This window comes from Pyrus communis, chromosome 13 (assembly GCF_963583255.1).
Source record: "Pyrus communis chromosome 13, drPyrComm1.1, whole genome shotgun sequence".
Lineage (NCBI taxonomy): Eukaryota > Viridiplantae > Streptophyta > Magnoliopsida > Rosales > Rosaceae > Pyrus > Pyrus communis.
The window spans coordinates 21,839,506-21,982,476 of NC_084815.1; the positions used below are offsets into that span (position 1 = coordinate 21,839,506).

The window sequence follows — 142,971 nt, forward strand, 5'->3', positions numbered from 1 at the left end:
ACTGACTGAATCCGAATCCTCGTGATATCCTCTTTGTGAGGATTTTAAGAATTCGTGAATTGTGTCTATTTATCGTACATCGTACAGTCATAAATTATTTTTAATATTTTTATTTAAAATTAGGGAATTATTATTAGCATACTAAAAATCTCATTCTACACTCCAAACTTTCTATATTTAGAAAGAAAAATACATTTGTGATGAGGGTTTAATGAGATTTTTGGAGTGCCAATAACACTTCGCTAAAATTAAACACAAAGAGTACCTGATAAAAACTGACCGCACGATGTACGATGAACAGATACGATTCACGTATCTCCAGAATCCTCACCAAAAGGGATTCAAAGAGTATCCTCTTGGACACTAACTAATGCGAAAAATAAAAAGAAAAGTAATGAAAAAGATTTGAAAACTTTGAGTTTTAATCAAAATGACAAAAAGTTGTTGTAAATGAATAGTACCATGAATGACTTTTTAGAATAAAAATGTTATTTTCGTTAAAAATGAACAGTACTATAAGTGTTTTGTTAAAACTCTTAAAAATAAATGACGGGAAATATGATTTAGGTAGTTAAAAATATTTACTATTCCGTTAAAAATAAAAAAATAAAAATAACTATTTACTATTCCGTTTGAGCTTCTAAGTCCACTCAATATTACTTATATAAAAAAGTATTAAGAATGATACCATTATATTCCTATTTTACCCTTCCTCTACTGAATAAAAATTTTAATTACCAAGGATCTTTACGTAAAAAGCAAAACTGAATTTATAGTCGTCTAAACCCCACTTTCTCCTCACGTGTACAATAACTTCTACCAACTATTCAACCGATTATAAGATGTGAGTAATTGCCAATATTAATAATAAAATTGTTTTCATAAGTGATTTTTTAAGAAAAATTATTACTTAAATCATATAATTGTATCATTATTTACATCGTCATTCTAATACGATTACTTTTCTTTAAGAGGTTTTTCTTTTAAAAATACATGATATTAGGTTTGGCTATCCTCTTTGCCACGCCACTGGCCACTCACTTGAGGGAAGCTTAAATAAATAAATTGGATCAAATATGTGGGTGAGAAGTGGGAAGGGAAGACAAAAACAATCATGCAATTCAAAGCTTTCAGCCACCCGTTCCAAAAAGAGCCACTCAAAAAGAGAGAGAATTTTTAGTGTAACTGAAACACGAAGTAATATATTATGCAACCCAAGACTTTCTGCCACCTGGTCCAAAAAGAACCATTTAAAAAGAGAGAAAATTTTTAGTGTAACTGAAACACGGAGTAATAAACCAATGTGATTTTACACATTGAAATATGTGTGTTAAAAAAGTTTATAACTTAAAAAATAAAATTTCTCACTATTTAAATAAGAACACATGATGTACTACCCGTATTCTAGTCACATTGAAAAATTTCTCTCCACAGAAGAAGAGAAAATTCAGGAATTGTTATAAAATAGATCAAAGTTAGAGAGATAACCTTTACTAGTGACAGAAGCGAAGCAGGTGTAAAATATTACACTGTAACTATAGAACAAGATGATGACAAATAAAGGAGGTAGGAATAGATAATGATGTTATTGATTTTTCTCTTCTTTTTCTATGTAATTTGATTGCAGTCGACTGCTCTATTTATAGAGCAACTCGCATTATTACATGTTGAAATTTACATCACATGACTTTGAAAATACAATCATTTTGTTTCCAAAGTTTACATCTCATTTGTGGGCATTGAAAAACATGTGTGTGGGCATTCATAACAATGCCAATGTTTTCAACGATTTCAACACTCCCCCTTGGATACCCACAAATCAACATCAGTTGCCTCGTTAAAATCTTGCTTCGAAAAATCCAGTGGGAAAAAAACCATAACGAAGAAAAAATAGTACAACTTTACTTGGATTGTTGATAGAGTGCTAAATATGCTTATGTTGCCTCATTAAAATCTTGATAGGAAAAACCCAGTGAGAAAAATCCTAATCGAAGGAAAAAGAGTACAACATGCATATATCATGGATGCTCCCCTTGATTTTGCATTCTCCAAATTTAGTTGTTTGGTAAGTCGACATAATCCGATATTTTGCAGTATCTTCTAAAACGTGCACTTTGGTAGAGAGATTTGGTGAACAAATCTGCCAAATTTTCATTCAAACGGATTTGTCTGATTTCAATAACTTTAACCTTCTGAATCTCATGTGCATTGAAAGACTTTGGAGATATGTGTTTAGTCTTATAGCCCTTGATGAATCTTTCCTTCATTTGGGCACACAGTCTGCATTATCTTCATGAATGATAGTTGGAATGTCTGTCTTTGAAGGTAAACCACATGAATTTCGAATATAATGAATCATTGATCTTAACCAAGAACATTCACAACTTGCTTCATGTAAAGCAAGTATTTCTGAATGATTTGAAGATGTAGCAACTAATGTTTGCTTTGTTGAGCGTCATGAGATTGTTGTATCTCCATTCTTGAACACATATCCAGTTTGTGAGCAGGCTTTATACGGATCAGAGAGAAAACCAGGATCTGCATATCCAACAAGGATCTGGTCATTTGTGGATTTCTTTGAGTAGAAGAGACTCATGTCTGTTGTCCCACGAAGATATCGCAATACATCTTTAACTTCCTTCCAATGACTAATTGTTGGAGCAGAGCTATACCTTGCTAATAAGTTGACTGAAAAAGTTATATCTGATCTAGTACATTGTGCTAAATACAATAAAACACTTATTGCACTCAAATATGGTACTTCTGGACCAAGGACGAGTTTATCATCTTCTTTTGGACGGAATGGATCTTTCTTAATGTCTAAAGAACGAACGACCATTGGCGTACTGAATGGATAAGCCTTGTCCATACCAAATCGCTTCAAGATTTTTTCAATGTAAGCTGATTGGTGAACCAAAATTCCACTAATATAATGCTCGATTTGCAAGCCGAGACAAAAATTTGTTTTTCCAAGATCTTTCATTTCAAATTCGCTTTTCAGGTATTCAGCAGTTTTATTAAGCTCTTTAGGGGTTCCAACTAGGTTCATATCATCGACATATACTGTCACTATAGTAAACCAGAGTTGGATTTCTTAATGAACACACAAGGGCAAATGACATTGTTGATATACTCTTCTTTGATCAAATACTCACTGAGACGATTATTCCACATCGTCCAGATTGTTTCAGCCCATACAATGATCGCCTTAATTTGATTGAGAGCATACCTCGTGGTTTGTTAGTTGTTTCAGGCAACTTAAGTTATTCTGGGACTTTCATATATATTTCAGTATCTAATAGATACGCGGTGATGACATCTATAAGTCGCATGTCAGGTTTTTCTGAAACCACTAAACTTATTAAGTAACGGAAAGTAATTGCGTCCATTACAAGGGAATATGTCTTCTCATAATCAATTATAGGTCTTTGCTAAAAGTCTTGTGTAATGAGTCGTGCTTTATATCTTGCAATCTCGGTTTTGTCATTGCGTTTTCTTGTGAATACCCATTTGTAACCCACGGGGTTTACACCAAGTAAGGTTTGGACTACTAGTCCAAAAACATTTCGCGTTTCCAAAGAATTTAATTATGCATGGATTGCATCTTTCCACTTATCAACAGAGCGAGGCTCAAGATTATCACTTAATATGATTTCAGTGGCTACGCAAATGTGAACATGTCATCGATGATTATTTCATTCTGATTCCACAATTCATTAGTACAATCATAATTTATGGATATTTCTTTGCTTTCATGTACCTTTGTTTCTTCAGGTACATGTGTCTCATCAAGGACATTTTTTTTCTTCTTAAAGTACAGAATCATGAATTATGGATGTGTCATTCATTTTTTCTTCTTGAATGATTTCATTTAGATTCAGTTGTGCCCTTGAATTTCTTTTTCAAGAGGCTGAATCTTTTGAACCTAAAGGTCTACTACACTTTAGGCGTGCACCAGATGAATCATTCGCTGCCACTTTATTTTCTGCAACAACGACATCAATTCTTACAGGTGCATTTGTAGCTGGTATATGTGATTTTATCACTTTCATAGCATCATTAAATGCATCTGGCATTTGATTAGTAATACTTTGAAGACGAACGATCATTTTGACTTCATTTTCACATTAAGTGCTACGTGGATCAAAATGAGATAAGGTGAGAACAACCCATGTCAGCTATTTCTGTTCTTCTGGAACAATATTTTCTCCCCCTAACGATGGGAAAACTATCTCATTAAAGTGATAATCAGCAAAACGAGCTGTAAACATATCATCCGTTAAGGGTTCTAAATATCTAATGATAAATGGTGAATCAAAACCCACGTAAATTCCCAGTCGGTGCTGGGATCCCATTTTGGTGCGTTGTGGTGGTGCAATAGGTACGTAAACATCACAACGAAACACGAGTTGTATTGATGAGTATTGGTGGTTGGCTATATGTCTCAATCGAACCAATGATGCAACATGTAAGATGGTATGTCCCCATGCAAAAACTGGCAATTTTGTTTTCATAAACAGAGTGCGGGCTATTAACTGAAGCCGCTTGATCAATACTTCTGCTAAACCATTCTGAGTATGGACATGAGGAACCGGGCGTTCAACATCGATGCCCAATGTCATGCAGTAATCATCAAAGGTTTGAGACGTAAATTCACCAGCATTGTCAAGTCGGATTGACTTAATGGGGTAATCTGGGAACTGTGCTCGCAACTTAATTATTTGAGCAAGAAATCTCGCAAAAGCTATCCAAGTAGACAATAAACAAACATGTGACCATTAGGTAGATGCATCAACCAAAACCATAAAATATCGAAATGGTCCACAAGATGGTTGAATAGGCCCACAAATATCCCCTTGAATTCTTTACAGAAATGATAGGAATTCAGCATCAACCTTTAATTGTGATGGTCTAATTACCAACTTCCCTTAAAAACAAGCTTTGCAAAGGTTATCATTTGAGATAGCAATGTGTCTGCTCAATAATGGATGTGCATTAGAGTTGGTAATGATTCTATGCATCACGGTAGATCCTGGGTGACCCAAACAGTCATGCCAAAGCATGTAAACTTTTGAATCAATGAACTTCTGGTTCATGACAGCATGTGATTCAATTGTCCTTATGTATGTATAATACAATCCACTCGACAAATCACGCAACTTCTCCAATATACGCTTCTAGGTATCATTGGAGGAAATGCATAGATACTCCACATTTTCTGCACTTTTTATTTTAATGTGGTATCCATTTAAACGTATGTCTTTAAAACTCAAAAAAATTCAAGTAGATCGAGTAGCGTACAACGCATTTTGTATGGACAATATTGTTCCATTTGGTAACATAATCTGGCATTTCCCTGAGCCTTCAATCACATCTGTTTACCCTGATATTGTTATTACCCTTACTTTTGTAAGCATCAATCTTGAGAAATACTTTCGATTTCGAAGGATAGTATGCGTGGTTGCGCTGTCTGCAAGACAAATGTCTTCGCTATTTCTCATGTTTTGAGAATGACCATAATTTTTATCCATGCTCTCTGAGTAAGGGAATCACAGTTCAAAGCAATTTATAACAGGAAATTTAAATGCCACTTTTATTGAATCTGAAACCCTAGTCTTTAAACTACAAGTTCAACATAATAAAAGTACATCAAACATCAATCATTCAATCGGACCAGTATACTTCATTTCCCTTTTTCACCATGAAGTCCGAGACCTCTAGGTGGGTTGTGTTCAACTTTCTTGATAAGTTGCACACTGAATCAGGTATCCATTGGTTTAGCCTGGACGAGAAAATTGGTCTCAAAATCCTTCTCTTTAAGGAAGGCTTGATACAGATCCACCAGATGTTTTGGGGTACGACAAGTACGCACCCATTACCCATTGCCACCACACTTATGGCAGGCTCTTTCAGAGTTTCTGGGAGCAGTGTTCATATGAGCTTTGCCTTTGTGGCGATTTACATTTTTGAAGTTTAAGCCGGAATTATGCCTTGGAACCTGATTGTGAAACTGGATACCATGATTATTTCCTTTCTCATTCCACCGTCTTCGCATGTGGCCACGCCTTTGTTTATGATTATTGCCACTAGAGGATGTGGCATTCACTTCGAGGGAAGCAATATTCATTTCTGGGAATGGTGCAGATCCAGTAGGTCGGGAATGATGTTTTTTAACAGGAGCTCATTGTTTTGTTCAGCAACCAGGAGCACAGAGATCAGCTGGTTGTATTCAGTGAAGCCTCGCACTCTATACTACTACTGGAAGAGCACGTTAGAGGCATGAAATATGCTGAAAGTCTTTTCCAGCATATCTTCCTCAGTAATGGTATCCTCACAGAGCTTCATCTGAGAGGTAATTCTGAACAACGCAAAATTGTACTCAGCCACTAACTTGAAATCCTGGTCTTTAGGTGAGTCCATTTATAGCGAGCCCTTGGAAGAATCATCGTTGTCTAGTGATTGTATCTGTTTCTCAATGTCTTCTAAAAAGCTAACGAATTTTCAACCGTTAAGTACTCACTCTTTAGTTCCTCATCAAGATGGTGACGAATAAAGATCACGGCCTTCACCTGATCTTGAGAGGATGAGTTGCTTTCTTTCCTAATGGTATCTCCAAGATTCCCTACTTCCATATGGATTTTGGTATCTAGTACCTAAGTAAGGTAATTATTCCCAGTAATGTTCAGAGCAGCAAAATCAAGTTTTACCAAGTTCGTCATTTTCTTTTTTGAAAGAAAATTGAGATGTGTAAGAACTTGCAATAATATGTAATCTGGGGGATGTAGTGTTATAACTTCTGATTCTTACAAATTTTTCATTTTGATATTCAGGCCAAAATGATAAGCACTCGAAACTTCTGGCTTGAGATTTATATGATGAACGAGGAGGACGATTGTACCGCACCATTCTCATAATATAGGATGGACGATTATTCCGCACCACTCAAGTAGCAAGAAAATTTAAATATGCAAAGCAAGGTGAGCAATTATACCGCACCACCTAAAATTGCAATGAAATTAAACAGCAGACAAATTTAAACAAACAGGATATGATGGGCGATAATACTGCTCCACCTAAAATTTGCAGTAAAATTAGATCTGCAGTCCAAGATAGGCAATGATACTGCACCATCATGGATTGTAGTAAGATTAAATTTGCAGTTCAAAATGGGCGATTGTACCTCAACATCTTGGATTGTAGTAAAATTAATATAAATAAACACTGGGTTAGTAATCAAGATCTACACCAAACAAGAAATCAAAGATATATGTAACTGTTAGGTTGAGAACTAAAAACAGGCATCGTGCAAACAGTTCTTTGCGATGGTATATCCAGCAATTGAGGTAGAGGAAGAAGATGAACAGTAAAATTCTTGGAGGAAACTTTTTTTTTTTTCTTTCGGCGAAGAGAAATGAGGAATAGTTATATTTACAAAGTCGTGCTGATAACATGTTATAAAATAGGTCAAAATTAGAGAGATAACCTTTACTAGTGACAGGAACGAAGCAGGTGTAAAATATTACAATGTAACTATAACACAAGAGGATGACAAATAAAGGAGGTAGGAATAGATAATGATGTTATTGATCTTTCCTTTCTTTTTCTTTGTATTTTGATTGCAGTCGAGTGCTCTATTTATAGAGCAACTCGCATTATTACATGTTGAAATTTACATCACATGACTTTAAAAATACAATCCTTTTGTTTTCAAAATCCACATCTCATTTGTGGGCATCGAAAAACCTGTGTGTGGGCATTCATAACACTGCCAATGTTTTCAACATTTTCAATTGGAATAATGTTGTAGGCTTCCTCTCGAGAGAATGACAAAATACCATAACACATTGATTTGGACATAACATTGCCAATGTTTTCAACGTTTTCAACAGGAATAATGTTTTAGGCTTCATCTTGAGAGAATGACAAAATACCATAACACATTGATTTGGACATTTTTTGTCGGTTACACGAACACACTGATATTGACACCCTTTCACTATTAGCTTCCTACCGTTTTTTTTTGCTCTGAAATGTTTCGAGATTTCTCTTCTAAATTATTAATTAGGTGTTGTTTTAGAGTGTGGGTATCAAACTTCTAGTACGTAAACCTCTTCTAAATTATTAATTTGGTGTCGGTTTAGACTTAGAGTCTGGGTATCAATCTTCTAGTGCGTATCTATTTTCTTGTACGTGTTTTTATTATAAATTAGTAGTTATTTTTTTCTTCCAAATTTCGGCAATGGCTTTTTTTTTTTTTTATTTATTTTTTTCTCTCTCAAGGTCTCTTTTCTTAATAGGATCTATCATCTTGTACGTATTCTTGTTCTATTAATGAATATCATAATTTTTTGTCAAAAGTTTAAGTTCTCTCTTCTCTCGTAACAATGATAAGTATAAGCGATAGCTTATTATTATAGTTTTTGTGGTGTTGAGTTCATTTGGAGTTTTTATTTGTGGACTTTCACTCAAGCATTGTGTGTTTGATCAATTTTTTTTATAAAAATATTTAAATTTGAGATATTGAAAAGAAAAATATTATTAAAACATAAGCTAATAACTAGATGCATATTGGAGATATGATCCTCACTGGATCCTTTTTGTCAGGATTCCGGGGATCCTTAATTTAATCCTGTCTTTTCATTGTATATTGTGCGGTCAAAAATCATTTTAAATTATATTATTCAAAATTGAACACAAACAGTACCTGACGAACACTAACCGCTGATGTACGATAAACGAACATAATGAAAGAATTTTTGAGATCCTCACAAAAAGGATCTGGCAAGGATCCTATCTCGCATGATTGGATGCACTATTTTGGAGCCGGTCTGCATTCTGCACAATGCATGTACAAACTTCAACAACCCCCAACCCCAACTCTTGTTCCATACGATCTAAAAGTTAATGTTTATATTTTAATCTTCTTTTTATGGGTAAGAAGAAGTGAGATAAAAGTTTGGATAAATTACATAAAACTACTTCAACTATTGGGCCAGTCACAATTTCATACCCCATCTCTAAAACATTTCAATGTCATATTTCATCTTACGAATTTGTTATAATTTCATACCTTCTGTCAGTTTGTCTCTTAATTCTTCTGTTAAATAGTGACGTGGCTTGAGACGGGACCCACTCTTTATTAAAACATTAATTAAATATGAAAAACTAATAAAAAATCATTTAATATATATTTTTTTTTGCATGGGGGACCCACCCCTTATCTCCCTAACCCTTTCTTTCCCATCCACCTGTGTCCCCCCAACCTTCCTTCAATGCCAAAACCAGAACAGCCCCCACCGCCCTCTCTTCCTCCATCTCCACCTCCTTCCCATGGCGCTCTTCCCCCTCCCCCTCCTCCTACACACCCATCACCCTCACCAAATTAATCCATGTAACCAATTTCAAACAAAATACCCCAATTCCTCCCAAACCCTAACCCTAAATTTTGAATTCACCTGTTTTAGAGAAAACTTCGGGCTTTGCTCAAGGGTTTGTGAGTTTTGGCTCAGGGGACGGGAGGTAGCTATGATTGGGTTCTGGGGTCGAAGGAGAGTGAGTTCGATCGGGTTTTTCTAGGTCTTGGTTTGGAGTTTGGAAGAGGAGGCGGGGAGCAACGTTGACGTGCCACGAGGGCCGCAGGGGGAGAGGTGGGGAGCGACGGTGGAATCCATCACTTGCAAAAAAAATTCTGGATTTTTTTGTTTCAAAATTTGTTTGTTTCTGGGGAGAGAAGAGAATAGTGTGGGAGTGGGATAAGTGGTCAGGGAGGGTGGGATATGGGTTTGGGGTGGTTTTGGTTTTGGGTTAGGGGAAGACGAGAGCGGGGAAGAAGGGTGAGGGGGATAAGGGGTGGGTCCCCCATGTAAAATAAAATTATTAAATGATTTTATTTTTTTAGTTTTTAATACTTAATTAATTTTTTAATAGAAAGTGGGCCCCGTCTCAAGCCACGTGACTATTTAACAAAAGACTAGACAGACAAACTAACGGAAGGTATGAAATTGTAACAAATTCGTAAGATGAGGTATGACATTAAAATGTTATAAAGATGGGGTATGAAACTATGACTAGCTCAATAGTTGAGGTAGTTTTATGTAATTTACCCTAAAAGTTTAGCCAATAATATTCAATGTTAATGATCTACATAAAAGATAGTTGTCACTATATAATAAAAAGTAATGTCAGGGAGACTAAATTTGTCGACTAAATTTGCAAATTAAATAATGTGTCACCAATAGAAAATGAGCACGTTTATCAACGTTTAAGTAATAATCCAATCATTAAATTTTATGTCATTTAGTTTACAAAAATTAGTCTCCCTAGCATTACTCATAATTTAATACTTCTCTTTACTTTCAAATTACAGGTTTTTATAAGTTTCGAAGGTGATTCAGAAGCAAACTCTACAATATTGGCAACGATGATAAAAAAAAATCTACATCAAAATAAACAATTTAATTAAAAGCTTTCACAATTTTTATTTTCTTGCTAGAAAGCTGATGAAGAACCTTAATTTTTATATAACTATTCTAGAATGGATGATGTAAAAGAAAAAGAAAAAATATATTGAATGATGACGTAGATCAAGATTGAATTGGTATATATTAAAAAGTTAATGAAGCATTAATCAATCTAGGTTTTTTGTCGGAATTAATTCCTATAGGTTGAGGAAAAAAGTAGCTACAAATTTTCATGTGAAGATCGGTGGCCATGCATGCATATATATCCTACGTTTATAATAAGTAATTGGTTGAATTTGGATATATACTTCCACTATTTGATTAATTTTAGTTTTTGTAATCAATGATCCTAAAGAATAAAGGAAGCTTTTAAGATCGAATGAAAGGAACACCGAAAATAATATGTTTGAACTATATGGACATGGTAAGTTTCTTAACCCATTTGCCGGGATTTTGATATGAATATATATTGGAATAATATATATGAGCTCGTTTGTAAGTGTTTTAAAAATTGATTTTGGGTTTCAGAAGCATTTTAAGTGCTTTTTGGAAGAAGCATCATATATGTGTTTCTTGCAAGAAGTACTTTAAATTCTTTTCTAGGATTCACTTAAATTTTTACTTATAATTGGTTAAAAAAAGCATTTGAACTAAAAGTGTTTTCAGTCATTATAAAAACACTTCCTAACGAGCACTATATTATTTAAATGGCTTTGGGGATGAATGATCATGAATGGAGTTGGATTTGGTAAATATTTACGTAAAATTATTCACATTCGATGGGATACGATACCTTATGTTTCTAGAAGTAGGAAGACATGAAGCTAAGATGTTGAATTTAAAACTTGGAGGAGCAGACTATATGATAAAATTGGCTACCCAAATCATCAAGATATCTCGATTTAGATTCTGAGTTTTAGGAAGTTCACCCTTTTTGCAAAGTAGTCCACTCTCCATCCCTGTGAAAAAAGAAACATGAGAAACATGTACAAATAAACATTTTTACAATTCTTTGCTAACAAACCAGAATTTCTTCACCAAAGAGCACCGACATACAACAAAGAGACTATGATAAAATGGTGTTTTCTTACCTCTTTGACAAAAGTTTGTTTTTTGCCGAATAAAATTGACCTACTCCACCTCAATAGTTTTCCTCTTAAAAAAAAAGTGATGCTAGAAAGACTATCTTTTCAGATTATATTTTGTAAATCATAAATGTGACGGTTAATAGTTGATTTCTTTAGTTAGATTATTAAAAAATAAATTCAACCATCAACAGTTACAATCATGTAGTTTAAAACATATGATTTATCATAAACTCTCTCTAGCATATTCATTTAGAAAATACTTTATGCAGTGGCAGAGCCAGAATTTTCATCTAATGTTGTCACGATTTCAACCAAAAAAAAAAAACTTATTAGACCATTTTGTCGAGCACTTGATAGAAACATGTCAATTCATGCCAACATATGTTGAATGCTTATGCCAACATACATCAACAAATACTGTGATATGTAGAAGCTTGTCAAGAGTGGTTACAGGAAACTGTAGAGTAATGTTGAAACTGTCAAGGCATGTCAACTGCAGCATTTCATCGAGCATTTGATGCGTACAATAGAATTGCACACAAAAGAGAGAACATGAGAACATGGATGATAACAAAAAATAGAAGAATAAGTAGGAAGAGGAGGTTGTAATTTAGTTTTTCCTAGCTGTCTATAGAGTCAAATACAATATACATACAATTATACATATATATATATATATATATATATATATAGGTTGTTAGGGTCATTGACAACCAATGACCATTTTGTGCCACTTAACGAAATTATTAGAGATCATGCTTGAATGCTTTACTTTCCACCTGTAAAGAGATCACACACAAGCACGCACCCACTACTATACCAAGACAAGAAGGATGACACCCACAGACTACACTACAAGAAAACATAGATTCTGTGACGAACAAGTTTCGTCACATATACATTGGAATTCATCACATATAGTCACGAATTTCCTACGTCACAAAAGGCATCACCTATAGTCTTTGACGAATTTTAACATTCATCACCTATTATATCTATATGTAGCACTTCTTTCCCTCACATATTCGCAGCTCAAACTCCATAATTGAACAAATATGTGACGCTTTGGGCGTCACTTATTATTAGAATATGTGATGACCTATGCTTTCATCACATATGTATTGAATTTCAATTTTTCCTTCTATATTGCTTTTTCTCATTTAGTTTTTTTTTTTATCTATAATTAAAACTTTATTTAATGAACTAGGAAGATGAATAATATGAATTACATTGTAATAATAAATGTAAATTTAACATTACTAACATGTTTAATAAATTGAACATATACATGCAAGAGAACATATGTGGTTTTAAAAAATAAAACTGATGAAAAAAAGCCCCAAAACAACCTAAGTCTCCCACTATCATATACAATAAGACTACATGAAGCCCAATTGGGTCATGAAAGGCTCTCATGTTGTTGCTACTGTTGGTTGGAGGGTGCAAGTAACTTATTCGACAAAAATTTCTCAGAAACCTGTGGAGATATAAGAGAAGAAAATTAAAAATTAAGCACTATCCCATGTGTAACAAATAACAAACTCACTCAATTAATCTATACTCAAAAGTGCACAAATCTAGTTCGGTATAGTTCAATTTTCTACCAAGGAAAGTAAGGTAAATAACAAAGACATGTCAAAATTTAATTAAAACCCAATCCGAAACAAACCATTCCTAAAAAACAATAAGACCAAAATCCTCAATTCCCACATGATAACTAGCACTACAAGAGAAAAGGGCTATAAACCATAATGGATTAGATAGTCATTCCAAAAACTAGCTAGATATGGCCAACTTCCATCATAACTCAGCCTTATGGTAAATAGGAACTAATTGACCTTTAAGATCTTCATAATTGTTGTTTAGCTAAAACCATTGGCCACCCGATCAACCCTCCTTATATTCTCTAAACACAACTTCAGACTACATCATCCAAGAAACGGACATGATACATTAAATTATAAACAGGATGAGTTGGAGCATTTGTAGTGGGAAAATGCTAAAGAGACTTTTTCAAAGTGAGATTCTTTATGGATTTTCTATCACCTCACAGTTTAACGTTAATTTATGTGTCAATATTATAAAACATTGTACTAAAAACATATAGTAGCAAATAATCTATAAAAAATCTCACTGTGAGAGAATTTCCTTAGCATTTCATACATACATGCATGCGCGCCGATTGGATACCTTGCATTTTCGTGGTGAAATTTAGGTTACATACTCACAATCGTACAAAATACTTTTCAAAATTGGGTTCTTCGAGACGTAATTTTCTGTCGTTAAATATGAGATGATGCATAAAAGGTTGACCGAGTGTTTCAATTTGTTACACGAATCTTTAAACTACCACAAATCCTAAGTTTATTATAGATTTAAGCATTGAAAAGATAGCCTTTGCTTTCAACGATAAAGATGTCTGTGTTTTCCTGCTTGCCAATGAGTTTTAAGTTTTAATGGGCGTTTGTCAGCTTATGTATGTCTTTTGTGTGATCAAATATTCATATTTCGAGACATATAATTTAGTCGAGGAACAGTTTTGTAAGTAGAACTCACTTTGTATTGTATTTTAACAGTTTAAACACTTATCTTTTAATTATTTTTATATAATATCACCTAAATCGAAAATTATATTACAGTTTGATTAAATGAGGGTCACTTTAGTGTTCTTAGAATTGTTCAACTTGTAGAAAACAATGTCCTGAAAAGGAAAAAAAAAGTTTAGAATGAGAGAACGAATTATAACTCATATCATCACTCAATTGATCATTTCATGAAACAATCTCTCTAAAAAAAATTGGAACCTACAGTCTTAGTACTGGCTGGTGAGTTAAGATAATACAAATCGATCTTGCTCTTTAGGATGACTAATTCAACAAGGTTTAAGGATTCAACTTGAAGGAGGTTCTAGATGATATAGTACTCAAGAATTACAAACTTGGAAGTGAAATCTATCAAATTTGTTGGAGTTTTCTCATTTTTTTTTTAATGGCCATTTGCTTTGATGTATATTATACACGAAGAAAAATAAATGGTCTCACTGTGAAAGTGACATTTTCTTGGGCAAAACACTTTTCATGATGTACGTACAAATTATGAACGTTGAATTGTTTATGCTTTAACCAATATAATTGGAAGCTCTCCACCAAAGTTTTAAAAAAATAGAAAAAATGTAAAAGAAAAAAGAACATAGATGCTTCATTTTCAAAATATTAGGTCATGCCCTAATATTGGCCCCCCATGACATAAGTAGGGATTCTAAATGTATGATATATAATATTACGGTGAGGGTGATAGAGAAAGAACAGTACGGGTTGGGTTGGTCATAAAGTGCAGTATTTTCTGTTCGACTTTAACATGGATGAACTATGATATATATGATATCGTGTCGAGTTGGGAACAGTTTATTTAAACATAAGACGTGCATATGACCACTCCACTATTTCGAAGTTTTTTTTCTAGATTAGGAACACACAATTTAGACATTTTCCCTACGAATTAAAACTGATTTTGTTGACAGAAATGTAAACAATATGTTTTTTTATGAACATTCTATTTATTTACGTGATGCAAAGTATTACCAATATGGGGCTCGTTGGAAATTACTTTTAAAATGGTTGAAAATAGTGAAAGTGCTTTTACAACCAATTCTTATAAAAAATGCAATTGAATCCTTGTAGAAAGAACTAGTGTTTCTTGCAGGAACCACTTCAAATACTTTTAAAACTTAAAAATATTTTCTTTAAAAGTGTTTTCAGTTATTTTAAAAATATTTCTAAACGAGCTCTAAGTTGTTATTCAACGATATTGTAAAGTAAAGCTAAAATAATCAAAATTCCAAAATTAACTAGAACCTTAGCTTAACCAGTTTACGGGCTTAACCTTCTAGATGTTCATGCATTATTTTGTCTTTTTAATGGACTAAATTAAAGGAAAATTAAAAGACACAAAATAAATGCACAAAGGAGAAAAAGTTGGATTTACGCAAATCACTTCTCAAATAATATATTATTTACAAAACTCACTTTAAATATAAGTCAATAGCTTACAGATACGAATGAATAATTCATTAACTAGAACGAACCAAGCCAAGTCTAATACGATGGGTAAGAAGAAGTGAGATAAAAGTTGAGCCAATAATATTCAATGTTAATGATCAACATAAAGATGGACGTCACTATATAATAATGTAGTAATACTTCTCTTTACTTTCAAATGACAAGTTTTTATAAGTTTCGAAGGTGGTAAATGACGAGTTTACACTTATTTATTCTTCCCATCTTTGAATTATAAATATAATTGAATGAAATAAGGTATTTGAAGACATTTAATTGAATGAAATAATGTAAACTAAATGTAGATAATAAGTGAGAGACCCAAAGTAAGTGGTATTAGGGGTAATTAGACATCCAAAAATACAAATTTTGCCAAGTCAAACTTAATTATGGATATTGCTTTAGTTGGAGCCTAGTCATTGGGTTTTTGTTAGAGAAATTCACAATGATGGATTTTAGTTAAAGAAAATTGAATTTCAAGGGATGTACTCATATTTTCTGTGATTTTTGTATAACTATTCTTCAATGGATGATGTAAAAGAAAAAAAAATAACTATTGAATGATGATGTAGATCAAGATTGAATTGGTATATATTAAAGAGTTAATGAAACATTAATCAATCTAGGTTTTTTATCGGAATTAATTCCTATAGGTTGAATCGGTCTATTTCTCCGGAAAAAAGTAGCTACAAATTTTCATGTGAAGATCGGTGGCCATGCATGCATATATATCCTACTTTATAATAAGTAATTGGCTGAATTTGGATATATACTTCCACTATTTGATTAATTTTAGTTTTTGTAATCAATGATCCTAAAGAATAAAGGAAGCTTTTAAGATCGAATGGAAGGAACACCGAGAATAATATGTTTGAATTATATGGACATGATAAGTTTCTTAACCCATTTGCCAGGATTTTGGTATGAATATATATTGGAATAATATATATGTATATAGATATATATGAGCTCGTTTGTAAGTGTTTTAAAAATTAATTTTGGGTTTCAGAAGCATTTTAAGTGCATTTTGGAAAAAGCATCATATATTTGCTTCTTGCAAGAAGTACTTCAAGTTATTTTCTAGAATTCACTTAAATTTTACTAAGAATTGAATAAAAAAAACATTTTAACTAAAAGTGTTTTCAGTCATTTTAAAAGCACTTCCTAACGAGTCATATATTGTTTAAATGGCTTTGGTGATCAATGATCATGAATGGAGTTGGATTTGCTAAATATTTACCTAAAAGGCTTTTTAGCCAAAATGGTCCCTGAGATTTGCATAACTCCTCACTTTGGTCCTGAGATTTCAAATCAATAGAAGTGGTCCCTGAGATTGTCCACCATCCATTATTTTGGTCATTCCATTAAAAACTCCGTTAAGTGTCCCGGAGCTCTTGGCTGGAAGTTTGGGCAATTTTCAAAGCTTCGTAACTCAATCGTTTCTTAACCAAATTCGACCCATAATATATCAAAATGAAGATAGGAAAGTGTAGAATAAGATTATACCTATTTGGAAGCCCAATAGTTGCAGAAGATGGTCGGAAAATAGCCTCAAAGTTGACTGGTCCGAGGGAAAACTGGACAACTCGCTGGAAACTGGACAAACTTTAAACGTTCATAACTTCTTCAATACTCAACGTAATCAAGTGATTCAAAAACAAAAATCATACTTCTCGACGAGACGAAGGGAATAGTATCTTTTTAAGCGGCTAACTCTTCTTGTTTTGGCAGGAAAACGGCTCGAAAGTGGCTTTCTTGGTCTCGAGTTAGTCACTTTCAAGCCGTTTTCCGGCCAAATTACAGAGAATTAGCCGCTGAAAAATGTACCATTCTCTTCGTCTCGTCAAGAAGTATGATTTTCATTTTTGAATCACTTAATTTCGTTGAGTATTGAAGAAGTTATGAACATTTAAAGTTTACTCAGTTTTCGGCGAGTTTTCCAGTTTTTCCTCGGACCAATCAACTTTGAGACTATTTTCCAACCATCTCCACCACCACCCCATAGCATGTTGCCGCCAGAAGCCCGTATTTCTTCTAGAGAATCTCCTAATTGTTCCCGAGCAACTAGAACAACCATTGGGCTTCCAAATGGTATAATCTTATTCTACACTTTCCTATCTTCATTTTGATATATTATGGGTCGAATTTGGTTAAGAAACGATTGAGTTACGAAGTTTTGAAAATTGCCCAAACTTCTAGCCAAAATCTCCGGGACACTTAACGGAGTTTTTAACGGAATGACCAAAATGATGGATGGTGAACAATCTCAGGGACCACTTCTATTGATTTGAAATCTCAGGGACCAAAGTGAGGAGTTATGCAAATATCAAAGACCATTTTGGCTAAAAAGCCTACCTAAAATTATTCACATTCGATGGGATACGATACCTTATGCGTCTAGGAAGACATGAAACTAAGATGTTGAATTTAAAACTTGGAGGAGCAGAATATATGATAAAATTGACTACCCAAATCATCAAGATATCTCGATTTAGATTCTGAGTTATAGGAAGTTCACCCTTTTTGCAAAGTAGTCCACTCTCCATCCCTGTAAAAAGAGAAACATGTACCGATAAACATTTTTACAATTCTTTGCTAACAAACCAGAATTTCTTCACCAAAGAACACCGATATACAACAAAGAGACTGATAAAATGGTATTTTCTTACCTCTTTGACAAAAGTTTGTTTTTTGCCGAATAAAATTGACCTACTCCACCTCAATAGTTTTCCTCTTAAAAAAAAAGTGATGCTAGAAAGACTATCTTTTCGAACTATGTTTTGTAAATCATAAATGTGACGGTTGATAGTTGATTTCTTTCGTTAAATTATTAAAAAATAAATTCAACCGTCAACAGTTACAATCATGTAGTTTAAAACATATTATTTATAGAAAATCTCTCTAGTATATTCATTTAGAAAATACTTTATGCAGTGGCGGAGCCAGAATTTTCATGTAATGTGGTCATGATTTCGATCAAAAAAGAAAGGTTGAGCGAGTGTTTCAATTTGTTACATATGAGATGATCCATAGAAGGTTGAGCGAGTGTCTCAATTTGTTACATGAATCTTTAAATTAACTACCATAAATCCTAAGTTTATTATAGATTTAAGCATTGAAAAGATAGCCTTTGCTTTCAACGATAAAGATGTCTGTGTTTTCCTGCTTGCCAATGCGTTTTAAGTTTATGGGTATTTGTCAGCTTATGTATGTCTTTTGTGTGATCAAATATTCATATTTCAAGACATATAATTTAGTGGAGGGACAGTTTTGTAAGTAGAGCTTACTTTGTATTGTATTTTAAACATCTATGTTTTAATTATTTTTACATAATATCATCTAAATCGAAAATTATATTATAGTTTGATTAAATGATAGTCATTTTAGTGCTCTTAGAATTGTTCAAGTTGTAGAAAACAATGTCCTGAAAAGGAAAAAAAAAAGTTTAGAATGGGAGCACGAATTATAAGTCGTATCATCTCAATTGATCATTTCGTGAACAATCTCTCTAAAAGAAGTGAAACCTTCCGTCTTAGTACTGGCTGGTGAGTTAAGATAATACAAATCGACCTTGCTCTTTAGGATGACTAATTCAACAAGGTTTAAGGATTCAACTTGAAGGAGGTTCTAGATGATATAGTTCTCAAGAATTACAAACTTGGAAGTGAAATCTATCAAATTTGTTGTTGGAGTTTTCTCATTTTTTTTAATGGCCATTTGCTTTTGATGTATATTATACACGAAGAAAAATAAATGGTCTCACTGTGAAAGTGACATTTTCTTGGGCAAAACACTTTTCATGGCGTAAGTACAAATTATGAACGTTGATTGTTTATGCTTAACCAGTATAATTGGAAGCTCTCCACCAAAGTTTTAAAAAAAATAGAAAAAATGTAAAAGAAAAAAGAACATCGATGCTTCATTTTCAACATATTAGGTAATGCCCTAATATTGGCCCCCCATGACATAAGTAGGGATTCTAAATGTATGATACTATTACGGTGAGAGTGATAGAGAAAGAACAGTGTGGGTTGGGTTGGTTTTCTCAACCCAGAAAGTATTAGTAGCAAATGGATATCGATCTTAAGGGGAAACGATAATTTAAAATATAACTTTTGGATTAACTATCTGTTATAAAGTACAGTATTTTCTATTCGACCTTAACATGGATGAACTATGATATATATGATATCGTGTCGAGTTGGGAACAGCTTATCCAAACATAAGACATGTATATGACCACTCCACTATTCCGAAGTTTTTTTTTTTCTGGATTAGGAACACAGAATTTATACATTTTCCCTACGAATTAAAACTGATTTTGTTGACAGAAATGTAAACAATATGTTTTATTTATGAACATTTTGTTTATTTACGTGATGCAAAGTATTACCAATACGGGGCTCGTTGGAAATTACTTTTAAAATGATTGAAAATAGTGAAAGTGTTTTTACGACCAATCCTTAGTAAAAATGAAATTGAATCCTTGTAGAAAGAACTAATGCTTCTTGCATGAAGCACTTTAAATGCTTTTAGAACCTAAAAACATTTTCTCTAAAAATACTTTTAGTGATTTTAAAAAGATTTCTAAACGAGCTCTAAGTTGTTATTCAATGATACTGTAAGGTAAAGCTAAAATAACTAAAATTCCAAAATTAACTAGAACCCTAGCTTAACTAGTTTACGAGCTTAACCTTCTAGATGTTCATGCATTATTCTGTCTTTTTAATGGGCTAAATTAAAGGAAAATTAAAAGACACAAAATAAGTGCGCAAAGAAGAAGAAGTTGGGTTTACGCAAATCATTTCTCAAATAATATATTATTTATAAAACTCACTTTAAATATAAGTCAATAGTTTACAGATACGAATGAATAATTCATTAACTAGAACCAACCAAGCCAAGTCTAATACGATGTGCAAATTTCTTGGGTGCGCAAAAGCAGGATTTATTGATCAACTCAGTTTGCTCATAAAAAACATCATGGGTTAGATAATAAACAAGCCAATGGACTTGCACATATATAGACATACACACACACACACACACACACCAACTAGGCATGCATGTGGTTGGTGGGTCTTTTGTTTAAGTGTTTTGGAGTGAGTTGGTGGAATGGAGGTCCCCGAGCTTACAACACACACACACACACACACATGTATGTAGCTGCAATCGTTTTTTTTTTTTTTTTGGAGTGAGTTCAGTGTGTGAAACCAGTACTATGAACATTAAGAACAAGATGGAGGGGAAGTTAGGTTCGTTGAGGAACCCATCTGTCCAGCTAGCTGGATCCTTCTCAGTTCTCACTCGTATATGATAATACCAATAACATAGGTTCATAAAAATAAAATTTCGGTTTTAAAAAATTAAAAAAAAAATACAATTATTGGTTATTGGAAGCTAAGCTTGAGGTTGATAACGTGAGATGGCCGACTCGTCTTATTTATTAAACGAACTGGTCTAAGCTACGGTGGACCGACTTTAATGCATGGGTTAGAGGTGTCAAAATTTCTTTTGGATATAGATAACCCCATATATTCACACTTTTTAATTCGATAGGATGCATGTGATAATATAACTCTCAACCTTAATTATCTTGTATACTTGTTTAACACTTTAAAATATTAAAAATATATAGTTTTATACAATTTTTTAATAATCTAGAATTTCTCTTTCTTCGTCTTTCAAATTTAGGAGTATTCTTTTGGTTTAGTATTTTTTTTTAATTCTGAAACGTTTAATTGGGTTCTCGGGTCATTGTACTAAGGGGTGTATCTGTCATTCTCTCTTCAAAACTTTGGGTACCCAAGGATCACTTTTGGGTAATCCACTTATTTTCCAATGGTAATATAAAAAGCCCAGGCTCGTTTATAATTGGATCAAGGTCCAAACAGGCCCAAATGGGCTTATGACAACCCGAGCGAAACCTCCACCGTCCACTTGCCAGGAGGATCTCCTCTTTGTAAGGATGAGAAATACTCTAATCATATTTATTCATCGTATATTATGTAATTTTTTTATTTAAAGTTGAACATAAACAATATTTAACAAAAACTGACCGCACAATGTACGAAAAACAAATATAATTAAAAAATTTCGAAATCTTTACAGAGAGAATCCGGTAAAAATCCTATATCACTTATCCACCAGCTCATCCAGAAATCTGGGAAACTTGCTTTCTTAAACATCTGTCATATCACATTTTAAAACAATCTCCGCCGTCCACGTGCCCACAACCAAACCGCCTTCCAAAATCGGAATCTACAAATATCGTAGTCTTTTGTGGTTAACCAATTTCTCTCCGTCTTCGTTCACAAAAACCGGATATTTCACCCTGAAAATTTTGCAACCGCGAAGCAAAAATGTTGAGACTTGCGGCGAAGAGGGTTCTCCAAGGCGGCCGTCTGGGGTCGCCGGAGGCTCAGTCACCGGCGGTCCTGAGCCTGCCACGTATGTACCACGAGAGGGTGGTGGACCACTACGACAACCCCCGCAACGTCGGAACGTTCGACAAGAATGATCCGACGATCGGCACGGGGCTCGTTGGCGCTCCAGCCTGTGGCGACGTGATGAAGCTCCAGATTAAGGTCGATGACGGCACGGGAAAGATTGTTGATGCTTGCTTCAAGACCTTTGGGTGTGGATCGGCCATTGCTTCTTCTTCTGTCGGTTAGTCACGTATATATGTGTATATATTCAGATATTTGTTTATGTTATTGACTGTTTGGTTGCCTAGAAAATTTTGGGGCGGACAAAGAATGAATCCTTTTAATAGCAATCGGAATTTGAAGCATCCTAAGGACTGTAGTGTCTATTGACTGAATTATTTGGTGCTTTGTTGGTTTAGTTTGAGGTACGCATAAGCATGTGTAAATTTTGAGCTTATAACTTGTTCTGTTGGGTTGCCAATTAAAATTTCCAGGTGTTTAGATTGAATTCATACATTTTCCCGAGTTTTCGTATTTCATTGCAATTCGTATAAGACATTTTGTTGATGTATGATTAATTTGATTATCTCCTGCATGGTTGCATTTCATCCTAGTACCTGTATCAGTAATCAATCAATTGCATGCACACTTTGGGGTAATGGGAGATTTTCGCCCGTTGAAACAAATCCGTTGTGTTGCCGCTTTCTTTGAAGCCAATAAATTTGGAATTGTAACATTTTTATAGGTTTAAGATGAATAATTGTTACTGTATCATGGCATATGATGCTTAACTTGCATAGTTTTTTGTCGCAATTTGGTTAATATGACTCTTTCTGGACAGATAGCTTCGATTTAATTTGTCTAATGCTGGGTTTGTATCTTCTTTCAGCTACGGAATGGGTGAAGGGGAAACAAATGGAGGAAGTCTTGACGATTAAGAACACGTGAGTTCTGCTTTTCCTCCTATATTCTTATCGAATTTCTTTTGTTCATATTTCGCTGATATTGTCGTCAACATTATGGTCTTGGATATCTAGTTGAGTGCGTATTTTTGGTTTGCATCATGCTGGTTTTACTCTTTCAGTACTTATATTTACATGTATAATACTTGCCAATGGCAATTGTATGCTAATTTGGTTCGTCAGTGTTTATTGTGAACTTTGATTCGATACTATGCACAAAAGGTGGGATTTTTACCGTGTTTCCTTTGTCCTGCTTAGTCGAATAGCCTTGTTTGGTGCCCCTTTTGCCAACTAATCGTCCTCTTACCGGCCTTTGCCATAGTGATTTATGTTATCTGTTTGAGGTCTGGTTTGCTGTTGCTCAGAACTTGTTCTGCTGGAAGCTTTGATAGTATCTGTCATTCTCTTCACACATTTTTGCTCATTGTTTCAATTGGTTCTTCTGAATGTCGTTGCAGAGAGATTGCAAAACATCTTTCGCTTCCTCCAGTGAAGCTTCACTGCAGCATGCTCGCCGAGGATGCCATTAAGGCAGCTGTTAAAGACTATCAAGCCAAGCAAACCAAAAAAACTGGCAGTACAGAGGCATCTCCTGCGGAGAAGGCTGTCAATGCTTGATTCTTCTCTCATGTGAAATGATGATGACATTTATAGGGTATAGTTTTCCACCTCTTGGTTGTTTACTAGATGTTATAATAATGGTGGTACAGATTAGCGTTCCTCGAACCCTTTGTTTTCTTTTCGTGTGGAATTGCGGCTGTATGAACAAACAAGTTTATTTTTTATGTATAATGTAAATTAAATATATGAAGGCGGCATTTAACGTGTTCATATGAATCGTTAACATGTTCATACTCCTCCAGCTTATTCGAACTCCAAAACGCGGACGAGTCTCTATTTTCTGGGTCCTGCGACGACGGTGGATTGGTGAAGCGTTTGGTGGTGAAAATGTTAGGAGGTTGTCCTCTCTTCTTTGTTGGAGTGAATGTGCCAAACCAATTCGCCAAGCGCCAGAATAGATGGAAGTGATCCAAACATTTACATGTTTTATAAATGGAAGGATAAAAATTGGGATTACCATAAAAAGAAGGATAAAATAGGGTTTCTGTACCTTAAGATTTTGAAAACTTTAACGAAAAGCTTATGATACTGTTCATTTTAACGAAAAATCATATTTTTACATTAAAAAATCAGTTTTGATACTATTCACTTTACTCTTTATTTTGTCCGTATCATTAAAACTCAAAGTTTTAAAGTCATTTTCATTAGTTTTTCTTAAGTTTTTTTGGGTGTTTTTAAAGTAGGTCACGAGAATTTAGTTCTTAAACTTTTCAGTGCCATACTCCGAAGTTTTAAAAACTCAGTAGCTTGAGTCATTTAACTGAAATGAATCACTAAAATTATTGCTTTCCCTAAAGCACACATAACAGCAATGATCGCAAACAATTGCTGCTGGTGATAACTTTTTTGAAAGAGAGCTGAATATGGTAAGTATTTAAAAGCTTACAAAATCATAAATGAATATAATCATATCTGAATATGAACACCCTAATATTTTTTTGGAACAAAGCCGCCCCTGGTTTGAAGTTAGAACTTTTCAGTTTCCTCCAATATTGTATCGCCAATGATCCTGTTGGAACCAGACAATTTCTGAGTCTTGCCTCTACAATATCACAATTTACAAATTTATTGATTTTTGTTTTGGTTGAAAAATGGGCTATATGCTAATAACTCAAACAAAAATATACTATATAGATTTTTACGAACAAAGCTAACTGAACAAGATAATAAGAACTCATATATGAGAAAATTAATCGATGTTGTCTATTATCTAACTGTTAGAATCTTTGACTTTTGAAAAAAAAAAAAAAAAAAAGCAGGATGTCATGGTTATCTTTACTAATTAATAAAATACCCATTGTCAACTAAAATTCTATGAAATTACTAGTTTAACCCTCTAATTAAAACAGAATATGAATAAGAAATATGGAAGAGAAATGTAATTTCACACAACCGAATTTTGTTTTTTTTTTTTTTCCAAAGCCTCACATATATGTAATTATATTTATAACATATATCTAATTTAACAAAAAAAAAAAAAAATCGTACTCCCACGTTCTCTATTACTCTCTTCCTCTCTCTCCTTTTATTTGAAAAATAAAAATAAAAAAAATTTCTCACACGCTTTGTGTGTGCCCATATGCTAGTGTTATTTAAATTAAGAAGTAGAAGACTTGGTAAATGGCATCCAAAAAAAACAAGGTCAACTTATATAACCAGAACCATAGTAAGTGGCTCAATGGTAATAGTGGATTGAGACTCTCCAACAGACAAAAAAAAAAAAATGTGGGAGGTTACGAACAGAATGAAATTCTCCACAACCTTTCCAAACCCCAAAAAGATGAATAACCCTGAAGTACCATCACTTTTTTTTTTTTTTCCAGACTATGAACTTATAGAGCTGATAGTCATAATGGTAGTTTATGGCATATGAACCAAAAATTCAACTCTTGCATAAATCGATGCTGCGGGGCGCGAAATCAGCGCAACTCTCGCAACTCTCACGCGCTTCTTATGCGAGTAAGTTTACACCACCCAGCCCGCAAATCACAGGAGGAACCAAACAAAACCGATCACAAACCGGAGACAGACACAAAAGCTGCTGACTGCCCCACATCTCCTACAAGGAAAAGAACCAATCCTTCATAATCTCCCCTCCTAAACCCTCGTATTACTGTGTTGCTGTCTTCCCTCCTCTCGGATTCAAAGTTTCACACTTTTAAGGTCCGCATTTGATTTGTTTTTTTGTTTACATTTCCAGTTCAATCAGTTCCCTCCCACTTTCTCACCTAATCAAATTTTTTAACCTTTTTATTGTTTATTTATTTATTTATAATCTTCTGGGTCCATTTATTTCTCCCTTTTTTTTTAATTACATAATTTACATGTTTCTTCTTACCATTTGATGTAAAATTTGTCTGAGGTGGTCCAGATACATTTAAAAGCTTTATAATTTCATCCTATTTTTCACTTGGGTCCCCAAGTTCAGAAATTTTAATTGAAATATTGAATCTTGTCACAAGGGTTTTCTTCTGAATAAGTAAATAGCTTCAAAGTTTGTTAATTTAAAGCAATGTTCTTAATTGTTTCAGTCAAATTTTAATTAATTAATTGTTTATTTAGTACAGAGAAGGACAAAGTGGACACACATAGGCCAAGGGGAAGCAGTTGAGAGGTTGGGAGGGGGTGATTTTTGGATTAATGGCTGGTTTTGGAACTAGCGATATAAAAGAGAGAGAGAAGGAAGAAGGTGGTGACAAAAACATTAATACTTTAGAGTCCCATGCGGTGATTAGAACAGAAGGAGGAGAGGTTGGTCAAAGTAGTAGTGAGAGGGATATGGCTCCGGCCACCGGAAATTCGATTCACCGGTCGGGTTCCCGGCCTCAGTTGGACCTCAGCAAAGCTGCCATTCAAGGGAATTTTGAAGAGAGGGACCCCACAATTCTTCTGCCTAATCAGTCTGATGACTTGTCTCACTTGGCTTTGGACATTGGAGGTATAATTGTATTCTTCCCTTGAATCACTTGCTTTTGAAAAGTCTTTGCGGTTTTTGGTTTCTAAATTTTCTGTTTTATTGGTTAGCTTTTGGTAATTCTGGTGTTAGTTTTCAGTGCATGGGTTGTGTTTTCTTTTGTTCTCTGCTTAGCTTTTTAGATTAAAGTGATCATCTTTTTTAAGGAAAGTAGAAGTTTGATCTGTTGGAGGAAGGGGCTTGTAGCTCAGTTGGTTAAGTGCGTTCACCAATGCATGGAGATCTCGTGTTTGATCTCCCCCTCCCCCAATATGGCATGTATAAAGATATGTTTGATTTGGTGAAGAGAAAGCGAGATTATGCATGCCATGCTATATCCAGTGTGAACTGCTTATTGTGATCGTTGGTGCTATAATTTCTGGTGTTTTAAATTTAACTGTGAATTTGTGATCAGTACCTGGCTGTGTGGGATCGCATGTAAATTTTGAGTTCGAAAAAACTGTTTTAGTGTGTTTATAAAGATCGACGTTTTAAGCTGTTTAATGGTTAATGGCAGGATCTCTCATCAAGTTGGTGTATTTCTCAAGACATGAAGGCCAATCAATTGATGATAAAAGGAAGAAAACTTTGAAGGAGAGGTTGGGAATATCAAAAGGTAGTAGGAGAAGCTACCCTGTTCTAGGTGGGCGGCTTCATTTTGTGAAGTTTGAGACAAACAAGATTAACGAGTGCTTAGACTTCATCTACTCTAAGCAGCTTCACCGTGGTGGTATATTTTTCTGGATGTTCTTTTCTCTTGTTTCAGTTGTTTTATTCAATAGCCAAGCATGGTAGATTTCTCGAACTTGTATGATATTTATGCTTGAATCCTTATGTAACTGTGTCAATTTTTAGCAAAATAATATACCTGTGTTCTAAGAAAGACAAATTGTGGATAGGAATGGATGCTCGGATCTGGAATCCTGATGCCCCAACCAATGAAAGTTCCGTAATCAAGGTAATATAAGTGTTTATCGATCTTGTTATGTATTTTAGAAATCCATTATTCTGTGTATTTTTGGGGATCATACTGATATCAATGAATGAATTCTTGCCTGAAGGCTACAGGTGGTGGGGCATACAAGTTTGCGGACCTCTTCAAAGAACGGCTTGGGGTTAGTCTTGACAAAGAAGATGAAATGAATTGTCTAGTATCTGGAGCAAATTTTCTACTCAAGGTGGGTGTTGATACAAGATAACATTTTCTTATGGATTAGGTTTTTTTTCCTCCTCTTGATGTGTATTTTTGTTTGAAAATGATATGAACTTCTTGTATGTCCATTAGTTTTCCAGTAAGAACATTAAAAACTTCTAATTCTCTGCTCCTGGGTGTTGACTTTGCCTCTATCAGTAAAATTGAGTTGAGTTCATACGTTACCAAGAAAAACAAACTTTAATTTTTGGTTTTTTGTTTCACTTTATTTGTGATATTAGAGATTTTTCCTTATTCGAGAAATCTGGCATTTTGTGTTTATTTGATTTCTCAATTGCTCATATCTCTTCTTGAATATGGGAGTTCTGTCGTTTAAGTGTTGAATATATTATCGTCTGAAAAGAAAGACGGTGATTTGGAATTATCATGAGATTGTTCATTCACGGCTTGCTGATAAATTGTCTGGGTACCATATAGGGATGCCATCAAGTACTCTAATCATATTAACTTTTAGTACATTTTTGCCTTCTTTCCTCCATCATAACCATACTTCTCTAAGAGGTAATTAGATGTTCTACCATGATTCTAGTAGGCAATTCGTCATGAAGCTTTCACACACATGGAGGGTCAGAAAGAGTTTGTGCAGATTGACCAGAATGAATTATTCCCATATCTTCTAGTTAACATTGGGTCCGGTGTTAGTATAATTAAGGTAACTCTTTCTTTTGTTTTCTTTTTGTTAATTGAATTCTGGAGGCTTGTTGAGTTTATTAATTATCAATTAATCTACGTTGCTATAGGTTGATGGAGATGGCAAATTTCAGCGGGTAAGTGGAACAAATGTTGGTGGCGGTACTTATTGGGGCTTGGGAAAACTGTTAACAAAGTGCAAAAGGTTTTTTTTTTCCTTCTGATTAACTTTTTGTTGCTTTCTATTTTTCATCTCATCTCTTTCTAGAAAGTTTGTCCAGGTCTTTGACTAATTCATTCCCTTATCAGTTTCGATGAGTTGTTAGAGCTGAGTCAACGGGGAGACAATGGTGCTATAGACATGCTTGTTGGGGACATTTATGGTGGTATGGACTACTCAAAGGTATGCAGATTGTCTATTCTGTTGAGAACACTACTTTGAAGTTTGGAGCTGTAAATTAGTCAGAAATCTTGATATTGATTATCATGAATTATGCAAATTTTCTTAATCTAGTGGTGAGACTAAGAATCCCTAATCATAAAACATGTTATAGATCGGTCTATCTGCATCAACCATTGCCTCTAGTTTTGGGAAGGCTATTTCAGAAAACAAGGAGTATGAAGACTACCGCCCTGAAGATATATCACTGTCTCTCTTACGAATGATTTCTTATAATATTGGCCAGGTGTGCTCTGCAGTTACAAGATTATGCCATGAAAATGCAATTTATGTTGTACCTCTGTCGAGTACATGAAATCTAAAAATGATAACAATAATTTTTGTTCTAAAGAACTAATAGATGTGCTAATTTTGGTAGATCTGATTGGACTGTTCTGCTGTGCAGATAGCTTATCTAAATGCACTACGGTTTGGTCTGAAGCGAATATATTTTGGTGGTTTTTTCATAAGGGGTCATGCTTATACCATGGACACTATCTCCTTTGCGGTTCAGTTCTGGTACACATACAATTTTCTTATCAAGATTTAGACTTTTATTCCTCTTCTTCCTTGTCTTTGATATTGAGTATAATTTGTTTACTGTTTTATCGTAAAGTTTGAAAATATCATGTGTTTTTTAGGTCAAATGGAGATGCACAAGCAATGTTTTTGAGACATGAAGGTTTTCTGGGAGCTTTAGGTGCATTTATGAGCTATGAAAAGCATGGTCTTGATGACTTGATGGTCCATCATTTAGTTGAAAGATTTCCTGTGGGCGGTGCATATACCGGAGGAAAGATTCATGGTCCACCACTTGGGGATTTGAACGAGAAGGTAAAATGTTATCAGAGTTGAAAAGACCTGACCCCGAGCTGCTGATTCTCTGATAATAATGGATCTGGATCGTATGTTTTTCTCTTGTTTAGTTTCCGGAAGGCATGAATTCAGCTTTAATTTATCGGTCTGAAAAAAATTTAACAAGTTTAATGTCAAAATGTCCCGCAATGCATCACAGCTTTTTTCAGGGAGAGAAGCAAATTAGAGTTGGAAAATTGACTCCACTACAATGATTCTCTAGAATCACATCTTTTTATACTTTTCCAAATAAATAAATAACTGAGGCATCTTTGAAGATTAGATTATTGGAGCAACTATACAGGTGCATATATACTTTCTAAAGGCCAACTTGGCTAAAAGGCAGAAGGGTAGGAATCTATGGATGAAATACCATAAGAGCTGCTAGAGTTTGGACCATAGGAATAGGAAAGGTTGAGCAATCAGCTTCGGTTTCCATTGTTATCAAGGACCGAGCTAGGAAAGTCTGTAGGGGTGAGCTACTTTTCTTTTTCTGTTCGAGGTAGGCTAATTTTATAAAAGAAGGTTGTGCTAGTGTCAAACTAGACAACTTTGGCTTATAGAGCTGCATGCTATTTTTTGAAATTCCAAAATTTACCCTAGGCTATAGCCCACCCCAGCTTATTCTACCTCCGCCCTTGATTGTTATCGACTCTTCAGTATGTACAAGGCTACAAGCCATTGTTTTTTACTGGTCTCACCATGAATGCTCCTATATATCATTCCCTAATGAGAGGAGCTTTAATCTTATGGTACTTTAGGTCTTTGTTGTCCGGGATTTGATGTTCTTGTTCTTTTTCATGTTACTTATATCAATTTCTTTACTAGTAAAATTTGGGTTTCTTGTAAAAAAAGGGAAATGATTATACTATGCTCTGTAATGGAATTCTAGTCTTCGGACAATTTTGTCTTTTCAAGTATGTCCAAGAAATCTTAGAACTTAAGTGAGTCGGAAACCTTGATTGCAGATTTCATGGATGGAGAAGTTTGTTCAGAAAGGGACTGAGATTACTGCTCCAGCACCAATGGCTCCTCCTGGAACTACTGGACTTGGAGGCTTTGAAGTTCCTTCGTCCAAAGGAGGTACTCTCCGTTCTGATGCAAGTGCTTTAAACATTGGGGTCCTACATCTGGTACCCACGTTGGAAGTCTTTCCATTATTGGCGGACCCAAAAACGTAAGTCAACTTATAGATTTTTATTGATCACTACCCTGCGAATATAGTTGCTGGGGCCTAGATTAGATGGTAACTATACCTCTCTGATAGAGTGGAGTTCCATGATCACCCTTCCCGTATGTCCTATCCTCACAAAGTTTGTGCTTTTTGGAACTTCGACAGTTTCACTCAGTGTGTTGGTATCCTTTACAATGATACAAGTGAGACACTAATATGTTTGGTACAACCGTGGGGCACGTCTTTTACCAGGATCTGATGATTGGTGCTGAGTCTTACACTATTTTGGTTTTTTTAATCTTACACGTCCTTTTACACTAAATACTTGTTTTGTTTGTTTTTCTGATGTTACAGGTATGAGCCTAACACTATCGATCTCTCAGATCACGGCGAGTTAGAGTGAGTACATGCTGTTAGTTTTCTTTTTGCTTGGAAATCCTCAAGAGTCCATCTGCACAATGCTAGTAACTATAATGTGTTATTTGAAATTGTCTATGTCCAAGTTTATGAATGATTAGTTTGTTATGGGTAATTTGAGTGTCTTTCGTGTTATAGGTACTGGTTCACTGTGCTGTCAGAGCATCTACCAGACCTCGTTGATAAGGTAAACATAGCATCAGCTAGAGCATCTGTTTCATAGAACTCTATTTTTTTCACTGTCTAAAGTTTTATAGGCAACCAAGTGTCCGTCAGTTATAGTTAAATGTGGAAAATATTGAAAAATTCACTTTCTCTTTGGTTTTTGTTTATGCGGTTTTGCATTTCCATTTTGTTAGTGCTCATTGTGTATTTAGAATCTTCCTTGATAATATTAATGCAAACAGAAATTCAGATTGGATACATTTTCATTATTGATTTATGACTGATTATGTTAGGCAGTGGCAAGTGAAGGTGGAACGGATGATGCTAAAAGAAGGGGCGATGCTTTTGCTCGTGCTTTTTCTGCTCATTTGGCACGGTATCTATGCTATGAGAAATTATATCTAATATTTGTTGTATTATATAACATTCTGGTCTGTTATAAAGCTTGAAACTCCTGGTTCTGTGCGTCATACATGTGCGTACAAGTTTGCAATGCTATCATGTATCCTGTCTGAAACCTTTTTTTTTTTTCTAAAATAATATGTTCTTGGAGATCAATGAGATTTTTATTTGCACTTATTCCATTTAACATCTTCCAACTGGCTGTATAGGTTGATGGAGGAGCCTGCTGCATATGGAAAGTTGGGGTTGGCGAATCTATTGGAACTAAGAGAAGAATGCTTGAGGGAGTTCCAATTTGTTGATGCGTATAGAAGTATAAAACAAAGGTAAAAGAAAGTCTTTAAATAGTGTAAAAGAAGGTCTTGCCTGATGAAAGTCGTTGTTTCATATACTTAACTCGTAGTGATTCTAACCCTCTCCTGGTTTACGAATGCAACAGGGAAAATGAGGCATCACTTGCTGTTTTAGCCGATCTGCTGATGGAGCTTGACAGTATGAGTGAGGTACAATTCCTGTTCTTCATTCAATATGGTGGTTACCAAATGCCATTAAGGTATCAGTTGATATTTATCCGATTCATCTTTCATTCGGTCTTTGCAAAAGTTTAAAGAGTATGGAAGCCTAGTCTATTATGGTTGAACTGTGGTAAATATAAATTGTTGTGGGCACCTCGCTACATTTTCAGACGGTTTAGTTTGTTCCTTCCAGCACAGTTGAGCCATTCCAACTGGCACGTTTTGAACTGTTGTTCTGATCATTAGAAATCTTCTTAATTTACAGGAAGCAAGACTACTTACCCTTATTGAAGGTGTCCTTGCTGCAAACATTTTCGACTGGGGATCCCGTGCCTGCGTGGATCTCTATCACAAAGGAACGATTATTGAAATTTATAGAATGAGCCGCAATAAGATGCAAAGACCTTGGCGCGTAAGTGGATTCAAAACAAAGTTCCCTTGTCCCTTCAGTTGTTTCAAATTAATTGCCGATTGGGTATTCGAATGTAGAAGAGCTGTTAATCTTTATGCAGGTGGATGACTTTGATGTTTTCAAAGAGAGAATGTTAGGATCTGGAGATAAAAAACCTCGTCCACATAAAAGAGCTTTGCTATTTGTGGATAACGCGGGTGCTGACGTTATTCTAGGAATGCTGCCCCTAGCACGGGAACTTCTCCGACATGGAACGGAAGTAAGTTTTGCTGCCAAGGCTCATTCCGTATCTAATTAAGTTGTGCATTGAAAACATCGTAATAAGATTGATTTTGCAGGTTGTCTTGGTTGCCAACTCCCTCCCAGCTCTAAATGATGTAACTGCAATGGAGCTTCCTGAAATTGTTGCCGAATCTGCCAAGGTCAGTCCACAAGCATAATTAAGTCTTTTAACCTTTCTTTCGTATATATAAAATGATGAGGGAAAAAGAAACTGATTCTTCTAGTCAACAGCATTGTGACATTCTTCGCAGAGCTGCTGAAGCAGGAGGTTTACTTGTCGATGCAATGGTTAGCACTCTAGATGGTTCCAAGGGAAATTCATCTTCAGTTCCATTGATGGTTGTTGAGAATGGTTGCGGCGGTCCTTGTATAGACTTACGGCAGGTTAGCTCTGAGCTAGCTGCTGCTGCAAAAGAGGCCGATTTGGTATGATCCTTGTTCAAACTACTAAAACCATTGTCAAGCATTACTCATAACATGATAAACACCCGAAGAAAAAAACAGAATGAGTTAGAAAAACTCTTCGAATCATTCTATTGACTGAATACTATTCATGCAGGTTATCTTGGAAGGGATGGGCAGGTCTCTTCATACCAACTTTAATGCAAAGTTTAAATGTGATGCGTTAAAGGTGAGGATTTCAATGGTTGTCGGTATTAACCTTGGTGTGATGTTTCCGTTAGAGATAGCGAACCAAGTGAACTTTGATCCAACCTGCAATAGGATTCTAACGTTTTCTTTTACACTGCAATAACAAGAACAACTTCTAATGCAGCTTGCAATGGTGAAGAATCGAAGGCTGGCCCAAAAACTGATCCAAGGCAACATATACGACTGTGTTTGCAGATACGAACCAGTAAGTTAAAAGCTCCGGTTCGCATCATCTTGTAGCGCCCGGTTGTAAGCCATGGGAGGTCTCGATCTTAGGATACAACCGCTCGATACAAAAACGATTAAAGACTATGATTGTATGCAGATTTACAAGGACCCCGATTCAGTGGCGGGGTTAATGGTTCTCTTCTCTGTATGTTATGTATTTGTTCATTGGCATCCGAAAGGATGCGGCTTTTCGATTGTGCAAACAAAATTGACACAAAATAATGTCGTCGACAAAACTAAACTACGAAGAAAAAGAACTGAAATCGTCACCAAAGGTTATATACTGCGACCAACTAGTTTATATCTTGGAACTTTTTTCTGATTACGTAAAATCATGCTTTTAAATGTGCGGTCCTGATTTACATCCTACAGATTTTATGGATCCGCATCTTTTTCAATTATAATTCTTATAAAATATTATGGTTAGCTCTTTGTGAAGGTTATACTCCGACTAGTTTACCAAAAAAAGGTTATACTCCGACTATACTCTTATCATATTTTGATCAAATTTACGAGTTGCTCAACTATAGTTTGTTTCTACGAATTGTGATTGGAAATTCTCCCTTGATTTCTCTTAGAACATTTTCTTTTATCAATGTGAATTTGCATTAAGTTACAGGATCGACTAACCATAATAATTAGTTATTGAATTCTTATCCTTGTGAATTTACATGGTTCTAGTTGAGTAATCTCTTTGATGTTTGAAGATATTCGAGAAGAAAATTACATTGGAGGCTAATTAGTTGATGTTAAGCTACTTTATGAAATAAATGGGTCAAGCAGTAATGTTGTCGTCTTTATTTAAGCGTGTGCTATATGAGTTAACCATGATAATGTGTTATTTCTACCACACATTAGTGATAATTAATCTCCCTTTCAAGCAACCGTACGCGGCGATAATGTACTTTTAATCTTCGAATCAAACGATACGTTAAAACAGAGTCAATAACTCTAAAAATTATGGAATAAATATACATCATGCTAAAAAAGACTCAAATCTAACAAAAGTCTAGTCAGTCAGTACTATAGTCTGGTGGTATTCCTCTTCGCTTAGAAGTGAGAAGTCTTATGTTCGAATCTCGTAGATGACGAATTCAATACTAAATTAGGTTGATCATTATGTAACTTAATCAAACTTCTCTCCTACCGTAAAAATATCGATATCTAACTAAAGTCTAGAGTGCTTACGTTCTCACGTGTACTAGGAGGACGTGCAGGCCACAAAAACCACCTTTAAATACCGACATTTTGCTACAACATAGCCGAGAGCGACTCTCTCCCTCGCTCGCTCACACTCACTCACTCACTCTCTCTCTCTCTCTCTCTCTCTCTCTCTCTCTCTCTATCTCTCTCTCTCTCATTCAGTTCGATACGCATCTTTCGCCTCTTCGGCCTTTTCCCCATAGATTCCTCAAAACTTGTAACTCTCAAGGATCTCACGCGCCGACCCACCATTCCAGCTTAGGGTTCGTCTCGGATCACACAGGCTCAGCACTCATGGAACAATCATACATTTTTCTTGAGGTAATTTCATTGTTTCCTCTTCTGTAATTTCTTTCTGGTAGTTATGGGTCTTAAATTTTAAATTTTTAGAGAAGAAATTTATTTAATAGTTAGGTCTTTGCTATCATTCTGCCCTAAAAATTTTGTTTGTTATTTTTTTTTTTTTTTTTTTTTTTTTTTTTGGGTGCTGAATTTTTTTAGTGATGATAACAAAGCTTTGTTCTTTTTTGTTTATATTCGGTTTTTTCTTCATTAGGTTTGATGTTGGGAAAAATCGGTGGACTTGTTAGGAATTTGTAGACAATGGAGAGGCCAAAGACCCCAGAAACCCTAGAAGATCAAAACCCTAGTGGTAAAACCCTAGAAGGGGCATCTGAGTTGTTAGGGTGGAGTGAGAACTGTACTGGGTTGGAGTCATTTCCTGGAATTTTGGGAGGTAGTGGAGAAGGAGTTGGTGTTACCGGTAATGATGCGGCACTTGGTTATGTGGAAGGGGTGACTCAAGCGGTGGAAGCCAAGAAAGGAATCCTGGATGGTGATAAAGGAGAGGATTTGGGATTGTTGGGTATGGATGCAGTTTCTGGTATGTTTAATAGTTGCATGAATGGTGTTGGGGTTGAGGAGGCTTGTTGGCTTAATGGTGGGGTTGGTGGGGAAAATGGGGCTCAAATGGGCTCCCAAAGGTTGCCATCCGAAATAGGAAATGACATTCAGATTGATTTTGCGGAGCCACAGTCAGATGGGAACGGGAACTTAGAGGATTTGGGTGGTAATGAGAATGAAGAGGGTGGAGTTGATGTGGAAAGCGATGCTCAAATGGGTTCCCAACATTCCCTATCAGATAATGGAAATGACGTGCAGACGGATTTTGTGGAGCCACAGTCAGATGGGAACGGGAACTTTGAGGATTTGGGTGGTAATGATAATGAAGAGGGTGGAGTTGATGTGGAAAGCGATGCTCAAATGGGTTCCCAACGATTGCCATCAGATAAGGGAAATGACGTTCAGATGGATTTTGTGGAGCCACAGTCAGATGGGAACAGGAATCTCGGGAACTTAGAGGACTTGGGTGGTACTGATAATGAAGAGGATGGAGTTGAGAAGATAGCTGATGATGATGATGGTATGAATGAAGGAAAAGCATTGGGATTGAATGGGATTGACTCAGTTGGGGTTGACTCATCTAGCAAGAAGATAGAAGTTTCGGATGATGGTATATCACTGTTCGTGGATTTTAGTGGCCATCCACCAGATGATCTGCAGGTGGCAAGTTGTCCTGGATTTGCAGGTACAGAAACTGTAGAAGAATTTGGACATGATGAACAGGAGAAGGATTTTGATTATCAAGGCTATGGTTTTTTTGTGGGTGACATTGTATGGATTAAAACCAAAACCCAGACATGGTGGCCTGGTAAAATATATGATCCAGTAAATGCGTCAAAGTTTGGTGCCAGTGGGGATCCAGGGGGCTGTCTACTAGTTGGATATTTTGGGATGAGTCATGTAGCATGGTGCCATCCATACCAACTAAAACCTTTTCGTGAGTACTTTGAGCAGATGTCGGGGCAAAGCAAGGCTAGAATATTCCTTGGAGCTGTTGAGAAAGCACTCGAAGAGTTTGGTCGGCTTGTAAAATTGAATATGACTTGTATGTGTGTTTTGAAAGAAAACCACCTGTCAGCCAGTGATGCAGAATTTAACAAAGGAATTCCCATGCCTGACCTCAAATCTGGCAAACTTGGTGAATTTTCAGTTGATCATTTTAATTCTGCAGAGTTTCTTGCGCATCTCAAAAATCTTGCACTGGTTGTTTCCATGGGTGGCACACTTGATTTTGTTGTCAAACGAAATCAATTATCAGCCTTCTACCGTTCCATAGGGCACAGCCAACTGCCTATGCATCTACTCCGGGAAACAAATGATGCTGAAGATGGTGCTGATTGCAAGTCAATGGCTAAACGTAATGTCGACATTCGGGTTGGATATGGAGATACTGAGCTAGATGAAGTGTTCTTGAAAAGCACGCCATTGAATAACTCTCAGAAGAATGGAAGAAATGAATTGTTAGACAAGGTTTTTGATGGAGACCATATTGCTGATGAAGGTTTCATCTCAGGTTCAAAATTGAGGAGGAGAAAGGTGAAGAGGGATTCTGACTTTGAATATGGTGATGTTGGAAATGAGGGAATGACTGAAAAAGGCATTGAATCAAAAGAACGGAAGAAGAGCAGGTACTTGTCTTACCCGTACATAAACTTGGGACAGAAGGGATTGCCTGCTGAAATGGATGATGAGGGAGTGGCTGCAAATGTTGATGCCAGCCAGTCTAGTGGGTCGCCTTCTAATTTTAAATTTACTGGTGAGAAGTTCTGGAGAAAGTGGTATAAAAGGCTTACAGGTGAAAGTAACATATCCGGTGACCCAAACTTAATAAATGCATCTTCTGCTGAGTTGCTTTCTGAAATCTACTCTACAGCTGTCAACTGCCTATATCCGAACGACAATAAGACATTTGATTCAGTTGCCTGGTTTGTTTCTAGATTCAGGATTTCAGTATTTCATGATGAATCTATTTGTGAAGCCTATCGTAACAATATGGCTGGTCAGGAAGATGCTAACCCCAACCTGTTGGGATATAGCAGTCAGAACGAGGCAAAATCTGAACCAAAGAAAAGGAGGAGAAAGTCTAAGTTGAAGCATCCAGAGGGCGAAGACACTGCCAGCATACCAAATCTAGTTCAAAGCACTTCAACTGCTACAAAGAAAAGGGGACGACCACATCTGGGAAGATTGAAGACTAAATCCCTTTCTGGACTGTCAGATGTGAATATTGGCATCACCCCTGATAGCTTTTTGGTGCAAGAGTCGTTGGACGTACACCCTCTCATGCCCTGTGGTAAGCAAAAGAATAGAAAGATTGATGATGTAGCAAGTCCAGTGTGTCTGCAGAATAAACAAACTACAGGAATTCCAGATTTAAATGGGAACAATCTTCTACCTGGCCTTCTCGGTGATGATCAACAGGCTATTGGCACTGCTGCTTCTGAAGGTAAAGTTTTGTTAGAAAATAGGTTAGGGAGTGAAACGGCTTCAGAGCATTTGAAGTCTAATATCCCTGCTGGCTTTGTAGATGTGAATGTAAACAATGTGAAACCTGGTTCTTTGGTTGTAGATCTGCGGGTTTCTCCTCAAGCTTTGTCATGCCTGGACCCCAAACAGATTACTGGCTTACTCTCAGCTGAAACTAGGCCTGCACAGAGAAAGAGAAAGAGAAAGGAGAAAGCAGAACCAAAGCCTCCGGCTGATGGTATTCCAGATTTGAATGGAAGTAGTGCTGAATGCAACTTATTGGGAAAGGCATGTCAAGAGTTTAATGGCCTTACGCCTCCAATTAAACCAGAGCGGAAGAGGAGGAGGAGAAAAGGAGAAGCTACCGCTATGCAGCGGAAACTGGATGTGAATAATGGTAAAGCTCAGATTAATGATAAGGCTCTGGCAACTGCTCTTATGTTGAACTTTTCCCCAGGAGTAGCAATGCCTTCAAAAGATGATTTGATTTCAACATTTTGTCGGTTTGGACCTTTGAAGGAGTCGGAGACACAGATGTTGAAAGATCCTGGTAGTGCCCAGGTTGTATTCATGGAAAATGCTGATGCTGGAGAAGCACTTCGGAGTCTAGAGAAGGACAACCCTTTTGGAGGAAACCTCGTTAGTTACAAGCTCTTCCATCTTCCATCTGTGTCCAAGGTTTTAGAACCAGGATGGTCTCTCCCCACAGGTCTAGCCTCTCCAAGTTTGCCTGAAAAGGCACCTCGCCTCGACTTCATAAGGCAGAATCTTCAGATGATGACATCAATGCTGGAGAACTCAGGAGACAATCTTTCTCCGGAGATGCGAGCAAAGCTGGAGTGTGAAATTAAGGCCCTCCTGCAGAAGGTGAGCTCCATGACTGGTTCTTCTTCCTCTCTTAATTGGAATTGAAGGTTATGGAAGTCTTATATGCGTTGTCTGTAAATGTAGGGAGTGACTCCTTCGGGCAGGCTCTGTAGGTGAATTAATGTTAGAATTGGAACCTTTGTAATTTATTGCATGTAATGGCATAGGCAAATGACCTATTGCATTCGAACCTCTATGTATCTCTAGTAATTCGGCTTTTCGTTATTTCATCTCTCTCTCTCTCTCCCTCCCTCCCTCCCTCCCTCCCTTTTGTAGTGTTATTTCATCACTCGGTTCTCTCTAGTAATTCGGTTTTTTGTTGTATGGATTTTTCTTATGGTTGTGTTTGGGGTTCTTGTTTATGTTTGGGCTGCAAAGTGAACGAAGCTGAATTTAAAACAATGATGAGTTATATCACAAAGGTCGGACGATTTGGTTTTGCTGTTCAGACCGGTTTGTTTATGGGTTGTAACTTAAAACAGGCCGGACCGTTAGGTTTTTCTGTTTAGACCGTTATCTTTCAGTTTCAGCCTGGCCGGAGTTTTGGTTTTCAGTGGTGGCGGCAGAGGACTGCCTCCCACGCCGGACGTCAAAATTGTCAAGCAGTGTTTCAATCTCCAAAACAAAGCTGGAAAGCTTATTTCAAACCAAGCTTTTGCAGAAGAGTCACAAAATTATGGCTTCATATCAAATTTGTATTCACAACAGAAAATTCATATTCGAAAATCGCGAACAACTTTCCGGAGATCATGAAACCCGATTGAGCAGAAACAACAATGCAAATCGTTTCAGGAACACAATAAAACAACTTCGAATGCTACTCCATAACGGCAACTCCTCCAGCCGTCTTTATTTTCTCAATTATGTCACTTGCTTCCTCTTTGGTAACCCCTTGTTTAAGCACGCAAGGTACCTTCTCGACAAGATCCTTAGCCTCCTTCAATCCCAGATTGGTAAATGTCCTCACTTCCTTGATCACCTTGATTTTTGCAGCGGCATCGAACTTCTCCAATTTCACATCAAAAGCCGTTTTCTCCACCTTCTTTTCCTCGGCCTTTGAACCACCAGCTGCCCCTCCCTGTGAACCCAAGTCCAAGCCTTCTGTTGATATTGGTTGCAGCTTCGGATGCCTTAGCCTCTCAGCAAGAGTAGGACCAAGTTGGCGCCGTGCTTCAGGGGCCAGTGCTGCAATTCGCTCAGCAAGCTGAACGATTTTATCTGAAGGTGGAGGCCTAGGACCGTACGGGTCATAGAATGCCGGATATTTGTACTTTTTTGGCTTGGCATTGGGATCCCGGGGCACAAAATCAGGTTGGAAGCAACGAAACTGCAAAGGACCAGTTGTTTCAGGGAGAGTGGGACGGGCACGAAAAGATCTGGCAACTGCAATGAGCCTCATGGTTCTTTTTGGATCAATGGAAAAATTGCCTCATAGAATGAAGGATAGCTCAAAAGGCTGTTATCTGCATTAACCAAGTTGCACCATTGGGTTTATATAGCACAATCTGAACCGAATGGAAAATGTCGAGAAGTCGCCTGTCTGGAGGAAAACAAAAACAGAAGAAACTTCATTTAGCAAAAGGAAGGACATTCCCTATCATTGTAAGTTTTACGAATGCATCACCGGTCCTTCTGCAGACTGATTAAGTCTACAGCTTCAGGATCATGTTACATGTCAATGTACATATCTAACATAAAAAAACAACAACAAGAGAGAATTAAAATTAATGGAGAATTCAAAGGGGCATTTCCACAAACGTGTGGCGTGCAATGACAATGGCTCGTAGAAAACAAACAATTTCCCAGAAAATAATACTCAAAAGCTATCAATTTTAACAAACTAACCACAATATTTAACAACCCCATTAGCTTAAAAATCCCGCCCTAATCGTTTCGTACAAAATTTACCCTTTTTGACTACAAACTCGTAATATGGCTCTGGGTTTCTCATAAAACTCAAAAACCTCCATAGAAGAAAACAAAATCATCTGAATTCAACAAAACCAAAGGATATTCCAAAGAATAGGAAAGATTTAAGAGAAACCCACAAGGAAGAAACTCACCGTAGCTTCGTAAGTGCGTGCGAAAACAGCAGCCAACTCCAGGAGAGCGAAATGAGGCAGAGAAAGCCAAAAAAATACGTAGGAGATGACTGGAAAAGTGTATATGGTTTGGTTCGGGTTACTATTGGCCCAACTAAACCTATTACTGAAGGTGGATTTGCCTACTTGTGTCCAAGGTTTCTGGGCTGGTGGACACAATAGTTTACTCCTAGACCCAATTCTGGGGCCCCAAGACCCCCAAACCAATTAAGAAAACCTACCCATTTAAGACTTGAGCCTAATCTCGAGATTCGAATCCACGACTTGAGGTGTGTGGCTAAACACTCTTAACCGACCGAGCTACAAATTCTCTTATGCCTGATGGCCAAGTATAGAAGAACTTTAACAAAACAATCAAAAGTGTAAGAGTGGGTAATATTTTTGGAAACGTGAGACTTGTCGCAGTCAATGGTGGCAGATATAATCTTAAGAAGGTTTCTAGTTAGAACGCTGTTATTTGGAGCATATTTATTGATTTCATCATTGACTGCATCTCTAATACAAGTAATGTGAGCCAAATAACATTATTCTTGTCTTATATATTCATAAATCTCATGAATGTACTAGTGTTGAGCGCATTGCATGCCCCACCTAACTTTTTGCCTACATAACTATATTATATATACCAGGACAAGGCTTTTACAAAATAAACCTTTTTCAATTATTCAACTCAAGTCTGATCCATAGGGCAAAAAATTATAAATAAAAAACCTTAATTATCAAGTAAACTTAGGAGTTTTTTCTCTGGCAATTAGTAACTTTGTTTGTGTTACTATTTTTTCTTACAAGTTGTGCTAAAAATTTCTTCTACTTCCATGTCTATTTTCTTACACCAACAATGGGGTCCTCATGGCAAGGAAGAACTCAAAACTCAAAGATTAAATAGTAAGTTTTGCTTTCACTGAAAACTCTGGTTTGCTCTCCTTTTATGTCTCAACCATTCCCAACCAGAAAGGCAGTTTACAACACTTTATAACTTAAACACACTCCAATCTCCATTGATTCGAGATATTTTCAGTGTGCTGGACACACGGTTCGGTATATCATGTGTAATAATACAATTGGTTGAAAATTTCAAAAAAAATCAATTATTTTAATATGACACTGGGTGTGCCAAATTGAAAATTTTCTAACATCGACCATGGAGACAAATTGCACATGAAAAAGAGATAATTAAGACTACTGATTAAGTACTAAATAACACATAATCTATATTTAATTAAACTTTTAGACCATAAAGAAACACCACTATATCTTCCTCGGTATTACAACAAATCCTGGACCATTGAATCGTCTTGCACTTGCAGCCAATGAGTACAACAAATTGGAAGAAAGACCAAAGACAAAAAAGAAAGAAACAAAAAGAAAATTAATAATACAACAAAAACCAATCATATCTTGCAGCCAAATGCAGTACTCATTTTTGGACTCTCCATGCTCCCATTCACACACTCTTTGTTAAGTCAAGAAAGATGAAAGCAATGCCACCTCCATACATAACCACTGCCCAACCCACCCACCCCACAGAAAGGAAAAACACAAAGAAATTAAACCGTTTTTCTAAAAGACGTACATTATCTTGAGAATCGGCAATGTGATATTTTGGCACCTATATGCATGTGTGTGATGTCGACTCATCACATGCATAGAGAACTAGCAGTGCATGCAGTGGTAGTAGTAGTAAATAACCTACTGATCTAAATGCAGATGATTTATAATTAATTGAAGTCACTAATCACGCCTAATTACTTAATTAGACTAATGGATTTGTTGTGGAGGGGACATAACTGTTCATCACATTGCTCCATGATCCTAGGCCATTGAGGTACCCAAATGAGTCCTTTCCAAGGTCAGAGCAACCAGCTTGGTCTTGCCACTCAAGCGATAAGAGCTTCGTGTTTGGTTTCACATCCATTGCATTAATTTGATGATGATCCTCATGATTTGCTTGATCATATGGCAACATTAACCTCTGGCAACTGTCCATGAAATTACCATTCTGCCCATCAAGTGATGACATCCCAAATGGAGATGAGCAAATGCCATTAAAGCTTGACTGATGATCTAATCCATGACTAACTCCACCCATATTATTTCCATATCCACCCATCATACCCAAATCAGCACCACCCCCCATGAAATCATAGTTCCTGGCATTCTCCACTATAGCCTCCAACTTGCTCTCCATGAAATCAATCGGTCTAGGGTTACTATTGTCCATGAAGCTACTAGGGTTCATATTACTTCCAAGCATCAAGTTATTGAGGTGTGAGAACTGCATCTGATCAGGAAAAGAAAGGTGGAGATCAGTTGGGATGTGAGATATCGACGACGAAGATGATCCGGGGTGGTGGTGTTGGTTCATCAACGATGAAGGGCTCTGATCATTGGGTTTCTTGGAAGAAACTTTCTTGTTCTTTCTACACCCGCCGCCGACGGGGATGTTTCTGAGCGTCCCGCCTTTGGTCCAGTACCTTCTGCAGGTCTTGCAAAAGTACCTAGGTTGGGAGAGGCTGTAGTTGTTGTAGTAGCAAAACTTGGTGTGGGTGGAATCGCACCTAGGGCACTTGAGGGCTTGGTCGTGCTGGGGCCTCAGCCTCCGCTCGACCAAAGGCCTTGAGCACGTTAACATGTCACCGGATAACGGCGAGGACGAATCCATCGGAGAGTCCTCGCGAATCGTTCCCTGCAGACATGGAAAGGAATTTAGGAGATTGCGTCAGAAAATATTATTTTTGTACTCCATCACTTAATAATTTTAGGGCGACACACTCTTTGTCCTTCCGCTGCATATCAATTAATCAAGTCAACATAAAGCTAGCTAGAAAGTACTACTAACATTTAGTGAAAATAGCTTCAAGAAAATTGGAAACTTGAGGGGGGAAAAAAAAGAAACGGCACAGTCGAAACTACTCTACTTTCATCAAACTATTGTTCACATTATGCTCATATTTATGAATTTAATAAAAATTCTGATGGGAATTTTTTTCCCCTATATGACGTTATTTTGTTTTTAGGTTATCAATGAGAGTTTCGATATTACCCTATCCACATTTCCCAACTAGCTAAAAATTACAGACTTCTTTGGTTATGAATGTGGTTGTCTCATCTCATCACTAGCTAAAATAATAGCATTTTCCATGGCATTACAGCGCTGTCTATAAGATACTTTGGTCCTTAAATTCTAGGAAAAATGTATATTAGTTATTCTGCTAGCAAATATATATTAGGCGCTTTCAATATATTGCATTTTCAGGTGCGAACTCATGATGAACTGAGGATGGAGCTAGTGGTCACATAATATAAATTAAACTAAATTAAAATGTCTACTATGAAAACAAAACAAAAACAGAACAGAAATAAACAAATTGGTGATGATGAAGTACAACGTACCTGTAGCCAGTCAGATGAATCCATGCAAACTTGCAGAGAATTATGACCCATCAAACAAAACTAGCCGAACCCAGAGAGAGAGAGAGAGAGAGAGTCCAAGCAGAAGCAACAATTTTAACCAAAATTTTTCCTTCATACACACTTCATTTCCTTAGCTCCCTCCAGTTCCACTAAGCGAGAGAGAGAGAGATAGAGAGAGAGAGAGAGAGAGAGAGAACAAGTATGTTAATGAAGGAAAGAGCGACTGAGGGAATGAATGTAGCTAAGTGATGGGAAGAGGAAGGTTCTTATTGTGTGGGAGGGGTTGGTGTTGGAACTATATAACAAGAAGAAGAAGCCACAAGAAAAAGGCGAGTGTGTGTGTTTGAGTAGAGCTGCTGAGCTTTCTAACCCTACACACACTCTCTCACTCGGCAAGGATATGTAAACACCGTCGGTGGCAGCCCCAATGGCCCCTACTATGTCTGCACTCGGACCAACACTGACCCCACACCTTACCTCACCCTGACTGAAAGCCTTCCTTCACAACGAACGGCCCTGATGCCGTCATGGATTTTAGGATTAGACAGCTTGGGCCGTTGATGTCATAGTCTCATACGTCAGAGATAACGGCGTGGTCGTAACACTTGAACGATCGTCAGTTTATGTGACATGACAGAATGAGAGACTGAGAATATTTGGGTCCTAGATAAAGAAGGATACCGAAAGAGCACTCCACTTGCGGGCCCAAACGTGTGGGTCCCATTCGCCCTCCTTCTACAAGCAAAGGATATATTCTTCCCACCCTCCCCCCAATCATGTGCAACGTTCTAGCACATGTATATGTCCACTGTTTTCGTAGACTTCGATCGAGTTATCAACTCCAGAAGTCTAAACAGTTTCATTTCTTGATTAGTCATCCTAATATGTTATCTGATTTGTAAATGTTTGATTTTGAAAATTATTCCTAAACTGTTAAGTGAAAGTTTAAACTTTAAAACACTTGCATTTTTTTTTATGAGTAGATTTATCTTAATTGTGGAAAGACAAACAGATAAGTGTAGTCTCACTAGTACTACATACCCTAGAAACTATAAAAGAAGAAATCATTGCCTTTTGTAAAGAAGACTCTGATATGATTTTAGTAAAATCAGTTTAGATTATGTCATAAAACTACTGGACAATATATAGAGTAGTAACTTATTATAAAGATATACAATGTCTCTTACTCTCTAATGTAGAATGACACTCTCAACACGGGGGTCAATTAAACGTCATTTAATTTCACAATATACGAGTCATACTTTCAACACGCTTCGTCACATGTGGCGTTATTTAAGCCTAATATAGATAACTTCATAAAAGAAGCTATGGTTTCACTACAAAACTAATTGATAACAAGAGGAAGTAATGATCCATATTAGCACAATGTCCCTTGGTTCCTTTACCTGGGATAAACTCAATAGTACCACTAACCATATGCCAACAATACAGATATCGATCAATTGCTACATAATGTACGCGTGTGTATTACATTAACCAATATTGTTATAACCCAAATCAAATAACGCTTGGCGCGCTGGTTATGAATCAGGACGAGGGACATTCGAATTGAGCTAGCTTTAATCAATCTAACACACACACACACACACACACACACACATATATATATATATGTGACATGCATGCATGCCATGGATGCTGCTCGATCTTGATAACCTTGAGGGTTTGATGGCGTGAGGAAGACACTCAAAATCAATGGGGCCCAAAAGTTCATCTGTCATATGACTATGAGTAATTAAAGTGGGTTGTGTGCCCACGTTAAATTCCACCGTACACTAACGGTTCTATATTCCTATATACAATAGAAGGTCAGTGAATCCATCTGATATCTGTTTTCTTAATCATTTCATTGTTCTTCTCTCAGCAGCTGCTGCATATCTTTTTGATCATTTCAAACGACTACAACTGTACAAATATCCTGGAATCTGATCACACCATCTCATCCCGATCAACTTCATTTTATCATTTTTGCTTTGTTTCCCTTTAATTATTTGTTAAATAACTTGGTGTATGTTGAACCAGTTAAAGAAACTTTCATAATAACTTTGTGATGAGCTTGCATGCGGGTTTTGAAAGTGAGCAATCATTTTGCTAAATATTGAGGGAAGAAGGACCACGTGCTTTTCTAATATATACACTATATTAGAGCCTGGATCCAAAGCCTATGATATTAATCAAAATTGTTATGTTTGATCCCTTTTGATTTAACTTATTTTGTTGATTCAACAAAATGCATTTGATCTAATGAAGCTATTTAGTGAGTTTTACAAACCTTGTAGCTATAAATTATCACTGCTAATTGTCAAAAGAGGATCAAATCTCATGCAAGGGGAGTTGGGTACCAGATCTGGAGATGCATACTAGTTTGAATTAATACGTTGTCTAATCCTTTTTATATATAAGGTCATGACAGCCTTATACACCCTTAATTAGGCCATCTCCAGTCAAGGGCTATAGGCCACATTTAGTTCTAAATTTGACAAACTTAGTCTCCAACCAAAGGGTAAAAGGGAATCAAGCTAAAAGAATTAGGTTAAGTTTGGCTCCAGGACAAACTAAGTTTGGCTTCAAAAAGTAATAAAATATGAAGGGGAATAAAATATAGCCCTACACAATTGAAGATGAAAAAAATTTAAAATAATCTTTAAAATATTAATTTTAGAAGATTAAAACATAGCCAAGAGCTATGTTTAGCCCTTAATGACTGAAGATGGTCTTAGCCTTTATCTCGTAACTGTCCATTACGTGCCACTTACATGTCGGTAATTGTGAGAGAGAGATGATGATGATCCTTTGTGTCTCACACTGCATGAATGACATGCCTAATCTACACGTTTTTATGGTACGTATATAAATAGTTACACATCTAGAGTGAGAGAGTAAGTTACACATCCGGTTGCAGATTCGGCATGCTGTCATTCATGAAACACGTTTTAGGGCAATTTAAGCATCGACCATATGACTACAAAACTGACCCAGTATTAACTAGGATACTGCTTTTTTTCTTCAGCATGGCACATGCTGTGCACTACTGGGGCATGCATGCTTTGCATATTCGATAGCAAAGAATCCCCTATACATATAGAGACAGATCACTTTCAAAGCATGTCCCTTTAATTCATTAACTTAATATTAACAACAGGTCGATGCGGAAATCTTGAGCTTCAAGCTTCTGAAAACCTGTCCCGTAATCTTATCTCTTTATGCATATATTGCTTTGTGTTCGATCCTTTTTTCTATATCTTCTCTTCTCTCACTCAAATAAAAGTTTTGCAAAGGACAGTTTGATTCTTAAATTCTTCACATCTTTATCGATCACTTTTTTTATTTTTCCAAATCCAATGGGAGAGAATGTCAATGTTACGTGTTCTTATTGAAACGGTTCAAATTTAAGTTGCTAAAAAATTACATGGATGTTACAGAATATTTGTCCAAATTTCAAATTCCAGAGTGCATGCCCGTAGAAACATGATATGATACATGTATGAAATGGTGTGACTAAAGCATTTCTAGCTAGGGTTAATTTGAGTGGTCCTATCCATCATGTGGTCAAACAAACTAAACCTCGTTATGGGTGCAGTCAATCAGGTTCTTTGGGGCCCAAAGAATGGACCCTACAGTGAGATAGCTGTCGATCCCTATGCCTTATGCTAGCTAGGGCACATGTATGTAATGATGTGCAGGTATTCGAGCAAAAACCAATACCAACTTGATCTTGGGACCGTATAATTGGCCAGAAAAGTTTCATGATGTCACTCTAGGTTATTTGGGTTTTGGTAGTGGTGCTAAATTTAGGGGCTGGGTGTAAAAATCTAAGTAAAGGTAAGTTCAGTAATGTGATTAAAAAAAAGATAAATACGTAATTGTATATTCACAGTTTGTTAATAAAAATTTGATATGAAGACATTTATCTAACATTTGGTAATGTATTATAAATTTAGAAGTTGAGAGTAGATATCTAAAACTAAATGTAAGATAATGTTGACGAAAGAGAGAGGGACGCATAATTGTGTGTGTGTGTGTGTGTGTGTGTGCATAAATGAAAGCTTAGATAGCCGACTGGGAACGATGGAGTTGCACAATATGTTTTCCATTTCTGTTTGTTATGGGAGTTGCTTCATTCTTGTCTTGTGGTTGGTTTTCTTGTGAGTTAAATTTGGAAGTTGAGTAGAAATCCCAAAGAAGAGGTAAGATAAATTTACAATCACATAATAAAATATAGTTTTTGTAGTATTAATATCATGTTTTACGAGAAATTTTCCAATACGTCAGGAACACGATTTGATACACCAAATATTATTATATAATTTATTAAAAACTTAAAATAAATTACAACTAATTATATAATAACACTTAATATACATAGTCGTATTCTCGGTACTGAAACTTTTTTTCACATTCTACATTCGTTTTCATGCATGTGAAAGAAAAAAGATTGCGTGTGCTTTGTTACCAATACAACCAATAGTCATAGATTATGTGCACTACTTTCTCTTCAACTAAGAAATAAAAAATGGATAAATATATATAAGTCTGCTGCAAGATCACACCATAGTCGGACTCTTATTCGCATGCGCGACACTTCCAACGGTGAATGCGGCGCGCGGCATACGTATATAGCAAACAAGTCAAAAATATTCTCTTTGCTATATAAAACTCCACCTAATAATTGACCAATCTACTATTGGTCGGTCGACAGGATCTTCAGCCCCATTCTGGAAGGATTTTTCAATGCGACCGTTGTACGAGATAGTACATCACGTATCTTTATATAAATAGTGGGTTATATATGTTAAAAGTTTAATAATTTAAAAATTAAAATTTTCCACCACTTGTATAAAAACACGTGGTGTACCATCTGTATTCCCGTCACAACTAAAAATTTCTTCCTATTCTGCACGGTTATCTATTTTTTATAATTTAATCTTTCCATCAACTAATCTTTAATTTAGTATTAGTTTTCTCCACTTAAAACTTCCATGCAGATGCTGATGCAGGGAATTCTTTATTGTCACCAAGTTATTACGTATCAAATGTTTATTAAACGGGTGGTTCGTTTTTTAATTACGTGACAAATATTTATGAGAATTATTATTAGCACTAAAAAAATCTTATTTGGCAATCCAAATTTTCTATAATTAGAAAGAAAAATACACTTATGAGGAGTGTAGAATAAGATTTTTAAAGTGTTAATAACAATTCTCATATTTAGTAATTGCGAAAAATTTTCTCTGTATAACTGGGTTGAAATGCATGTTGATCAAATGCGACCATCGAAATACAAGGAATGTTTCTATGAGAATAATAAAACGTTGCACCTGGTCCAGTTATCAAATACAAAATTCTATTGTCCACTTAATTGCAGGTAAATTCGACTCATATGAAAGTGCAAAAAAAATGTAGGCTTTTTAGCTTAAATGGTCACTGAGATTTGCATGACACATCACTTTGGTCCCTGAGATCAATAGAAGTGGTCCCTGATATTGTCCACCATCCATCATTTTGGTCATTCCGTTAAAAATTCCGTTAAGTGTCCCAGAGCTCTTGGCTGGAAGTTTGGGCAATTTTCAAAGCTTCGTAACTCAATCGTTTCTTAACCAAATTCGACCCATAATATATCAAAATGAAGATAGGAAAGTGTAGAATAAGATTACACATATTTGGAAGCCCAATGGTTGTCAGAGATGGTCGGAAAATAGCCTCAAAGTTGACTGGTCTGAGGGAAAACTGGAAAACTCTCCGTGAAAACTGGAAAACTAGCCGAAAACTGGGTAAATTTTAAACGTTCATAACTTCTTCAATACTTAACGAAATCAAGTGATTCAAAAATGAAAATCATACTTCTCGACGAGACGAAGAGAATGGTATCTTCCTTTTTTTTTTTTTTTTTTTTTTTTTTTATGGCTAACTCGCCATGGTTTGGCCGGAAAACGGCTCGAAAGTGGCTGTCTTGGTCTCGAGTTAGCCACTTTCGAGCAGTTTTTTGGCCAAACCACGACAATTTAGCCATAAAAAAAAAAAAAAAAAAAAAAGATATCGTTCTCTTCGTCTTGTCGAGAAGTATGGTTTTCGTTTTTGAATCACTTGATTTTGTTAAGTATTGAAGAAGTTATGAACGTTTAAAGTTTGCCCAGTTTCTGGCCAGTTTTCCAGTTTTTCCTCGGATCAGTCAACTTTGAGGCTATTTTCCAGCCATCTCCGGCAACCATTGGGCTTCCAAATAGGTATAATCTTATTCTACACTTTCTATCTTCATTTTGATATATTATGGGTCGAATTTGGTTAAGAAACGATTGAATTACGAAGTTTTGAAAATTGCCCAAACTTCAGGCCAAGAGTTCCGGGACACTTAACGGAATTTTTAACTAAATAACTAAAATGATGGATGGTGGACAATCTCAGGGACCACTTCCATTGATTTGAAATCTCAGGAACCAAAGTGATGTGTTATGTAAATCTCAATGATCATTTTAACTAAAAAGCTAGAAATGTATATATTGAGTTCGATAACTAATTATCCGGTCCATTTTTCAACCTAACTTTATTATAACTAAGTTATATTGCTATAAAAAAAAAAATTAAAAAAGAAAAAAGCCTATCGTTTGTGAGAGAAGAAAAAAACCTATCCTACTTGCTATTCTTTCTTTGTTCTCTAGTCATACGTCAGAATCATTGTTGTCTCTACTATTTTTGCTACGAAATCTATCAATTGGGTCCCATTCTTGTCCATTGAACCCACCCAAGTGTCCTTTAGCTTACTAAACCAAAAATTGAGATTCTTTCCGGATTTCTTCACGGAGATTTGAACTATTTAGTTTAAATTTTGCATTTCTCATTAGCTTATTTCATTTATTTATTTCACACAATACAAAGGTCCAGAGCTCTCTTTTTCTCTTTTCAACAACCCGAATGTCAGGGTCTTTGAGCTCTGCACATAGAGATCTAGAAAGGATATTGACTCCAAAGCTAGACACTCTTTGCATCACCTTCTTCTGCATATTTTTGTCCTATTGTTTATGGCTCGTGTATTAAAGATTACAATAATTAATTGTTAGCTATTTGAGAGTCATGTGATTAGTGAATTAAACAATATTATGAGGGATGCCATTAAATTTGCATTGGTCAAGAAAATAGGCTTAACATAGCAGTAAAGTTACGTAGCTAACTTATTTAGTGGACTATATAATATTTTTAGATATGCATATTATACCCGAGGATTATGTTCAGATCGTGTCTCCTTATCCTAAATCCAATTCGAATCGAAACACTTGCCATCATCTATTGGTTTAGGATAATGCTAGGAAAATTAAACTTGTAAACTAAATTTTATAAACTAAATAACATAAAAGTTGACGGTTTGATTATTACGTGAGTATTGATTAAAGTGTTTATTTTTTTATTGATGAAACATTATTTAATTTGCAAATTTAATTTACAAATTTAGTCTACCTGACATGACTCGTTGGTTAACATTAGATCTTAGGACCTTAATTTATTGAGAATAGGTTTTGCAACTATAAAGTTTACCTAATAATCCAAATGAATGAGCAATTAACAATACCAAACAATATTATTAAGCCTTGATTACTGATACCATGAAAAGCTATATATAACATATATAATTTTAGGTTTTGCACGTACGTGCAATCAGAAATGAATCAAAGATATATAATTGTTTGAATGGTAACATATATCAATATCAACAAGTAATGACAATGTGTATACTCAGGTAATGAGAATATAAATGTATATCACATTTTTTTCATTTTAGTCTCTCAATCTGATCATCGTCCCAAAATCATCATTTCATACAACCTTTTGTTTTCTTTACATCTAGATCTACCTTTGAAGGGGTTTGCTAGCTAAGATTAGTGGCGGAGCTAATATAGAAGTTACTGGTTGTCCATGATACAAAGCTATGGAGTGGGATACTGCATGTGACAAAGCTAAGGACAAAGCTAAGGAGGTGGGATACCTGCATGTGACAAAGTTACTATGAGAGGTGGGATACCTGCATGTGACAAAGCTAAGGATTTTCTGGATTCAATTGGAGCAAAGTTCAAAGAGTCCGAGAAAGCTGAGATGGGTGAATTGATGACGATGCTGACCAAATTGAAATTTGATGAAGGCAAAGGTGTAAGGGAGCACATACTGAAGCTTGTTGACACTGCAACAAAATTGAAGGACTTGGAGGTCCCGGTTGATGATGCTTTTGTTGTTCATATGGCATTGACTTCTCTACCTCAATCCTTTGATCAACTGAAGATCACTTACAGCACACAGAAGGAAAAATGGTAACTGGATGAACTAATTTCCATATGTGCTCAGGAGGAAGGCATGCTCAAAAGAAACACCAACATTGGTGCTATGAACTTAGTGCACAAATCTCTAGAATCAGCTGAAATGTGGGAGTAAGAAACTCTTATATGAATTGCATGTATGAATGTGTATATGTATTTGCATGGTTGTCGGTACGCCATTACAATTATGAAGTGATGGTTTAAGATTGAGTTGTTGTAATAAATATGCATGTGCTGAATGTTTATGATTATTCTGAGTTATATAGCTTATATATCACAAAGTGATACATGATTTTCAAGTCAGTAAAGGGAACTGTGATTATCCAAAGATGATCCATAAAGTTGATTGAATTGAATAATAGAAAAATGAATGTTGAAGTTCATTGAAAGTTTGACATCATACAGATTAGATTCAAATGACAATGATTTTAGAGTGCATGTGCCAATGAGTTGCACATGGTTTTCTAGAGTTCGACATTTGAACTGATACTAGTAGATGTGGGGAAGCAAGTTACGTGTAACTGGATGTGATCACTAAGGAGTTAATATTGTAATTATGATAACATTTCAATTAAATGATTAGTTTACGTCCAAGTGGGAGAATGTTAGAAACTTAATTGGACTAAACTATCATTTAGTGAAGGACGAAATGTGTTTGGTAACAATACAGTCTGACGTAAGTTGCAAACTTGGAAAAAAATTGCTTCCTATTATTAAGGAAATATGGAAAACAATTGTGGAGATAACTTACATCCCACTTATTTGATGAAACTGCTGTTAACCGACAAAAACCAACTCTCCATGATAGAGGGAAGTTGGTGAATGTTGATCTATATAAGGACTCCCTGCTCGTAAAGAAAAGTTCTGCGTTATTGGGTTCTATCACCTTAAGAAGATTAAGTCTTTCAACGAGTAGAAGGTATCCTTTTTCTTGTTCTGCAATGGCTGCCTCTGTAAAAACTGGAAAGGAAATGGGGTTTGTAGATGAATAATTTCTTACGTAATTGACTTGATATTCAATCATACAATGATACATGGCTTTATACAGCAAATGGAAGGCTACTCTAGGTAAATACATCCTGATTGTTTGCTAATTACATTACGATCCTATAATCATTCTAATGAATAGTTGACTTATTTTCTTTCCTTTAACACTCCCCCTCAAGTTGGAGTATGGATGTCAATAACACCCAACTTGTGAAGATGCGTTTGAAAGACGGCTTCCCTTGTCGGTTTTGTGAATATGTCGGCAATTTGTTCTCCGGTTTGCACATATGCAGTTTTGATCTCTCTATTTTGAATTCTTTCACGTACTATATGACAATCCAACTCAATGTGTTTGGTTCGTTCATGATATACTGGATTTGCAGCAATGTACAAGGCCGCTTGGTTGTCACAAAATAGTTTTGCAGGTTCAGGATGATTAACCCTCAAATCATGTAACAAATACCTTAGCCAAGTGAGTTCACATGTAGCAGCTGCCATGGACCGGTACTCCGCTTCAGCTGAGGACTTAGAAACAATTGCCTGCTTCTTGCTTTTCCAGGATACAAGTGCTTGTCCAAGGAATACACAATAACCTGTGATGGATCGTCGTGTAGTTGGACAACGAGCCCAATCCGCAGCACAATAGCCGACCAAATTTAATTGGCCATGTGATGGAAAGAGTAATCCTTGACCTGGAGCTGCCTTTAAGTATTGAAGTAACCTGTGGACAGCATTGAGATGAGGCTTTATGGGTTGTTGCATGAATTGACTAAGGGTATTAACCGAATACGTGATTTCTGGTATTCTGATAGTAAGGTAAATCAATTTCCCAACCAACCTGCGATAACGAGTTGGGTCCTTGAGAAGGTCACCATCGTTTGGATTCAACTTTAGTTCTAGATCCATAGGAAATTTGGCAGGCTTCACACCAAGTAAACCATTCTCTTCCAATATGTCCAATGTATATTTTCGTTGGCATATTGAAATCCCTGCCTTCGATCGTGCAACTTCAACCCCAAGGAAGTATTTCAATGGGCCAAGGTCTTTAATCCGAAAACAATTGCTGAGAATTTTTTTAAGGTCACTGATTGCCACTTCATTGTTCCCTGTGATGATCATATCATCAACGTATAATAGTATCACTGTAAATGAATTTCCACGGACCTGAGTGAATAATGAATAGTCTGCCCGTGATTGTTGAAAGCCAATGTTTTGGATTGCAGATGAGAACTTGTGAAACCAACTTCTTGAGGCTTGCTTCAGTCCATACAAGGACTTGTTGAGTCAACAAACAACTCGCTCCCCCTGTCGACGATAACCAGGTGGAGGAAGCATGTAGACCTCCTCATGGAGATCCCCATGAAGAAAGGCGTTTTGGACGTCCATTTGGTGAATGCTCTAATGGCGAACAGCAGCAACCGTCAAGAGACAACGGACGGTGATGAGTTTGGCTACGGGGGTAAAAGTTTCTTTATAATCAATGCCTTCACGTTGAGTGAATCCTTTAGCAATGAGGCGGGCTTTGTACCTTTCAATGGATCTGTCAGCTTGATATTTAATTTTGAATATCCATTTACAGCCAATGGGGTGATGGCCAGGAAGAAGATAAACCATGGTCCAAGTGTTGTTGGCTTCAAGAGCATGAATTTCAGCCTGCATAGCTTCAATCCACTGCGGGTCTTGACTGGCCTACTCATAAGACACTGGTTCCACCAAATGGGAAATATTGTGTACAAAGTGTTGATGAGCAGAAGACAAATTAGAGTAAGAGACATACCGATGGAGCGGGTACCGCGTACCGGACGTGGCAGGGGAGATATTGCCGGGAGCAAGCAGAGAGGTATGGTGTGCTTGATAGTGTTTAAAATGAGCGGGAGGTCGTGTGGGTCGACTAGATTGGCGAAGTGGGGGTTGGGGATTAAGGAGGGTGAACGGTGATGTTGGTGTGGTAGAGATGAGGGCATCATTAGGTTGTGAGGGTAGGGGTTGGTTGCGTGAGAATATGGGATTGGTGGTTGGAGAATCTGGGAGTGAAGATGAATGAGGCGTGATTTCAATGGTATGGATGGGAGTAAGTGGGATGGGGGAATTGATGGGATGAATTGGGTCAACGGGTAATGGAGTAATGGTTTGTGGGCCGTGAGAAGTTTGGGATTGAGGTGATAAATGTGATGTGATGTGATGTTATCATAAGGAAGTGGCAAAGTGGGCTCATCAGTTTGAATTTCTGGTGGTGAGGTGGAGAATGGAAAAACATGCTCATGAAAAATTACATCCCGAGATGAGAAAATTTTCTTGGTATTGAGGTCATAAACCCGATAGCCTTTTTGACCAAGTGGGTAGCCAATAAAAACACATCGTTGTGCCCGGGAATCAAATTTGTGAGTGGGTGTGAGATTGGTTGCATAGCAGAGACACCCAAAAGTTCGAATATGAGAGTAATGAGGTGGTGTGCCATGTAATTTTTCATAGGGTGAGGTGTGCGAAAACAAGGGCGTAGGAAGACGATTTATAAGGTAACAAGCTGTTTGAAGACTTTCTCCCTAGAATTTTAAAGGAAAATTTGCTTGAAATTGAAGAGCTCGCCCCACATTCAAGAGGTGACGGTGTTTGCGTTCCACAACTCCATTTTGTTGGGGTGTGTGGGGCAAGAGTGTTGAAAAACAGTACCACAGTCATTTAAAAATGAACGCATGGAGGTGAATTCTGCCCCATTATTAGCACGTAAGGCCTAAATGGTACAATTAAATTGGGTTTTGACCCAAGAGAAGAATGATTTCAATAAAGATTGTGTCTCAGACTTAAAAGACATAAGATGAATCCATGTGAAACAAGAAAAATCGTCCACAATAGTTAAAAAATATCGTGCCCCATAATGTGAAGTAACTTTGTGAGGCCCCCAAATATCACAGTGGATTAAATGGAAAGATGCAATTGATTTTATTGAACTTGGAGAAAAAAATAAACGAGTTTGTTTCGCTAAGGGACAAATATCACAAACATGCTTGGAATCAAAAAATATTTCTGGGATGGTTTTGGATAAGGCTTGGAGAGGTGCAATGGATGGATGTCCTAGGCGGTTGTGCCATAAACTTGAGGTACCGTTGACGCTATGCGATAGGTGTGGGTTTTGGCTTGGCTTGAGGTAGTATAGCCCATTATATTGCTTGCCCAGGCTAATCATCCTTCTCGTAGCCACGTCCTGTATAACACAAAAATCAGAAAAAAAATATCACGATACATTCCAATGCTTGAGTGAGTTTGCTAACGGATAACAAATTAACTCTAAACTTTGGTACATGAAGTACTCCATCAAGAATCAAATCAGAGGACAATTTGACGGATCCAATTGATTTGATTTCAGTTTGGCTCCCATCTGGTAATCCCACAAAATCATGTTGTGTGTCTGATGTATTATGTGTTGGCAATGATTTTGATATATGATATGTCACTCCACTATCCACAATCCAATGTAATGTTGAATGTGAGTCATGGTGAGTAATATTACAGGTTGGTGTGATTATATCTGTAGCATTGGCGAACGATTGGGTATTACCGTTTCCTTTTCGAAGCATGGCCATGATCTGATTGTATTCTTCCGTAGTGAATGTGGGTCCCTCGGTAGGCATTGTTTTGACCGGCTGAGGTGGATTTGTCTGTGTATTATGAGCTGATGGTTTCTTGCCTTTTGGCTTCACATTCTTGCCATGAAATTTGTGGCCCACTGGAAAGCCATTGAGGTAAAAACAATCATCTACAAGGTGTCCTCCGTCACAGTAGCTGTACTTGAGCAGTTTCTTTGAGGACGTCGTTCCCTGAGTGGTGGTGGAACGGCTTGTCTGCATCGCATGATAGTTGCTTAAATTTTCACGCCGAGAGGCTACTTCGACTTGTCTCTCTTGCTGAAGGACCAAGGCATGGACCTTGCGTGTGTCAGGAAGTGGGCTCATCATCAAGATCAATCTACGAACGGTGGCGTAAGAGTCGTTCAATCCCATAAGGAATTGCATGACTCTTTCCTTTTCTTCTCGTTCAGCAAGTTGCTTTAGTCCTTCACAGGTGCAAGTGAGAGGATCGTGGGAGGAGGCTAGTTCATCCCAAAGCGCCTTCATCTTGGTGTAATAGGCAGAAACAGACTGTTGTCCTTGTCGGTGTTCGACGATTTCTTGTCGAATTTGGTAAATCCTAGAGTCATTACCTTGTGAAAACCTGTCTTTGAGATCATTCCAAACGCCAGCTGCCGTGTCGGTATAGAGAATGCTGCCAGCAATGTCCGAGTGGACTGAATTCACTATCCAAAGCAACACCATGTCATTGCATCGCTTCCAAGTAGCGTATTTTGCCTCTGTGGGTTTTGGGGTTGTGATGGATCCATCGATCAACCCGATCTTATTCTTTGCGCTAAGACCCATGCGCATGGCACGGCCCCATTGTCCGTAATTATGTCCGTCAAGAGGTTTTGAGACCAAGATGAGTTCCCGATTATCCGAGTGGTGCAAAGTGAGTGGGTCTGAGATTTCAATTGACACCTCTGTGAATTTCGACTCACTTTCACCCATCTGGTTTTGTTTGCAGCGGAAGGTGTGGTTGGGTTCCTAGAGGCACCAAGATCGGTGCTCTGGTACCATGTAAAAACTGGAAGGGAAATGGAGTTTGCAGATGAATAATTTCTTACGTAATTGACTTGATATTCAATCTTACAATGATACATGGCTTTATACAGCAAAGGGAAGGCTACTCTAGGTAAATACATCCTGATTGTTTGCTAATTACATTACGATCCTATAGTCACTCTAAATGAATAGTTGACTTATTTTCTTTCCTTTAACAGCCTCAGGTATCATGTTAACATCTGTTAGTAATCTAGGAAACTTTTTAATATTATATACTCCTAGTTTTCCAACTATCTATATTAAAATAAAGGGAGAAGCATTTAAACACGGAACTTCGGGTGCAATGATGAATGCTCTTAACCAACTGAGCTACAAGTCACATGCAAATGACACATGTTTTCAACTCGCTAAACTTTGTAGTTAAAACTTATTAGTGATCGGTTTGGTAAGCTATAAACTGGTCCTTCTCACTAATCTCGGGCTGATGTCACACACAGCCAAGCAGTTGAGTATCTTGTTACCGTTCGTGCCTCGCTGTTTTATGTCCTCCACCATTGCCTCCCATGAATCTCAGCCACTCGGCGAACATCCGAATCATGCACATAATGTATGATCTCATGTGGAAGCAAAGCATCAGCCCTAATCTTGGACTTACCACTCGCTTTCACCTCCTTCGAGTACGTTTCTACTACATAGTCGTCCTCCGGCGAAACCTCCCCTTCAACCTCATTGATGAGCCAGTCTCGAACTCTGTCGGCGTAACGTGTTTCTCCTGAGAAAGGCTTCCTAGCAATGCTTTCACACAGCAAAGCAGCATGGATGTCACGGTCGCATTCATCCTCGCTTATTCACATATTCTCATCATCGTCATTAATATCATCATATTTCTTTTGCTCCTTCATCAATTTCGGTTTCTGCTCAATATTATCATCGGACTTCTTCAAGTACTTGACGAAAGTATCTGAAACTTGGTCATGTAACAACTGATAACTGGGGTCATGCTCGCACCTCTCAACCGTGTTACATATTTTTTCTTAGAGGATCTCTATCCTACATCTACAACGTCTAGGACAACTAGTACAACTTACACCGGCAAAAATATTTTCCTACCTCATCCCGTCTTGTCCCTGTAGAAACCCGAACAGATCTCTGGGAGGACATAAAAACTACCGCACGACTTGGCAAAAGTGTCGAGGTTGTGTTCATCAACGAACTTTGCAAGCCCAGTTACTCGTCCTCCTAGATTATGTATTAACGTCAGGGTTGTTAGGGGATTGAAGAACCAGGTCAGCGGCATCCTTTTCTTTAGCATATCTCCTCCTCCTCCTCCTTCCTCATTATCATCATCATCATCTAAGTCGGAGTCAATCCTAGGGTTAGGATTAGAACAATTGCTCAACCCCCTAACCAATGTGATTGGATTTGGGGGTGCAACATTAATATTATCTTTTGTCTTGGCAACCATTAAATTATCCAAAGGATTTCTAGGCAGCTGTTGTTTGATCATTGTGGAGGAGGAGTGGAGGACCAGCAAGAGTTGCATAAGTATGAGCCGCCCGCGGCGCCAATCTTCTTGCGATCAGTTGTGAAGCTCCACTAATGTTCTTGACATGGTGGTTCTTGTTTGCTTCACAACTGACAGGATTTAGACTTCACCGATGCTTTAATTCAGTACAAGAAGTAGGAACTAGGGTTCAGGAGGAGAAGGACGAGGAGCCTGCATGCCCTACTTTAATACAGGAGTCGGAGCTAGCTGATCCCCTGTGTTAGGGCCAGTATCCTTTAGGAATGCATTGTACAAACAAACGTTATAATTTTCAATGTAACTATACATTTGCACGTGATGCTATAATTTCACACATATTATAATACGTGTTACAATACTAATCATGTTGTACACTTACGCTTTGGTTGACTCGTAGCCGTCCCAATAAGATCAGTCATTCGAAGTATGAGGTTCATTTTCTGATTGTAATTAATAGTGAATTTCAATTATTGTATCTTTCCCATAGGTTACGATTTAGTGAACTGATTTTCACACATCTTTATTAGCTCTTTATTTCTGACCACCAAATTGAATGTATCATGGAAAAACAGTGAACTTGATTAAACAAGGAAGTCTGAGAAGCTAAAAGGTGTATTTATAATTTCATTTTGAATTAATTACAATTCAAATGGCAAGTGAGTTGTAATTCAGTTGGTTAAAATTACTTGCCCATACACTCGAAACCTGTGTCCCAATTCGCCTCCCCATAGTTTAGATGAACATACTATTTCGTATTTAATGTATATTTCCTTATCGTTTGTAAAAAGAATTACGGTACAATTGAAACCAACAACATGTCGTGTATAAATATTTGTACTGGGGTGGGGTCCCAAACGATAGAAAGAGAAGAATGGAAATATTTACCAGCATCGTCTTTCCCACTTCTTCGTCGGCCGTATTATCAAACATGAGCAAATATTACCCTTTCCTGTCTTAAACCCCTCTTACCAAACAAACAAAAACCCTCTCTCAGAGAGATTTTTCAGTGTGATCGGCACACGAAATGATACACCATGTGTTATTATACAAATAATAAAATATATGTGTTAAAAATTTAATAACTTAAAAAATAAAATTTCTTATCATTTGTCTAAAAACACATGCTATACTGTTTAAAAATTTCTCCCTCCCTCGCAACACTCCACAGTCCACTCGCCCCGCCTTCCGTCTTCCCGCCATTTTCTCCGCCGCAAACCGCCCAAATTCTCGCCTGGGAACGAAACCGTAGCTCCAGTCTCTCATACTCAGACCGGAGGGTTCGTCATCTGAGCTTCGGCGGCCTCCGATGGTGACCTCCAGAGACGTCCAGGAGATTGTCTCCAAGCCTTCCTCCGATAAAGTCAAGACTCGAGAAGTGTCTATTTTTTACTCTCTCTTTTTCTCTCACCCATTTGTCTTTACCATCTGTTTGGTCACCGGGAAAATGCAGTCATACGAAATGAAAATGGAATTGTTTAAACGGGCAGTAATTGCTTTCAGGAATCTGAAGAACTGTATGACTTAATAGCCAAGAGGATCGTCTGTTCTGATTAGTTATGATGATTCAATTTGTAGAAAAATATTCTAAGTTTTTGAAAGTTGAACAGAAGCTTAATGTCAGCTTGATTTCCCAAAAGTTAGCTTAAACTCGGAGTTCAATCGGGTCGAAAGGTTGTTTCGGCTCCGAATGCGCGAAAGTCTTCTGAAATTTTGTGTTCAATAGTGTTTCTGAAATGCAGAGTTGTCTATGCTATTGCGTTCTTGCTGCCAAACACAGCAGTACTTCTCTGTTTTGAGGAAATTGTTGTATGATTAAAGTTTTAGTGTATGTGCAGGAAGGGATAAAGTTTTTGAATACATGGTTAGAAGAAGTACATATAATCGTTACAATAGTGGAGTGAACTGCTTGTATTGTTATTGCAGCCTAGACCTGGCCTTTCTTTATTAATCTGCTGATTCAGTGTGCTTCGTTGGAGATATCCTCCTCAAGCAAGCGGCGATTGCCCAAGTTGATATATGCAAAGACTCTACTGATAGTTGTGCAACAAGCAGAGGATGATAAGTTTTCAGGTATTAAAAGCGGTCAGCGGATTAAGCTTTGAAGTAGTGCAAGTAGTTACCTGGTTAAACAGTCTACATCTAATTATGTTTATGCTTGTTTTCATCATCCTTTCAGGCAAGCGGTTGCCCTTGTTAGCTGTGGTTAAAAATCTTTTTAATCATATATGTGAGGTCTTACATAATGATAATGTCCCAAGCTTTCAATCGGAATGTGGGATTATTCTCCGGCATCTATTAGCTGTCAGAGACTATCGATTTCAGATGAAGAGGCACACCTATTGCAGTGAGTAAATGATTTGAACAAATAACCTCAAGCTAATATCTCTTCCCACTGTCGTTATTCAGTTTGTCTTAATTATCTTACTCTGCATTGATAAGGCCTAGTACAGAAGTACATGGAGAAGGTAGACGAAAACTCGAGCTAATTTAATCCCGAGGAGGAGGTTTTTCGCTGCGTTCTTACTCTCCATTCACTTTTGGAGAATCCTCCTGGAGATTTCCCACCGAGTCTTAGGGAAGAGATTGTTGAGCATTTTGTCAAAAAAATTTCTCGCATTAGGTAACCCTCCCATCTTCCCCCTGCCCCCCGGCGATTTGGCATTTCCATTTCTATATTCATGATGGAGTACATGATGTTTTCTCATCTTGCATCTTGCCCAGGGAAGAAGGAAAGATTTCACACAAACTTATGGACTGTATTAATACACTTTTGTTGAAAAATGGCCCAAATTTGGGTTCTGAATCCTTGGGATCCATAATGCTGTGCAGCAATTTGTTCCGGTGTTGGCTGACAACCCATGATCGAGCCCATAAGTTTTCTTAATAACGCATTTCAAAGCAATTTTGGCAGTTTATATGTATTTTTGAGTATCCTGAATTCCTAATTTTGCTTGCATTTGTACTTATATATATAATCCTGTAGTTGAGATTCTGTGGCTTGTGATTTAATCCATATAATTTCATTAAAGTCAAATCTAATGGTCAAAAGGGTGTCCCCATTTTTTTTTTGAAAAATGGGAATCCCTTCCCTTAAAGAGCCTGTATATATATGAGTAAATTGTCGATTTACTCCCTGAACTTCCACTTAGCTTTTGATTTCCCTCCTGAACTTTTCTATTGGAAAATGAAGGACTCAAACTAATTTTTTTTAGCCAATTTGACCCATACCGTTAGTTTTTCATATATTCCATCCATATTTCTGTTAAGTGAGACGATGTGCACAACATGTGAGGGTAGTTAAGTCATTTCACTCTTAAAAATGATTAAAAAACTGAAAATAAATAAAAAAACAAAACATTCCCTCTATTTTTTCCCGCTAATTCCTATCCTCAATTTTAATTTTCCCTTTCATTCTTATGCATGAGAAATGACATATGGTGTTATTGTCTTCATAAGTAGCTAAGTCAGTCTTTTTCTTAAAGCATGTACTACCGTTTTTATTTTCTTTAACAAATTAATAATTTGACAAATGCTCATGGTGTTATTGTCTCAAAAGCAGTGCATTATATATAAGAAATATGTTCATATTACTAATAAAAAAATGCTCAAGATAATTACATACTTTCATAATATCGTAATAATCCCATACAATTCCACAAAATGATCATTAAGAAGTTAGAAGTTTACACTGGTAAACTTTTGTTTCATGGCAGCTTGAAGAAGCAAAGCTTCTGCGTGGCCAAGGTCAGCATGAGATGGCCTTCAATGGAGTCTCACTTTTTTCGTTTTTTTAGTCTTCTCTTAAATAAATGTTTCAGTAGCCTGTTTTGCTCTCGGTACAAGTACTTATTTCTTGTTTTTCTCATATATATATATATATATATATATATATATATTTTTTTTTTTTTTCAAATAAATTTACAGGTAATGGAACAATTTTTTTGGTTTCGTCAACACCTTTCTACAGAACCACAAGGATACATGGAAAAGAAGATTAGGAGTGCGTACATACAAGGTATCTTCTTCAACACTAATTTCATATCACGTCATTGTAAAGCAGAAGGTTGATATTTAATTTGGTGGAAAAGAATTCACCAGCGTTCTTTCTTTGGATGATTGTTATAGTGCAATGAGGAATTAGTTCCCTTGATTGTTTTGCATTTTCTTGAACATTTACAGTTTGAAATTTCCGTTGCGAAATGCATGTTATCAGGTTTGTGTCATGTATCTTTAATTAGCGTGAAAATTGCATTATTGATTCCGACTGGATATGCATCCCTTTGTTAGAATATTTTTTGGGACCTTTTGAACATATTCTTAGACCAGCGGTCATAACAATGCAGAATCCTAACTTCTTTATGATGGAAATCAACGATTCAAATGCAGTGATCACACCAATTTATACAAGCAAAGGTTAAAATGCAAAGCGACATGTGCTTCAGACAATTCTCAAAATCAGATTCAACTTTGTCTCAAGTATGCATAAAATTATTGTTGATACCTATAGTAAATTTTGAGTTAAGCTTTGATACAAGTTACATTATCATTGAGATTTTGTTGCACTACCTCCTTTTCTACTTATGCTACAAGGAATCATGACTCAATTTTGAGTCTCTCATTTTAGCCACATCACCACCAACCACTACTGCACCTTAGATATAAATTAAATAACCATCACTCTCAAATTCATATGAAAAACTCATCATGTGAATTGTATATTGCTGGTATTTAGAAATCCGATCTTGATGAATTATTTAGAAATAAATGTGTAAAATTGTGGTTACGGATTCATAACCCGTAGTAGAGCGCGGGCAATTTTGCTAGTTTAAACTTATACAGATAAAAGCTCGCATAGTCTAACAGCAGAAAGACATAATTTTATTAATCCAAGTTTAAAGGTCATATGTAAAATGTAATGCATAGTACTTCATGAAAACAACTACATAATAACCGAAATACTCTTCAATTTCATTCATTTCTTTAAAGTGGACTAAAACAATGAATTCTTACAACAGAATAACATGAAGGGTTATGTTAGACCTTTATTATATGTTCACAAACACATTTGCACGTGAACAATTGAGCAAAGCTACAGAAGGAAAACGCGAACCAAACATCGAAACGTAGTAGTTATTCAGACTACTTCAAGTGGTTGTAATTGTAAAGTTAGTAGTGTTTTGGAGGTGGAGGTGATTTGTAATGATTTTGGGAGGTGGTTTAGATTCTAACAGGAGGAGGAGGAGACCTATAGTAGTATATAAGGGTACGTGATGGGGAGGGTTTTGAGTGGTACGGAGGAGGATGAGACCTTGATGGTGGAGGTGGTGACTTGTGCACGTAAGGAGGAGATATGTGAACATAAGGAGGCGGTGGTGATGAAGAAGGGGGAGGAGGGGATTTGTGGATATATGGTGGAGGTGGTGAGTGAATAGGTGGTGGTGGAGATTTGTGCACATAAGGAGGTGGTGGTGAAGGGGAAGGTGGGGGTGGTGACTTGTAAATTTTTGAACGAGGTGGAGAATGAGAAGGTGGTGGAGGAGATTTATGATAGGGTGGAGGGGGTGATGCTGATGGAGGTGGTGACTTGTAGTGTGGTGGTGGATGTATTACATACTTTCGTTGTGGGGGTGAAGAATAAGTATAAGGCTTCGTGGCAAGAACACTAGTTGCTAAGAGGCACAAAGCCAGATAATAAAACATTGCCATTTTTGGCAATTCAAGTTTTAGTTCTTGGAAACTTGTTTGTTGTGAATGTTTTGTGAAGGGTGAGAGCTAGCCCTTTTATAGTAAATATGTGACATCATATGTGACATCATCTATGACATCATTTGGCTGGATTAATGCTTTGAATTTTCTACATGGCAAGACTTTGGGATTTATGGAATTCCAATCAATAATGTCACGTGCATGTTTCAACCCATGATTTTGGGTTCCCACAAAGATTTCAACATTGATTTTCATGGCCTTCGTGAACAAGTCAATTTGCATGGTAGGTAAAATATTGTACAACTGGAGATTGAAATTGTAAAGCGTCTTCAAACTAAACAGGTGAACTTTTTCTCCAGCAATTAGTGAAGCTAGCTAATAAAACTTGTACGTTGAAAGTTCATAAAGGTTGTAATCTTTTCCTTATTAATTATTTATATAAGTTTTATTTTTTATGTTGAGTAAACAGTACTCACGTTATTGTCTTCGAATTTAACCTTTAGAATACATATGTATGAGGAAAAAAAAATTTATTTCAAATAAATATGTAATCCTTATTAACTAACCGATTAGCATTCAAATGCACTGTAAATGCAATGTCCCATTTTAGCAAACTTTGTTCAGTATTTTTTCTTTTTTCAGAAATTTCGTTATAGTATTCTTCTCTTGCCCTTGTGTGTAAGGTTTCAAAATAAAAATTTGGGGCATGTTTAGTATCCTACTCAAAAACTTGAATTATTCTTAAAACTAACTTCTAAGAACATCTCTTAGAAACAGTTTTTTTTTTTTAGGTTTCAAAAACGTGTTTGGCATTGAACTTAAAAACTATTTTTGAATCTAAAAATTTGAAAACTTGTTTGGTTTAACTCTTGAATACAAGATTTTTTTTTTCTTTTCCAATTATGTATTTGTTTTAAGATATACAAAACATATGAAATTAAACCTTAAACATACTATTTTGATATTCATGTGCTAAACAAATATATGCTCGATAACCAAATTAAACTTCAAGTCTTAGACAATAAATATTACATTAAAACATTCTAGAAAACCAATAAACTTTGAGACTAATTGTTATTGACGTAATCAAGCCACATTGAAAAAATACTCTCCCAGTTGTCTGGTTTGGTATTGCTGTGCTTTGAAAAAAAAACTGTTTCTGCTGTGCTGTGAGAATAAGCTCATTTTTGCTGCTTCACATTTTTAGCTTTTTTTCACCCAAAACTATGAAAATAAGCTGTTTTGAAGTGTTTACCAACACATTTTTTAGCTCAGTTTTTTTTTTTATACCCACTTTTTATAAAAGCACCTCAATACCAAACCAGTACTAAGTAGTAAAATATACCTGAAACGGGCAGAAGAGTAGCTACGATAGAAGACCACTGCTTTGATGGATTAATATTATGATCAATCCAGTTTGCCCATGTCCTCAAAGCACTTCAATAGGCCTCAGATGCATCAAACTTTGGATAAAGATAATCTCCCTGTTTATAGTAGCTTTTCCTGTTAGAAATAACTGTGTCATATTACTCCAATGTTCCAGTATCTTTTACAGAAGTAAAAATGGCCTAAAGAAGAGTTCAGGCACCGCTCAACCAGACTACGTTTCAATTAGTTGTCATCAATATAAACCAACCAAGTAATTTTCACGGTAAGAAATGCAAGGACATCATATTACTTTTCAGCATTTCAAATTTTATATACCCTACTATGGATGATCTTATGTTTTCAACCACCCAAAAAAAATTAAAAAAAGGAAGAAACACCCAAAACAAACCAGTGGTTAACACCCCTGAATGAACCAGAACACAATATTCCCATCTGCAGAACAAATGTAAGAAACTACATTATATTGATCCACTGATTATCAGAAACCCTCACAATCACTAAGGGTACTTATTGATCCAGAATCATGGTAGAAAAGATAATTTCAGCAACTTAGTTAAATCTTTAATGCGAGACCAGCCACAGGAGGGCAGAGGAACACAATTAGAAAGAAACATGGTAGAAAAGATATCACTTTCTGATCTTTTCTAACAGAACTTGCTACTAACTCAAAGAGTGACATTAAGTAATCAAACTTCAGATGACCGGGATCAACTACCGAAGGCTATGGACGCTCTATCAGAAATTTAGGGGGCAATTAGGATTGTTTCCAAACAACATAACATACTAAATTTAGGGGGCAATTATGGCTGAAATATTCCAGATCAGAGAAAACAGTACGAGGCAGCTCCACCTCAATGGACTTAGGCAAAGTTGAAATAGATTCAACCACACATAACCAGATTAAGTATATGAACAAATACGGTACTTGACAACACATTAAAACCATCCAGAAAAGAGTTGACATGGAAATGTTTGCATCAAATCCTTTCATGATAAACACAACACAAGAAGCGCCACATGATTATAAGTTACATCCAAAAACAGTCATCGAACCTTAAGTAACATCTCATTCAACCCAAAATCAATTAGACTTGACAACAAATTCAGTCCGCAAAAATGACTGTATGACTGAAATATCCCAAATCGGAGAAAACCCACATCACAACAAATTCAGTTCACAAATCAATCCTCATGGGCACATCAGAAAACATAAATAGAAGAGTTTTCAGATTAATTACCAAGCTATGAGCTCGATCGAGCTCGGTTAGGTTAATATATATACACAGTACACAAATGAATCACACCAATTAGCTGGATAAACTCAATTTCTCACAACCCAACAAACATAACACATAAATTAACTTTCCCATCATTTCCTCCATTTTCCAAGGAACCAAACAAAACAGTAAGAGAAAGCCCCATTACCTTGATCGTTTCTTGCAGTGAAGAGAATGACTCAGTTTCGTCAACAATCAAGCACTCAGAGATTCGAGGCTTAAAGCTATTCACCGGAACCTTCAACCTATTGGCCGGAATCTCTTGGTCGTTCGTCGTTGGTGAGGCGCAAGGCGTGGTCTGCGCAGCGCAGGTCTCTCAGACCTCCATCGGGGCGAGGGGCGCAGGGATATGAATTCATGAAAAAAAAAAAAAAAAAAAAAACTACAACGTGACTTTTGTTGTTTTCAAATTATAATAGGCTGTTTTTAAATTTTTTTGAGTCCAATTTTGCAAAATGGGTTTATCAAACAAGTTTTTTTTACTTTAAAATTTAAAAATTATTTTTGAGTTAAAAACTTTGGACTCAAATCTAATACCAAACAGACCCTTAAAGTCTTGCGTGCGTTTAATGTGTCTTAACAAGCGATGACTCCTTCAAGATACTTCTAGAGAAATTTGAAAATTTACATTGAAGATTTGGTGCATCTTTCTGTACATATATAAGTCGGTGAGGAAGAAAACCAAAATTACCAAAAATGGGACTATGGGCTCTGAAATTTATATTGAAGATTTGGTGCATCTTTCTGTACGTATATAAGTTGGTGAGGAAGAAAACCAAAATTTCCAAAAATGGGACTACGGGCTCTAACTAAGAGGTCAACTCATCTGTGGTCATCAAATAAGAAAAAAAAAATGGAAATGTTGTGGCATGTTTTACTGAAGGGAGAGAGTGTAACAAAGAGAGATGGAGAAGGGTTTGAGGAATTCTGTATGTTATTTCTCATATCTAGTGCTCCTATTTATAGTAAACTAGATAGAATTCCTTGTTTTACAAGTAATACAATCATAAAGGGATATGATCTTCAAGTATCCTAAATACAATCTCTAAGTGATGTAAACAATCATACATGTTCTATAAATAATATCAGAACACTCCTCCTTGAGTGTGTAAATACTCAAGTAAATGGTGCATCAGATCTTCAGGCAAATGTAGAAGCAGCTGATGAAGTTGTCTCGTCTAGTCAACACAAGTAGCAAACGCTAGTCTCCAATGGAAAATGCATGTAGGAGTAAGTCTCACCAAATCCTGCTAGGGTAAAACCAAATGGAATAAACTCATAGTCTAAGGATAAATGTGAATTAGTGCAATATGTTGATACTAAACATCTTTAAACGCAACTAGTAGAAAATGCACACAAGAGCATGACTGGTGTCTTGTCAAAACCTCGTCAGTTTAACAAAAATTCAATGGGAAAAATGCCCTTGATTAAGGGAAAAGAGTACATTAAGGTCAAGTGAGTGTATTTCAAGATACTCTCCTGAATTTGGTAAGCATTGCATATGAGATAGTTACACATACAATTCCTTGGACAAACTTCTAGAAAATAGACTTTAGCAGTAATTTCGCGAAGAGGTCGATAAGGTTGTCTTGGGATCGGATAGGCTTGACTTCAATCTTCTAATGCTTTGCTAATGTGAGAATGGTGCAATATGCTTGATGTTGACTTTGTTGATGTATCATGTCTTGGTCTGGTCAATATATGCCTTACTGTCTTCATGGATCGTTGTTAGGACTCAACGATGAATACAAAATCGCAGGGTACTTTAAATATGAACAACAAGAGCTCTCAACTCATGTGTGGTGTAGTGAGGTATGGTACGCTAGGAACGATTCGAAGATTTCGTAACTTAGGTCCATTTTATGGACTTCCAAGATATTGCGATATCCCTAACGGTAACATCATAACCATTTGGGAATATGCTTTGTGAAGCCTTGTGAGGGTTTAATAAGCAATCAACATCAGCATAACTAACAAGACAAACATCATTTCGAGGATTAGGAGTTGGATTCACTCGGGATGCATAGGGATGAGTCTAAATCCCTAGTAACGGAAAAATGTCAATAATGCAAATTTAGTGGCACCATGTAGGTGTACTGTTGTATCTTTATAAACAGATCAACATAGAAGGAGATGTGTAAAAGCCCACCCCTGATTTTAAATATTGTTTTTTTAGCCTTAATTAGTGAGCCAGGCGGGACCCACATTTCTTTTTGGTCCCCAGGTCTCTTTTCCTCTTGGGCTGCCACATGGCACCCTCTCTGTTCTTTCCGGTTGACCCAGTTTGACCTGTTGACTTTGACTTTGATCGGTCAACGGTCAATGTTGACGTTTTGATCGTTTTTCGAGTTTTCGTCTGGGACCCGTCCTAGGCTAATTTCAACATTTTGGACCCATTTCTGACGTATGTGTCTTGAAATTAAGTCGTTTGAGTAAAGTTTGACTCATTGAACCCTTTATGTGCTTAGGTGCATATATTGCGGCGTTTTGTCTTCGCTAGTCTGTGTAGCTTTTCGACGAAGAAGTACTGTGAGTGGACCATTTCTAAATGCATGTTTTTAATAGTAGAAATGCATACATGAAAATCATGATTTACTGAATACGTTTTGTGAATGTTTTATGAGAAATTGATTATCATGCTATATTGAGCTTATTTTGGAATACGATATTTTCTATCAAACCCATGTTCTTGTAGGGTATCTGATGGATGATGATATACTATTTAGAACATGTTTTCACACACTTCTTTATAATATAGATGATAGATGACTTTATACTATGAAGATGGTTTTGAGATATATGTACCTATGTTTGGAAAAATTATGTTCAATGTTTTGTGCGTATCTAGTGGTCATTATTCCGCTTGGGACGAGGATCTAGTGTTGGCATGTGGGCTGGGAGAAATAATCCCTAGCTTTAGGTCGAGGGACATAGAGCTAGCAAGGGGCCTGGAGAAATATTCTTTGGCTTCGGGTTGAGAGACATGGTGCTGGTAATAAGCCGGGAGATATTATTATTATTATTATTATTATTATTATTATTATTATTATTATTATTATTTGATACCACTATTTAGCACACTACATATGAGATATGTTTTATGAGATGTTTTATGGCATGCTAGGGTTTCGGAAAACCTATCACTTATATGCTATTAGTTTTCATAAAACTTTGGGGATTAGTATGTTGATAACTGTTTCAGTATATATATATCAAATTGGTCCACTCATGTTTGTTTTGCGTCCCCTCAGGACTTAGAATCGGGGCGTACAATCCTGACGTCAAGGCACTCCCGCATCAGCATCTTTGAGTCTTCTCGGTGTAAGACCCATTCATTTGTTCATTCAATTTTATAAGTATTTCTGTTTAGTGTTCTAGTTAGTGTATGCTCTGAACACGTTCCTCAATTGCATATCAATTATATTTAAATTTATAATTCTTATTTATTTCTTGTTCTCATGCATCCTAAATGGCTTGCATCACCTTCGGGTGTCAGCCAACATGTGACACCTTCGGGATCAGGGCGTGTCAAGATGTCTTATCTAATGCAATGAGCTAAGTACAACAAAGCAAAAAATTGAACTTAGATATGAAATTTTGGGTTCCACAACCTCTTCAATGATCTCATCTTCATTTAACATGTGGACGATCATGAGTGTACTTAAGAGTAACACATTTGGAGTGTGGTTCGACTGATGGACCAAAATACAGTTTGAACAACGCTTGAACTTTAGGTTAAAGCATAAACAAGTTTTCCCAAGATTTGTCATCTCAAATTTTGTCTTCATATGTGAGGTAGTTTTCTCAACCTCTCCCAGAGTCTTAGTGAGATTCATGTCATTGATATAGACTTCAACTCTAGAAATTCAGACTTCTTAGTTAAAACGCAAGGGCATAGTATATTCTCATATCCCTGACTAATCAAATAATCACTTAGACGAGTCAACCACATTCACCCCTAATTGCTTCAATTCGTAAAGCGAACACCTCATTTGAATTGAGATGGTGTTATCGGTCTAAAACTTATGAACTAGTTAATGTTATTCTTCGGGAATTACATGTAAATCTTTGTATCAATATCCCTATTAAGACGTTATAACCACATTCATAAGCTGAATAGTCAATTCTTTGAAAACTGTTGCAGGGGCATTTGAGAAAAGCCTTGCACCATAAGACGTGCCTCATGTTACACTATTTCATTCATCTCATTACACTTTTTTCTCACTTGTAATACAACAAGACTACATTGGGTGGCATAGCAACAATAGGTCTAAACATCCTTTGATAAGGAATATATTTTAACCTGCATTGTTTTATTTCCAATTGGCCAATTAGTTCTACGTTGACTACATCAACGGCATGTGGGTCGATATCGTCACTTTTTATTTATGCCGGTAGCTGCAATATAAGTGAAACATCGTTGATGATAACCTCATTCCAATTTCACATCTCACCTAAACTATTATATAGGACTAGGAACTTCAGGTCTTCAGTTAATCCAGATTAATATCATACGATGAATGGTTGAGACAAAAATTGAGTAAGGATTCGCTTGTGCCATGTTTCTTCACTTCTGGGTAGTTATACCTTTCAAACCAACTCAATTGTTGCACTTTAGGCCAATGAAAAATTGATTAGCTAGTCATATGAGTTGGGGCTTTCAACCCAGGATCCCAGGCCCAAGCCCAAAGGCCCAATACCTTTTAAGACCCGACATGTTGATCGGCCTATGACCCGGCTTGTGACCCGACCCGACCCTATTAACCCGATTTAACTCGTTAACTTCGATCAATGTTGACTTTTTGTTGACTTTTTTGGGTTTCGGTCGGGACCTCTTCTAGGCTAATTTCGACGTTCTGGATCCGTTTATGACGTCCATTTTCCCAAATTCAATCGTTTGAGTATAGTTTTATTAATTGGACCCCTTATGTGCTTAGGTGCGTTTATTAGCAGCGCTTCCGTCATTCTTATTACGCACGACTCTTTGACGACCAAGTATCTGTGAGTGGACCCCTTCTAAAATGCATGTTTTAATAGTATAAATGCATACATGAAAAGCATGATTTAATGGCCACGTTTTATGAAACATTTTATTAGTAAATTAGATCCACACTTTATGATTATCATGCTAACTGAAAATATTTTGGAATACCATACTTTATCAAACTTATGTTCTTGTTAGTATATATGATGGATGACTATATACTATTTATGAACGTATTTTTACACTTATTTGGAGTATATATGATGGATGATTATATGCTATGAAGATGATTTTGAGATAAATGTACCTATGTTTGGAAAGAGTATATTCAATGTTTTTGTGCTTATCTAATGGTTATTGTTTTGCCTATGGGCGATGATACTTATATTGGCTACGGTCGGGTGTGGGTTGGATATTGAATATTGTTATATGGCTACGGCCGGGTATGGGTTAGATATTGGATATTGTTATATGGCTACGACTAGGTGTGGTTTGGATATCGGATATTGATATATGACTACGGTCGGGTGTGGGATGGATATTGATATATGGCTACGGCCGAGTGTGGGATGGATATTGATTTATGGCTACGGCCGGGTGTTGGATGGTTATTGATATATGGCTACGGCCGGGTGTGGGTTGGATACTGGTATATGGCTATGGTCGGGCGTGGGTTGGTGGCTTCAGCCGTAAGTTACTGTTATATGATACCACTAGTACGCATAGTATATACGATATATGTTTTATGAAAGGTTTTATGACATGCTAGGGCTTTCGGAAAAACCTATTACATATGTTTTCATAAAACTTTGGGGGTTAGTATGTTGAATAACAGTTTCAGCATTTTACACACACACACAAACACACACGCACACACACATATATATATATATATATCAACTTGGTCCACTCATGTTTGCTTTGCACCCTCTCAAGACTTAAATTTGAGGCGTACAATCCTAGCGTCAAGGCACTTCCGCATCGACATCGTCAAGACCTCTTGATGTATGACCCATCCTTTTATTCATTCAATTTTATATTATTTCTTTTCTAGTGTATAGAATTAGTTGTATGCTCTGAATACATTCCTCATTTGCATATTAATTACTTTTAAATTTATAAGTCTTATTTATTTCTAGTTCTCATGCATTCTAATATGGCTTCGTCACCTTCTGATATCGGCCAGCACATGCCTACCTGGTGTTCGGGGAATATCAGGGTCGGGCGTGTCAGGAAATCCTGAATCGTCCCGAAATACCGAAAATATTTAGAAAATCTTGAAATTCAAGAATACCAAAATTTTGGTTTGGAATTGATCTTCGAATTCCTGTCCCGAAAGTAATTGGTTTGGGATTCGGGATCTCCTTATCGATTTGGATCACATAACGAACCACCCCTACAACCAAACACCTCTGGAGTTCCTTCCCTTATTCCGGATTAAGGTTAACTCTTTTTGGCAATCACAGAACACAATCTCTCACTCTCTCTCACTCTCTCTCACTCTCTCTCTCTCATACAGTACATACATCACAGGTAAAAAAGCACCAAACATCTGGTCAAACCTTTGATTTGAATACATATGCTTCTAGCCTTCTTCGGTGTGTCAATATCGCATACTTTTTTCTCTGGGTTCTCTAAAGTATGGACCTTCAATTACCGTGCTGCATTGCAAAAAAAGGGGGGAGAAATGGAGCTTTAAAGGTTTCCAGAGCTAAAGATTTCAGTTTTCAAGTTTTTGCTCATTTTTTCTTTGTTGTGTTTAATAAATTTTCCAAAAGTATGGCAAATTGGTTGTAGATTTCGTGAGATTTTTGGCGGTGTAGCCAAAATGCCGCTACGTGGTACAATTCCACTAAAATTATAATACGTGTATTCGTTTTTCATTAATATAAGTATATCTATCTTATTGCCCGTCAATATTATAACACATGGAATAATAACGAGCGTTTTGGGTAATACGTAAAAATTTCTCGCAGCTTATCCTATTGAAATTCTAGTGAGTGTGCCAATGTAGCCAACATTTTCATTAAAAGAAATGGTGTCAACTAAGTGTTGTGCCATATGCCACTGTTGAACGGAGGAGAAAAAAATGAGTTGCTAATTCCGTCGCCGACCAATCTGAGCACCTCTTTCTTTATGCACCCAATTATTCCCCCAAATCCCAATGAAGCCCTTCCCATCCACAAAAGCCAACAGATATTTCCAAGGCCATTACAGTAATTCCAACCGTTCAAAATCCATACGTTACAATTCCGCTTTCGGGTAAACCGCCTTAACAGTCCATATACCATCCGGAGCCCCGAGAAATTGTGGCAAGTAAAAAACGAGGGGCATCCAAGCCAATAGCGGCCACACCCGCCGATTTTTTAGCCTTGGAGAAGAAAGGCGGTTCCCTCAGTTTTCCAATTCCTCCTCTTTCTTCTTCATTCCTCCTCCCCAAGTAATCCAGAAACACAGTTTCCATTTAAATCCCAACCCAAAAAACCACAAAACCTTTCTCAAATTCTCAACAACTCCCATTTTTTCTTTCTGGGTTTTTCTTCTAGCTCTTGAATCTCAAATCTTTACGCAAAATTTCCACAGAAATGTATTCGTTTTGGTACTTTTGGTTGTATAGTTTGTTTGGTTAGTTTGCGTTCTTGGCGTTCTAAAAAATCTGCCGACTCTTCTTCTTTCATTTCGTCTTGTGTTTTGGATCCCATTTTTTATTCTTTTTGCTTAACCCCCACGAAACTCCTATACATGAACACCTTTTAGATTTTAATTAGTTTCTTTTTTTTTCCTTCAGATTGTAAAAATCACAGTAGGTTTCGATTCAGTTGTTGTAGTTTTCTTCTGGGTTTTGGTTGCAATGGAGTACAGCAATGACGATACGAATCTTTCTTCTGGAAATTCATCGGAAGATGAACTCAGCGATCAATTTACCGATTCGGGTACCACCACCGACTCTGCCCCAGAGACCGTCCAGTCGTCCATCTCCAACTGCGAAAGCGTTGTCGATTAGGGTTCTTCAAGTTCCCGGAATCAACCTCGGCCGTTCGGTGATGGGTTGGTCCCGCTTTTCGACGGGCACAGAGTTCACGACCTTATCAAGCAGCGGTTCGTTTCGAGTTTGGGATTGCTTGGGACGCAGGTAAGTGTTGTGGCGGTTCACAGAAACTCCTACTCGAGCCTCGTGGGCCAAGCAAGGCTGCGTTCGTTTCAAATTTACTTGAAAGCGGTGGAGGAGAAGTGCGGGGAGGTTGCACCAGAGTCAACAAGCCATGTAGGAGAAGAATTAGAAGTGCTGGCAGGAGGGCAGATTGAGATGACTTGCCACTGTAATGAGGATCCATGCGATGAGGGCAATCACAAGCTTCATGGTCAAATTGACGATAAATTTGACAAAAAAGTTTCCTGTTAGATAAGGAAAAATTGTTCCGAGCTCCATGATTGTAACGCTATTGTTACTAAAGAAACCAAGAGAAACCAAAAACAGATTTTACAGAATAATGCACTTTTCATTTACTGACTTACTTCCTTACATTTACATTAGGGGTATATGTATATATAGACAAGGCAGTGTACACAACAAACTTCCTCTAACATCCTGTAACAAATTATAACAACCTAACTAGACTATACAGTTGTAACAAGAATATTCTGTTGCCTAAACTAAATGAACTGTCATGAATTGGCATCCTTATCTTTACACCCCCTCAAGCTAAGCTTGGAGAGACTTGGAGTTCCAAGAGAAAGCTTGGATTGAAGAAAGAGAAACCGATTCTTGGACAAGGACTTAGTGTGAATATCGGCCAGTTGATCCTGGCTGCAAATATACTGAACTTTAACCAGATTTGCAAGAACAAGCTCCCGTATATAATGGTAATCAATTTCCACATGTTTGGTTCGCGCATGGAAAACAGGATTAGAAGCAAGAGAAATGGCAGAAATGTTATCACACCAAATGGTAGGTTGATCAGAGAAGGAGAAACCAAAATCGCTGAAAACTTTACAGATCCATGTAACTTCAGCTGCAGTATGAGCCAGGGAGCGATATTCAGCCTCAGTAGAAGAACGAGCTACTGTAGGCTGCTTTTTAGCACTCCAGCTGACTAAGTTAGAGCCAAGAAACACACAAAATCCACTCGTGGATCGTCCATCAAAAGGGCAGCCAGCCCAGTCTGCATCAGAGTAGGCAGACAAGGTGAGAGGACCTTTATGGAACCATATACCATGCGAGGAGGTACCTTTGAGAAAACAGAGTATTCTTTTGGCAGCTTGCAAATGTAAGGCAGTGGGAGTGTGCATGAATTGGCATATCTGATTAACTGCAAAGGAGATATCAGGCCGAGTCCAAGTTAAATACTGGAGACCTCCCACTATAGACCGAAACTCAGTTGGATTTTCCAAAGGTGTACCACTGTGATCCAGCTTGGCAGTGCCAAGAGGAGTAGAGCAAGGCTTAGCACCCTCCATTTTAACCCTGTGGAATAAGTCCATCAGATATTTACCCTAATGGAGAAATGAGTTGTCTTTAGTTCGATGAACTTCAAGGCCCAAGAAATAATGTAAGGGACCTAAGTCCTTGACAGGAAACAAAGAGCTGAGTTGCTGGATGAAATGATTGCACACAGAGGACACAGGACCACTGACCAGGATGTCATCGACATAGACAAGGACAATGACAAGAACAGGAGCCTTGAGAACAAAGAGAGATGCATCAGATGAGGATTGAGTGAAACCAAGAGACTGGAGGGCTTGAAACAGCTTGTCAAACCAGGCTCTGGGAGCCTGTTTGAGACCATACAGGGACTTCTTGAGTTGACACACATGAGTTGGAAAATTTGGATCATTGAACCCAGAGGGCTGATGCATGAAGACTTCTTCTTTTAAATCACCATGAAGGAAAGCGTTACTAATATCAAGTTGATGCAGAAACCAGTTGAATTTAACAGCAAAAGTTAACAAAATTCGGATTGTAACAAGTTTTGCCACAGGACTAAAAGTTTCTTGATAATCCAAACCCTCTTTCTGATGAAAGCCCTTGGCAACAAGCCGGGCTTTATACCGGTCAATAGTTCCATCAGGCTTCTTCTTGATCCTAAACACCCACTTACAACCGACAACATTCTGTGAGGAAGAAAAAGGAACCAAAATCCAGGTTCCAGTTGACTGAAGGGCATTGAATTCAGCCTGCATGGCTGCGCGCCATTCAACAAATTTAGAGGCCTGAGAGTAGGTTGTGGGAACATAATCAATGGAGAAGGAGAAAGGGTGTTTGGTAGCAGTGTAGACTTTAGGCTGAAAGATACCATTTTTGGAACGAGTAACCATAGGATGAGTGTTTTGAACAGGTAAAGATGGAGAGGAGGGAGAGGAAAAAGGACTGAAATTAGGGGAGGAGACAGGGTCACTGGAGGAGACAAGGGCACTGGAGGGAGGAGCAGGGGGAAGAGGACTGAGAGACTGAGAATCAGGTAAATTAGAGGGAGAAGTGGACAGAGGAAAGTGAAGGTCAAAGGCAGGAGAAACAGGAGGGATAGAAGGAGAAGGTGAAGCAGGCTTGGCAGTAAAAGGAAATGATTTTTCATCAAATAAGACATGCCGAGAGATGTATACCCTGTCAGTAGCCATGTCCAAACATCGATAGCCTTTATGTTGTAAACTGTACCCAAGAAAGACACACTGCTTGCTCTTGCCATCGAGTTTAGAGGCGACATAAGGTTTTAACCAGGGGTAACAGCTGCACCCAAAAACCTTTAACCGTGTATAATCAGGGAAGGAATGAAAGAGTAACTCCCATGGGGATTGCACAAGACCAGAAATGGGCAGTCGATTAATCAAGTATATAGCAGTGGATAGAGCTTCAACCCAATAGACCTGAGGAACATGAGAAGCAACTAACAATGTTCTGGCTGTCTCAACAAGATGACGATGCTTGCGTTCTACACAGCCATTCTGTTCAGGCGTATGTGGGCAATTGAACTGATGAGAAATGCCATGCAAATTAAGGTAAGACCGAAAAGAAGCACTAGTAAATTCACCCCCTGAATCAGAACGAATAGTCTTTATTTGATTTCCAACAGATTTTTCAACATAGGTCTTGAAATTTACAAAAGTAGAATACACCTCAGATTTTCTTCTCAAAGGAAAGAACCAACTATATTTGGTGTAATCATCGACTAACAACAGATAATACTGAAAACCACTCACAGAAGGAACAGGGGCAGGTCCCCATACATCACAATGAAGCAAAGCTAGACTATGAGAAGTAGATGAACCAGCAGGATAAAATGGCAGTTTGTGGTTTTTAGCTATAGCACAATCCGATCAGAAGAAGTCAATGAAGGAATGACCCTGCAGTGCAAGTTTATTACCAGAAAGAATTTTGCGAAAAATAATAGAGGAGGGATGACCCAAGCGACTATGCCAAGTCTTCACTGGAGCTCGAAAACTGACAAATGCTGATGGAGAACGAGAAGAAACAGTAGCAGTGGAAGGAGAGCTTTGCAGAGGATATGAGCCATCTTTAACTGGTCCCCGCAAAAGCATCTTCCCCGTAGAACGATCATTTACAAAGGATCCATCAGAATCAAGGGTCAATGAACAGGAATTGTCTTTAACAAATTGAAAAGCAGACAATAAGTTGTGCTTCATTTGAGGAACATGAAGGACATTGTTCAATTTAAAGGAAATATGAGGAGTAACAAAGAGGAACCGGTGTGATTGATGGACAGACCTTTACCGTCACCAATATAGACTTTATCTTCACCAGTGTAAGGAGAGGGAGAAGAGATGTTGGCAATGTCATTGGTAATGTGAGAGGTTGCCCCAGAATCAATGAGCCAAGACGGATAAGAGGACTTCGAGGTATAATGCGCACACATCGCAGCAAGCTTGGCTGGAGGAATTTTTCCAGAAATACCAAGATTCATTCGATCAAAACAGTCTATGGCCTCATGACTTGGATTTCCACAGATTTGGCAAGAGGTACGAGTACCAGAGGAAAAGGAACCACGATAGTTGGAAGAAGGACCACGATTGGAACCAGAGTGGAAGCCAGAGTTAAAGTTGCCCCGATGAGTGCCTCTATTTCCTCGAGTGTTGAAAAATCGATTGTTTCTGCCACGATTGGAATGATAACGAAAATTGTTGTGAATTGGCATCTGTTGAACAGCAAGAGCCTGAGATGGCGTAGGAAGAAGAAGCGGTAAAGCTTGAGCCGAGAGAGCATGAAACGGTTCAGTGGAGACAGAAGAGGCAAGTTTCTTTCTTCGATTCATGGAAAACTCCTTTGTGAGTAACAGGCCATGTAATTTATCAAGAAAAGTTGAAGAGAGACAAAGCATAATAGAATCAATAAATGATTCGAACTCATCAGGAAGACCAGCCAGCGTAGCAGCAATAAGATCACGATCTGAAACCGAAGCTCCTGCAGCATTCAGAGAATCAGAAATTTCCTTCAGTTGTTGCAGATAATCAACCATTGATTGAGAGCCTTTCTGAATACACTGAAGACGAGAACGAAGCTGATGAATGTGAGCATCGGAGACACCACCAAAACGTTGCTCGAGTTTGAGCCACAGATCTCTGGATGAAGAAACACCAACAGTAAACAAAATGACTTCCTCAGAGAGTGTTGAATTAAACCAGATGAGAAGATTTTGATCCTTCTCATACCAGCTCTCGAAGGCAGAATTGATCGATCGATCTGGTAAAATTGGCCGTGGACAAGGCTCAGATCCATCAATGAGACCAAGCAGCTTGTAGCGATGAAGAATTGGGGCAAAGAGAGCACACCAGGGCAGATAGTTCGAACTCTTGAGCTTGATCGGCACCATGCTTCCAATGTTTTGGATCGTGAGAGAGGTGTATGAGTGAGACGAATTAGGGTTTAGAGAGGACGAATGGAGATCCGGAGACGTAATTGGAGAAGATGACGCCATTTTAGATCAAGAGGAAGACAACAAGATGAAAGATCGGAGAAGAACACAGAGAGTTGCTTACAGATCGGAGATCAGAGAAGAGATCGGACAAGAACGCACGGCGGAAGAGACGAGGATCAAGGAGTGTCGTGAGGCGGTGGCGATTGATACCATAAAGAAACCAAGAGAAACCAAAAACAGATTTTACAGAATAATGCACTTTTCATTTACTGACTTACAATATACCATTACAATATACTCACCTGAAGCTTACCTGAGCCTCCGCAACGTCAAACGATATAATTCAAGATTTATAATAATGCAATACTTAAAATGCAACTCATTTTTGACATGGTATTTAAAGCATAAATCATTTTAAAAATGTTTTGGAAACCACAATATATACACACACACACTATAAAAAGGAAAAAACCCACTCAACTGGAGTCCGCACTACAATTCCCTAGCACGAATATCGAAACGTCACAAACGATCGTCCCCTAGAAGTCTCGGCCCAAAACCTTGTTCTTCGAACTCGTGTTTCGGGTTCGTTTTCAATGAAACAAAAATCACAATGAAGTTTATGGTGGTGAGAACATGCGGATAATGGTGGTTTTGATGTTCAACAAGCCAAAATTTTGGTGGTGGTGGTTTGTTTCACGGGAAGAAAGGAAGAGCCGAGAGAGAGTTCCAGAATTTTTGGGTGCCACGTGGCACTCACCCAATGGTTAGACAAAAATATCACATGTCCAATTAATTATCAGTTTACCAAATATCCTTGATGTTCAAAACCTCATAAAATCTTTGTTATAATTTTGAATCACATTCTGTTTACGCCCATGCATTCGTAGTGACGAATACTACGAGGATATGCCAAGAAAATAAATCTTACATGACACGACAAGATGGTCAAACAAAGTCAACACATTTGCCTCAGAAGGCATTTTCGTAAATTCACTTATTAAAATTATAAAAACCGTAAAATTAGGAACGGGTCATTACAATAAAAGTATTATGAACCATCTATATATTTGCTATAATAGATTAACTAAATGAAATTAGTTTTAATTTAATTTTTGCAGAAATGATATTTACAATGTGATTCATAATATGAATGTTTATAATCATAAGCACAAAAATCCGTGATTAGAACATTAAGAATTTTAAATAAGAGTTCTTATTCATTTTTAAGTAGTTAAATATTATTCTTAAATTAATGAAATGTTTGGATAACCATATCCTCCCGTCCAATTCCCGTCGCCGACCAATCTGAGCACCTCTTTCTTTGTGCACTCAATTATTCCCCCAAGTCCCAATGAAGCCCTTCCCATCCAGAAAAGCCAACGGATATTTCCAAGGCCATTATAGTAATTCCACCCGTTCAAAATCCATACGTTACAATTCCGCTTTCGGGTAAACCGCCTTAACAGCCCATATACCATCCGGAGCCCCGAGAAGAAAAACGAGGGGCATCCAAACCAATAGCGGCCGCACCCACCGATTTTTTTGCCCTTAAAGAAGAAAGGCGGTTCCCTCAGTTTTCCACTTCCTCCTCCCTCTTCATTCCTCCTCCCCAAGTAATCCAGAAAAGCAGTTTCCATTTAAATCCCAACCCAAAAAACCATCCAAAACCACAAAACCTTTCTCAAATTCTCAACAACTCCCATTTTTTCTTTCTGGGTTTTTCTTCTAGCTCTTGAATCTCAAATCTTTACGCAAAATTTCCACAGAAATGTATTCGTTTCGGTACTTTTGGTTGTATAGTTTGTTTGGTTAGTTTGCGTTCTCAAAAATCTGCCGACTCTTCTTCTTTCATTTCGTCTTGTGTTTTGGATTTATTCTTTTTGCTTAACCCCCACGAAACTCCTATACATGAACACCTTTTAGATTTTAATTGGTTTCTGTTTTTTTTCTTCTTCAGATTGTAAAAATCACAGTAGGTTTCGATTCAGTTGTTGTAGTTTTCTTCTGGGTTTTGGTTGCAATGGAGTACAGCAATGATGATACGAATCTTTCTTCTGGAAATTCATCGGAAGACGAACTCAGCGATCAATTCACCGATTCGGGTACCACCGACTCTGCCTCAGAGACCGTCCAGTCGTCCATCTCCGACTGTGAAAGCGTTGTCGATTCGGGTTCTTCAAGTTCCCGGAATCAACCTCGGCCATTCGGTGATGGGTTGGTCCCGCTTTTCGACGGGGACAGAGTTCACGACCTTATCAAGCAGCGGTTCGTTTCGAGTTTGGGATTGCTTGGGACCCAAGTAAGTGTTGTGGCGGTTCACAGAAACTCCTACTCGAGCCTCGTGGGTCAAGCAAGGCTACGTTCGTTTCAAATTTACTTGAAAGCGGTGGAGGAGAAGTGCGGGGGAAATCCCAACATGAAGTACGCTTGGTACGCGCCCTATTCGAAAGATGAGATTTCGAAGATCATATGCCATGGTTTCGGAAACTTTGAGCAGCAACAGAGAAATGGGGTGTATGGCAATGGTGTTTATCTTGCTCCCGATGATTCTCCTATGCAATGGTAAGTGTTTCTTTCATTTCTGTACCAATTTCTTCGTGTTTCGAAGTTCGAATTTGAACAAATCCTTTGAAATGTGTAATTTTTTTGTCACATTTTGTATGTTTTCGACATTTGGTTGACAAATTTGATTTGTTTTTTTAGTTTGGAAAGCTTGAATGTTGACGAAGACGGTTTACGCCATCTTTTGCTCTGCCGTGTCATATTGGGGAGGCCGGAGGTTGTGTGCCCTGGCTCTAAACAGCTTCATCCGAGCTCCGAACAGTTCGATTCGGGCATCGACAGCATCTTTGCTCCCAAAAAGTACATAGTTTGGAGTACACACATGAACACTCACATCTTGCCGGAGTATGTCATCAGTTTCAGAGCTCCTAATTGCTTGAAAGGTACTGCAACTTAATTCCCAACTTTTTTTTTTTTGGTGAATTTGATTGGCTTCTGAGTTCTAATTAACCAACAATTTGTTTCGTGCTATAGATTTCTTGAAGATTCAAGAACCAATCAAGAAACCGACTTCACCGTGGATGCCATTTCAGGCGCTAATCGGCGTGCTTTCGAAGTTCTTGCCTCCACCTACCATTGCCTTGATCAGCAAGTATTACAAAGAACACAGAGTAAGTAGTACTACTTTCTGCATTGAATTTTCCAGATTTTGTACTCTTTTTTTCTTCTTCAAATTATTGTCCCTTTTTTAACCCTTCTTATTTTATTTTATTTTCAGGCGAATGTGATCACAAGGCAACAACTAATACAAAAAGTGAGACAAATTGCAGGAGACGAGTTGCTGGTTTCAATTATCAAATCTTTTAGAGCCAAGGTTTGAAAATTTATTTGATTTACTTAATTTTTTTTTTATTTCTTAATACTTGGTTTTGGTTTTTTTTTTTTTTTGACAAACAATAGGGTTAGTGGGTTAAATAGTTAGTTGTTAGGATGAAGATAATTAGTGGGGATCAAACCGGTATCATGATGCATAAATATGATTATTTTCTGCCAATGCGGTAAAACTCCATCTACATTAATACTTGGTTACTTCTTCAAACGACATGCATGATATCTATTTTGCATTTTGTTTTCCTTAATTAGTCCGTATTTAATGCACTATGTCTCTGTCAAGATGAGATTAATTGTTACGATGCCTCATAGATTAATTTTCTCTTTATTTAAATAAAAGGAAATTAGTTACTATCTTTATTTTTGCAATATTCTTTGCTACTTGGTAATTAAGCAAGGCAAAGATTTCCTCATTTGGGAGTTTTCTTGTAGCAGTTTCTATAGGCCATAAAGAGGCCTTGCACATCAATTTTGATTTTTCCACCTCTCTTGCGTAAACTGGAACCATATATGCGCTTTAATTATTCTTTAATTTCATGGGTCTCATGTTATGTGAGACAGTTCACACAATTTGTCGTTAACTTTGACGAGTAACGTCTCGTTCATACCTTTTTTTATTTCAATTAATTTTAATTCAATTGTTTTCTTCCATTCTCCTACTTATCAGTTATCGCCATGTTTTACATAATTTGTATGGAGCAATAAGATTTGCAAATATTGTGTGTGCAGCAAATCAAACCACTGCAAAGGGTTGCTCAAAATGGAGGCAGGAGTAGGATGGACGGTGTAGATGCGCCAATTTTCTTTTGATGATGATGATGATGGAAGAGTGAACAGTTCGGGATCAATACGGTGCAGATCAAAGTGACATAGTGTAACCACAAGTGAGGGGATCCTGCAGAGATGCCTCAACTGGGATTTCCCTTAGTTTATACCTAATGTTCTTATCTTTTCTTTTTTTTTTCTTTTTTTTTTCTTTCTAATTTTCTCCTAATCATGCAACGGATCTTGTACTGGTTCTAACGGTATTGTCCAGAATTAATGGCTGAGGTTTGAGGATGATATATTCTTCTTTTTATTTTTCTTTTGGTTTAAAATTATTTTTTTTTGTTATTTTTAGTATAAATATTCTCTGATATTGCTGGAAGAATATGTGCATGCCTACTATTTTATCGCAATAATTCTTTCTTGAAGTAGAAGGTTCCAAACATTTCGTGGTGGCCAAGAGTCCAGGACTCCCTTTTTCACTGCTGCAAGTAGCAGTTGAGATTTTGGATTTGTTCACATTCCACGGGTTATGGACTATGGAGTATATAGGAAACAATAAAAGTAGGTTCTGTGGATGCACGAAAATCGGGTCGGTTTTGAATCAACTTAGATTCGATTGTAAATCACACAAACGCACAAGAACACAATATATATATATATATATATATATATATATATATATATCGTGTTTCACCTTGAGTTGGGGCTACATCCCTATTGACGTAGTTTTCGCTTCTCCTATGTAAATGTAGGTTAGTACAATGAAGTTTGTTGCCTTTAAGAGAGTAAAGTTACTAGGGTTTAAAAGAGCAAGGGACATGTCGTCGTACTTGCTCTCCAAGCATCAAAATTCTCTAAATAGGGAGAGAAGTCAAAGAATAAGGTATGCAATCGAAACCCCTGACTAGAGGATATGAATTCAATTGATTGACTTGAGCATCGAAGTACCTTTTGCAGGTACCCTCCCTCACCTTAATGAACCTTTGGAGAAGAAGCATTTAGGGTTGCTTCTCGATGAGGGATTCAACAAATGTGCGGGTTATAGTCAACAAACTTGTGGAGGAATTTCTTCGTATAAGAAATCTCGCTCCAACAATATTTTTCACAAAAAAATATGAGTTATAACTCTCGATTCTTAATCAATTTTACGAACTTCTAGAAATACCATCATAGAGTCTATTTTTATTGTTTATTTTCTTTACACTATAAAAAATTATAAAAACATGTAGAGTTGTGGACAGAGTGAGCAAAATGGTTGAAGACCACAAAAGTTGAAGCCTAGTTGCATGGTTCATAGCCTTTTGGGCCTCCTCCTAACAAAGTAATAGGGCAAATGACAAGTCATCCAATGTAGTTACTGTTAAATAGTATGATAAAGCTAAATGTAATTAGTTCTATTAGTTACTGTAATTAGTTAAGACAGTTGAGGGTATTCTTGTAACTAGCCTAAGGCAGCTAAGGCTATATATATTTACATCTGTGTAACTGATTTATTCATTCAATACAATCAGAAAACTTACAGAGAAAGTTTTCTGTTTCTATATGGTATTAGAGCCATTCTGCTTCCAAGCACCGACCTTCTCTTCCGCTCGACAAATCGACGCTTCTTAATCGCTTCTCTCTGATTCTTTGCCTTTTTGTCTTCGATCTCTCTTGAATCTTGATCTCTTCAAGATATGGCTACTCAATTTGACTCACCACCAACTGGATCGTCTTCTCCGATCATCTCTCATTCGGTCCAAAACCCTAATTCTTCCTCTAATCCCAGTCCTTTGAACTCGTATACCTCTCTTACGATTCACAACATTGGCAATATGGTGCCGATCAAGCTGAAACGATCCAACTATTTGCCATGGCGAGCACTGTTTGCTCCCATTTTCCGTTGATACAAACTTCTTGGTATCATTGATGGCACTGAGATTTGTCCTCCGTCATTCTTGCCTAATCGCTCGATGAACCCTGCCTTTGAGAATTGGTATGAAAAGGATCAAAATCTTTTGATTTGGCTTAATTCTACCCTCTCCGAAGAAATCATTCCATTCACAGTTGGTGTTTCTTCTTCTCGCGAGCTCTGGGTGAAGCTTGAACAACGCTTTGGTGGAGTTTCAAAGGCTCACATTCACCAATTGCGATCGCAACTCCAATCAATTTAGAAATGATCTCAATCCATCTCTGATTATCTTCAACAAATCAAGGAAATTGTTGATTCCTTGCAAGCTGCTGGTGCCTCAGTGTCCGATCGTGACCTAATTGCTGCTACACTTCATGGACTGCCTGATGAATTCGAATCCTTTATTGATTCAATCATGTTGCGGTTATCTTCTACATCCCTTGATGAACTCCATGGTCTCTTACTCAGAGTTGTCTATGGCTCGCCCCCGGCCTATTATTCCATCTTCTGCTACTGAGCCTTTTCAAGCATTTTCCGTACACTCTCAACCTCCCATGCTTCCTACTCCATCTGTTTTTGTTGCTTAAAATCAACCACTTCACTCTGCTTCTCGGTTTAACTCAAATCGTGGTAAGCCATCTTGAGGTAATTTCTTTTCCAATCGCAGCAGTCGCAATTTTCATAATTCTCGTGGTACTTTCCCTACAAATCATGGCAATCGAAATTATCAAGGCTCTCGCCATTATCAAGGTTCTTCCACCTTCAAAGTTCCTTGTCAGATCTGTGGTTCTACAAGTCATGAGGCAATTGACTGCTTTGATCGTATGAATCCGGACATCTGTGGTCAAATTCCTCCATCCAAACTTGCTGCTATGTGTGCGCAGCATTCAGTCAAACCATCTCAGCCCTGGTTAATTGACTCTGGCGCCACTTCCCACATCACCAATGATGTAGCCAATATTGCTTCTCCTACTCCGTACACTGGAGAGGACAAAGTCTACATTGGCGATGGTAAAGGATTTTCTATTCATCATATTGGTTCATCATCTCTGCACACTCCACGTAATTCCTTTAAACTGAGCAATGTTTTACATGTTCCTTTCATGAAACACAATCACCTGTCTGCTTATCAGTTTCTTAAGGATAATAATTGTTCATTGACTTTTGACCCTTATGGATCCATTGTCAAGGATCGCATTTCAGGGAAGATGCTTTTGCACGGCCCTGTTAGGGATGGTTTCTATCCTCTCCAAGGTTCCACCAGTCTCCATACTTCTCCCTCAGCTCTTCTTAGCATCAAAGCACCTATCACACTATGGCACAAGCGCCTTGGACATCCTTCCTCCTTCATTTTCAGAAGGGTTATATCTACTAATAATCTTGCACTACAAGGCAAGAAGAGTGTTAATTTTTTCTGCTCAGATTGTGCACTTGCTAAGAACCACAAGCTTCCTTTTGGAGTGGCTTTTTCATCAACAACTCGAAGTCTCTAACTTCTGCATTGTGATCTATGGGGACCTGCCTCTGTTACATCTAATAGTGGTTTCAAGTATTACCTAATTCTTGTTGATGACTTTAGCAAATATAGTTGGTTTTTTCCATTGAAGTCCAAATCTGATGTATTTTCTACATTTGTTACTTTCAAAAGCTATGTAGAAAACTTCAGTGGAAATAAAATCAAGATTCTGTGCTCAGATTCAGGGGGTGAATTCACCAGTCACTCCCTTGCTTCTTTTCTTCGTGCACATGGTATATTACATCAATTTAGTTGTCCACATACTCCTGAACAAAATGGTTGTGCAGAGAGGAAGCATCGACATCTTGTTGAGACAACTCGAACATTACTTGTTGCCTCTCATGTTCCTCAAGTGTTTTGGGTTGAAGCTTTCTCCACTGCCATTTATCTTATTAATAGGCTTCCTATTTCTGGTCTTGCAAAGTCTCCTTGGGAACTTCTCTTCAATCAACACCCAGATTACTCTAAACTGAAAGTTTTTGGCTGTCAATGTTATCCCTGGCTTAAGCCTTACATTCCCAGCAAACTGGATGCTAAAAGCAAAAGTTGTGTGTTTTTGGGCTATAGTCTACAACATAAAGGCTATAGGTGTCTTGATCCCATGACAAATAGGATCTACATATCTCGACATGTTGTCTTTGATGAACAATCTTATCCATTCAAGTCACTGCTGAGTCACAGTTCCAATTCAGAGACTTTATCTCCAGCATATTCTCCATCCTTGGATCTTCACTTCCGCAAATATTTCTCAAGTTCTCCTACAACTAGTACCTCTTCAGAATCACCATGTCCTCTTGTACCTACTCTTATTCCTCCGATCTCACCTTCACCTGAGGTTCCTTCATGCACTCAGTCAGTGGATCATTCTCACAGTTCTTCCAATTCTCTCTCTCTCAGTAATTCTTCTCTAGTGCCTATTCAGACAAGTCATCCACCAATTTCTGGGAATACACATCCTATGATTACAAGATCTAAGGCTGGAATATCCAAGTCTCGAGCTTATTCAACAACCAAACATCCACTTCTCGTTGATCTTGACTTTCTTTTTTTTTTCTTTTTTTTTTCTTTCTAATTTTCTCCTAATCATGCAACGGATCTTGTACTGGTTCGAACGGTATTGTCCAGAATCAATGGCTGAGGTTTGAGGATGATATATTCTTCTTTTTATTTTTCTTTTGGTTTAAAATTATTTTTTTGTTATTTTTAGTATAAATATTCTCTGATATTGCTGGAAGAATATGTGCATGCCTACTATTTTATCACAATAATTCTTTCTTGAAGTAGAAGGTTCCAAACATTTCGTGGTGGCCAAGAGTCCAGAACTCCCTTTTTCACTGCTGCAAGTAGCAGTTGAGATTTTGGATTTGTTCACATTCCACGGGTTATGGACTATGGAGTATATAGGAAACAATAAAAGTAGGTTCTGTGGATGCACGAAAATCGGGTCGGTTTTGAATCATCTTAGATTCGATTGTAAATCACACAAACGCACAAGAACACAATATATATATATATATATGTGTATATATATATATATAGATATATATCGTGTTTCACCTTGAGTTGGGGGCTACATCCCTATTGGCGTAGTTTTCGCTTCTCCTATGTAAATGTAGGTTAGTACAATGAAGTTTGTTGCCTTTAAGAGAGTAAAGTTACTAGGGTTTAAAAGAGTAAGGGACATGTCGTCGTACTTGCTCTCCAAGCATCAAAATTCTCTAAATAGGGAGAGAAGTCAAAGAATAAGGTATGCAATCGAAACCCCTGACTAGAGGATATGAATTCAATTGATTGACTTGAGCATCGAAGTACCTTTTGCAGGTACCCTCCCTCACCTTAATGAACCTTTGGAGAAGAAGCATTTAGGGTTGCTTCTCGATGAGGGATTCGACAAATGTGCGGGTTATAGTCAACAAACTTGTGGAGGAATTTCTTCGTATAAGAAATCTCGCTCCAACAATATTTTTCACAAAAAAATATGAGTTATAACTCTCGATTCTTAATCAATTTTACGAACTTCTAGAAATACCATCATAGAGTCTATTTTTATTGTTTATTTTCTTTACACTATAAAAAATTATAAAAACATGTAGAGTTGTGGACAGAGTGAGCAAAATGGTTGAAGACCACAAAAGTTGAAGCCTAGTTGCATGGTTCATAGCCTTTTGGGCCTCCTCCTAACAAAGTAATAGGCAAATGACAAGTCATCCAATGTAGTTACTGTTAAATAGTATGATAAAGCTAAATGTAATTAGTTCTGTTAGTTACTGTAATTAGTTAAGATAGTTGAGGGTATTCTTGTAACTAGCCTAAGGCAGCTAAGGCTATATATATTCACATATGTGTAACTGATTTATTCATTCAATACAATCAGAAAACTTACAGAGAAAGTTTTCTGTTTCTATACAAAGTACTTTGCCTATTTGGTAAGGCTGCATCTCAAGGTGATGTCTTGTGCCTCCTCATAACAAAGTACTGAATTTGGCCTAAGGCCTCATGCTATTTTAGAGGCAAAAAAGAAAAATAAAACTCTTTAACTCTATGTTTGGACGACGGATTCTAAAATTTATGAAATTTGAGCTAAGTTTTTTCAGTAATTCACTACAAAATTTAAATGAAGGGTCTCAAAAATCATTAGAAGCAATATTTTTTAGAGAACTTTTCAAAATCCGTTGTTCAATATCTTTATAATGCATTTGTAGTGTTTTAGTAGAACTTTTATTTGTTTTGTGCTTCCAGGAATTAGTTGGCAACGTCGTTGTAGACTTGTACTATATTTTTAGAGTTTGATTAAAGTTTTCTAATATTTCGAAGGTTCTTCGTTCAAGATTAAAATATGAAAGTTCAAGTTTCCTTGAAAATGATATTTACTGTGACGAGGCCTTCCAGAAGATGTATTTCCATACCATAAAAAAAAAAATTTGTTCATTTTTTCTTTTCCTTCCTTGTCTGTAGGAACTTTATGCCACATTTTTCAACAGATTGTCGATCCACCATTTTTTAAAATTGTTGTCCAAAGACAAAGTTTTGGTAGTAAACTGTGGTGAAAGGTGGCCCTACTCTGATCCCTTGCCATTTACTTTCTCCTCTATGTTCCTCTTTATTGGCACTGTTGCTCGTAGTTGTCTTCTTTCACTGACTTCTTTTGATTTGTGGCTGCGATCTTTGTGGTGCTCTTTGGAGAATGTTGTAGTATTCTTTTCCTTCAATTTTGGAGCTTTGTTTGGACTGATCTCAGGCGTTTGTTAGGGGTGCTAGTTTGTGATGATTAGTGTACGATGTTCCGGTGTCAGCGGTGGTAGCAGGCTGATAGGGTTTTCTATTTTCAGTTTTTTTTTACTTCTGTTTTGGGCTTCAAAATCTGTTTTGGTTTGCTTTGAGTGTTCATTTCTCGACTTTGTGCTTACTTTGTAATTGGGTATCTTTCTGTATAATTTTGTTAGAGAAATATTATTAGCACTCCAAAAATCTCATTCTACACATAAGTGTATTTTTCTTTCTAATTATAATAAGTTTGGAGTGCAAAATGAGATTTTTAGAGTGCCAATAACAATTTTCTTTTGCTATATTGGTAATGAATTTATCATTGTCCAAAAAAGCAAGGTTCTAGATGTTTTAATTCTAAAAAGCAGAGATTTAGAAAAGTAAGCATTACTAATTAAAATTTAGAAGCAATGGTCTCTTCATTGACTTCACTGATTACAACCTTGTAATGCAAATGTTCACACACTCCAAGAATCTTTAGGTGCAAATTTTTGTTAAATGTAATCAATTAGTTGGTGTTAGTATCACATCAGTTTTTCATTTTTCCCCTATTTTTGTAAGGGAGAAAAAATAAGGGTATGGTTTGATAAATATATACGTACTATGGTAAACTTAGAGAGTAAATAGAATATATTCATAGATCGTTTACAGTACACAAGTCGTATATACGATTTGGATCATGGTACAGACATAACCACAAATATTCAGATGGACTGAGCCTTCTACGTACTAGTAACACATCCTAACCAGGCTTAGTTTCATGTTTGACTTCGTTGACGAACGATAGAAGAACTGACCTCATCTTAATTAGGTGGTAAATTCCGTTGGGTGTAGAAAAAAGAGTAGACTGTTCTGTTCAACTTGGTTAATCCTATTAATATTATCGTATTATAGAGGGAATGATTTGGCTGGAAATATTGGTGTATATTTTATGCATAGGCACGATCAAATAATTATAACTCAACCAGAAACACTTGCCAATAAAATCAAGGCTCATCCATGCTAGTTCATAATTGCAGCAAGAAATGTACTTTACTTGCATTCCAAGGCTAAATTGATTTATGCAGTAGATTAATACTATTCATTTATTTACCTAAACGTGTGCTTTTCAAGCACATTACTTGCAAAGGAAAATATATATAATTTGAGGGAAAATAATGAGCAAGAAATGCAATGACACACTCATACAAGATGTATTGTTCACACCTTGAGCACACCTAAACCATTCCTATTCATACCAAATGCTTTGCATCATATGCAATGATGATGTAATTATTTGCATGTCAGAAATTTAATTGGAAACAAATTTGGTAAGAGACCCAAAAATTATCCAAGCATGTTAGGCCACATCATTGCTAATAATATATTTGGTGGGCTTATTGATCAATTCAATAAGAGAAACTTCGAATAGAGTGTCACGTAGTCGAATGTATAGGGCAAGTTCTTAAGATATCGTTATATTGACACAAGTGAAACCATATGCAAGGGGGTTTGTTGAAGAGAGCGGTTCCAAGAAATCATTACACATGTTTTGTTTGCATCAGTGACTTTCTTTTTGTATGATCGTCCTTTTTCAGGCTCAGTGTAAGCTGATATATGTTTATTTGGTATACCAACAAAAGAAGTCTTTCCCATTTAGAAGGCGAGCACAAATTCCATTTATATTAAAATTTCATACTCTTGTTGTCTTTGCCTCTCTTATTATTTGAATGGGACGAGATATGTTAAGAGATAAAACGGTAAGAATTTAAAACTGTTGCAGGTAAGTTTCCCTCCTCAACTATGAGATTAGGTGTGGGCAAGAGCATAAGACAAAAGCTCAAAAGTAACGTCTTCATTCTAATTAGCCCATTAAATCATATCATCAACCCCTAAGGATATTATTATTATTAGTAGGTTAGGTAGGTTTAATTGGCAAAAGATAATAGTTTTATATAAAAAAAAAGGGTTGTCTTATTCTCACAGGTTGGAGAAAAAGTTTGATATCTTTCCAAATCAAGGTTTTGATATCCACATCACAGCTTGCACAGTCCCTCAATTTCCTTCTATCATCCCAAAGAATTTTCAAATATATATTTGATCTAGAAGTAACAATTTGGTGGGTTGAAGACTCGTTTGAAAAATACTTTTAAATGGTTGAAAATGCTTTTAATGAAAATGTGTTAGGAATCAATTCTTAGTAAAAATACAAATAAATCCAGAAGTGCTTCTTAAAATCATTTTCTTAAAAATGTTCTCAATCATTTAAAAACGCTTCTCAAATAAGTCTGTGGTCCTCATCAAAAGAACTTGCTGGTGGTTTAGATTAATCAAATTTGTTTGTCTTTCTCTTTTACAATTAATGATCACAGGGCATGAGTCACCCTCAGATATTCTTGCTCAGGCAAATACCGAAAGTTCAAATTGGTTAATCCCTTTCAAAGTGTGAATGGTATTTTGGTGTTTTTATTCACTTGTACGTTATTGAAAATTTTAAATTTGACATACACAGATCTGGTGATTATATATGTTCATGATTCTGATACTTAATTGTGGCTAACCTCATTATGTTGTGGCCAATAGTGGGCAACATATTTCGAAAAGTCCCCGAACTGTATCAAATTTTTCCTACCAAGCAGCTAAGCAAGATAGGATGGCGCGGGTCCTTTTTAACACGAAAACTTAAGCAAAAACACCACATGAAACTCTTATACCTACCCACCAACGAGAAAACTTAAGCAAAAACACCACATGAAACTCTTATACCTCGCCCTTCTCAACAAAAAAAAATCATGAATCCATCAGTGATTACCGTATCTCTTTTCTTGTATGTATGCTACCGCACATGGCTATGTAAAAACAGTTTGTAGATGTCCTAACATTGGAACGAAAGGAAAACATATACACGCATATATAAATTAAGTTTATTTTGTCAACAATAATTATAATCATAATATAAGTAAGATGATTCAACAACCCGCCAAAATTTTATTTTTTTGGTTTTGTTTTCTTAAGCTTCAAACCGCTTCTCAAGAGATCTCCATACACGTGTGAACACCTGAACTTCACACATGTCAAGTAGCACCGGTCAGCTTCTACAAATAATATTCATACATTTTCTTTTTTCTTACGAATAAACAAAAATCCATAATTTATCTTTTATTTTCAGCTTCGTTCCACTGCAGATTTATCACATATTCAAATATTTTTCTTATACCTGAATGGACAAAAGCTTTCAATCACTTATTGTCGATTTGAGATAATTTACGTTAACTTAAACATTATAGTGCAAGCTATATTTTACGTTAACTAATTTGTAATGCGTGTAAAAATTGAACTCAAATACATTTGCTCTATCAAAGTAAAGTGACTGGATCTAAATTTGCATTAAACTAAGTACTTAAGTTAGATAGCACAAGGTTCAATATCTTAGTGGATAGAGTGTTATGTTTTTCCTCATGCGTTTATGGTTCGAAACTTTTCCCTTTCCAAATTATTGTAAATATTTTTTTTTCTCAAAAAAGGGATCAGCTAGTGGTTTTACTACGGTAGTCCATCATTTCGAGGCGCGGAATGACTCACAGATGCACTTCAGTCTCTCATTTGCCACCATCGTGTGATTCACTAGCGCTAGGAATCAAATCCAGAAAGTGTTGTGTGGAATGCGGACCTAAATTTTGTCCTTAATCCTGGCCGTCCTATGGTGCTTAATTATTGTAAATAATTTACCCTAGCAAAAAGTAAGGATTACTGTTCAAGTTTTTCATTAATATTATTAGAATTGTTATTATTACACATAATAAAATAGAAAATTTGAAGCCAATTTTTCGCAACCACTCACACAATGTTATTTATGAAGTCCCAAATCCATTTCATTCCCAACCAACCCCTCCCTCTTTCCCTCCCTTCATCTTTCCTCTCTCCGAGCGCTCTACCAGATTGATAATAATGCAGGCTGCTGCCGCAGGTCCGTTGATCTCGCTCTCCCCCAGCTTCAACACCCACTCTTCCTCCGACGGACTAGCCCAGATCGCCGCCCGAGTCGTCGACGAGTTCTCCCACCAAGACCACCAACTCACCGACGAGTCCGACTGGGAAACTCTATACGATCACCAGGAAGAAGAAAAACTCCACCACTGTCAACAAACCAGAGACGACGACGTACAGAAAGACAAGGAGGAGGAAGAGGAGGAGTTTGAGTTTTCTTTTGTCAGCAGCGGAGGAGAGCCGCACACGTCGCCCGTCTCAGCCGACGAGATTTTCTCCAACGGTCAAATCAAACCCACCGCCTACCCTCTCTTCAACCAAGGCTTATTATTACCTCACAACGACGTCGTTGCGTCTAAAAATGCTAACGGGAATGTGGATGACGCCGTTAAGAAGCCGAAACAACGTCGTCCGCCGCTCAGAATGCTCATGAACGAAGACGAGCGCGAAACGCCGTCCTGCTCGTCATCCGAGGCCGACGACCTCGAGAACCTGCCACCTGACACTTACTGCGTGTGGGCCCCCCCGAAACCGTCGCCTGGGCAGCGCGGCTGCAATAAGAGCAGCTCCGCCGGTTCTTCCTCGAAGCGGTGGAAGTTTAGGAACCTTCTTTACCGGAGCAGCAGCGAAGGCAAGGACACTTTCGCCTTTTTGGCTCCCTCGTCGACCAAGACAGCCGAAAACAACAAGGGAGATAACGTCACGCGGAAAAGAGTCGACGGCGGCGGCGGCGTGTCGGAGAATGGAGAGCGTTATGTCGTAAGGAGCAAGACCGCGGAGGAAGGGGATAAACGACGGTCTTTTCTGCCGTACAGGCAGGACTTTGTGGGGTTTTTCTCGAATGTGAATGGGCTTAGCAGGAATTTGCATCCATTTTGAGTGATCAAGTAATTGAAAATTATTTAATTTCCCCTTAGTTTTGATATATATATATATATATATATTTTTTTTTTTTTTTCGGTGTGAGTATTTTCTCATTTTCTTTTAGTTTTTTTTTTTTTGAGAGAACTTACGATGAGTTAATAGTTGGGGTTAACTAATTTAATATGGGATTTCTTCACTTTGTGTAATTAATGAAAATATATAATATACCTTGAGTTAATATTATATTCTGGTGTTGATATTTCTATTTGTATTTTTGTTCATCCATGGAAATGAATATGTTTTTTATTTGTGACAACTTTTTGCTGTATGGATCTCACGCGGTATTGCCAAAAAGTCATTTAGGGATTTGTCCTTTCCTATAATCTTTCAATAAATTTAAGGTTTTTTTAATTTTTTTTTATTTTAATATCACTGTTGGTCTATGAAATTAGATCAAACTGATTTTACAGGTTTAATTTCAGAGACTAGATGGATATATTTTCTATTTTTAAAACTATTCTGATCGAACGGTCCAATTTCAAGATCAACTGTGATAAAAATCCTGAAATTGAAAATTCTCATTTGTTTAGTTCGTAAATGATATTTAGTTGAATTTAGTTACGCAAAATATAATTTAAGACTGTTAATAGAACTTCATCAAGTTTGAATTTGTCTTGCAAGTAAAGGGGAAGATGGAAAGATGAAATTCGGCTATTGAAATTTCAAAAACCAAATTTATTATACATTTCTAAAAGTTACAAAGTCAATATCAAAAACTGGAAAGAGAAAATGATTCAATTGCAAATTAGATCCACAAGCCTTGTATTGATATACCAAATTACATAATCACACATGTCATGTGGCATCACACCTTGATATTTCACTTTCGATTAATGCTGGCTAGACCAATTTTTCAGATCACATTTGTAAATCATTTGATGTGTCATATATAGTAAATAAACACGTTAATCAATATTTAAAGAATAATTCAATCATCAACAATCATATCATATGATTTAAATAAATTGTTTCTCTAACGTTACCCTTCACTCCCATACTTTTATTTTATTTTTTTATATTATCTCGCATTTACTTTATATTCTTGTTCAACATTACACATGCTATCAAGGAAGAAATACCTTGTAGTAGGTCTAGTTTTTTGAATGCGCAACTACAATACGTATTTTGCGTTCAAAGTTAAGGATAGTCGCCTATTTTTGCATAAGTAATTATTAAACATCGACCAGAAAAGATTATCACAGTAAATTTCATACAGATTAACGGCTGCTAGTCACCCGACCACGTACATTGTCCCTAACAAAACCCTTAACTTCTAGCATATGGTGTCTTCTCCATTAGTATATGTTCTCACAAGTCATAATGAACGAAGAACTTCTTTCTCATAAAGCTCTCATAGAATTGGATGTGGCTGCTGGCTGATACATACAGCCAATACGGTGACTCTTTAGTTAAAGTTTTTTTAAATGGGACCCAAAAAAAGCAATTACAGAGAAATATCAGGTGGAAAAAGCAAATTAAAGGTGGGATGACTGTGAATTTCACAAGGCAGCAATATTTTTGTGTCCCATTGTGGTACCATTTGGTCCTGGGTCTTTCATCTTATGCACCATTTTGCTATTTTCTCAGAGCCAATTATCCAGCTGCAAAAAGCTCCTCTAAAACTAAAACACTGAGAAAGTGTAAAAGCAGATTCTTTTGTTTTCTGCCTTTGGTGTGAGAACTGAGAGGATGAATGGTTTGTAAAAGTTAATATGAGTATCGTTGACTTATCAATCAGATTACTTGATTTTCGAGTAACTTATTATTTAAGTGACTTCAAGTGATCTTGCAATCATAATATGGTTAGAATAATAATATTAACTCTGATTAACCAATTACGTAGTCCCTATGTAGTATGACTTATTCTGGTCGAACATAAAATATATAATTGTGATTATGAGTATCTCTCAATTAAAAATAAGCTTGATTGAGAGATATCCAAGTAACTATAGAAGAATCGTCCATGCTCTCACAATACACGTCTTATTCCAATGCTAAACCTTATCCACTAGCAAGAGAATTTAAATTGTAAAGAGTGTAAGACAATTATGAGTTCTTCACCGCCAACCTTTTATCTTATTCTACAGATAAGTTCATCTCTATTTTATTTTTCTTCAACTCATTGTATTTGTGATCCTAATGTTTTGTTATTGTTGTAAAATTTGAAAAAAAATATCAATATACCAATAGCTAGTTAAAGTTTTATTGCTCCCTCTGCCAAATATAAACAAATTCAAAAGATAATTGGTCACATCTCAGATGAAATTTTTGTAGCTTCTTCTTGTACATATCCCCATAACGAAGAGATAATAGATCAAATAATGAAAGGAAGCGAGGGAGAAGCTAGCAGAGAAGGGAAGGTGGCCATCTGCTTTTGGAGAAATTTTTAGTTGTGATGAGAATACAAATGGTACATCACATGTTTTTATGCAAATGATGGAAAATTTTAATTTTTAAGTTATTAACCTTTTAACACACATAATCCACCATTTATATAAGAACACGTGATGTACCACCTCATGTGACGGTCACACTGAGAAATCTCTCCTGATTTTGCCTGTGCCACTGCAAGCTGTGGGGTACTAGCCAATGGCTGCTACTTTCACATCCTCTCCTTTTACTTCTTTTAGGGCATACAATGCCAAAGGCTGTAGAAATCTCAGTGGGCACCCCGTATTTTTTGGGTCATGCCCAATCAATTCCACATTGAGACCTATTCTCCCCTCCATCAGATTGAGACCCATTCTGGATTTCTGTGTTTAGATCCTGCAGATCGAGAAATCTGAATCACTTAAATTCAATTATACGATCCTCATTAGCCTATTCTACCGACTCATTTCAATTAAATTCAAAAACTAGAATAGCCCAAATCTTTCTTTCTCTTTCTTGAACTCTCCAGATCTCTTGGTCCTCGAGCTTCAGACACAGAAATCCAGAATGGGTTTCAATCTGATGGAGGGGAGGCTGGGAAGGATGGAGAGGAGATGAGGTCTCTATGTGGAATTGATTGGGCATGACCCAAAAAATATGGGGTGCCCACTGAGATTTCTACAGCCTATCCGGAGGGAATCTTATACCCCCTCCATCCTCCTCTTTGATTTTTGCATTGTGCCATATCACTAAAAAATTTATTTAAAAATAACTATGAAAAAGGTTATCCTTTACAATTGCAATTTATAAAGTTTATTTAAAACTAACTAAGAAAACATAGTGCAATGAGTCATTTAATACAATCCTATGTATCCAGATTCTTAGTTCGCTTCATTGTAAAGTTTGACAATATGAAAGATAATAGTCAACACACCACTAAAATAATACATTATAGCGCAGTGGATTGTGACATTTGACAGTTTAAAGGATAATGTAATCATCACAATACGACTAGAATTATACATTATAGTCTTGGCTATGAAAACGAAGGCATAAGGGAACAATTTTGTGCATGGTACCAAAATTAATACTATTTAGTAAGGAATTATACAGTCTGACGTATTAAACGAAACTCTAAAACAACATCTTTATTAGAAAAATAGGGTTCGTCCGAAGTTGTATATACATTTAATGTGTGCAGTAATGTTATGTGGTACCTGTCTATTTGGTTGGGGATGTGTAATTTTATAGAGTGGGTAAGATTCCTTAAAGAATGAACAGGAGCTGGCCATGTTCATTGTTCAACAAGAATCCGCTTAAATTAGCATTTTCCTTTTCATCCTCTTAAAATGGCAGACCACCTTCACTTTCATGCCCACATTATTATCCACATTTTAGCATCCATCTTCATCAGCACGTGTTGAGATTATGAATCCCACATAAAGAAAAATAATGGACTTTGCATGTGCTTATAAATAATTAGGCTACTACTTATATTGCCAATGATTTTATAGTGAACCTTAACTTTCTTCATGATATCAAAGCAGGTTGTCTTACATGTGAAGTCCAACGACCACACATGCTCTACATTACCCCGTTTGTACTGTCCACGTATTTGACTTGCAAATTTGTCACACCTGAGGATGAATATTGAGAATAAATCTCATATTGATAGAAAAAAGCACATTACATGAGCTTATAAGTAGATTGCATTACTTTTCATATTGTCAATTGATTTTATATCGTACATGATACATACACTTATATGAACAATGACATGCAACTGTCTATAAAAAAAATGTTAAAATTGGTGTGGTTTTAGTGATACCTATCATTCAATATGATATAGCTGTAAGATTTGTTTTCCACAACTATTTAAATTTTCTATGTTTAATCTTAGTTATTTATTCTCATATCATTCAATATTACACAGTACTGAAGATATTTCTGAGACGAAGAATTGTAACCTTGAAGGAAATTGCCATTAATTATTGTTTGATAACACTGTTTCCCCAGTAATATCATGTACAAGTGGAGGAACCATCAATCATGGCGATGTGTCAATTAGCATGACAATTGGTAATGGCAGCTATCTTATTCACTCTCATAAAAATCATTAGTATTTGATTTTATTTCACCTTCGGACGCAGAATATTTTAATGTTGGACATTTTATCTCTAAGACAAATTTATATCAACGACAGTGTTTATAGTTGATTAGCACTTGTCTTCCATCATACAACGATCACTTCCTTACGATAACAACATTTCAAATTGTAAGGCTCCGATGAACCACGATTTTGTTGAACTCCTCAATGACTCTCTTAATCTCTAAACACTTTTGGAGACAACCCCGCTTTCTTCATCTCATTATAAAGACTACGGAGATTAGTAATGGGAATCGTTGGAATTTTGATGGAGACATTTGGACAAAGCGCCAGTGTTCTGTGGCATTTTGTTTGTTCTGATTTGATTGCGCAGTTTTCACAGTTTTCCAATCTTTGGATGCATGTGTGGAGGAGGAGGAGAGGAGGAGGAGGAGGAGGGGATTATTGGATATTTCAACTTCAGTTGAAAACGATGAATGGAGAGTGGAGAGGGCAAGGTTGTCAACTACACCAACCCTTCTTACATGCATCGCCATCTCTAGCTATCTAATAATCCACTATCATTTGTATGTTTTTTTTTCTTTTCGTGTCATTGATTTGAGATACCACTTGATGAAATTGGTGTTCCACCATAAAACCAATTGGTAATATGAGGAGTAACCCAAGACCATATAAGCACATATGCAAACATTGGAGACCGTGTGGCCGTTTGGCTTCACACGAGGACAACCTGCTCTGATATCCACATATGCAAACATTGGAGAGCGTGTGGCCGTTTGGCTTCACACGAGGACAACCTGCTCTGATATCATGATGAAACTGGGGTTCCACCATAAAACCAATTGGCAATATGGGGAGTAGCCAAGACCATATAAACACATAACAAACCTTGTCCCTCATCGATGTAGGACAACTCTCAACACCACCAAGGAGGCGAACTATGTGTATGTAAGTCCTTCAAAAGAGGCTCATATTTTTTAACGCATACAATGCAGATTTTTTTTACGGTATGAACATGTACTAGGTTCAAATATCTACAATGGTGTCTTCTACTTAGATGGAGTAGTCGATTTTCGAAGTGAAATGATGCTACAACACTCATTGGGCCAGAATAATGGCAATTTTAGGTGTTCGAATTCAGTATGCGTTCATACTTGGTTAGAACTCTAGTCAGACTGTCAGCCTTGTTTTTAGGATTTTCGGCCCTTTCTGGTTTGGGGTGGCTAGTTTGGGGTTTGTCAAATTTCTTCCCCAGCCCAACACAGACGTCCACCCTTTTTTTTTATTGAGGTTGGAGCTTGGAACTTGGTTCACGTTGTGGCAGTAACACTCCCAAAAGGAGAGAAAATGGCCTACTTTTTGCAAGTTCGTCTAACAAGGACTGAGAACAGAGAATCAAAAGGGGTAAACAATGTACAATTTCACTACAGATCGGGTTTTCAATAGTTCTTGTTTCTGTGTTTCGAAATTTACCGTCCACAGTAGGACTTTTCTTCAGAGGGATAATGTATTCATACATTTAGAACCTATTTAAGGGGGGAACGCATTTCCGTTCACTCCCCCGCCCACAAGCTTGCAAAATCTTGGGAGATTCAATGTACCGACTGACTCTCCGATCATAGCATCGGTTGGTATGTTGGCCAACAAGGACAGGCTAACTGATCATGCAAAAACAGGAATTGAGCTTTGCAAATCAGCTGCATAATCTCGTGCCCATAAATCGTAATGTATGATTTCCTCGAGGGAAGGCGAGGCCACTAATTCTGCCCGATGCTTAGCACATGTTAGCTCAACAACCTTGAAAATATCAAGATAACTGATTCTGCAAAACAGGAAAACTTTTCTATTAGCAGAGAATTTCGTATGACGAAAACTTGCACACCAGCGAGAAGATTTGCAATTTCACAGCTCGGGCAGTTAAAACTGCTGAGGTGACCATAATTGTTGTCAAAGTTTGAAAGTTAACATTTTCTAATCAAGGGAGAATGAATAAAGAGCACATACTTTTCACTGATAAACATCTCCACAGCCTTTTCATTTGCCGCACTAAGTACTCCAGTCATGGTGCCACCGGCCCGTCCAGCAGCATAGGCAAGGTCCATGGATGGGTATTTCACATTGTCAGGAGCTTTAAAGGTTAATGAACCAAGCCTGCATCAATATTAGTTTCTAGTTAATCTGTGACAGTTTCTCGAAGAAGGCAGCGTTATGATTGTAGTAGATTTCAGCAACACAATGGGCATCTTATAAACTAAATTAAACATTCAGGATTCACAATAGACGAAACCACCAATGAATCATTAGAAGTTCCGACAATATTTGACATAGTTACCCAGCTTTAGAGTCAGAAATGCATGCTTATTCATATAACATAACTTATTTATCAGGAGGAACATTTAGAAAATTCTACGTTACCATAAATGAAAAGAAAATGAAGGACGCAAGCTGGAGCCCCATGAAATAAAATAAGGAAAGGGTTCATTACTTGCAAAGATCAAGACGAGGCCATGTTACTTCAGAGCAGTAGATTCTCTCTGGCCATGACATGGTGTAGAGGATTGGCAAGCGCATATCAGGCCATCCCAGTTGTGCCAGAACAGATGAATCCTGAGAAGAACATCATAGAAATCCAAAAAATACATGAGTTTGCAGTGTTTTTACAAACTAAAGAAACATTTAAAACACAAAATTAGCATGCCGAAACTACAGACAAATGTGCAGTAGCTGAACCTGCGTTTCAATCATTGAATGTATAATGGACTGCGGATGAATCACAATCTCGATATCATCATATTCAGCTCCGAACAAGTAATGAGCTTCAATGACTTCGAGACCCTGTCAATGAGTACAAAGAACTTAATATTCAGCTCTAATATGGTGCTTTCCATATAAACGGCTTCAACATGAACACAGACGATAACAAACCTTATTGAAAAGAGTCGCAGAATCAACAGTAATCTTCTTTCCCATATTCCAGTTTGGATGCTTCAGAGCATCAGCAACTTTAACTTCTTTCAACTTCTCAACAGGCCAATCCCTGTCAGTATCGGAGTGAGAAATTGTCAATATCCTCCCTATGCAACTTTAACTTCTTTTAATTTCGCATAGTCACTAATGACTGAAACTAAATCATTCAGAAAGATGTTACAACAAAAGTAAATCACTATTAAAAGTGAACTTGAAATTGAATACAGGAACATCCTATGCGAAATTGATGATTGAATTATGTTTTAGTATTTCTTATTTAAATGCTTTTTCTTTCAAGAAAAACTTTTAGAGAAAAAGCAAAAAATATGGGCAAGATCAAATAAAATAATTGAGGAAAATGATAAATTCCTGCTAACATTGATAGGTAACCCCTTTCTATATATTCTAAGTAAGAAAGTTGAATATCCCTACTCAGCTTTCATATTCCAACTCAGATTATGATTTCATACCTGAATGACCCACCGGACGCTGTCAAAATGATACGCCGAAGCGCACCCTCTGGCAAGCCTTGGATACACTGAAAAAAGGAGAATTCATGAAGCTTCACTATGACATAATAGTCACCAATATAAAATGATCTGGCAAGCATTAAAATAAAGTGCATCACGTAATGTAATATTGCTTTGTAATACAAACATAATAATGTATGTAACAGATATATCCATTATTAGTACATAAATTATCTGACAGATTTTTAGCTATCAAGATGAATAAACATTTCGTACCTGAAAAATCGCAGAATGTTCTGAATCAGCAGGGAGAATTTTCACATTATGCTTGTGAGCAAGAGGAAGAACAAAAGGACCTCCAGCAATCAGGGTCTCTTTATTGGCTAACGCTATGTCTTTCCCTGCTTCTATTGCAGCCACTGTAGGCTAAGATAAAAAAGTAACTCGAGAATTAGGTCTCCTAATTTATATTCATTTGTAAGTCAAATACTGTTTTCTTTTCTGAAAATACATTTGTTCAATTTCGTTATAAATCATCAGTCATTATAATTTGTTAGCCAACTTTGCTATCCCGTCAACCTTCCCTTGTCTTTCAGTTCCTAAATTATGTATTTCAAAAGTTATACATATAGCTTCTTTTCAAAAAAAATTTTGACCCTTATAACTTCAATGACAAAGCAATTACCTTCAGTCCTGCACAGCCTACAATTCCTGTAACTACTGTGACTGCATCTGGGTGGCGGGCAACCTGAGAAGAGAAATATGAGCAATTCCTTCAAGATGAACAAAACAAAATTCATCAACCAAGGGCAATTAGATGCTAGGCTACCTCAACAACTCCTTGCTCGCCCGGAATAATCTCGGGCTTTTCATCTAAATCAGCCAAGGCCTCTTTAAGTTCATTAACTAGTGATTCATTTCTAACAGCAACAAGCTGGGGCTTGAATCTCCTCACCTGTACAATGCAAAAAATGGATTCTCAACCCCAAGCTACGTAGATAAGAAATATCAATCCGGAACCCCAATTTACTTGGGTTGGTAGCTATAATATCAGGGTGAATTTGTGGGGTGTCTACTCGAAATTCAATACTTACCCGTAAGTTGGGATGAACAATCCTTTTAAGTTCTAGGAACTGTTATTTATCAAATGGATTACCTGATCCACAAGAAGAGTTACATTTGAACCAGCTGCCAGCGCCACAATTCTGAATTTATCTGGGTTCTCCGCCACTATGTCTAATGTCTGTATAAACAACAGAATCCGATCATAATCAACTAAAGTGATTCCCAAAATTTGTTCCTTTAAGAAAGAAAAACAGCTCTGATTCAAATGATGCTTATACAGCAAGATACAACTCCCACAAATGAAGTAAATCATATTATTTCAATATTTGATCTTCCAACTTTCTATCAATTTAATTCTGTTAACAACTCCATACAGGTCTTACTAGTATATTAGTATCCTTAATCTCCAATAGACAATTTTAGAAGAAAAGAAACAATCTTTTCGATACCTGGGTTCCAATGGAACCGGTAGATCCAACGATCGAAATAGGCTTGGGACCGTCCCAAGTCCTGCGGCTTGTCTCCGCCGCGGCACGTCCAGGCCAAGCTGGAGGAGGTGTCTGTGCAGCCGAGCATTGAACTCTTCTCCCAATTACAGTTCCGCAATCTCTCCTCCTCAAAGCAAACCCCCCTATGTTTCAACAAACAAAACATCATGAATACTGAAACAACATTAACAAACAAAATGGTATACCCATAAAACAACATTAATCAAGAAGCTAACGCTAAATAATAACAAAATTATAATTATATCAGTGATTACATCATCAAAATTCAGAGCTCATGCAAGTAAAATTTAAAGAAAAAAGCACATATATCCACTCCATCATATGAACTTTTAATTTTACAAAAAAGCAGATGGACCTCATCACTTTACAATCACAGAATCACAGTGACCCATTTGAGCAGTAATGTCAGCATGCACTCTGGAAAGCCAGAAAAAGAAAAAAGTCTCCATCTTGCTAGTTTTCTCGGGAACCAAACAGAAAATTGAAAGGAAGAGAAGCACAGTAACTGCTACCAGGAAGCTTGGGGAGGTGGCAGCTGGACTTGGTGGAATCCAAGAAAGAGATGGCTTTGATTTCAGCTGGAGATAACAAATTGAGAGCCATCCAATCCAATCAAAGCTCAAACTTTTTGGATCCAAATCAACAAAAAGCAATAATCTTTGAGATAAATGAACAAAAAGAAGAGAACCCTCTGAGCCAATTTTTCTGTGGTGCTGGAAATTGCAGAGCTTTATAGTCAAATTTGTAGTGGGTTTTCTAGTGGGTTTTCTAATAATAGTAAATTGGGTTTCTTTCTTTCCTAATAAATTATTTTGAATTAACAATATTAGATGAATAAGGACGATGTGTAGGATGGGGACGACAACGGAATCAGCCTCCTCTGGTGGCCTGTAATTACCATTTTCGTGGGAAAATTTGATCCTTCATTTAGCATACGACGCCGTTTAGAAGTTAGCATATTATTATTCGGATAGGATGGGGACTTGGGAGTATGCTGTTTACAACATTTGATGATATTCCTCTATAATCCATCCAAAACATTTCATGTGGATTCCGAGGAGGGAATTGTTGCTTTGTATAATTGTAGTTTGTATTCTCTTGTATTTGAAATGGAAGGCTTATCAAAACCTTTCTATTTTTGTGTTTATTACTGTGCTAGATTTGTGAAATACTAAAAAGACTCTTAAAAACGGGATTTTTTTATGAACTTTTTGCCACTTCATGTTTTTAACACAATATTTATACACGTTAAAATATGAAGTGACAGAGAATCCGTAGAAAGTGTCGTTAACATTTTTCTTTATTCATACACGATTTCTCTACGATGAAATTGAAAAAGAAAAGAAATTGTTAAGTGTAGGGCCAGTCCAAACTTTAAAGGGTAGAAATAGATGACAGAGGATCCTGGGCGGATCCTCTTTGTGAGGAGCCCGGAGATCTTGTAATCACATTTGTTTATCATACATCATGTAGCTAGTTTTATTCGGATACTGTTTATATTTAATTTTAAATAAAAAAATTACAATAATTTTTTACCGTATGATGTACGATGAAAATATGTAATTTGAGGATCTCCGGAATCCACAAAGAGGATCCGGCGAGGATCCTCATTCGAAATAGCTGACTTGAGTTGATCCCATTTTCCCTTTATTTTCTTGTTAGGTCAAAAAGATTAAGGTATCAGAAGTATTGAGGTTAAAGTAGATGCCTTATCACAAGAAGTTAAACAAGTTACTAAATGCTTATTGGATCCTACTACCGGCAATAAGTTTTTATATTAGTCACTATGTTCAAGATAAACGTGATTACAAATATTCAGATTCGGCAAAGTTCAAATCCATCTTGTTTAAACATATCTCTCTTTATCAAAAAAAACAAAAAACTAAACACAAAATAATTTTAAAATGCGAAATAATTATCAAACGAGGCTACACTAGTTTTCATTTCTAGGATGTGTATAGGTGTACAAGATGAGAGATGTTGGTGAGTGGTGATCATAATGGTGAGGGCACTGAGGGGTATATAGTGCTATTTCATGCGTGTACAATTGAAATTAATACCAAATTTTCTTTGTTAGAATTCCACAGAAAGTTGGCAACTACCATAAAAAAGCTAGACCCACCAAAAATCATGAAGAGAAAATCGATAGAAGTGGTTTATGAGTTTGTTCATCGTACATTATTTTGGTATTTCTTTGAATAATTTGTTAATATTCACGGAAGAATCAAAATGATTTACAATAAACAAACTTATATACCGCTTCCATCGATTTTCATTATCAAAAACCATATTGAGCAGTTATGCTAATTTAAAAGATTATTTTAGATAAAAGGCTATCAATAAGAAATGGACGGCCAGAAGTGTCCAACTCTACAAACTCCACTTCAAGTTTTTCGAAGGCTCCTTAGTTTCCATGTGACCAAAACGCGCGTTTCACAAATTTCATATGGTGATAATTTCGTAATTCCTGTCTAAACACACGTATTTCTTTGCACAGTACATTTATACAAGATATTAACTCAAAAAGTACATTAACATGCATACATATCCGAGTGATATCTATGATCAAGTTGTTTGATATGAGGTGGACACAATACGGTGCAGTTAGGTATGAGAATAGAATCAAAACTAAAACCGTTGAAAGTGTTTATGAGCAAAAGTGATTTTTAAAAAAGCATCACCAAACGGGATTCGGATCGAGCAGGTTTGAATGCAAATAACCACCAACATGCACATTATTTATTTATTTATAATATTCAATAAACAAATTTATCAGAAGAGTAACCACCACCAAAGCCTAAAATACAGCTTTTGGAAAAAGCACTTTGGGTTCAGCCTTTGGGCAACTTATTTTATACGTCAACATCTTCTGCTCTCTCATCTCATCCATGCACATATTACTATTGTAACTCTTGAGTTAACTTTTGAAAGATTTTCAGGTAGGTTTCCGAAGGAGAAATCTGCACCAGAAATGCAGTGTCAATATAACATTAACGAAATGAAGCTGATGGCTTCGTGAATACGGATGTTCAAGAACAGAAATATACATGTATTTCTTGAGCAATTTTACATAACGGACGTAGATATACAGTACCTGAGATGATTAAGGTGTTCAATGAAATGAACTCATTACTACTAATAGCTCACTTCCTCTTCTTGTATCTCAGTAGTCGAGTTCAGCGGTGAACTTCCATTGATTTGCTTCGATTCACCTCCAGATTCAGCTATTTTTGTTACCCTCTGCAACTCATCCGCCGCTTCTGATGGGCCATTGGTCGCTTCTGATGGGCGTGCAATGGGCAGATCGTTACCCAGCTGTTCTTTCTGCACTGATGGTTTTGGCCGTCGGATAGCTTCAGCTGCTACTGCCATTGCAACAGGGGGTGGCTGGGGAGGAACCCATGTACGCTGAACTGGTTGCTCACTAGTTCGTACACCATACGACCCTCCATTGACTTCACTTTCTATCTCGGTGATTCTGGAATTTTTCTGCTGCTGCTGCCACCATGACACTGTACTGTCACCGTTTGACTGATAATTGAGCCCATTGTCCTGAATGCTGGAATTCAAACTACTGCTTACTTGAGATTGAAGCACTTGGCTCGGGTTGTTTTGGGCCTGACCAACTTCCCAAGGCTACCCAAGAAAACATATAGTACCAATCATCTCCATGTATCAAAGCATGAAAACTGAATTTTTATTACACTTAGTAAAACTTTTAAAAGAGTCGAATAAATCTCTCTATAATTTCATAAAGCTTACAACCAATTCTGGTAACATTCCATGATAATATTTAGGAATGATAAAACGAAACCATTTTCTTTTTGTCCAGAATCCAGATTTTGAAAGACATGCTGTAAATGATCCAACAATGTTTCCTAATCTTTGACAAAAAATTAAAAAAAACAGTTTCCTAATCAGGAGTGAGTCAATTTCGAATCCTAGCTTTAACCAACCGGGGAAACCAAAAGTTGGTAGCCCAATTTTAAATAACTGGCCTTGGTGGTGGAGACTATTATTTTCTATAGCTAAATTGCTTAATGCACTCAATGAGTCTATGTTAGTCCATAACCGTTTCTGTTTCCTTTTACTGAAAGGAGAAAGAGGGGAAGGTGAAAAGCTCTCAAAAGCAATACCTTAGCCCTAGGTACCAAGCGAGGATTTGATAGTTGCTGATTAGGGTTCAGGGGAAAATCATCAATGTCCTGCACATCATCCAGAATGAAGAACAATTAGCATTTAAGCAAAAAAAGAAAGAAATGATTTTGATAAAAAAAAAAAAAAAAAAAAAAAAAAGCGAGAGATTACTTTGACATTGGGAGGTTTCTCCCCTCTTTGTACCATGGCCATGATCTGCAATATTATAGTAAAAGTTAAATAAGCGGTCAAGAAGTTATCACGTAAGTGATAATACCATGGGGCCATAGACATGACCAAACATAAGATCAAATATAAACTTACAACGACTGCATGAATAATCTGCAAACTCAATTTGCAGATGGAATGATAAAGACTACCAGACAAGCAACAGGTTAGATAATTTCAAAGTGCATGAAAGATAATTTTCAACCTCGACAACTTATAATCTTTTAGGCCTCCTGAATCATCTACGATTCATCCATTCCTACCTTAAATTTGGCTACTCTTAGTAACAAATTCTTACCTTACCTTAAATTTACCTTAAATTTGGCTACTCTTAGTAATAAATCCCCATAAACGAGCTCTTTGCATCTAATGACTGTCCCTGGATGACTATCCAAACTCAAATTGAGAGATAACATAGTATTTTGTGCCAGCTTATTTAACCACATCAACTTTATATGTTCTAAGAACACTGCATCCCTTAAACATTAAACGGGTTTTATAGGATAAAAGAAAAGCTCTCAATAATAGACACTACTTCTTTTAAAAACATTTCCGAGCAATGAAAAGGCCATAAAATTTACTTACATCCATGTAAGACTTTGGATGAGGTGCTGGTTCCATAGATGCAGCAGCTGAGGAAGATTGCACTGTCCAGAAAATTGTAACAATACGAAGCAGAAATCAATATACGTTAGAAAGATTAAACAATTAGAAATTTGACAACCGATTAGAAAATAATAACCTGAGCGCACGTCATACTCTGCCTTGCCATTCACATACTGTTGCTGTAAAACAGATATGGTAAAAAAGTTATAAAAAAAAACCTTCTGTTGGATAGATCTGGATATCATATTATCTAAGGCTTTCCCATTTCAATAAGAATATCAAATTTGTGCTACTGTCAGCTGACCTTTGAATTTGTGATAGCGATGCGATTGTCTTCATGATCAACAAGAGAGGTTCTCGAGGCTTTTGTTTCTCCTGATGGTTAGGCAGAAAGATGGGATAATCAAATAATCATCATCAAATTCCAATTTTGTAAACAAGAAGTTTGTGATTGCAAACAAATGATGATGTGACTGTTTTTTGGGGAGAAATCAATTATAGCCACTTGATTGAACAAATAAAGTATTTCCTGTACCTTCCAATTTCCGTATGGAATTACTCATTGACTTCATTTCTTGCACTTGCACATCTAACAAACTCATGAGTTCCACGAAGTATTTCCTCTCTGGCCCAAGTATAAACCGCAGCAATTGTGAAAAGGTAATACTCATCAGTATAAAGAAGGGAAAATCGAAACAATAATGATAACAAAAAATAAATTCAATCAAGATAGAAATAGGTTAAAAGATGATTGGTACGAGAGGATCACAATCGCACCTTCAGTCTTAGAATTCAGCATTTCCTGGCTTACTTTTGCCACATCTGATGCTGCGGCTGCGGCTGTTTTAGCAGCCGCCGCAGCTTCTTCTGCCAAACTTGGTTTCGAGTCAACTTTATTCTTAACATCATTCTCATCTTCCAATACAACCTTGCGTATCCAAGCCTTCAATCTAGGAATAAGAGATTTCTAAAACAAGGAACATGTTATTAGACAGCAATCGGGCGACAGAAGTTTTATGAGACACTGTGCCAAGAAGCATATAAAAGCAATATAACATGATGGACAAAATTAACACGTCATGATTGTAGAAGGTTGAGTACAAATACCTTAATTAGTACAGCTGCTCCACAACCAGAAAGTGTCAGTACTCCTACAGCAACAATGGCATGAGACCAGCGAAATCTATACCCAGTTAATGTACCCACAGGGGAAATTGCTTTAGTGGGAGCAGCGGCGGAAGGCTGCAAAGTTTGAGTTGTATTTTGTGCCTGAACATTTGACGATGTCTTCACCTGTCCATCTGCTACAAGAAAATATAAAACCAAAGTTACATAAACAATTGACAAACTCAGGTCAAATAAAAAATATCAGGTTTTTGTGACGGTGTTACCTTGATTTCCTGAAGGTGGGTCCTTCAATTTGCAAACAGACAACGTCAAACACGAAAAACATTGAGACTTAACAATTAGCTTGAATACGAATGATCAATTCACTTACAGGCACACGCCGAAACGCTTCGTCAATCTCTTCTTTTGTGAGCCCCTTCTTCTCGAGAAAAGACCGTCTGTAAACAACAGGAGAGCCCCTAACTTTCGGGTGCGAAAGGAATTTAACAGCATTTTGCACTTGTTCCTCCCTCATTGGTTCGGAATTCACAAACACCGACGGAGTAGAGGTTTGCCTGGGGGGCTCATCCCCAGCATCTTGCTGACCCTCAGTTGTGGGTTGAGCAATCCCTGCTGCTCAAGTTAACAACCACAATTATTATTTTCACACAAATTAGACCGTAACTAATTTTGCAAGAACCATGATTTCTTTCATAGACCATAAATTTATTCAACTCATTAAATTATAATCATAAAAACAACTCTCCTGGTTTTATTCAATCAATACCACCACGAACTGAATTCCACCAGCAAATTATTCAGTAAAATTTTAAAAATTAACAATAATTAACATAACTGATAATATATTCAAATTGTTCATTTAATTTTCAATTGCATAACTTCCTCAGCAACTATATGAACAATACTGAAACAATAAAATTAAAGTAAAAAAGAAACAAAATTTGAGAAAATAATATAGAGAGAGAGAGAGAGAGAGAGAGAGAGAGAGAGAGATGGCACCTGGGTTCTGCTCTTTGTCCACCATAGTGACCTTCTCCTCCAACTGAATCACTCAAAATTACAAGAAAAAGTGAAAAAAAATGGAAAAAGAAAACAGCAAAAACTGATTAAAAAGGCTTTTAATTCACCATTAAAATTGTGAAATTCTGATCAAGAAATAACTTACAGGAGACGATGGAAATAGTGATGTCAGCAGAAGGCTAAGGTGGGCTTTTGCTCATCCCAAGGCAGCTTGCTTTTATTATTTATTAAAATTGATTTTCGAAAGGAAGACAAAAAGTCTGAAACTTTGAAGCGAAATTTTATTCAAACCCGTAAGTTGTATCTCTATCCCCAGCTTATAAAAGTTATCTATCATATTTCCAAATTCGCCCTTAAATATGTAATAAAAAATTATATTAAAACCCAAAACCCCGAGCAACAAAACACTATTTTTATCTCTACACTCATTCATTTATTCATGGAAACTCAACTCATACGCTGGTTACACTTTCACCGACGTTGTCGATGGTCACCATTCCCCTTCACCTCTTTTTCCTTTTCTTTTGTTTCTTGAATTTCCTTCAGTTTTTGGGGATTCAATAACTCTTGTTCATAAATATGCTTAACTTCAATCTCACCCTTGTTTTTCAAGGACCTCAGACGAAGAGTATTTGCGGAGAAAAGTTCTTGTCTAGAGTCAAGATCTTCTTATTCTGTTCAATATAATCATCATCATCACCATAGCTAGCCTTTATGAATCTTCCTTTGCTGTTTGATATGTGAAATTTAGCACTAGCTAGCAGCAGGTTTAGCTCTTCTTGCACAAATGCTTCCCATCCCCAAGCTTGATTTACTCTATGATCACAGTGGAGAGGTATGGTGGGTCGGTGGCTGTTGAAAATGTCGGGGAATTGTCGCCAGCTCTTGTGCTAGGTTCACCAGAATGTATGAAAGGGGCGTAGAGATAAGAATAAAAAACTTTTTTGATGTTTGTGGGTTTTAGGTCTAATCTAAATTTTATCTGCTATTAATTAAGGGCAAAATTGGAAGTTCGGTGAAGAAAATTTATAAGTTGGGTCTAGAGATGCATAAGTAGGGTTCGAATAAAATTTCAGACTCTCAACAGTTTGCGACAATTTTTTTTTTTTTTTTCAATCGGTTGTGGTGCTTTGTGGTCGTATGCGCTGGTCGTTTGGTTTTGGATTATGGGCTGAACTCGTTTGGACCCACAATGTGAAAGCAAGGCTAAAACTCTTGGTCCAAGCCCAAAGGTTTTTATTTTTTTGGTCAAAGGTAATTTTCATTACCAAGAGAGTACAAGTACATACAAAGGGGCCCAAATACACTGTAAACACAATACATTTAAACAAAAGCCCAACCTGAGAGAATAGTCCAAAACAAAAAAAACCCTAAAAGAGTAGTTTCCTTCGCCACCGTCGAAGAACCTGCCGCCGGCCACAATCCAACATCCTATGCCAAAGATCTCACCAAACACAGCCCCAAGGAAGAAGCTCCATCTTCCTCCACCAAGCACCACACAAACTGAAATTGTAGCCATCAAAGAAAGAAGCCAGAGGGAAAGAACTTTCTCCCAACAACAAAGCCGAAAATGGCATGCAATTGGAAGGTAGTGGTGTGTACACCATATGAGCCGAAGCTCTACACACCTTCTGAGAAAGCCACAAAACATGGGTGGAAGATATGGTTGCAGAATCGGACATGTGTGAGAACGATAGAGGACATAAGCAAATGGAAAAGTTAGAAAATGGCTGGATTAGAGTCATGGAGGTGGAAAAACTTGAGGGAGAACGAGAAAAAAGAAGGTTGGAAGTGGGACTTTCGGATTGAGATTGATGAAAGGTTAGATCAGAAGCCATAGGGGGTGGATTATTAAGAAAAATGGATCGGAAAACATGGAGAAAGCCAGTCCCACAGAGAAGGGAAGAGAGAGACAAAAGAAGAAGAAGAAAAAAGGATGCCACCAACCCTGGCCACTGCTAGGGTTGGTGGTAGAGCGAGTTGACAGAATTGGAAGCACTCACACACCTATGAGAAAGTCTCTCACACATCCTTCATGGCATTGATCGATTAATTTTTCCATGTGTGACGTTAAATTGGCACGTAATGTTTACCACACGTAGATTATAACACTAAGTCTTGATCGGGAGAATGACATACATGAAATTGGTTTGTTATCTTATAGTGTTCAGGTCTAATTATGTATTTTTATGTGCAAGTTTTTCTTCACACGTAAATGTATTATTAGACTGAAACATAGTCTCAGAAAAGGCTTAATTGATCCACGATTTATGTTTTGTCTTTGGTTTCCTTTTCGTTTATTACGAGAAATATATCGATCAATTCCGATTCTTTCTTTTCTATTGATTCTATATTACCTTATTTTATGTAAGTTGCTCCCTTTGATTGGAGACGTTTTTTGTTTTTATTTTTTATTTTTTAAGTGATGGAAATGATAAGTGAGCAGAGGATGTGGTGCATCGGGAATTTGGGATGACTTGAGCAATCAATTTATTGATTGCATCTAGCTAACCCCGGCAAATGAACCTTGATTATTGATCAATTTTGACCCGTTGATCAACATTTTTCCTTAATAATTATGATAACTTGTTAAGTGTATATCATGTCATAAAATGAGATTTCATTTTCATGCTCCGTAACATTAATATTAGGTCCCACAACCTCTACCTTCGTTTCACTTCCGTTCTTACTCCTCTTCTTTCTCCGATTATCCCACAGAAACTTCAAAACCATAGCAGTAACAAAACAGCTACCTAAAATCAAATAACCCAACAAACTCTATTCTCCCAAATGAACCTTCACCATTACTAGATTTATGTAGTTTTAATTATAACTGCCCATACTTCGTACCATTAAAAACTACGTAAGATGGAAGCTTTCCCATAAAACATAGGCCTTTTTTTATTTGATACCTTTGAACATTATATTGTTTAGTCATAACCGAGGACCCCCCGGATAGCCTTTGTAGGAACCACTGTCTTCACATAAAGCACTTATGCTTTCGATAGAAATACATTTATTAGAAATCCAAGTGTGTCTGAAAAAATAAATCAAGAAACATGTATTTTACTTGACGAAGCATATGGCATGTGCCCTTCCCTATGGATGACAAAACTATGTTGCGTAAACTGGTGTGATGAGAGATAAACGAACAAGGGGTGATTTAGTGGTTAGGAATGAATTTTAAGTTCGTATTTCACACGACACGTTCTGAGTCTGATTTCTGACACTAGTGAACGATGGTAGCCAAAGAGATATTGAAATACCTCTATAAGTCTTTTCGACTCCAAAAAAAATGGACTATCATCGTAAAGCCATTTGGAAATATTGATGGTATTCTCTCTTCCTTGTCCTTGTTTATATAAGTGAATTGTATTAGAAATGGGGTATGTTTTACAACTTTTCCTTGACCAAATACTTAATTTCAACATGAATGTGGCCACTAAATTTTGAATTATTGTCCATTAATTAACCGTTGAAAATACATAACAACAATCAACCGATGCTAATAACGCCAAGTATTGATTGGGCCAGTAATGTTACTGTCAAAGTTAAATGATATGTGATGAGTCAATTTCATATTATATATTTTACCTCATTTTTAGTATATTTTGGTAATTATTTTGGTAGAATTTTGATAGTTTGCTTTATATTTTCAACATAGGACATTGAACTTCCTCTGGAGCAAAACATAATCAAACAGACGAATTTCGGAGTGATTCAAATTGAAGGACGTTCATGTGTCTCTTTCCGTGCTCGTATCAAAATTTCAGAAACTTCTACCAAGCGGTTATTTTCTGGCGATTAAATAAAGAAGCAGTGCATGTTGCTGAAAAGTGACGTGTTTGGGCTTATATGCAGTCTTTGAAGCCCAAGATGATCTCATATGGGTTTGTGGCCTTCTGGTGAAGTGTTCAGAATAGCCAAGCTTTAATTCCAACTATTTTAGGCTAGTTTTGGAGCTGATATGGGTCCAAAACGTGATTGTGAAGGATTTTGAGCGAATTTCCAAGTTAATTTAGAATTATGTTTCTTAATTTATTTCAATTTATTTAGTTTCAGTCTTATTCTAAGACCTTTGACTAGAGGATTTAATTAGAGTAGTATAAATAAGTTTGTTTTTTGGCCAGCCCTAGGTTTTCTTTTTATGCAATTTTTGGAGAGAAGATTTGGGGCAAAGCTTAGAGATTTCAAAACTCATACTTTCAATGTGTTTTCAATCTTTTTCTATTTCAATAAAGACTTTGTGATTTTTATTAAGAATATGCGTAACTAATTCTTTTTGCCAGGGTGAGGCCATGATCCTTAGCAAGAATATGTAGTCTCTTTTAAATTTGCTTATCAATTTATGCATGCAAGTTTTGAGTTGTTAATCACCGGTTAAAACTGTATAATTTTCTTAGTGATTCCTGATCATTAGGATATTTAGAAAAGTAATTTGATACAATTTTGGTGGAGTGCTGCCCTAAAATTGACTAAGGCTCTTGTAGTTAATATGTGTAACTTTTTAGGATGGACGACACGTCTTAAGGGTTATATGGTTGTTCAAAGGGTTTTCACAAAACTTAATGAGTCTTGCATGTTCACATTCGATTTGGACACCACGGACAGGTTGCATGTTAGATATACATTCTATGTTGGAGGTTCCAAGTACGATATACTCTAGGAGAACCTAACCTTCAAAATATGCATGGGTAATTCATAAGTAATTAGAAGAACTACATAGGATTGTTAGGGAGACTGTAGAACCCTAGTACTTTCTCACTTTGAATTCTAAAAATTGTTTCTTTCTCCTTCTTTAAAGTTGCAGTTTTTAAGTAATCTTTTTAATTAAATTCGTTTTTTCTTAATTTAGGTCATTACATCACCTTTTTCAAAACCCTTGTTTTAATTAATTAGTTGAGAATTGATTTCGCTTTAATCTTTTTAAATTAATCTATGTGGAGAACGACTTTGCTTGAGCCAATTATACTACAATAACCTTGTTTCTCTTGCAAGTATTTTAGGTATTTTTAACCTTTTTTGCGTATGTGGTAAAAATCCTATCAATATGATAACTACACATCACATCATTAAACATAAGCTTCTTTTGGAATAGATAGTTATCTTTATTATTGGTGGTCTACGATTTTAGATTTGGTAGCATCTGCTCATAGTTGTGACATTTCGTTATGTTCTTGTTACCGTTTTTATTGATCTTTGTGGGTATTGGCATAGTCCTCCCGAATGTACTTTTTTCGTTTACTTTCATTTATTATCAATAAAATTGGTGGAGAAAGGAAGGGCGAGGAGTTTCTGAGTAATTGTCCTCACTCTTTTGGTGGAGGGTATGTATCTCACACGCAATCATTGCCGAAAAACTAATCTCGTCTAATCTTTCTCTATTTAAGAAGAAAAAAAAAACTACAACTTGCACTATGTAGTTAGAAAATCAAACCGTTTATCATCTTATGTTGTTTGATTATAAATGAGTTCTAAATTATACCAAACCTAACCGAACAAGAAAGAGAGAAACCAATTAATCCTTGAAAGGACATGTGAGATAATACAAAATTGGCATGGACTGCTTGAAACTAGAATCTTCGTTTGCATCTTGGAGCATGTCACACATGTCTTGTTGTATTGCCACTAAACATCCGACCAAAAACCATCTCTCTTTCGAAGCCAATACCACAAGTTTCTTATCAGTTAAGAACCAACCAAACAAATACTTTGGAATGTTTACTTAAATTGGAATTTAAAATATCTTAATTTTTAAGGACATGTGAGATAATACAAAATTGGCATGGACTGCTTGAAACTAGAATCTTCGTTTGCATCTTGGAGCATTTCACACGTCTTGTTGTATTGCCACTAAACATCTGACCAAAAACCATCTCTCTTTCGAAGCCAATACCACAAGTTTCTTATCAGTTAAGAACCAACCAAACAAATACTTTGGAATGTTTACTTAAATTGGAATTTAAAATATCTTAATTTTTAAGTTTTTGCGTTTATTGAAAATGAGTATGAAATTATTCTACTTCTTAACTTTTCGAAAAAGTGTGAGTTTCTTCTTAAAATCCATAATCAAATACCTAAAAATCTGAAATCAGTTTAACTAAGGGGGACTTGATTGATCCCATTCGCTTTCGTTTCTTCATCTATTTTCTTGGTTCTTCGGTTCCTTCTCCCATTTATATTTAAGTAAACATGTTCCTCAAGTATTCGCAAAAAATTATAATATGTTTCAAAGTTGCGTCAGTTTCGAATAAATAGAATACTTTTGTTTAGAACTAGTTGGGTTAGCGGTGAAGACAGATGATATCAGCTCCCATGCGACCAAAAGAAAACGAATACTTTAGTCATACTGATACACGTACGCTCCTGTTTCTCTTAGGTAGTAAAGTCTTTGCATGCATGATGCACTTTGTGAGTCGTGACTAATAGGTAGGGGAGGGGAGTACAGAGATTCGATTACAAAGCCTACTCTCTTTCCCTATATACATATTCGTTGCAGCTTTTGAGAGACTTGAAAGGCATGCAGGTGCTTGATATCTCTTCATTCGTTAATCATTTGCAGCTTGTGCCAATTAATACTTCTTTCACCATACACTGCAGATTATGGGTAGCGTTTTTTAACTTTTGATCAAATCTTAAAACCATGAGAATTTGGATTTTTTGGACCACACGATCATGATACATATAGATTAGTGATGAAGTGAAGGCTTAAAGGTGACGAGCTAGTGCTTTCCAGCTTGTTCATCGGCGTTTTGCAATAGAGATTTTTCTGCGTTTAGATTCCACAGATGATTTACTCAAGAGATGCCCAAGTTATACTATAAATATAGCCACAATATCACTTCTTTTTCGACAAAGGATTTTCGTACTTACAAATTGATACTCAGAATGCATGTGCAGTGTGTACTTGTTATACTGATGAGTTTATCGTTCTCTACTAGGTTTAGATAAATCAATTACTAACTCATTCGATTGAATTATCATAAGTACAAGGTTTCATTAAAGATGCATGAAAGCAATAAATAATTAAGGAAGAAGAATCAAGAAATATTCCTAGATACAAATTAGATTCTAAAAACAAACCTTCTTTAGAAAGTGAATACAATGTATACAAGACAAATTTATACTAAGTAATATTTTTCAATCCAATGATTTTGTTGTTGAAATCGAAGTGACTTTCAACTTTCAAGTAGGCAAAAGGAAAGCAACTTTTTACGTCATCAAAAGATCAATTATTTACATGTTGTGGGGATGGCAATTCAAACCCATTCAACAGCTATTTTTCCGAGAGGGGACCTTTAGTAGGGTTCCCCTAAAACCCTAAAATATGAATGGGGACAAAAAATTGACAATGTATCAGACCAGCGGAATCTATACCCCAGTCAATGTACCTACGGGGGAAATTGCTTTAGTGGGAGAAGGCTGCAAAGTTTGAGTTGTATTTGGTGCCTGAACATTTGACGATGTCTTCACATGTCCATCTGCTACAAGAAAATATACAACCAAAGTTATACAAACAATTGACAAACTCAGGTCAAATAAAAAATATCAGGTTTTTGTGACAGTGTTACCTTGATTTCCAGTAGTTGAATGCGCGCTTAAAAAGTAAGATTATCTTTCCTTCTCATCTCTATTTCATTTCTTTTCCTCCTATTTAAACCGTTATGATTAAACTACGATAGCATTTTATATTGATATTTTTATAGAGAGTTAAAAACAAAAAGAAAAGTATAAGAAGTGGGGACCGAAGGGAAGGGGATTCAGATGAGAAAGAATTCTACTTCCGTACCTGAAGGTGGGTCCTTCAATTTGCAAATAGACAATATTAAACACGAAAAACATTGAGACTTAACGATTGGCATGGACTGCTTGAAGCTAGAATCCTTGTTTGCATCATGGAGCATGTCACACGTCTTGTTGTAATGCCACTAAACATTCGACTAAAACCCATATCTCTGTCGAAACCCATACCACGAGTTAATTATCAATTTTTTTTTTTTTTTTTTGGAAACTCGAGTTAATTATCAATTAAGAACCAGCCAAACAAGATACTTCTGAATGTTTACTCATATGTTAGAATTGGAATTTGGAATCATCTTAATTTTTGAGTTTTCTGGGTTTATTGTCACATCCCAACCCGAGCTCCATCATATACTGGGCTCGATTCCATCGTAGCACAATATTGTTCGTTTTAGGCTCCAACCACGCCGTCACGGTTTTGTTTCTGTGAACTCATAAGAGAACTTTCCAATGGGTCACCCATCTTGGGATTACTCTCGCGCAAACTCGCTTAACTTCGGAGTTCGGATGGAACCCAAAGCAAGTGAGCTCCCAAAAGACCTCATGCTATATGGAGGTGGACATGTACATATAAGGCATAGAGGATCCTCTCTCCTAGGTGATGTGGAATCTAACAATCCACCCCCTTAGGAGCCCGACGTCCTCATCGGCACACTTCCGGTCAGGGATTGGCTCTAATACCAAATTATCACATCCCGACCCGGGCTCAACTCCGCCGTAGCACGATATTGTCTGCTTTGGGCCCTGACCACGCCCTCACAGTTTTGTTTCTGGGAACTCACTCACAAGAGAACTTCCTAGTGGGTCACCTATCTTGGGATTGCTCTCGCGCAAACTCACTTAACTTCGAAGTTCCGATGGAACCCGAAACCAGTGAGCTCCCAAAAGGCCTCGTGCTTTATAGAGGTGGGCATGTACATATAAGGCGTAGATGATCATCTTCCATAGACAATGTGGGATCTAACATTTATTGAAAATGAGTAATTCTTAACTTTTCGGAAAGTGTGAGTTTCATCTTAAAAAGAGAACCTAATTGGTACTTCTTCTTTTTCTAGACCCTTCGGTTCCTTCCTCATTTATGTTGAGTAAACATGTTCTTCAAGTATTCCCATGAATATATAATATATATGCATCAAAGTTGCACCAATTTCGAATAAATAGAATATTTTTGTTTAGAACTAGTTAGCTAGCAAAGTCTTTGCATCCATGATGCACCTTGTGCTGTGACTTGTGAGTCGTGACTAGTTGGTAAGGGAGGAGAGTACAGAGATTCGATTAGAAACCCTACTCTCTTTCCCTATATACATATTCGTTGCAGCTTTGGGAGGCTTGAAAGGCATGCAGGTGCCTTATATCTTTGCATTTCGCTAATCATTTGTAGCGTGTGCCAATTAATCCTATTTTACAGCATACTGCAAATTATGACAGCGTTTTTCAATCGGCTTTTTGCAATGAGCTTTTTCAGTATTGAGATTCCCCAGATGATGACTTAAGAGATGCACGAGTTCTACCATATATAACAACAATATCACTTCGCTTTTACCAAGGATTTTTGCACTTACGAATTCATATCGTTCCCAACTAGGATTTAAATACATCATTAAAAATTATTAGATTGAGTTATCATAAGTTGTTGACCCTAAAAACTATCAAGCATACGTGGCGCGCAGATCGAGTAACTAATAAACTAACTACGTCCTTCGGTTATGTGTTGGGCGTGCCAACTCGTCGGTCAACCTCGGCCAGGGAGTAAAATATGTTGATGTAGCGTTAAGCGCGTTGTTGACTCCTTAATCTTGCAACTATAGCCGAGGAAGGAACACGCATCGGCCTTTGGGTTCTAGAGCCTGAAGACAAGGCTGCTAGTCTTGCGAAGTTCAAGGATCGCCGGCGTCGGGTTCGGTCACAGTGATTATATTCGTAAGAGTATAAGCACGCCGAACTGGCACCAAACTATACGGACATAAGTACTCGAAAGAGATGCATGTCTTGATGGTAAATGTGGTTCGGCCATCAGAATGCCGAACTTTAAAACTCACTTGCGAGTATCCAATCATAAAACAACTCGACTTTCAATGTGCCGAGCTTAATAACCTGTAATACCTCATTTCGCCGAGAAAGCTGATGAGATGACCTCTACCAACAAAGATTCGGAAATCCTTGTCGACCAAGACTTGGATAAATAACTAGTCGGCCTTGAAGCAATGTTGTTTATCCAAACTGAAGATGCTTCTTGATCAGCTGATTCTACGGCTCCAATGTTGTTTATCCAAACTGAAGATGTCGCTGGTTGTCTTCACAATGTTGTTTATCCAAACTGAAGATGTGTTGGCGAAAAAAGACAATAAAAATCTCAAGGTGTTTGAGAAGTTTGCGCAGGGCAATTTGTGTGTTGAATTGGAGAGAGTCTTAAATGATGCACTCCCTCCTCCATTTATAGTAGCAAATTCCTTCATAGCCGAGCTATTATCGTACTTGGATTAGAACTCCTCATCCTAATCTGACTCGGTCTCGGCCAATCCTAACCCCACTAGGACTTTGAACCAAGCTCTTTATCAAACCAGTGTATCCCTAACTCTTAACGTCATTAGCCTCAAAACTCCTTGTTGTGCTAGGTTTCGATTATTTCATATTTATTTGCATTAAACTCCCTCGGAATACAATTTGGCCGACTCATATCGGACATCCCATAACAAGATAAGACTAATAATACTGCGCCGAGAACATTTCTAAACTCAGCCCAAAATAACATTTTGGGCCCAAACATAAGTACAAAGTTTTATTAAAGATACACCAAAAGTGATATATCGTTCTCCTTAGGAATCAAGAAATAATCCAACATACAGACAAGTTAGATTCTAAAATAAAACCTTATTTAGAAAGCCAATACAATGTATACAAGACACGTTTTTAAAATGTAGTATTTTTCAATCCAATATTGTTGAAAGGGAAGGAAAGCAATTTTTTCCATCGTTCAAAAGATCAATTATTTAAACTGAAAATATGACTTTAACCTCTCAAATTCAATTTTTTCCATATAAAATCTGACTAAATTTTTTTACTCAAAAAAATCCAGTGACTAGGATCCACCTAAGTGAATTCATTAATTACATATTACTTTACACATTTTACATTTTTTAGATGCCCAAAATACCCCTATTGCATATTTGAAGTGCACAATTAATTCTATACAGATTGTAAGGAGAGAGTTAATGATTTTGCAAAAAGAAAAATAAGACATTAATGTTAAAAAATTCATTGCATATTAATATCAAATATGAGAATTTTTGGCTTAATTCTATGTATATGGCATTATGAGTTCATATATATATTTTTACCAAAAAAAACACCCTAATATATGTAATAATACATAAAAAAAAATAAAAAAAAAAGTAATTTACCTACCATGTACAAAAATGTTATTTGATTCAAAATGTGGGTATGTGTATATGTGTGTGTGTGTGTGTATTTATATAATTAGACCATATTAATTTACCTACCTACTATTTGAAGTTCATTTCTAATTATGCAAAATATTGTATACCAACAACAAACTATTGCATAAACTTAGGAATTGGATCATGCTTTTGATTTTAACTTTTACCTACAAACAATCATATACATATTACTTTATATATTTTTACCAAAAAACACCCCTAGTAGGCTAATATTGTGACATCCCACATCGCCCAGGAGAGTGATCCTTATATGTATATTCTCATCTCTACCTAGCACGAGGTCTTTTGGGAGCTCACTGGTTTCGGGTTCCATAGGAACTCCGAAGTTAAGCGAGTAGCGCGCGAGAGCAACCCAGGATGGGTGACCCACTGGGAAGTTCTCGTGTGAGTTCCCAGAAACAAAACTGTGAGGGCGTGGTTGGGGCCCAGAGCGGACAATATCATGCTACGGTGGAGTCGGGCCCGGGAAGTGGTCCCGCCCGGGCCAGGATGTGACAATTTGGTATCAGAGCCTAACCCTGGCCACGTGTGTGCCGACGAGGACGTCGGGCCCCTAAGGGGGATGGATTGTGACATCCCACATCGCCCAGGGGAGTGATCCTTATATGTATATTCTCATCTCTACCTAGCACGAGGCCTTGTGGGAGCTCACTGGCTTCGGGTTCCATGGGAACTCCGAAGTTAAGCGAGTAGTGCACGAGAGCAACCCAGGATGGATGACCCACTAGGAAGTTCTCGTGTGAGTTCCCAGAAACAAAACTGTGAGGGCGTGGTCGGGGCCCAAAGCCGACAATATCGTGCTACGATGGAGTCGGGGCCGGGAAGTGGTCCCGCCTGGGCGGGGATATGACAAATATATGTAATAATACATGAAAAATAATTTAATCTACCTTGTATACAAAAATGTTATTTGATTCAAAATATATAATCTAGGTTTTCTCAAAAAATAATAAAATAATAAATAAACTATATATATATATATATATAATCTAGGTGTAGTGTGTGTGAGTGTGTATTATATATATAGATATATATATATATATATATATATATATATTTTATGTATAATTGGAACAAATTGATTTACCTACCTACAAAAAATTATACCCCATGTGTAATATAATATATTTTTTTCACTAATACATGGAGAATAATTTACTCATAACAAGAAGAAATATAATTTGATGTATTATATTGAAAAATATTATGTCATATCTATATTTTTACAACAATAAAACATGCCTAATATATGTAACAATACATGAAAAATAATTTACCTACAAGTTAGAGAAGTGTTATATGATTCAAAATATATAATACGGATTTAGTATAATTTTTTTAATGGTTGGAACAAATTAATTTACTTCCCAATTAATGCAAAAAAATTATATATATATATATATATATATATAAAGGTAAATTTTTGGTATGATATGGATACAATTAATGCAATACAACAGTTTATATATTTTATTTCATTTTTTCTACAACTTTTAATTTCGAATAAATTTATGGATTTGGAAAAGTGGCATGTGTATAAATAAATTGTATTAGGAGGTCAATAATGTTCCGATGTGACTGCATATTTTAAATTTGGGTTTTTATTGGACGTTTATATATAGATAAATTTTTATCTAACAATCATGAATTGTAAGGACCAAAATCTAAAGCACACTTATTTAAATGTTGTGGGGGTAACGATTCAAACACATCCAACAGGTATTTTCCAAGAGGGGAGCTTTAGTAGGGTTTCCCTAAAACCCTAAATACGATGAGGGCAAAAAATTGACGAGGTCAAAGGCTGAAAGGCAAGCGCACTTGCCCATATCATCTTCTACCCTTTTGCTTTTTGGGTAAGAGGTGCCTAGACCTGGTTTTATCTCTTTATAAAAACATCTCTCTCTCTCTCTCTCTCTCTAAAATGAGTTTCTGTCCCCAGTTCTTCCTCTTTGGTCGTTGTTACCTTTTTATTTGCACATGCACAAAGGAAGAAAGAGAATTAGACGAGACTTGCATTTTAGCTTCCTCAGATCAACGGTAAGTTTGTAAACGAACAAAAATTCTGAGTCACTTGGCATGGGAAAGAAGATATAAGTCACCTTTACATGCACTCAGAGATATATTTTCACTCTTATAAGTTATCACACTTATTACATGATTTGTCTAGCTGTTTAAGAGATTCTTGCATATAACTAGAGACATCATGTTTATGACTCTATAGTAATTATCACATGGGCAATCATTCGTGTACATATTCCATTGTTGTTATAATGCAGTTCTAATTTTAATTTTTATAAATGCGAATATGTTGATAATTCAACTTTAAAATTATCAATATATATAGTTATTGATATGTTGTCAAGAATGCAGTTAACCTTAACCTTTAATATTTGTATACATTTATTGGTCAAGCTTAAAAATGGAAGCACTTAATCAAACGACAGGACTCATGTAATGCGTATAGTTTTATGTACAAGTTGCTAGAGAAAGACCACATATCAGTTTTCCAAAAAAAAAAAAAAAAGACCACATATAAAAAACGTGAACACTGATTGTAACAGAACCTAATGCAGCCACTGGAAACTTCTGCTGGACTCTGACTCTCTGTGACTATCATTTAGTTTTGTCGACTTGTCCTGATGTGAATGACCGTCTCTTTTTTAAACTAAATTTATAAAATATGCGGTACGTCATCAATAAAAAATTACTACATTAATTATTTAAATAATAATTTAATCATTAATAACAAAATTTAATTTAAATAGACATGCTCTTTAGCAATACCCATTTTAATGAGATTTTGCCGATGGAAATCTTCAGATCATCAAACATTTTCACAGTAACTGGTATTTCATAACTATTTAACAAAATATAATTTAGATATCGAATTAGTGTAAATACAGAATTAAGACATACAAAATATAATAACAAAGTTTACAAATTATCAAATTGAAAAGGGTAGTGATCATCCAGAGTAGGGTCCCGTAAATAAGGGCTATATAGATTAAGGTCATCATTGTGAAACCAAAATTTTTCATTACTCACCATCGTCGCCTCCCACATGCCACTAAAACCAACCTTACTTTTAGAGAAACTGTGGTCCTGGATGTTCATCATCTCATCATCAAATCCATCAATGGCAGCTGCAGCTTCATGGTCACCGAAAATTTTGGAATTGGATTCGGAATTGGGAAGTGGTTGCAGCTTGGAGTTTGACTCTGATGAGGGCGTGCAGAAATTATTTTTTGCTCGTTTTGAGTCGGAATAAGTCTTGGCTTTTGGTTTTCCTCTTTTTGAACTGACACCGAGCTTCTTGCTCAAATGACTGTTCCAATGGTTCTTGACTTGATTGTCAGTTCTCCCAGGAACACGCCCAGCAATCAAAGACCACCTAATTAGACAAGAAAAAATCATCCAAGATCGAATATCAACTTGGAAACTATATACAGAATTGGAGGAACACTAAGCAGATAATAAAAAGACATTAAACTATGATTTATATACAACTTATTGCCTGTTTAGTATTTTCGGTTCAATTCTTAAGTAAAGTTTTTTCTTTTTGGTTTTTTGTGGGTTAATTGGCATGCTTGCAAGAAATATACAAAATGCAGAAAATAATGGTGGAATATTCCACAATGGAACGCCAAGAAAGGTGGAATATTCAACACAGTGATTACTAATAAACATTCAACAGTTATAGGAGTAACGATATTCTTGCTATAATTTTATACCATATTTCTTTATTATTTTAGATGGTAAATGAGTTGGATAAGTTACATTATTTAATTTTAATATTTTTATTAATTAAAACAATTAAATAATCTTAAGTGGTAGAAGAAGACCCTTCGTATACCACAATCATCATCTAATTAACAATCTTTTTATTAATTATTAACATTTTGAAATTAAATGCTAATTAATTTAAATAATGTGGTTGTCCACATCGGACACCACCTAATATGGTATACAATTATAGTACAAAAATAGGGTAAGAATATCATTATTCCAGTTATAGTAAAACTTTTGCACGAAAATTGAAGAAGCAAGTTAATCATGCAGAAATCATAGATTCTCACCAACCTATCGCATATGTAAAGTTGATATGCTTAATTACTACGTATTAATTGTTTCTGCTTGGACTTCAATTACAAGTTTCTTCTTCCATCCTACCGGTAAAAACACCATTGTGTCTACCGGTAGACTCGTTTATTTTGAAAATTTTTCAAGATCATTTTTTTTCCTAAATTATTTTGAAGAAAGAGCTAGGTTATGGGCGAACCTGTTGCCAAGGAGGTTATGGAGTCGAATGATGAGATCATCTTCTTCCTCCGAGAAGTCACTTCTCTTCACACTGGGACTTAGATAATTCATCCACCTTAATCTGCAACTTTTGCCGCTTCTCTTCAATCCTAATGCAAAGTTAAACATGCATTAATATATATATGTTTGTGGGAAGAGGATCCTCTCCTGAGCTCAGGATGAGGATCCTCCTGACCAGCCCATCTAAACTGTTCAAATTTAATCCAACAACTCCAAACATGTTCGTGGGAAGAGGATCCTCTCCTAAGCTCAGGATAAGGATCCTCCTGACCAGCCCATCTAAACTATTCAAATTTAATCCAACGACTCCAAACAAGATCTTCTAAAAATCAACTTTTGAATTAAATTTGAACGGTCCAAATGAGCTAGTTAGGAGAATCCCATCATGAGCTCAAGAGAGGATCCTCTTCCATGTTTGTGTTATGAACTTAATTACACAAATGATTATATATTATGTGGTAATTAATTACCTGAGACTTTATTGACACGATTCCACTTGCCTTTGCCGTGCACCCTGATGTAATCCGTCAGAATTCTGTCCTCCTCCACTGTCCAAAGACCTTTCTTATACTCATTCCCACCTTCCATTTTTGCAGCTCTTGCGAAGCAGGAAAGCACGAGAGAGAGAGAGCTCTTGTTAGAAGTCTAATGAACGTGTGGTGGCTTCTGACGGATATGTATAGTGCTTGTGCTTATATATATATATATATGGGCACAACAAAAGCTAGTAGTATTTAGACTGCGAGTGAATGTGTGATAAAATTAGTGAGCGGGTGGCAATCTAATTTCACCATCTCTGCAGCTTTTGCTTGGCAGTACTATATTGTCCTTTTCATATTCATATACGGTTGTACATTTTCATACAAATTTACTCGTATAAAGTGATCATTCATAGCCTCGTAGGATCTTAATATAGTGAACTTTGTACAGTGTGGTTAACTGCGTTATTTTAAGAGGAGTGTTATACACATACTCATTTTATACTTTTCACCTCTTTTAATTTTCAATTATCAAATGAATTGAAGAAAATCTTATTGATATATCGTTGATACTTCAATTTTAGGAGTGTGGCTATAATACTCCGGATCATTGAATATTTCACCACTTAGAACCTTTAGATTTAATCCAACGATAAGTTACTGGATTGCATACTCTTGAGTACTGTAGATAAGTTTATAGTTGTTGATATATCGTGACTGCTTTTTAAAAGTGTAGTTAACTATATTGTAAAAAGTTGTTATGCAGTAATATATAATGATTAGTCTTTTATCATATACTTACGCGTGAGATATTTTGGTTTTTTTATTTTACTATTTATTTTTTTGTCTGATAAAATATTAGTTATAATCTTATTATTTTGTTTTAAAAATTTACTTGTTTTAGTTATTATTGTTTTTTATGAAAATATATTTAGCAAAATAATAAATTTATTACCCCCTCACAGCCCCGCTATGTGGGTGATATTTATATATATATATATATATATATATATATATATTTATTTATTTATTTGGACAAACTCCCATATATATATAAACTCAAACCTTATATGTTATAAGTAAAGAGAGTAAAAAAAAAAAATAATATATATATATATATATTATACCTGTATATTATTATGCATAATCTATTATGTATGGATAGTAGGGGTGGGTTCGGTTCGGTTCGGTTCGGTTTTTTGCAAAAACCGGAAACCGAACCGAAATTACTATTCGGTTCGGTTCGGTTCGATTTTCTATCGGTTTGTGTTCGGTTCGGTTTGTATTCGATTCAGTTTTCTCGGTTCGGTTTCGGCCCGGTTCGGTTTTTTTTTTTTTTTTTTTTTGTTGAATCACGATTCACGATTTTATTGAAACCCCACTTGCACATTGTAAATTGGAACAACCCCATGTCAGAAATTGGGTCTGAAATCAAAAGGGCTGCTCCAAAACATTCAATTATTGGTGTTTTTTTAGTGTGGCATTTTATCCAACACATTGAGATCTTTGGAGCTCTAACTAATGGACTAAAAGGAAGAGGACCCATTGAAAGGATGATTTTTTTAATTGGAGATTTGGGAGGATTGTTTTTTACCTTGATTGTAGGGTCGGTTGAATCATCAAGGACTTGGATCACGAGACGATCCGACGGCCATGAAAGTCCACATGCAGCTCCAATGGAGACCTTGTAGACCTGCCCAAAAAGCACCACACTTTTAAGGCTTTTCATTTGGTTTTTTCACAAACCCAGAAAATAAAAATGGCAAAAAACAAAGATTAAAAAAGATTAAAAAATTAAAAATAACCTCACAAATCTTGGAGGCATAAGGGTTCGAACCCATGCCTCCGGCTTGTAAAGTTTCATTGAAACCAACTTGGCAACAGGTTCTGTTTTGTTATGATTGTATGACTAAACTATTTATAAATATTCAAAAAAATTATATATATATCGGTTCGGTTTCCGAGCTTCAAAAACCGAAACCGAACTGGTCAGATTCGGTTCGGTTCGGTTTGATAATTTCGGTTCAATTTTTTTGCGGTTCGATTTTTTTCGGCCTCGATCCGGTTCGGTTTTCGATTTTTTGAACCCACCCCTACAGGAAGCAGCTATGGCTTCTGTAGCAAACGGACCATTTACATATTATCAAATCATCACATCGATTGGATGCCATTATTGTCATTACCAAAGTCGTCAGTCTCTCTGTCCTTTTTTTTTTTTTTTTTTTGGTTGGACAAACTCCCATATATATATATATATATATATAAACTCAAACCTTATATGTTATAAGTAAAGAGAGTGAAAAAAAAAAATATATATATATATATATATATATATTATATATCTGCATCTTATTATGCATAAAATATTATGTATGGACAGGAAGCAGCTATGGCTACTGTAGCAAATGGACCATTTACATATCATCAAATCATCACATCGATTGGATGCCATTATTGTCATTACCAAAGTCGTCTGTCTCTCTCTTTTATCTCTTTCTTTTTTTTTTTTTTTTTTTTTGGTTCAGCTCTTTTATCTCTTTCGCGCAGTGCACCACACATAGAGGTAGAAGAAGCTCCAGTATTTGGCTGAACCCAATTAATGAAGTTTTGGATCCTCTTGGCATGTATGGACAATATAAACTTTATTGTAAGCTTAAATAAGTTGCCTTGACAATGTAAGGTGCACATCATCAAATTTCTAAGCTTTCCAATCATGAACCAAATGACAAGAAACTTATTTTGGCCAACAAAATATTGGTAAGGAATCCCATTCATCATTAAGAGGAAGAGAAAAAAAAAAAATTAACCTCCCCTATTATATTATAACAAAGCTTTGTATATATGCATTATCGTATTCTAAGGTACTTAAAATATGTTCAAATTGATTATTCAAATATTTTAAAGGTTAATCATTTTACCTGAGACGTCTTAATTAATCTAATGATATTTCTCTTTCAAATGCTAGGAAGAGTTTCAAAACTCAGCTCTCCGTGAGTTTATTTCTTGCGAAAATCATGGAAAGAGCAAGAAATTTTCTTCTCAAGGACATGTATGGCAGAAACACAAGGACAAATCACATAAAAATTCAAAGTTCTCCATGAAAAAAAAAAAAAGACAATGCGCATGCATGAAAGAAATATAGCAGCTATATATGTCCATACATATGTTCAAACATGAAAAAGAAACCAACGTGACACACATGGATTACCAAATAAAGGAAGAAATCATCTCCGGATCTCTCCCATCAAAGCTCACCAATAAATTAATTCGGGCTCTTAAAATTTGACCTAACGGCTAAAATTATTATAATTTTTAAAAAAGTTCCTTGTTTGTAACCGTTGGATCAAATTTCAAAAGTTCGGATTAATTGATTGGTGAGGCTTACATTCGCATGCATGAAATGGTGATACATTTTCGTTTTGTATATGTTTGTTTCACTTTCACTTTTTTTTTGTCACGTTGGTTTTTTACTTATATGTTCGTATGCATGAATGTTTAGACTGTACACACAAATCTCTAGGCAAACCTTATGAATCATGCGGGACGTGTAAAACGAAAAAAAAAAAGACAATGCGCATGCATGAAAGAAATATAGCAGCTATATATGTCCATAAATATGTTCAAACATGAAAAAGAAACCAACGCGACACACATGGATTACCAAATAAAGGAAGAGATCCTCTTCGGATCTCTCCCACCAAAACCCACCAATCAATTAATTCGGGTTTTTAAAATTTGACCTAACGGCTAAAATTATTATAATTTTTAAAGAAGTTCTCTGTTTATAACCGTTGGATCAAATTTCAAAAGTTCGAATTAATTAATTGGTGAGGCTTATATTCGCATGCATGAAATGGTGATACATTTTCGTTATGTATATGTTTGTTTCACTTTCACCTTTTTTTGTCATGTTGGTTTTTTACTAATATGTTCGTTTGCACGAATGTTTAAATTGTACACACAAATCTCTAGGCAAACCTTATGAATCATGCGTGATGTTTAAAACGAAAAATTTATGATTGTACTCAGTATATGCGTAATATAACACTTTTCATTATATAAGTAAAGAAAAATTTTATTTTCTAAATTATTAATTTTTTAATACAAATATCTCATCACTTGTATAATAATACTTGACATACCAGCCTATGTTCCAGGCTGAACCTCTCCCTTAAAAAATGGTGAAAAAAAACTGAATAAGAATTTCAAATGTTGAGGCAGAGATGATGATGAACTACAAAATTTCTGGATTTTGCGTGTAATTTTTCAGGTCTCTGAGACTATCTTTTTTCCAACCTAGAATTCCCGTGGGGAGGGAGAGAGAATCTGATTCTGGGGCCGGTACTAATTCACAATTTGAGTTGAGCTAGTTCTGCTGCTGCATAATGGTAAAAGGCAAGGAAATAGATCATCTTCGGATTCCTTTCATTAAATTTTGTGAATCAATTAATGTAAACTTTTGAAATATGATATAACGGCTAAAAATAGGAGGTCATTTTAAAAATTATAATAATTTTAACTGTTGTATCAAATTTCAAATATTCGGATTTGTTGATTAATAGGATATGGTGAAAGGGATTCAGAGAGGATTTTTTTTCAAAAAGTAACAATTTGATGTATATGAAAATATAATTTTATGTTAACCAAAGAATTCACAGGACGTATGAGATTCAAAACCCAGGTGATCTATAATTATTGCTCCTAATATTTTTCCATTTTCCAACGGAAGCTAGCTAGCCTCTGATCCCATTGAAAGTGACTAAAACATCATATATATTCCTACGAAATAGAGATCCACATAGTAGTTTCTCTATAGTTTTTACGTAAAATGACTCGGTTCATTTCTTGATCATATTTTCCAAAACTTCCACCGACATCTTATATTCAGAGGATACTGCTTGGTTTCTTCATGGGCCCTATATGTAAAAATATCTCGTCAAAAACATAAAAAAAGAGTAAGGAGTCAAACGCATAAGTATGAAGGACGTTTTCAAAAAACAGAGTAAGGAGTCAAGTATTTTTTTTCCATAACGTAATGTTTCAAAGTTCACATGCATGCATGCAGCAGAGATCATAACCTGCTTGAACTAGTTGGCACTTTTCAGAAAATAAAAACGAGAATCCACCAGCATTGAACTGAGTCGTCATAAGTCAGCAGAAACTTTTACGCAATTGAATTAAAAGAAAAAAAAAAATTTACCGAGAGAGAGGATATAGGAAAGCTGCAAAAAAAAAGATCCAACGCGTTTGGTCTTAGTGCAGAGAGTGAGACTACACAAACAGGAAATTATTTAGATATTATTTTAGAGTGAGACTGCACGTTTAGATATTTAGAGTGAGACTACACGTTTGGTCTCCGAAATTATTTTAAATATTATTATTTAGATTAAACATAAACAAATAAATGAACACGAATTACGAATTCTCAAAATCTTTATCAAAAGGATCGGGAGAAGATCCCGTTTGATTTGTGTGGACTAACGCAAATGCACAGTGAGCAAGAACCTCCGGCTACAAATTCACACCAAACTTCTAAGAGATTTTTCAATGTGACAGGTACACAGAGTGATACATTACGTATCACTATATAAATAGTAAGATACATATGCTAAAAAGTTAATAACTTAAAAAATAAAAATTTTCATTATTCTTATTAAAATACATAATATACTACTTGTTATTCGTGGTAACCAAAAATTTTTTCAAACTTCCAACGTAATCACTCAGAAAACTTGCACTGCATACATGTGAGTCATTGCAGTCGCAGTTAATGCTTGAGGGTTGAGAGCTTGTATCGAGGCCCACTGGTTTAGCCACGTGTTAGCCAAAGCCCGGAGAAGAAAGTAATCATTCAGATTGCAGACTGATTGCTAGTCTGTCATCTTTGTTATGTGTGATATTTCTAGCATACACACGCAATTTTATACAACCCGTTACTTTGAAATTGATATTATTACACACGACACTCATAAAGGAATTCCAACTAGAGAAGTCAAGTTCGGAGAGCTGAAGCCTTTGTTCCTCTAGATAGAAACTTCGGCCGGATATTGTATTCCCTCTGTTCTTCTCCCTCGTAGGCTCGTAGCATGAACATGGCCAAGAGTGCTAAAATCCTAGCTAGATGGATACTCATATAATATCTAGTTAGCGGTCGCACAATCAACACAAAAAGATAGTACTTAGACAATGGGCAAAATGACACTTTTTTTTTTTTTTTCCCGACACATCTATTTATTTATGTCTCTTAATTTTGTTTAATTTATTCAATTCAAAAACAAAACTAAACATGACTAAAGGAAAGAAAATGAATGTTTTGAAATAACTTCCGCAAGAAATTTTGAGCATCTCAATTTGAGGAAGCAAAGGGTCAAAACTTCTCGCAAACAAATACAGTAACCTTGTCGTTAAAATAAAATTACAAAACGAACACATTAAAGTACAAGTTTCAACATCTTGTACAGTTTTCTTCTAACTCTTAAATTTCAGGTAGACGGGCCATGAGTCCACTTCAACAACATTGATACTATTCCCACTTGGCCATCTGCTCAATCCGTCAGGTGTGGAGTTTTAATAAAAAAAGTTTTTGGGGTATTTAGAGTGGGGTAATTCTATTTAAAAGGTTTGTTCTCAAGCCTTCTAGCCGATGTGGGACAGATGAATTCTAGCACTCTCCCGCACGTGAGACCCCATTTTATGGGTCACACGTGAAGTTCCACACATCGGCAACCACGTGGAGCCAAGTCGGGGCTCACCCATTCGCGCGGGGCCAATGGGGACCCACCCATTCACGTGGCATCTCTTGGCCTACATGGAGCCAAGTCGAGGCTCACCCATTCGCACGGGGTCAAAGGGGACCCACCCGTTCATGTGGCAGTACGAGTCCGTACCCTGACTCTAATACCATCTTAAATTTCTGGTAGACGGGCCATGGGCCCACTCCAACAACACTGATACTGTCCCCACTTGGCCACCTGCTCAATCCGTCAGGTGTGGGGTTTTAATACAAAATATCTCGGTGTTAGTTAAAGTTATGTAATTCTATTTAAAGGGTTTGTTCTCAAGCCTTATGGCCAATGTGGAATAGAAGAATTCTTACACTCGCCCGTACGCGAGACCTCATTTTATGGGTCACATGTGAAGTTCCACACATTGGGCAACCACGTGGAGCCAAGCTCGGGCTGACCCGTTCGTGCAAGGGCTAATAGGGACCTATCCATTCACGTGGTAACTCTTAGCCTATGTGGAGCCAAGTCGGGGCTCACCCATTCGTGCGGGGTCAAAAGGACCAACCCGTTCACGTGGCAATACGGGCCCATCCCTTGGCTCTGATAGCATCTTAAATTTTAGGTAGACGGGTCATGGGCCCACTCCAACAACACCGATACTGTAAGGTGTGAGTTTTTAATACAAAAGGCATTGGGGTTAGTTAGAGTAAGATAATTCTATTTAAAGGACTTATTCTCAAGTCTTTTGGCCGATGTGGGACAGATGAATTCTAACTCTAACGAGACCGAGAAATTTGGCAACATATATATTATGGTCTGCCGTGCTTCGTCGGAAGTGTGTTGTCACGTTGATCACAGGGCAAAAAGACCACGACCATCACGGTAACCTTGTAATCATCAGTAACATTTGAATATGTTGGCACAAGTCGAATTTCACTTGGAAACGATGCAGAATCAATAGGCAGATTATCGATTAACACGACGAATTCCCCCGCTTAAGTAACAAAACTTACGTTAAAGACAGTTGCATAGAAATCTCTACAGGATTCGGAAGGCTCATGCTCGAGATCGTTTTAGCCAGATCTTGCATTGTGATGCTACACAAAAAGCATTAAAGAGAGTGAGTTTCGTATCACGAAAGAGTCGAGGGAAAATAATTGGGGTTTGAATCAAAAGGTAATGGACTAATTAACTTGATAACTTCAAATTCTGAATAAGTTTATCCACCATAATTCTCTGCTTCACTCCAGTCGGAGATTCCGAGTTCATAATTGCATTAGAAACGACGATGATGATTGATGAAAGACGGTGAACCAGCATTGACCTAAATTTTACAAAAAAATGAAAGAGTTGTGTTTTCAAATAGAAGGGGAGTTTTGGAGAACAAGTCTGCAACAATGAAAATGTCCCAACCGAGAATTAAGTTTGGCCAAGTGTCCAAGACCCAATAAAATGCAAGGACAACCCTAATTAGAAAAGAGTTTTACATAAGGGGGCAGTTATGAAGTAGGGTAATGCTACAGATACTTAATTTGTAAGTAATGTTATCGAGGCTAAATTTAGAGACTAAATTTTGAAAACTAAATGACATGTAAATTGATGATTGGTTTATTACTTAAGCATTGATAGACGTGCTCATTTCTATTGGTGACACATCATTTAGTTTGTAATTTTAGTCTCTAAATTTAGTCTCCCTAGCATGCTCTAAATTTGTAGGCAAAATTTTGGAAGTTAAATGACATGGAAGTTGATGATTGGTTTATTACTTAAGCATTGATGAACGTGTTCATTTTTTATCGGTGACACATCATTTAGTTTACAAGTTTTGTCTCTAAATTTAATATCTCTAGCATTACTCGATGACGTATACCCAACACGACCGTTCAAACCAACTGCTATTTCAAAGGAAATCTTCTTCCCAAGTTCCTCAAAAACTAGACATCTTGGCGAACTCAGCAACCTGAAAACTAGATGACTGGTTAATTATAACATAGAAGAAGAAAAAAAAGACCAGTTTTACGCATTGACTATGTGCTTTAGACAAGAGCAGTAACTATCCTCTAAGCACTTCTTATATATCACAGAAAGGGAACTGCATCTCACATTCTTGAAAGGCCAGTCGAACTGTCAAAATTGTAGCCCTCTTTAAGGACGCCATACTCTGCTGCTTTTCCGCTGGCTAGAAATCACACAACAATTTCGATCACAGTCAAGAAATCATCACAGAAATTCAACGAATCAAGATTTACAAGAACTAACACACAGGTAAAACAGAAGTGTGTCCCAAAATGAAAACCAATAAGATAGAAAACCAACCATCAGTGCATGACAAGTCAGGATTCATGCCAGGGTTTGTCTCCACAACCTGAACATACAGCAATGCACCCACCTGTGAAGTAACTGATTAGCCATGAATAAACAGTGCAAAAAGTAAAACAAAGAACTGAATTTGAAGTTTAAAGAAATTAATAAGCTATTGTGCTAGCTGCTAAGGACCAAATTACAACACCGAAAATACTACAATTTCAAGCAACTTTTCTACGTCATTCCAATTGCAGTTTTAAACTACCGCATAATTGTTTCATAGCTTTCAACTGAACTTCCATTGAAGAGATGTAACCCTGTTCCTCGTCTCTCTCGCCCATGCCCCCCAATGAAACAAAATCTTTTTAATGAAACTTTATTTGTTTTCTAAAAAACATTTTCTAACAACACTGGAGCCTAGTAATGTTCTAATTACTTGTTTAACGTGACTATGAACATCATTTAAGTTGCAGCAAGTTAGAATCAGTCACTAATAACAAGATTATGACAAACTTTAAGTTTATAAAAGCTCCCAGCAGCTCCCTCCCGAATATACAACTTCTGATTTTAATTGGGAGTAGTAACAACTAGTCTAAAACAAGATGCTTCGATTGTGAGCGAAGTATTGAGGTTACTGATGTTAAGTAGATCATATAGTTGATCCAAAATTGGTAAGTTTTGACAGTTTGAGCAAATTTAATACTTGGTACTTAAACCATATTTAGTAAGTGAACGATAACACACGCTTGTACAATTTTTTCTTTTCTTCAAATATTCTTGTTTTCTGTATACTTTTCAATAATACAGCAATGCAACATATATGGACGTAACCTTGATCTAATTTAGTCTTTGATATATACTTATCAAAACATGTTTTCGGTATTTGATCAAATTTAGTCTTTGATTAAGAGCATTCATCACTCTTTGTACTCAAGGCGTCACGAGGGGCCATATACTCATGTCTAGGTGGGCAATGAGGGTTCGAAGTTGAGAACTTTAGCAAATACCAACATTAAGATTTGATAACCAACTAAACCTTGATCTAGTAGAGCTTCTCTTTTAAATATCGAAATATGTCCCAAATACAAACATTACCTCTTAATTAATTAAATATTAGACTAAATATATTAATTAGTTAATTAACAATTTAGGATGCATTTCCCTTTTTAATGTTAAATGAACATAAGTCATTTGCACATTGTCATTATTTTGGTGTTACGTTACGAAATGGCTTGTCGTTTACCAAACGAAAACGAAAACAAAAGCAAACAAACAAAAAAACAAAAAACAAAATTACCTTTTGCTATGTTAAGAAACAAGCTTGTTGTTTTAAACCAGTGTTCTGAAAATCGGCCTTGGCGTCAGGCGATGGTCAGCCTCTGGGATTAACCTCTAGTCGGGAAGAAAATCGGGTTAAGGATTAGGTGGGCGCCGAGGCAGTCTGGGTGGCGTTTGGGCGGCCTAGGCGGTTTGACCATTTTGATTCCTTTTTCTGTTTTTTAAGTGAGGAAGGAGAAATGCACAGCTATCTGGGTTATGAACTCCAGCAAAGAAGACGAGAGGAAGAAGACTCTTCGATTCTGACTCCACGTGACCACTATTAGGTCTCAATGTTCCATATTTAATATATTTTGAACTGCCGTCCAATTTAAATTAGACACCTAGCAATCCTATTTGACTGATATGTATAAAGAAGGGGACAACTAGCATGAACATGCCCCACATCCCACCATTCTTTGCATCTCAGCTTCCCTCATTTCCTTTTTTTTTTTTTTAATTGTTTTAAATTGCTGATAAATATTTTATTTTTTTGGTCAAAATGCTTTGTTTTCAAAGATTAAATAATTTCTACACCATATAGTTGGCACCTTTATTTCTCTATAAATGCACTATAAATTCATATGAACTTGGAAAAATATATCCTAAAATACTAAGATTTGTATCATTTGAACTTCTATCTCATTCCATCAAATTAACCAAAGTATTAAAGATTTATTGTAAATTTACTCAAATCCACCTATGACACACCCCGACCCAGAAAGTCCACTTGGACCCTGAATCGAGCTGTGCTGGCCGACACCTGGAAGGTGACGAAGCCATAAAATGTGATAGTGTATAAAAAGTGAATAAATTTAAATCTAAAAGTGTCTAAGTACCAGAGTGCGCTACGAGTGGGAGCGAACCCATTTCACACGCGATGTCAGAGCATAAGTAAGGTACAGTAGTATGGGTAAGAATCATACCCTCAAAATATCCATTAATACTAAGATTCACCACAGATTGTTGTCGATACAAACTCAGCAGCTAAAACCTGGAGGGCACCAAACAGAAGGTGTGAGTAAGCAATAAAACCAAGCTTCCCAAAGTTATTACCTCTCTAAAAGTAATGCCCTAATGTAAAACCCGTATCGTTTTCCATAAGACAGTACAACATATATACATATATCCAAACCATACTCAGAAATGACCAAAACCACGGTTTGCCATTAACTCCACCATACATTAATAAGTAGGCCAAATGAACTAAATCAATACAAAGTGATATATCAGTCAGAGTCATCTAAAATGACATGTACAACTTATCCGTATCTCATCAATCATGGCTAGCATATAAGTCGGAGTCACCTCTAGTGACCTGTACGACTTATCCATATCTCATCAATCCTGGCTAGCATATAAGTCGGAGTCACCTATAGTGACCTGTACGACTTATCCATATCTCATCAATCTTGGCTAGCATATAAGTCGGAGTCACCTATAGTGACCTGTACGACTTATCCATATCTCATCAATCCTGGCTAGCATATAAGTCGGAGTCACCTATAGTGACCTGTACGACTTATCCATATCTCATCAATCCTGGCTAGCATATAAGTCGGAGTCACCTATAGTGACCTGTACGACTTATCCATATCTCATCAATCTTGGCTAGCATATAAGTCGGAGTCACCTCTAGTGACCTGTACGACTTATCCATATCTCATCAATCCTGGCTAGCATATAAGTCGGAGTCACCTATAGTGACCTGTACGACTTATCCATATCTCATCAATCCTGGCTAGCATATAGCTCAATAAGTATACCTGCACACGAGTCGGAACCACCTAAAGTGGTCTGTACGACAGGACTGGGTGTAAATAAATAAGCTCAAGTGCTACGATCACGTGAAGACTGGGCGAATAATCGCGGGTCACCTACGAGTCGGAACCACCTAAAGTGGTCTGTACGACAGGACTGTGCACCTACCTTGAATCCAAGGTGAGCATAAGGTGCGGGAGGTGAACATCACGTGAAGGACTGTGCCCTGGCCACGGGCGGGAGCACTAACACCGGGGTGCAGGTTTATGAGCTCTCAATGCATCTCAATATAACATGTGCAACACATGGCAACCAGTACGACAGTATCGAAGTTGCCTAACACATAACTGTAGTCATGCTATAACGCAATCGATTCAACTAGTACCATAAACTCACCTGAACTTACCTGGGTGTCCTGAGTTCACCTTTGCACTTGAAAGCATTCCCAATAATTATATGCAAGTAATATACATATTGATATACTATGATGCAATCTAATACTCAACCATGTCGTAGCATGTTCAATTATAAACAATACAGTGAGAAGTGTACAATCAATAACGCATTACTCCCAAACTACTTATTTTCAGGGATAATTATCCATGACGACCCAATTAACACTAATTTAGCTAACTAATTCATAAAACTAAAACTTGCCTTTACCAATTTCCTTCGCCTTACTCAATTTCCCAAGCAAGGCTTTGGTCTCAAATATTTTATGGCTGCATCTAACGTCTCGTTAGACTGCCTACGTACCCTAAATAGGGATCAAGCCATTCGTAGTTCATATCGTACTTCAAGCATTCACAATAATTAAATATGAAAGTAATATACCTAATCAATTTAAAAGTGTCGATAGAAGTCTCAATAATATGTACGATAAAAAGGAAAAGATCCACT

The 142,971-nt window shown here is 36.6% G+C and overlaps 14 protein-coding genes across 23 annotated transcripts; 6 read left to right on the forward strand and 8 right to left on the reverse strand.

Moving 5' to 3' along the window:
- The first annotated feature begins 21,903 nt into the window (after positions 1-21,903).
- Positions 21,904-23,820, forward strand: LOC137712927 (iron-sulfur cluster assembly protein 1-like). Its single transcript, XM_068452131.1, has 3 exons — positions 21,904-22,272; positions 22,921-22,975; positions 23,452-23,820. The coding sequence occupies exons 1-3, from the start codon at positions 21,966-21,968 to the stop codon at positions 23,609-23,611; spliced, it is 522 nt and encodes a 173-aa protein (XP_068308232.1). The 5' UTR covers positions 21,904-21,965; the 3' UTR covers positions 23,612-23,820.
- A 1,788-nt stretch (positions 23,821-25,608) lies between these two features.
- On the forward strand, positions 25,609-34,360 carry LOC137713342 (pantothenate kinase 2-like). 4 transcript variants are annotated; one of them, XM_068452630.1, is made up of 23 exons: positions 25,611-25,777; positions 26,177-26,552; positions 27,085-27,297; positions 27,467-27,525; positions 27,629-27,745; positions 28,313-28,432; positions 28,521-28,615; positions 28,720-28,813; positions 28,965-29,096; positions 29,256-29,368; positions 29,491-29,683; positions 30,673-30,881; positions 31,233-31,277; positions 31,434-31,482; positions 31,754-31,836; positions 32,072-32,188; positions 32,302-32,365; positions 32,643-32,789; positions 32,890-33,048; positions 33,128-33,211; positions 33,303-33,497; positions 33,631-33,702; positions 33,847-34,360. In XM_068452630.1, the coding sequence occupies exons 2-23, from the start codon at positions 26,255-26,257 to the stop codon at positions 33,934-33,936; spliced, it is 2,748 nt and encodes a 915-aa protein (XP_068308731.1). In that variant the 5' UTR covers positions 25,611-25,777; positions 26,177-26,254; the 3' UTR covers positions 33,937-34,360. The 4 variants fall into 4 exon arrangements, with proteins under 4 accessions (XP_068308734.1, XP_068308731.1, XP_068308732.1 ...); XM_068452631.1 differs by having other exon boundaries at positions 26,182-26,552; XM_068452632.1 differs by lacking the exon at positions 25,611-25,777 and adding an exon at positions 25,980-26,093.
- Positions 34,361-35,228: 868 nt separating this feature from the next.
- LOC137712883 (serine/threonine-protein kinase ATM-like) lies at positions 35,229-39,619 on the forward strand. 3 transcript variants are annotated; one of them, XM_068452065.1, is made up of 3 exons: positions 35,229-35,474; positions 35,710-39,389; positions 39,474-39,619. In XM_068452065.1, exons 2-3 carry the CDS (start codon positions 35,757-35,759, stop codon positions 39,504-39,506), a joined length of 3,666 nt encoding a protein of 1,221 aa, XP_068308166.1. In that variant the 5' UTR covers positions 35,229-35,474; positions 35,710-35,756; the 3' UTR covers positions 39,507-39,619. The 3 variants fall into 3 exon arrangements, with proteins under 3 accessions (XP_068308166.1, XP_068308167.1, XP_068308164.1); XM_068452066.1 differs by having other exon boundaries at positions 35,710-38,502; positions 38,626-39,619; XM_068452063.1 differs by having other exon boundaries at positions 35,710-39,619.
- Positions 39,620-40,014: 395 nt separating this feature from the next.
- Positions 40,015-40,923, reverse strand: LOC137713611 (uncharacterized). Its single transcript, XM_068452932.1, has one exon. The coding sequence runs from the start codon at positions 40,786-40,788 to the stop codon at positions 40,207-40,209; it is 582 nt and encodes a 193-aa protein (XP_068309033.1). The 5' UTR covers positions 40,789-40,923; the 3' UTR covers positions 40,015-40,206.
- Positions 40,924-42,689: 1,766 nt separating this feature from the next.
- On the reverse strand, positions 42,690-45,263 carry LOC137713763 (dof zinc finger protein DOF5.6-like). The gene is made up of 2 exons (XM_068453111.1): positions 44,885-45,263; positions 42,690-44,177 (listed from the first exon to the last, which is right to left on the reverse strand). The coding sequence occupies exons 1-2, from the start codon at positions 44,933-44,935 to the stop codon at positions 43,245-43,247; spliced, it is 984 nt and encodes a 327-aa protein (XP_068309212.1). The 5' UTR covers positions 44,936-45,263; the 3' UTR covers positions 42,690-43,244.
- Positions 45,264-52,921: 7,658 nt separating this feature from the next.
- LOC137712362 (uncharacterized) lies at positions 52,922-53,224 on the forward strand. Its single transcript, XM_068451450.1, has one exon. It carries the CDS (start codon positions 52,922-52,924, stop codon positions 53,222-53,224), a length of 303 nt encoding a protein of 100 aa, XP_068307551.1.
- A 1,163-nt stretch (positions 53,225-54,387) lies between these two features.
- On the reverse strand, positions 54,388-55,599 carry LOC137712363 (uncharacterized mitochondrial protein AtMg00810-like). Its single transcript, XM_068451451.1, has 2 exons — positions 55,533-55,599; positions 54,388-55,319 (listed from the first exon to the last, which is right to left on the reverse strand). Exons 1-2 carry the CDS (start codon positions 55,597-55,599, stop codon positions 54,388-54,390), a joined length of 999 nt encoding a protein of 332 aa, XP_068307552.1.
- A 1,790-nt stretch (positions 55,600-57,389) lies between these two features.
- LOC137712364 (uncharacterized) lies at positions 57,390-58,772 on the reverse strand. Its single transcript, XM_068451452.1, has 2 exons — positions 57,770-58,772; positions 57,390-57,415 (listed from the first exon to the last, which is right to left on the reverse strand). The coding sequence occupies exons 1-2, from the start codon at positions 58,770-58,772 to the stop codon at positions 57,390-57,392; spliced, it is 1,029 nt and encodes a 342-aa protein (XP_068307553.1).
- Positions 58,773-83,200: 24,428 nt separating this feature from the next.
- LOC137711902 (probable inactive poly [ADP-ribose] polymerase SRO5) lies at positions 83,201-85,953 on the forward strand. The gene is made up of 5 exons (XM_068451060.1): positions 83,201-84,140; positions 84,282-84,523; positions 84,615-84,751; positions 84,859-84,954; positions 85,701-85,953. Exons 1-5 carry the CDS (start codon positions 83,599-83,601, stop codon positions 85,779-85,781), a joined length of 1,098 nt encoding a protein of 365 aa, XP_068307161.1. The 5' UTR covers positions 83,201-83,598; the 3' UTR covers positions 85,782-85,953.
- Positions 85,954-96,241: 10,288 nt separating this feature from the next.
- On the forward strand, positions 96,242-97,593 carry LOC137713821 (uncharacterized). Its single transcript, XM_068453177.1, has one exon. The coding sequence runs from the start codon at positions 96,338-96,340 to the stop codon at positions 97,253-97,255; it is 918 nt and encodes a 305-aa protein (XP_068309278.1). The 5' UTR covers positions 96,242-96,337; the 3' UTR covers positions 97,256-97,593.
- A 5,582-nt stretch (positions 97,594-103,175) lies between these two features.
- LOC137713455 (1-deoxy-D-xylulose 5-phosphate reductoisomerase, chloroplastic) lies at positions 103,176-107,696 on the reverse strand. Of its 2 annotated transcripts, none has more exons than XM_068452750.1 (12): positions 107,295-107,696; positions 106,729-106,910; positions 106,371-106,457; positions 106,044-106,169; positions 105,900-105,962; positions 105,491-105,640; positions 105,215-105,282; positions 104,703-104,814; positions 104,508-104,612; positions 104,263-104,384; positions 103,782-103,928; positions 103,176-103,599 (listed from the first exon to the last, which is right to left on the reverse strand). In XM_068452750.1, the coding sequence occupies exons 1-12, from the start codon at positions 107,389-107,391 to the stop codon at positions 103,440-103,442; spliced, it is 1,419 nt and encodes a 472-aa protein (XP_068308851.1). In that variant the 5' UTR covers positions 107,392-107,696; the 3' UTR covers positions 103,176-103,439. The 2 variants fall into 2 exon arrangements, with proteins under 2 accessions (XP_068308851.1, XP_068308852.1); XM_068452751.1 differs by having other exon boundaries at positions 107,301-107,678.
- A 1,797-nt stretch (positions 107,697-109,493) lies between these two features.
- On the reverse strand, positions 109,494-114,204 carry LOC137713248 (peroxisomal membrane protein PEX14-like). Of its 4 annotated transcripts, none has more exons than XM_068452539.1 (14): positions 114,053-114,204; positions 113,887-113,929; positions 113,258-113,496; positions 113,151-113,172; positions 112,867-113,063; positions 112,537-112,726; positions 112,295-112,384; positions 112,064-112,134; positions 111,896-111,938; positions 111,739-111,800; positions 111,097-111,141; positions 110,925-110,993; positions 109,883-110,424; positions 109,494-109,748 (listed from the first exon to the last, which is right to left on the reverse strand). In XM_068452539.1, exons 2-13 carry the CDS (start codon positions 113,909-113,911, stop codon positions 109,924-109,926), a joined length of 1,554 nt encoding a protein of 517 aa, XP_068308640.1. In that variant the 5' UTR covers positions 113,912-113,929; positions 114,053-114,204; the 3' UTR covers positions 109,494-109,748; positions 109,883-109,923. The 4 variants fall into 4 exon arrangements, with proteins under 4 accessions (XP_068308640.1, XP_068308639.1, XP_068308641.1 ...); XM_068452538.1 differs by having other exon boundaries at positions 112,867-113,060; positions 113,258-113,499; XM_068452540.1 differs by having other exon boundaries at positions 111,739-111,785; positions 113,258-113,499.
- Positions 114,205-128,099: 13,895 nt separating this feature from the next.
- On the reverse strand, positions 128,100-130,105 carry LOC137711918 (transcription factor WER-like). Its single transcript, XM_068451069.1, has 3 exons — positions 129,956-130,105; positions 129,445-129,574; positions 128,100-128,556 (listed from the first exon to the last, which is right to left on the reverse strand). Exons 1-3 carry the CDS (start codon positions 130,071-130,073, stop codon positions 128,100-128,102), a joined length of 705 nt encoding a protein of 234 aa, XP_068307170.1. The 5' UTR covers positions 130,074-130,105.
- A 7,772-nt stretch (positions 130,106-137,877) lies between these two features.
- LOC137712365 (uncharacterized) lies at positions 137,878-139,334 on the reverse strand. Its single transcript, XM_068451454.1, has 5 exons — positions 139,259-139,334; positions 139,006-139,089; positions 138,793-138,868; positions 138,560-138,649; positions 137,878-138,013 (listed from the first exon to the last, which is right to left on the reverse strand). Exons 1-5 carry the CDS (start codon positions 139,332-139,334, stop codon positions 137,878-137,880), a joined length of 462 nt encoding a protein of 153 aa, XP_068307555.1.
- Positions 139,335-142,971: the final 3,637 nt, after the last annotated feature.

Bases quoted from the DNA above. Each gene is read 5' to 3' on its own strand.
- LOC137712365 (XM_068451454.1), bottom strand. From the start codon at position 139,334: ATGGGCGAGAGAGACGAGGAACAGGGTTACATCTCTTCAATGGAAGTT. The intron at 138,869-139,005 runs GTTGGTTTTCTA...TGTGATTTCTAG, and splicing joins TGACTTGTCATGCACTGATG to CCAGCGGAAAAGCAGCAGAG. The intron at 138,650-138,792 runs GTGAGATGCAGT...TCTAGTTTTCAG, and splicing joins TCGACTGGCCTTTCAAGAAT to GTTGCTGAGTTCGCCAAGAT.
- LOC137712363 (XM_068451451.1), bottom strand. From the start codon at position 55,599: ATGGACGTCCAAAACGCCTTTCTTCATGGGGATCTCCATGAGGAGGTC. The intron at 55,320-55,532 runs GTTATCGTCGAC...TGATCATCACAG, and splicing joins CTACATGCTTCCTCCACCTG to GGAACAATGAAGTGGCAATC.
- LOC137713248 (XM_068452537.1), bottom strand. From the start codon at position 113,911: ATGGTGGACAAAGAGCAGAACCCAG. The intron at 113,173-113,257 runs GTAAGTGAATTG...TGCAAATTGAAG, and splicing joins AAGCGTTTCGGCGTGTGCCT to GACCCACCTTCAGGAAATCA. The intron at 110,994-111,096 runs GTAATCTCTCGC...GATGATGTGCAG, and splicing joins AGAAACCTCCCAATGTCAAA to GACATTGATGATTTTCCCCT.
- LOC137713342 (XM_068452630.1), top strand. From the start codon at position 26,255: ATGGCTGGTTTTGGAACTAGCGATATAAAAGAGAGAGAGAAGGAAGAA. The intron at 30,882-31,232 runs GTAAGTCAACTT...CTGATGTTACAG, and splicing joins TTATTGGCGGACCCAAAAAC to GTATGAGCCTAACACTATCG. The intron at 32,790-32,889 runs GTAAGTGGATTC...ATCTTTATGCAG, and splicing joins AGATGCAAAGACCTTGGCGC to GTGGATGACTTTGATGTTTT.
- LOC137711902 (XM_068451060.1), top strand. From the start codon at position 83,599: ATGGAGTACAGCAATGATGATACGAATCTTTCTTCTGGAAATTCATCG. The intron at 84,141-84,281 runs GTAAGTGTTTCT...TTGTTTTTTTAG, and splicing joins GATGATTCTCCTATGCAATG to TTTGGAAAGCTTGAATGTTG. The intron at 84,752-84,858 runs GTAAGTAGTACT...TTTTATTTTCAG, and splicing joins AGTATTACAAAGAACACAGA to GCGAATGTGATCACAAGGCA.
- LOC137712362 (XM_068451450.1), top strand. From the start codon at position 52,922: ATGAGAGGTGGGATACCTGCATGTGACAAAGCTAAGGATTTTCTGGAT.
- LOC137712364 (XM_068451452.1), bottom strand. From the start codon at position 58,772: ATGGGTGAAAGTGAGTCGAAATTCACAGAGGTGTCAATTGAAATCTCA. The intron at 57,416-57,769 runs GTAATACCCAAT...TGTGTTATACAG, and splicing joins CATGCTTCGAAAAGGAAACG to GACGTGGCTACGAGAAGGAT.
- LOC137711918 (XM_068451069.1), bottom strand. From the start codon at position 130,073: ATGGAAGGTGGGAATGAGTATAAGAAAGGTCTTTGGACAGTGGAGGAG. The intron at 129,575-129,955 runs GTAATTAATTAC...ACTTTGCATTAG, and splicing joins TCGTGTCAATAAAGTCTCAG to GATTGAAGAGAAGCGGCAAA. The intron at 128,557-129,444 runs GTTCGCCCATAA...TTGTCTAATTAG, and splicing joins CATAACCTCCTTGGCAACAG to GTGGTCTTTGATTGCTGGGC.
- LOC137712927 (XM_068452131.1), top strand. From the start codon at position 21,966: ATGTTGAGACTTGCGGCGAAGAGGGTTCTCCAAGGCGGCCGTCTGGGG. The intron at 22,273-22,920 runs GTTAGTCACGTA...ATCTTCTTTCAG, and splicing joins CATTGCTTCTTCTTCTGTCG to CTACGGAATGGGTGAAGGGG. The intron at 22,976-23,451 runs GTGAGTTCTGCT...ATGTCGTTGCAG, and splicing joins GTCTTGACGATTAAGAACAC to AGAGATTGCAAAACATCTTT.
- LOC137713455 (XM_068452750.1), bottom strand. From the start codon at position 107,391: ATGGCTCTCAATTTGTTATCTCCAGCTGAAATCAAAGCCATCTCTTTC. The intron at 106,911-107,294 runs GTTACTGTGCTT...GTTGAAACATAG, and splicing joins CCCCAAGCTTCCTGGTAGCA to GGGGGTTTGCTTTGAGGAGG. The intron at 104,385-104,507 runs GTTCAGCTACTG...TGTTCTTCTCAG, and splicing joins ATTCAATGATTGAAACGCAG to GATTCATCTGTTCTGGCACA.
- LOC137713821 (XM_068453177.1), top strand. From the start codon at position 96,338: ATGCAGGCTGCTGCCGCAGGTCCGTTGATCTCGCTCTCCCCCAGCTTC.
- LOC137713763 (XM_068453111.1), bottom strand. From the start codon at position 44,935: ATGGGTCATAATTCTCTGCAAGTTTGCATGGATTCATCTGACTGGCTA. The intron at 44,178-44,884 runs GTACGTTGTACT...CCATGTCTGCAG, and splicing joins ATTCATCTGACTGGCTACAG to GGAACGATTCGCGAGGACTC.
- LOC137713611 (XM_068452932.1), bottom strand. From the start codon at position 40,788: ATGAGGCTCATTGCAGTTGCCAGATCTTTTCGTGCCCGTCCCACTCTC.
- LOC137712883 (XM_068452063.1), top strand. From the start codon at position 35,757: ATGGAGAGGCCAAAGACCCCAGAAACCCTAGAAGATCAAAACCCTAGT.